General features: G+C 39.0%; 1 protein-coding gene and 2 non-coding genes across 14 annotated transcripts; 1 reads left to right on the top strand and 2 right to left on the bottom strand.

Moving 5' to 3' along the window:
- Positions 1–7,662: 7,662 nt before the first annotated feature.
- On the bottom strand, positions 7,663–114,139 carry LOC105484407 (proline rich coiled-coil 2C). Of its 12 annotated transcripts, XM_071075628.1 has the most exons (36): positions 113,929–114,104; positions 88,975–89,143; positions 88,021–88,198; positions 86,568–86,677; positions 85,354–85,479; positions 83,076–83,299; positions 78,528–78,610; positions 77,433–77,566; positions 77,265–77,352; positions 75,836–75,980; positions 73,022–73,075; positions 67,932–68,544; positions 65,224–65,393; positions 64,553–64,802; positions 63,361–63,571; positions 58,689–60,947; positions 55,488–55,696; positions 51,507–51,661; positions 43,580–44,477; positions 40,614–40,699; positions 35,151–35,339; positions 34,729–34,980; positions 33,241–33,333; positions 30,142–30,243; positions 26,345–26,546; positions 23,553–23,756; positions 21,747–21,859; positions 21,246–21,382; positions 16,979–17,210; positions 16,624–16,746; positions 14,045–14,263; positions 13,519–13,622; positions 12,764–12,890; positions 11,649–11,885; positions 10,060–10,112; positions 9,495–9,605 (listed from the first exon to the last, which is right to left on the bottom strand). In XM_071075628.1, exons 2-36 carry the CDS (start codon positions 89,084–89,086, stop codon positions 9,533–9,535), a joined length of 8,565 nt encoding a protein of 2,854 aa, XP_070931729.1. In that variant the 5' UTR covers positions 89,087–89,143; positions 113,929–114,104; the 3' UTR covers positions 9,495–9,532. The 12 variants fall into 12 exon arrangements, with proteins under 12 accessions (XP_011744252.1, XP_011744249.1, XP_011744248.1 ...); XM_011745950.3 differs by lacking the exon at positions 10,060–10,112 and having other exon boundaries at positions 7,663–9,605; positions 16,639–16,746; positions 113,929–114,139; XM_011745947.2 differs by lacking the exon at positions 10,060–10,112 and having other exon boundaries at positions 7,663–9,605; positions 40,614–40,696.
- On the top strand, positions 80,946–81,049 carry LOC112427268 (U6 spliceosomal RNA). Its single transcript, XR_003018774.1, has one exon. It is a non-coding gene; the product is annotated as a U6 spliceosomal RNA (small nuclear RNA).
- Positions 114,140–117,477: 3,338 nt separating the features above from the next.
- On the bottom strand, positions 117,478–117,580 carry LOC112427240 (small nucleolar RNA U13). Its single transcript, XR_003018750.1, has one exon. It is a non-coding gene; the product is annotated as a small nucleolar RNA U13 (small nucleolar RNA).
- Positions 117,581–121,896: the final 4,316 nt, after the last annotated feature.

Below are 121,896 nucleotides of genomic sequence, written 5' to 3'. Positions count from 1 at the left end.
GATGCTGGTTTAGACTTAGATATGTATATTTAACAAGGCAATTAAGTGATCATCTTACTGTAACCTAATAACCTACCAAACAAGCATTGTATATGTATATTTCTAAAAACCCCTTTATGTCATTTAATCAAAACTCTGTAAGGAAGATAGAATCATCTCCATTTTAGAGGTAGAAAAACAGACATATGAAAGTTGAGTGATTTTTTTTTTTGTTTTTGAGATGGAGTCTCACGCTCTTGCCCAGGCTGGAGTACAGTGGTGTGATCTCTGCCACCTGGGTTCAAGAAATTCTCCTGCCTCAGCCTCCCAAGTAGCTGGGATTACAGGTCTGTAATGCCTGCCACCATGCCCAGCTTATTTTTTTGTATTTTTAGTAGAGATGGGGTTTCACCCTCTTGGTCAGGCTGCTCTTAAACTGCAGACCTCGTGATCCACCCACCTTGGCCTCCCAAAGTGCTGGGATTACAGGCCTGAGACACTGCACCCAGCTGAGTGATTTTTCTTAGGTTACTCAGCTAGCAAGGGATACCTTGAAGAAACTGTGGGTTTGGTTCTAGACTACCACCACAATAAAACAAGTCACATGGACTTTTTTGGTGTCCAGTGCATATAAAACTTATGTTTACATGGTTGTTATTAAGTGTTCAATAGCATTATGTCTAAAAAAATGCATACACTTTTATTTAAAATACTTTATTGCTAAAAAAAAAAATGCTAATGATCATCAGAGCCTCGAGTGAGTCATATCTTTTTTTCTGAGACAAAATTTTGCTCTTGTTGCCCAGGTTGGAGTGCAATGGCGCGATCTCAGCTCACTGAAACCTCTGCCTCCTGGGTTCAAGCGATTCTCCTGCCTCAGCCTCCCGAGTAGCTGGGATTACAGGCATGCACCACCACACCCGACTAATTTTGTATTTTTAGTAGAGACGGGGTTTCTCCAGGTTGGTCAGGCTGGTCTCGAACTCCCGACCTCAAGTGATCCACGTGCCTTGGCCTCCCAAAATGCTGGGATTACAGGCGTGAGCCACTGCGTCCAACCAAGTCATACCTTTTAGTTGGTGGAGAATCTTGCCTTGATGGTGGTGGCTGCTGCCTAATCAAGGTGGTGGTTGCTGAAGACCAGGGTGGCTGTGGCAATTTCCTCAAATAAGACAATGATGTTTGCCACATCAATTGACTCTTCCTTTCACGAATGAGTTATCTGTACCATGTGATGCTGTTTGATATCATTTTACACACAGTAGAACTTCTTCCAAAGTTGGAGTCAATCCTCTCAAACCATGTTAATGCTTTATTAACTGAGTTTGTGTAAAATTCTAAATTCTTGTCATTTCAACAACACATACAGCATCTTCACAAGGAGTAGGTACCATCCCAAGAAACCACGGTCTTTGCTCATCCGTAAGAAGCAACTCCTCATCTGTTCAAGTTTGATCATGAGATTGCAGCAATTCAGTCCCACCTTCAGGCTCCACTTCTAACTCTACCTCTCTTGCTATTTCCACCACATCTGCATTTACTTCCTCCGTTGAAGTCTCCTTGAATCCCCAGGGCTCTGTGAGGGTTGGAATAAAACTTCTTCCAAACTCCTGTTCGTGTCGATATTCTGACATCCTCTCATGAACCACAAATGTTATTAATGGCATCTAGAATGGTAAATCCTTTCACATGGTTTTCAATTTCTTTGCCCAGATTCATCAGAGGACTCACTATTTATGAAAGCTGTAGCCTTACAAAATGTATTAGTACTTTTTTCTATTTTTTTTTTCTGAGACAGTCTCACTCTGTCACCCAGGCTGGAGGGCAGTGGCGTGATCTCAGCTCACTGCAACCTCCGCCTCCCAGGTTCAAGCAATTCTCCCGCCTCAGCCTCCTGAGTAGCTAGGATTACAGGCATGTGCCACCATGCCTTTTTTTTTTTTTTTTTTTTTGTACTTTCTGAAGAGATGGGGTTTCACCATGTTCACCAGGCTGGTCTCGAGCTCCTGACCTTGTGATCCACCCGCCTCGGCCTTCCAAAGTGCTGGGATTACAGGTGTGAGCCACCACGTCTGGCCTAGTATTTCTTAAATAAGACTTGAAAGTCAAAATTATTCCTTGATCCATAGGTTGTAGAATGGATGTCATGTTAGCAGGCATGAAAACATCAATCTTCTTGTACATTTCCATCACAGCTCGAGTGACTAGGTGCATTGTCAACGATCTTATCATATTTTGAGTGTTTGGTTTTTTCCCCCCCCTGAGCAAGAGGTCTCAACAGTGGGCTTAAAATATTAGATATGCTACACTATAGAGATGTGCTGTTGTCCATGCTTTGCTGTTGTATTTCTAGAGCACAGGCAGAGTAGATTTAGCTTAACTTTTAAGGGCCCTAGGATTTTCGAAATGGTAAATGAGTATTGGCTTCAGCTTAAAGTCACCAGCTGCATAAACCCCTAACAAGTCAGTTTTTGAAGCTTTGAAGCCAGGCATTGACTTCTCTCCAGCTATGAAAGGCCTAGATGGCATCTGCTTCCAATAGAAGGCTATTTTGTCTACATTAAAAACTTGCTATTTAGCACAGCCCCTTCATCAATTATCTCAGCTAGACCTTCTAGACAACTTGCTGCAGTTCCTACATCAACTCTTGCTGCTTCACCTTGCACTTTAATGTTACGGAGATGGGTGCTTTCCTTAAACTCCATGAACCAACCTCTGCTAGTTTTAAACTTTACTTCCATAGCTTCTTCACCTCTCTGACTTCAAGGAATTGGAGTTAGGGGCTTGCTCTGGATAAGGTTTTGGCTTAAGAGAATGTTGGGCCTGTTTCGATCTTCTATCCAGACCACCAAAACTCTGTATCAGCAATAGGGCTCTTCTGTTTTCTTATCATTGTGTATTCACTGCACTAGAGTAGCACTTCTAATTTCCTTCAAGATTTGTCTTTCGCATTCACAACTTGTCTAATGAACCCAAGAGGCCTATCTTTCTGGCCCATCTCAGATTTTGCCATGCCTTCCTCACTAAGCTTAATCATTTTCAGCTTTTGATTTAAAATGAGATGTGCGACTCCTCTTTTACTTTAACACTTACAGGCCATTGTAGGGCTATTAATTGGCCTAATTTCAATATTGTGTCTCAGGGAATAGTGAGGCCTGAGAAGAGGGAGAGAGGGAACAGCCTGTTTGGGGAGCAATCAGAACACGTGCATTTATGTTCACCGTCTTATGGCTGTGGTTCATGAGGCTCCAAAACAATTACACTAGTAACGTTCAAGATCCTGGATCACCATAACTTGATAATTTAAGTCTGAAATAATTTTGAGAGTTATTAAATGTGACACAGACAGGAAATGAGCACACATTGTTAGAAAAATAGCACTAATGAACTTGCTCAACATGGGGTTGCCAAAAACCTTCAATTTTTTTTCAAGAAAAAACCCTGCAGTATCTGCAAAGTGCAGTAAAACGAGGTATGTTTGTAACTTCAAGTACAGTGCTTTCACAACAGTGTAGCTTAGTAAAGAGCTTATGCTTAAGAATTAGACTGTCTGGACCAAAAAACCCTGCCTCCTCTGCTTACTGTGTATCATTGGGCAGGCTATCATACCTCATTCTCTGCATGTGTAAATAATATTACCTACCTTATAAAGGTGGGGGGTGGAGGGAGCAAGTGGGTGATATTTATGTGTAATTTCCAGTTTTTCCCTGTAAAGTTCTAAGCTGGAGATACAATTCTGATAACCGAGTCATGTCACAGGAAACTTTATAGCACCCATTCATATTCCCAGGTTATAGAAAGCTAAGGCCCAATCAGTCTCCTCAATGGGTATCACTATAAGCTTCTGTGAAGAGTGTGGTTTTTACTCCAAGTACAACCTTCTTCGCAGCTTCTCATACTAGAGAGGGTGTCTCCTCCCCGGAACCAATAAACCTTATTCGCATTGGTAATTTTTAAAAAAATAGCCACTGAATCCTTTAGCCAAGCAAAATTTTAAAGTGGAATTGCTTCTGTTTAATAGTGTGTACTTCTAATCTGAAAACCACTGCCCTAAGTAAACCAGATTTTATCAGTTCCACAGAACTGTCTGAAATTAACTATTTCGCCTCTTGGCAAATCTAACCCTGGAGGGCCAGAATGCATCTCTGTCCCTCTATACCATCCTTGAACTTAAGACTTATTCACCTGGAACCACAGGCTCTGCTTATTGAAATTCTCTCTGTTCTCCACTGAACATTAGTGCATTTTTCAGCTCAGATAAGGAAATTATTGAATTGCTTTCTTTGCTCATATATCAGTAAGACCCAAATTTACCCGCAATTCTACTTACTAAATATTGGCTAGTATGTGAAGAAATGGTGAGAAGGCCAGATCGGGACTGACTAAAAACTTCTGAAAGATTTAGGTTAAGTAGTACAGGCAAATAGATTAGGGGGGAAAACTTAGACTGGAAGATGGGGTTTGAGGCATCCATGAAATAAGGGCTAGGTATCTATCAGTGACGAAAACCTGAAAGGCCTCAAAGCTACCACATGTATCTCCACTCACACCCCAGACTGTGTTAAGAAACTGTCCTCAATATTCCCAGCACCTGACACATACAGAGTTAATACTTGACTCCCTGCCTGATTATACCAGAGACTCACCTCTTGCTTAAACTCTCTGCCTCAGGTAAGTTTTCCTTTTCCTGTAGCACATTATTCCTTTCTGTTGAGGGAAGTTTTTAAAAAAATAATTACATTACATTATGAAGTAAATTTGTGGTTCCTAATCAAACTCTATTTAACACTTCCAAGGTAATACATGCTGACTGATGACTATTAGCTAGTAGGTAGTTTAGTTGTCAATATTACTTGATTTCTACAATTTTTACTGTTAAAAACTGTAGTCAAATTAAGGGTACGAGCAAAGCTGGAAAACTGAGGGAAGGTATCTGTGAGAGTTCAAGGGAATTCTCTATTCAGATTTCTTTAAGACAAAACTGAAAACTATAGATGATGCATATGTAATAGATCTAGGCAGCAGACATCTCAAAGAAATGGTGTAGACCTTCCTCTAAAACAAGCAATCAAAGTATCTAGACTCTGTGACTTTCCACTTTAACTAACCAATTCTAGTTCTGCTTCTAAAGCGCCTACAAAATAATTAGGTCTGTCAAACTATGATATAGTTTTATATTTATTCATAAGATGGAAAAAAAGTTGCAGGGGAATGTGAAGTCAGTACTGAAAACGGTAAGCATCTATGAAATATGCTGCAATGGCAACATGAAAAATCACTTTGTTAGAAAAGACACACTTAAATAGCTTCTGACTCATTCTACCTTCTGTATCTTGCCTCTGGCCAAGAGTTTGTTGGAACTTACAACGATCCCCTCCTCTCATTCCCCAACCCTCCTCCCCCAATCACTCTTCTATCATAAACACTATTTGTTATTAACTAGGGGCAAGGACCTGGACTCCCCTTACCTTCTACCAGGGCAGCTCAAGGGACAGAGAATGTTCAGAAGTTTATGTGACCAAATATCTACAGTCAACTATTAACTGCAACACCTTTTGGGTTATTCTGTCACGTCAGAGAAGCCAGGGACAAAATTGCATGGCCAAACTGCAGAGACATTAATATGCATTACCTTACTTTCATTCGATATGCTTTTGGTGCCATTTTCCCACCACAGGTTCTAGCAAAGGACCCAAGGTATTAGTGATATTTTAACAGTGAATACAACCAAATAGCACATGCCTGCTGGTTTGCAAGTGGGGGTAATGCAAGCTGTATAGCTGGTCACCTATTAAGTCTTAAAATTTAGGAGGATTAAACTTAAAAACTAGAATATGAAAAATACCGACAACTGCAGCGACTTGGTAAGGCAAGTATTTGATTCCCATTCTTACCCATCATACCTCTTCCCACAATTCCCTGCAATAAACCACAGCTTTTAATTTAGAGCGTATCTTGAGAAAAACCCTACACTGAAAACTTGGATCAAGGCAGAGCCTACTAATAAGTATCAGACCTGGTGCGGTGGCTCACGCCTGTAACCCCAGCACTTTGGGAGGCTGAGGCAGGTGGATTGCTTGAGATCAGGAGTTCAAGACCAGCCTGGGCAACATGGAGAAACCCTGTCTCTACCCAAGACAAAACCATCAAAACTTGGGTATCTTATGTTTAAGAATTGCAGTATCCATGAGTTAAGAAGGCACGTGTCGGCCGGGCGCGGTGGCTCACGCCTGTAATCCCAGCACTTTGGGAGGCCGAGGCGGGCGGATCACAAGGTCAGGAGATCGAGACCACGGTGAAACCCGTCTCTACTAAAAATACAAAAAAAAATTAGCCGGGCGCGGTTGTGGGCGCCTGTAGTCCCAGCTACTCGGGAGGCTGAGGCAGGAGAATGGCGTGAACCCGGGAGGCGGAGCTTGCAGTGAGCCGAGATCGCGCCACTGCACTCCAGCCTGGGCGACAGAGCGAGACTCCGTCTCAAAAAAAAAAAAAAAAAAAAAAAAAGAAGGCACGTGTCATTAGTGACTGAATAACTAGTTTTCTTAAAGCTGGGTCTGGAAGCAACATGTTCGGAACATGGGATTTTAGGATAAGTAACTACAATCCCTCAGTACTTCATTTCATAAATTGAGTAAACGATACAAATGCCCTATAGCCTTTTAGGGCAGGTGATGATGTTCGCGAACATGTAACAAAGCTATGAAAAATACAAACGTAAATAATACTGAGATCTATTTTTGGTCCTTCAGCTTCTGACCAAAAGATGGTGAAACTCTTTTCAACATCTGGCACTATGCATCAAGAAAACTTCTTTCTCCTTGACATCTCCTGCTTCGGCCTCCCAAGCAGCTGGGACTACAGGCATGCGCCACTACGCCCATCTAATTTTTGTACTTTTAGTAGAGACGGGGCTTCACCATATTGGCCAGGCTGGTCTTGAACTCCTGACCTCAGGTGATCCGCCCACGTCAGCCTCCGAAAGAGCTGGGATTACAGGCATGAGCCACCACACCCAGTGGATAGATTTGTTTTCAATATGAGTTTGGCTACCTCAGAACAGGAGCCATGACTGCCACTGACAATAGTTACTTTAGTTGAATAATTTTCAGAGTTCTTCAAAGCGAGAAGTCAAGGCTTTGGATGACAATCCTTTTCTAGAGTATAATGTACTTTTTTTGAGACAGAGTTTCACTCTTTCGCCCAGGCTGGAGTGAAGTGGCATGATCTCGGTTCACTGCAACCTCCGACTCCCGCCCTGGGTTCAAGCAATTCTCCTGTCTCGCTTCCCAAGTAGCTGGTATTATAGGCACCTGCCACCAGGCCCAGCTAAATTTGTATTTTTAGTAGAGATGGGGTTTTGCCATGTTGGCCAGGCTGGTCTCAAATTCCTGACCTCAGGTGATCCACATGCCTTGGCCTCCCAAAGTGTTACGATTACAGGCATGAGCCACTGCTCCCGGCCGTATAATGTACTTTTTGTTTTTTTGTATTTTTAGTAGAGATGGGGTTTCACCATGTTGCCCAGGCTGGTCTCGTACTCCTGAGATCAGGCAATTCACCCACCTCGGCCTCCCAAAGTGCTAGGATTACAGGCGTGAGTCACTGCGACCGGTCAGTACTCTTGACCACTAGTTTTAATACATGACAAACCCTCTTTTAGGAAATGATTAGAAGCTCCAAGAATCATTATTTAGAGAATACTTTATTAGTTTCTGTAATCAAACCCATGTAGATAAGACCTTACATATTTAATACAGTGCGTTACCCCTGTACAAATGGAAAAAATTAAGTTTAACGTTTCTAGACCAATATGGCTGTTAATTTCTGTACAATGCCAACTCAACACAGTAAACTGGGATACTTTTTCCAAAGTTGACAGCACAGCTAAAGTTTCCAAAAATTCAAATTATATATATATATGTATATATATATATTTATATAAAAAGACCAATAGCAGTATGTTATGCATCAATAGCAGCAACAGCTTTTCCAGGTTCTGCAGTCATCTGAATAAAATTATAGAGACATCCAGCACACTCCATTTAAAAAAAAGAGGGGGGGGGGAGGTAAAAAACAAAACCCCAGAAAATTGCAAAGTTCTGTTACTGTTGTGGTACCTGGCACCATTTTTTAAAATTAGCTTCTGAATCATCATCTGGAAATAAAACATTCTAGAATAACATCATTAAAAACAGCTCTGATAAAGCACGGTCACTACTACGTATCATAAAGCAGGTACAAGATATTTTACATTCACAGAGGTATGATACAGTACTGTCCTATATCTATAATACTAGAGGATACAATTAAAAAGGCATTATTTGAGACTTGATTCTACTTTTCCAGCAGAGGGCCCAAAGGATGGCATGACACAGCTCTGTAAAGAAATGCACCTTCTTAGGATTTCCTTTAATTAGTGGCACAGTTCTAGGTACTCACTGTTCTTCATAAACACCAGCTAAAAACTGGTTTAAAAAAAAAAAAAGAAAAAAGAAAAAAAGAAAAAAAACCCAGAACCATGGGATTCATACAAAGATGACTGAGTGGGGCAAGGAAGACTCAACCTAACTAGCATTTTATCAAATCTGTCATGTTTGAATGGTGAGAGCTCCATGGAAGAAAGGAGATGCTAAGTAGCGCTTCAAAGCTTCGGACCACAACCAAAACAGCATCATTTCAAACAGAAGCAGTAGCCAAACACTGCTCACTGTGATATGGTTCAAGGATGCTGATATCAGTATTTAATCATCTGCTCATTCATCCAGGAAGAAGGGGAGATCAGTTACTACTGTACTTTGATTGTGTTCAACTCAATCACCATGTTATAAAAATAGCAAGCTGCCATAATAAAAAATAAGGCTCCTCTATCCAGCACCAGTTATCTTCAGTTCTTCACCTCCAAGCCTACAAATGCCATAACCATATCCAAAGAACATAAGGGAGCAAAAAAACCGCATCTGATGTATTAGCTGGGACCATCACACTGTTCAGGCTGAGCTATTCCTCTGCTGTGTTATTTTCCTTATATTTTTGGTGTTTCATCTAATCATAAGGATTTTTAGGTCTAAATTATATGCACTCAAAAAAATGGGTGCATATATTTATATATAAATTCTGACTGAAGATGTGTGGCCATCAACCGAGCGAGCGCATGTTATATAGTAGGTACAAGCTTGCAAAGCCTCATTTTTACTGGTACAGCAGCTATGTGTCAGTGTAAATTGCTCCTATGTCCCTTGTATATCTCCAAGCTCTGAACAGGATAATGTCACAGACCATTTTTCCCCTTTGGCTGCTGGCATTATCTGACTTAATTCTCCATGTTTTCCCTACCCCCACCCCCAATCCCCTGCAATAAACCATAGCCTTTAAGATTTTGTTTCTTCGGTTTTGATCGCCTGAGGTTTGATTGGTCCAGTTCTAACAGGTTTGGTGGCTATGGAGGGTGCAGGGGGTGGCTTTTCTTCTACTTTTTCCTGACAGACACCAGGAGGGTCGGTCAGTGTTTCAGGAGGTTTACTTGAATCACTGTCCACTTTCTGGGCTTTGCCTCCTATCTGTTTGCTCTGTTGCTGTTCAGAGAAGAACCGTTGCGTGGACTGAAGAACCTCTGCTCTCTGCTTTGCCTTAAAAAATAAGAAAGAATAACTGAAAATACTGCAGCATTACCAAAGCCTGTCAAATCAATCTTGGTTCAAATTCTTTTACCAATCACAAATCAGTTTTCCCCACACTGGTTTGGCCAAAGCCAAAAGGTACCTCATTGATCTTTGAGCTTTTAATGCATAGATTTCTTCCTATTTTTGAAATATTCCATGTGATTAAAAAAAAAAAAAAAAAAAAAGGAAACCACAGGACCACCTCCCACCACCTTTTCAAGGTTTGCCCTCTCATAAAATAATAAAATATAAATTGCTGCTGATTTGTATCTTCTCTGGAACAATAAGCTTATTGATATTACATTTTATTTAGGGAACCTGCTTGCAAATCTGAAAACATACATGTAACACTTAAAACTTCTAGTTATCAATATGTGGTCTACAATAAAATGAAAAGGAAGCACTTATATTGTGGCATTACCAACACCTAGGACCAAATGTCTTGTGGCTGAGTCCTCTTCCCACAGCTCTCTTCTGCAGGGGAAGAGCATCAGAAATTAGTAACTACGACTTCACTTGATCACTAAGTTCTGATAGCTCCTACCACATTCTGAGCTGGTAAATAATTTCTTAGTTTTGACTATGTGCCCCCAAAAATATACTTACGTCAATCTGTAAATTTTACCACTGTAACATTCACAATTAAAACTTAACTTTCCATCCTTCTTGCATATAAAAAAAAAATGCTTCATGTTCTACAGGTAACCTGTACTATCCAAAGATCTGAAGCAATTTTCAAGAAGCTTGTACCCTTTCCCACCCCATTACGATTATAAAGCTCTAATGTTATTTCCAACATGGGAATATGTGAAAATCAAGAGCCAAGGAGCCAGAAGCAGAACTGGAATCCAAGGCCAAATAACTTCCGAAGATTTTTACTCACACTGGTATTTCTAATTATAACAAACAGATGGAAATCCTAGGCATACAGCCTTAATAAAAGTAGATAATTATTTAATAAAAGTTTTGCTGCTGGGTAGTCTTTAAGGATTACTCAGGATCAGAAACACTAGGGATGTCGCCCCCAGAAACTTGAATCAATCCATCCATCAATCAAATTTTCAAATAGGATTATCATAAACATGTTTCTAATTCAGAGTAAAGCATTACTATGCACATTTCCCTGTTTGAAAGCGGTAAGCTTTTCTTTCTTCTAGTCTGATCTCATGACATATATAGTGACAAAACAGGCAAAATTACTAAGATCCCTGAAAGTCAAGCCTAAAGTAAATATAGAAATAAATGGATTCAATTGGCTGTACTGGCAGACATGTAAGGTTCATGCTACAAAACTGTCCCCACACAGACTCCTAAAGGCACTCTTTCTGCATTAGCAAACCCCATGTGTATCAGTGCCTTTCATCATGAAGGATCCCAAAGTGCTTTTCTGAGTTCTCCATCTACAGCTGCACAATCCACTGTGGAATACGGCCACCTCATGTGGTAGGCCAAAAAGCGTATGAAAACAGTTTGAGAAGAAAACTGTACTTCAATGACTCATAATGGAAAAAATACCAAGATAGGTAACATATCTTACCCATTCCAGAGTTTTCATATAACCATGATTTATATTTTAAGCTGCTGGGAGGAGGAGAGTCAGGGGAAAGGGGGGAAGAAAATTAAAAAAAAAAAAAAAAAGAAAATGGGGAAGTCTGTAATAATTCATATTACTTCTTTGCTATTCCAAAAAAAATTTTGCATCTAAACTCAGATCTCCCTCAAATATTTATCTGATAACAATTCATTTGGCCACAGTTTAAGACATTAATTCGTTTCCTAACTACAGTTGCCAAAAAAAAGAAAAAGAAACAAAAAGAAAAAAAGATGAAAGGAATGGGAATGGGGCAAAAAAAAAAAGAAAAAAAAAGGGGGAAATGAATAAAAGTAGTTAGCTTGGTTAAGTCTACTAAGACAATGAATGCCTGGATATACAGTTATGGGTCCAGAGGCATTTTAAGACATGGTTCAGAGACAGATTCTTGATCTGTTGGCTGTTAACACTGTACTAACCTTCATGTCTTGTTCAGCCTTCAACGCAGCCTGGGCCTGATTACCTCTGACTCCAGATAGTGATCCACAAGGACCCCTGGCTACATGTGGCAAACGAGCATGGCTCATGAGGCCTGTGGTCAGCGGAGGAGGCATCTGACTGGCCAGTGCCATTGGTGGCCTCTGAACAGGCGCTGGGAAGGTGTTAGTATGTGGGGCTCTTACCAATGGAGGGACCAGGTTAGGCTGAGAGAGAATCTGAGTGAAAAAAACAAAACATACAACATTGAACTGTTAAAAAAAAAAAAAAAAAAAAAAGAAAAAAAAAAACTGCCAACTAGACCAGGTTGGCTTATCCCAGAGTAAATCTGTGCCCATCCTACCAGTGAAAGGAAGTGTATGGATTGTGCCACTTCATTAACAAGGACAAAGAATAAACAGGCCATGCTTGGAGAGTTTAACAGAAAAATTAGGCAAAGCATGCTATGGCACTTCAGTTGGTCCTAGCACCTCAGTTGTAAATTCTGAAGGGGGGGATAAAGACTTTTAATTAGGCTATCTTTTTAAAAGGTACAGTTACAGAAAAGGCACACACCTGTAACAAATGTAATCTGAAGATAAATAAAATCAATACTAATTCAACAAATGTTAATTTCTCAGGAACCAGTTCTAGTTTGTGAGAGTTCTTAGTTAGTCCTTTTATATGATCAGCAAGGGGAAGAGAAGCCAATATTTTTAAACATATATTAAAACACCTTCTTGGAAATTTTATCTCAATTGCACATAAATATCTTAAAAACAAAAACCAACTTTAAAACTAGAAAACTTCAAGCACTGGGACCCTTCGCTGAAAAGTCAACTCCTTAAAAAAAGTTAAAAGGAAAAGGACTCAAATTATCAGAGCTGTGTGGGGAATCTTAAAACTATTTCTCTTGTCTGCTTTAGAACTAAACAATTACTATGTCTGGCTATAAATCGCAGACTATCTTTATAAAATAAATTTATTGTTAAATTCAGAAACTATTTTTTATTAAAAACTGTACTTAACTGGCTAACATAAGGCAAGATCACAATTTATCCAGATTAGCAACTATTTTTAAGTCAATAATACTCATTTCTTAATTATATCTGCCCACCTGGGGTGCAAACTGTGTAGGAAATGGTTGTGTCATTCTCACAGTGGCAGGGGCTGACTGGAACTGCTTCTGGTAGACAATGCTGTTCATTTTGCTGGACTGGCTGTTCGGACTTGTAGAAGTAGCCCTTGGGAAGAAGCCGTTACTAGTCAGTATAGTAATACCAAGTAAATAATGCTGTTAGATTTTTGCAAACACTGTTCTTAGTATTTTCATCATACTTGGTAGTTGGTAAAAATTACTGTGATGAGTTACCAAAACATTCTGGTAGAAGAGAGACATTGGAGGACCAGAGGTAAGAAAGGATACCAGTTACCAGTTAAGATTGGCTGGTTCGAAACCAGCTTGGACAATATTTTTTAAAAAATTAGCCAGGTTTGGTGGCACGTGTATGTAGTCCCAGCTACTCAGGAGGCTGAGGCAGGAGGATTGCTTGAGCCCAGGTGTTTGACATTGCAGTGAGTTATAATCATGCCACTGTACTCTAGCCTGGGTAACAGAGTGAGGCTCTGTCTCAAAAAAAAAAAAAGAAAAAAAGATCTGCTCTGTAACGAAAGAATTTACTTAAAATATAGTACAATAAACACATTTCAAATAATTTAAAAGCTTAACATTTTAGACAAAACTATCAAAAACAATGTCTTAATAATTCCTTTCCTGCTTGGAAAAGGGATTATGTCACACAGGACTGATAAGTATTTAACAAATAGTGACCAAATTGGAATTTCATAAGCAAATTTAAATGCCCATTTTACCGGAAGGGACTAGATGTTGGTGTGGTGCTTCTACCAGCGATTGGAGGTGTGCCTGGTTTTATATCAATGCCACTTCCAAAGGCTTTTAGTTCCATTTCAGACATCTGAGGAAAAGCATAAAATAAACTTAACATTTCTTTAATTCCATAAGCTAAGTGCTGTGTTTACATGTCCTATATGTGAAGACGTAATCTAGGAAAGGGCAAAAAACCTTAGTACAAAACTCCTATAGTCAAGTATTATGGAATTATCAGACCAAAGAGACTTGTAATAAAATAAGCCCAAGAGACACTATAAATCCAATTCTTCCAACAAATTTGTGAATTCTTTGTTATTAGGTAAAAACTAGATGGGGCCAAACACATTAAAAGTAAACAGATAAGATGTAAATACACTGGGGTTTGAGATTTGTTTTGCAGGGTGGTAAAAACCGACACATTTTAGTTTTTTAGATAACACAAATGTATAGATTGGAACACACTACCTTAAATTCTCAAACAACCTGTGCAAATGTCTCTTTACTTACTTTTCCTGTGGTTGCAATCATGCTATGCTGTGTTCCAGCAGGAATTAATCCTCTGAAAGGCTGGCTTACTTGTGCAGGACGGCTCAGACTCTGAGCCTGTGCTTGGGGAGTGGTATGCTGTAATGGGGGCTGAAGAGTCTGAGGCAAAGCAATTAGAGGTTGCCCTGTAGATCCAAAATTAGGCAAGGAAAGCTGGGATGCTGGTAAAGGTACTGTAACCTAGAAAATAAGTAAAGAGAAACTGAAGCAATTTGTTTCTGTTTACTGCAGACATACTCATACAACTATACACAACTCTTCAAATACTTTTGAGTAAGATTTAAAATAGAACACATCGGCTGGGTATGGTGGCTCATGCCTGTAATCCCAGCACTTCGGAAGGCCAAGGGGGGCAGATCACGAGGTCAAGAGATCGAGACCATCCTGGCCAACATGGTAAAACCCCATCTCTACTAAAAAAAAAAAAACATACAAAAATTAGCTGGGCGTGGTGGCGTGTACCTGTAGTCCCAGCTACTTGGGAGGCTGAGGCATGAGAATTGCTTGAACCCAGGAGGCAGAGGTTGCAGTGAGCCGAGATCGCACCACTGCACTCCAGACTGGAGACAGAGCAAGACTCTGTCTCAAAATACAAAAAATAAAATAAAATAAATAAATATAACACATCCATCTACTAATGTATTTCACATATTTCTTTTTCTTAGTGACTACAAGTTGAGTATCTCTAATCTGAAAATCAAAATCCAAAATGCTCCAAAGCTTTCTGAGAGGCTGATATGACACCACAAGTAGAGAATCTGACATCAAGTCCGGGCACGGTGGCTCACGCCTGTAATCCCAGCACTTTGGGAGGCCAAGGTGGGTGGATCACTTGAGGTCAGGGGTTTGAGACCAGCCTGGTCAACATGGGGAAACCCTGTTTCTACAAAAATAACTAAATAAATACAAAAATTAGCCAGGCATGGTGGTGGGCGCCTGTAATCCCAGCTACTCGGGAGGCTGAGGCATGAGAATCGTTTGAACCCAGGAGATGGAGGTTGCAGTGAGCTGAGATCGTACCACTGCACTCCAGCCTGGGTAAGGGAGACTCAGTCTCAAAAAAAAAAAAAAAAAAAGAATTCAACACCCCACCTCATGTGACAGACCAGTCGAAGTGCGGTCAGAACTTTGTTTCATGCATAAAGTTATTTAAAATGTTGCTTAAAATTACCTTCAGGTTATATGTATAAGGTATATATGAAACAGGAATTTCAGGTTTAGACAGGCCCCACATCCCAAGACACCTCATTATATATACGCAAACATTAAAAAAAAAAAAAAAATCCGAGACACTTCTGGTCCCAAGCATTTAGGTAAGAGACACTCAACCCTCAACCACATCTCCATTCTTCTATTAAAGGTACAACGTAGTTTAGTTAATGCTACTTGTAGTGAAGAAAATAGAAAGTGAAAGAATTAGAACTATCTCTGAATTTATCCACAGGACATGTCAAATAATCACAAAGTACATGGGGACACAATATAAGTAGTATTCACAAGTTTCCAAACAGATATTTTACATAATGTTTTCAAGGCTGGTCAAAATGAGCTATGAGAAGAACAAGAATCTCTGTTTTCATATAAACACTGTATTTAATCTGAATGTCAATAAGATATTCCCGAATTATCACTCCCTAAAATAGCAAACAAAAACAGTTATAAGAAAATGACTAATGACTTGTTCCCCCACCAGCCCTCCACCACTTTTAAAGAATAAGCTAATGAAATTATTAGAGGAGATAGTTTTAAACGCACCATACACTTTTCACTGAAAATTATTATTGCATTCGTACACTTATGAAAAGTATTTGCCTTTATACTCGATCACACTCTGCCACACTGTTGTATGTATGCTAACCTGTCAGATGGGTCTTTGGGAGGCTTCTCCCTAGCACTAATGGGTAAGCCAACTAAATCACACTTACATGTAACTATATTCTGGACAATGGTTTTCAAAGTTTTATATTCATGGAATCCTTTGTTAAAATAGAATAATTACACGGAAACCTAGCAGCCAGGTGTGGTGGCTCAAGCCTGTAATCCCAACGCTTTGGAAGGCCGAGGCAGGTGGATTGCTTGAGCCCAGGAGTTCAAGATCAGCCTAGGGCAACATGGCAAAACCTTGTCTCTACAAAAAATACGAAGAAAAATTAGCCAGGCATGATGGCATGAGCCTGTAGTCCCAGCTGCACAGGAGGCCGAGGTGAGAGGATTGCTTGAGCCTGGGAGGTGGGCTGCAATGAGCCATGATCACATCCACTCTGGCGTGGGTGACAGAAAAAAAATAAAACCCCCCAAACCAACAAAAAACCTAGAAGATGTAAAAATACAGGAATGACTGAAGTAGGGGGTGATGGTGGTGAGAAGAGGGGTGTCATGAACCTGAAACCCCTTCTACGTGGACCCAATGGAATTCTTTATGACATCTCAGTGAACAGTTTAATGACCACTCCTCCATCTTTCCTTCATGGTTCAATTTAAATTCCCAAACAATCACAAAAGCAATAAAAATAATAATAAAGAAAATTGAGGAAATTTACCATGCCATAGTTTACCTGCTGGAGAGCACTTGGTGACTGGGCAGTGTTATAAAAATTTGTCTGACCAGGCTGTTGTACTTGTCCAGAATAAAGATTTGAAGCCTGGGTAAGATTTGCTCTAGCCTAGAAAAAATTTTGTAAGAAAACATGAGTAAAACTGAAAAAAATTTCAAATTCAGAGACGGAGATTATGACTTCAAAGCAATGTCTAGCAATTTTTAGTATTAGATAAAATGAAAGGACTTTGTTTTTTTCATTGCATCTTTTAACATGTTTTCTTTTAAAAATGTTTCCTTAAAATGATCTGTGGCATAGGAATACAATGAGTGTGCACTGTTCTAGTCCCCTGACTTACCTGGAGAAGATGTGTGTCAATCAGCTGGGAACCTCCTAGTCCTGATGCCTGCCCCAGTTGATGTTCATACAATATGGGAATAGGTTGGGTATTTGATGTTTGCTGAAAGGCAAGACCAGATTGTGCCTTGGCAAGTTCTTGGTGTTGGACAGTTGGAAAGTTGTGAATAGCAGTCCCAGAAAGGACCACAGATGGCTGGGATAAACTGCTTTGCATAAAAGCTGGCTGAGATCTACATAAGGATTAAAGAGAAAATATTGTTAGAATCTCATCTGGAATCTGAAAATCTTAACAATGCAAATCCCAAATGACCCAATACAGTCATGTGCTACATGACATTTCAATCAATAGAACACATATATATTGATGGTCCCATAAGATTATAAGGAAGCTGAAAAATTCCTATCACCTAGTGACATCATAGCTGTTCTAACATCACAGAACATATGACTCAAGTGTTTTTGCTGGTGCTAATATTAAATATAAACAAACCTACTACAGTCATATAACAGTGCAGTACATAGTTATATACAGTACATAATATCTGATACTGATAAAAAGAATTATGTTACTAGTTTATGTATTTACTATACATTTTGTTACTTTAGAGTGTACTCTTTCTACTTAAAACAAAAAACTATAAAACAGCCTCAGGTAGATCCTTTAGCAGGTATTCCAGAAGAAACCACTGTTAACATAGGACATGACAGCTCCGTGTGTGTTTCTGCCCCTGAAGACTTCCCAGTGGGACAGGATGTGCAGGTGAGGTAGATGAGAGTATACTGATGATCCTAGCCCTGTGTGGGCCTAGCCTAATGTGTGTTTGCATCTTAGTTTTTAATAAAAAAGTTTTAAAAAGTTTAAAAAAGTTAAAAAAAAAAATTCAAAAAACAGAAAAACGTTAACAAAAGAAAAGGCCAGACTTTGTGGTTCATGCTCACAATCTCAGCACTTTAGGAGGCTGAGGTGAAAGGATTGCTTGAGGCCAGGAGTTTAGACCAGCCTGGGCAAGAGAATAAGACCTCACCTCTACAAAAAAATAAAAAATTAGGTGGGCATGGTAGCAAGTGCCTGTAGTCCTAGCTACTTGGGAAACTGAGGTTGGACAATGGCGTGAGCTCAGGAGTTCGACGTAGTGAGCTGTATGTGTCACTGCACTCCAGCCTGGGTGACACAGACCTTGTCTCAAAAAACAAACAAAAAAACAACAACAACAAAAAAAAGTATTTTTGTGCTGATGTACAATGTGTTTGTGTTGTAAGCTAAATGTTATTACAAGAGTCAAAAAATTACACTAAGTTGAGGTTGATTTATTAAAGAAAAATTTGTTCTTACAAATATAGTGTACCCACAGTGTACAGTGTTTGTAGACTCCACAGTAGTGTACAGTAATATCACTCGCCACTCACTCACTGACTCACCTAGACCAACTTTCAGTCCTGCAAGCCCCATTCATGGTAAGTGTGCTATACATGGTAAGTACCATTTTTAATCTTGTATGCTATCTTTTTATTGTACTTTTTCTGTTTAGATTGTTTAGATTTCTATGTTTAGACACAAATATTTACCACTGTGTTACAACTGCCTACAAAATACTAAGTACAGTAAAATGCTGCATGCATTTATAGCCTAATTAGACACAATAGGCTGTACTCTATAATAGCCTAGGTGTGGAGCTGCAGGCTATACTACCTAGGTTCCTGTAAGTACACTCTATGATGTTTGAAAAAGGATGCATACTTCAGAATGTTTCCCCATCACTGACACTTGGCTGCACTCTAATTAGCTCAGAAATCAAGAAAAGAGGCAGAGAATACAGACTGTGTCTAAAGCAACTTATTTCAAGATTTAAAGCCCTGTATACAAGGAAGCTTCACATGTAAAAGTCCTGTGAAAAGGCCTGTTCTCCCTGAGAAGTGGATTGCTCTCTCCTTTTGAATAGTGAGAATAATTCTCTTTTTGTGTTCAACACAAAGTTGAGAACAAAATCTCTTTTTCTCTTTGGCAACTTTCTAATTTATAGCACCAATAGCCCCAACTTTTCTTATTTGTATTTCATTACTTCCCCACATATATTTTTAATATAAATGGCCTAGCCTCAAGATCTTTATGGAATAAAGCACAGTAATAGCTCACGTCAGAATTACCCACAAAGATCAAGCAAGCAAACAAACAAGAACACAAACCAAAATCAAACCAAGCCAAAACACACCCCTCAAAACAAAACCATAATGCCAGAATCTAACTCCAGACTTCCCTATCATCTCTGAGGTGGATGCCTCCAGTCTACACTTTTAAGATGCAGAGATAAAGAATAAGCAACTAAATCAAAAGTAGTGGGTTAAAGAACATTATGCTTTGTTGTTTTATTAAAACTGACCTATGTGGCAGGAACAAAATCCACTAAGAAAGAATGCTAGTCTAGGATCACAGCAATCTTTACAATATCTACTTATAATTTATGTTTCAAACACAAGGTAAGAAAATATGAATATACTGTTATAAACTGTCCTGTCTTTGTAGAAGCCAATTCAGAGACTCCCTAATAAATACTATGCTGATTAGGTTAAGTAACAAGCAAGGAATGTTTAGGGATAAAATAACTGCTTTCAAAATCTAAACCTGTACTTTCCAATGTGGTAGTCACTTGCCACAATTACATATGTGTCTTTTATTATATTTCTATTGACCAGGTCTGGTCTTAAAAAGTCTGTCTTCTAACACAATTAGTGAAATGGGGATTACAAATATAGTACATTGCTACTCCACCTCCCATGGCCTGTGGAAGACATTACTAATTAATCACTGTACTCTTTTTCACAGTACTGAAAAGTGGTTGTAAACTTTTCAACAGTGTTTCAAGCAGCCAATACAATTAAAAGGAGACTGGCTTGTGAGGTTAAATCTAGCTGCTACTCCTGTGTCAGAAATTTTCAAGTTTTATTTTTAATATAAATTCCAAGATAATCCCAAATACAAGACTTTCTTTAGCTTCTAGTTGGGGCAAATAGTTTTACTTCTAATGGGAGAAAATAACGAAACTACCTGAGAGTAAGATGAGGAGGGAAGACCTACAACAGCTATATAGGTAACGACACAGGTGTATTAAATTTTACTAAAGTATCTTTAATCAAAAGGTAAAAATAAAAGCCACATTTATGAGGTTTACTAATGACTCAGCTCTCTGTTAAGAAAGTTTCATTAGCTGAACCTGGCTTCTCTAGGAGTATCATTATGGTAATATAAAACATACTGTATTAACTGATGACAAGTTTAATCTGTAAAGTATGGAAATTCTATCTGAACTCACTTCTGAAAACAAATTCCTAAAAACAAATGCACAGACTTCCTAAACCAAGTGTACTGAATGTAACTTATTTTTCTTTCTGATGATTTAAGGCCACCATTAAGAGGATGGATGACAGCTATGCCATGAGGCACTGCTCCTACTATCTGACTCTTACTCTCACTCTTCTTCCCTCATTAAATTGGAAACCAGAGACACTGAGGGTTGAATCCAGGCTCTGCCACTTTATGTATAACCTTAGGTTAAAACAAAACAAAACAAAACAAAACAAAAAACCCTCACCCTCTTCAAGTCCTAACATCCACATGTTAAATGAGGAGGACTTACCTTCTTCACACAGGTGGCTGTGTGAAGACTAAATTTAGTTAATGTAGGTGAAAGGCTGAATAGCTATCATATATAAGGAAAGTTCAAAAAAATCAGTTTTCATTATTTCTCTAATTGCAAAGGTAACTTACAGTGCATCTGAGTGAATTTTTGGAAAAAATGCTTTCTTCACTACATAGCATATTTGTCACCATTACTTCCATGCTTTGATATTCTACCCCTCTCTGTTCTGTTATATTCCACCCTGTCCTATACCCCCTAACATAGTTAACTGCCATGCCTCAGCTCGTACATAGAGGAGATTCAGATATATATAGTTGTTGGTAGCCAGAAGGCACACAGACTTTTAGGTTCTTTAAGCAGCTATTTTCTATAATTTCTAACAGTTTTGGGGTTGCTGTTGTTCACTACTTCAAAAGGTTTTGAAGGCTGACTTTCTTTAATAAGGTATGGTTGAAATTACCAGAGGCTGAGGTTCATGACATATAATCAACATGCTCAACTAGCCAATGTGGTTTATAGCAGAGTCATCCTAGGTTTTTTGGGGAAGGAACAGTTATGGATTACGGCAAGGAGGATCAGTAGTTACAATGTTTTCAACATCACTACAAAAGTGACTTTTAAAGCATTTACCTATATGGTTGAAGTGAAGAGCTGAACAATTCCTGAGCCTGGGAAACAGCAGGTCCAGCCCCCAAACTCAGTTGGGCTTGATGCTGCCCTTGCAGTGGTGCATAAATAGGGATTGGAATCTGCTGAACTGAAGTTGGCTGCAATGCATTGAAAAAGTATGTCAACATATTATATATCAATATCATACAAATAAATCATTAACAATGGAATATAAAAATTTGAGACATGAAAAGAGTAAGATGAATACTATATATCAGCTCCATTTTAAAACAAAACTGAATGTAAACATCTAAATTTCCCTTTCAACCCACTACTTATTCTACATTGTTAATATTAGGCTCTGGTAAATTTGGGGAAATTTTAAAATTTTGCTTATAGAATATCAAGGTAATCATGCGTAGCTTGTAATTTCAGAGTCTATTATTTATGTTCCAAGGTAACTATTATAACCACAGAAATGCGAAGGAACAAACATAGGAAGTAAGAAGTCTTTGATATTACCTGAGAGAGACCTGGTTGGAAACCCTGTTGTTGAGCCAAGGATGGTGGAGCCAATCGCGCATGTTGGGTATTAAATAAATGACTTGTGTCCATATAGAAGGCTGGGATTTGAGCTGTAGACCGTCAGGAAAAACAAGCAGTAATAAGTGTCCTAATTTCAGAATTTTCCAAACAGTAAATAAAAACCAAGTTTTGTAGCAGATTCCAAATTAAGTGCACCCTCTGAAAATTAATACAGCCATGGAAAAACTAAAAACGTGACAAGAGGCAAACGTGAAAAGATGGAAAACTTCTAGTAGACAGGTAACTAGTACTTGTGAAGGCATGAGAAAAAATTTATATACTGCCAATGGGGTAGAGATACTCAGATTTTGTCAGTGGTAAAATTTCACATAATCTACTAAAATTGAAAACGAATCTACCCATTGAACTGGCAATTCTACTCCAATTTTAAACCTACCTACTAGAATCTAGCAAAATATTCAGAGGATTGACATTTAATTTTAAAAGTTTGGTATCAATTCTAAACACATTTCTATGTATGTACATACTACTTTGTGACTTGCTGTTTTTTTTTTTTTTTAAATAGTCTCGCTCTGTCACCCAGGCTGAAGTGCAGTGGCACGATTGATCCCAGCTCACTGCAACCTCCACCTCCTGGGTTCAAGTAATTCTTGTGCCTCAGCCACTTGAGCAGCTGGGTGTGTGCCACCACGCCCAACTGATTTCTGTATTTTTAGTAGAGATGTGGTTTCACCATGTTGGCCAAGTGGCTCTTGAACTGCTGGCCTCAAGTGATCTGCCCGCCTCAGCCTCCCAAAGTGCTGGGATTACAGGCATGAGCCATGGTGCCTGGTTGACTTGCTGTTTTTATACAGTAGTATGTTCTGCAGAACTCCACATATTATAATGACGAGACAGCGTCTCACTCTGCCAGGCTGGAATGCAGTGGCATGATTATCACCTGGCTCAAATGATTCTCTCACCTCAGCCTCCCAAATAGCGGGAACTACAGGCATGTGCCACCACATCCAGCTAATGTTTAAAATTTTTTTGTAGACGTGGGGTCTCACTATGTTGCTCAGGTTGGTCCTGAACTTCTAGGGTCAAGCAATCCTTCTGCCTTGGCCTCTTGAAGTGCTGGGATTATAGGTATGAGCCACCATGTCCAGCCTATATATTGTTTTTAACTTGTCATTATTAGAAATAATACTGCAATGAATACCCTCACTTAACCTCTGATAGGTTAAGTGTATCCATGAGATTCCTAGCTAAGAAACTGTTACTAGAGTACGTATGTACACTTATATCTTCCAAGACACTTTTAAAAAGAATTACGTCAATTTAGGCTGGGAGAGGTGGCTCACGCCTATAATTCCAGCACTTTGGGAGGCTGAGGAAGGAGGATCACTTGAGCTCAGGAGTTCGAGGCCAGCCTGGACAACATGGTAAAAAAATGCTGTCTAGACCAAAAATGCAAAACAAACAAACAAACAAAAAAATTAGCTGGGCATGGTGGTGTGCTCCTGTGGTCCCAGCTACTTGAGAGGCTGAGGTGAGAGGATCACTTGAGCCTGGGAGATGGAGGTGGCAGTGAGTCAAGACTGTGCCGCTGCAATCCAGCTTGGGCAACAGAGCCAGACATCATCTCAAAAAAAAAAAAAAAAAAAGAATTACACGAATTTAAATATTTACAGCAATGTACTTTAAAAGCCTTATGCTTAGCTGAAAGGTTAAGAAGAGACAAAAATAGGCATTTTAGTCTTCAATTTCTAAATTCCTTATATTCAAGCCTAAAAACATTACCTGCTGCAGACTGAGACACATAAACTTGTGGACTCTGTTGTTGCTGGGCAATAAGGGAAGGCATACAGCTTAACTGTGAAAAATGACTTGCAGAAGGCAGGCTGCTTGTCTGCAACTGCTGAGGTTTCACTTTACAAATATTTGGAGGGTCTGATGTGGTTGTAGATTTTGTGCTCAAAGAAGAGGTAGTGTATGTACCAGCTCCTATATTTGGGGAAGCAAATAAAAGGGAAAACAGAACAAATTTAAAAGTGTTACTATTGCTCACAGTACTAACCAGAAACTGCAAAATTAATGTTTCTACCCATCGCGTACTTATATACTGCTTCAGGCCAAAAGTAGATGAGGTAGCTTACAAAACAAAAGAGTAATTATCACCAAATGCAAATATGACTAGAAAATATGGAACAGTAAACAATAGAAAATTAAAACAAGAAACAAAACACAAAATTCATAAAATGAGGCCGAGAGCCTATATAACTGTTATAGTTTGGCCAGAAACGACTTGTTTTTTAATCATCACAAAGAAGAATAGGATACATAATCAAGAGCTTCATTCACTTATGACCATAGATACAAGGACACAAAAGGGAAAAGTGCTATCCCTTAGAAATAATTACGACTATACATGGGCCTTGAGAGATCTCAACTGGTCCTAAAATGCCACATATACTTAAGGCTGGATTTCTCTCTCCTGTAAAAACTGGCCCATGTTGAGGGCAGGAGTATAAGACCAGCCTGGGGAACACTGTAAGATCCTGTCTCACACAAAATTAAAAAATTAGCTGGGCATGGTGGTGCCTGTGGTCCCAGCTACTCGGGAGGCTGAGATGGAAGGACTGCTTGAGCCCAGGAGTTTGAGGCTGCAGTGAACAGTGATGACGTCACCACACTCCAGCCTGAGTGACAGAGCAAGACATCATCTCTTAAAACAAAAAACACAACTCCAAAAACAACCAAAAAAACAAACAAAAACAAAACAAAACCACCTGGTAGATAGTAATATCTTTAAAACAAATGAAATAAACTACTTAATAAGTAAATAGAATTATAAAACTTAGGTGTTAGGGTCCATTAGTTTTATTGATTAATGAGCTATTATGACTGTATTACTGGCCCAAAATGTCAATACTGGTATTTGATTAAAAAGTAATGTATAGTTATCATTATCTTCAGATGATGTTCCACCTGAGAGTGGACCAAAATTCAAGTGCTTCTATCCTTCTAGTAATTATCTACCAGTAGGATGACTAGGCAACAAGGGCCTTGTTTAAAAAATTATCCTAGTCAAGCATAGTGTAGGAAATCTAGACCTGGGGAAACAAGTTAGTTGGGTTCCAAAGAAAGAACTAGGAACCATTATTTCCAGACCTTCCTACCACACTCTCCTGTTTCCTTCACACCACCTTCACTAACCCCTCCATCTCCAAGTAGACTGGGGCTCAAGCTAGTCTAGTAAGCATAAGAGAAGATGCCTTGGCAAATGAGTGGTGGAGGAATGCTAGGAAGGGTTTTAAAGTGAAAAGAGATATAGTTGGAACACAGTTTGATTTAAAATTTTAATGCAGCGTAGAATCACGGGAGTTTGTGTTAATACATACTTCTGATTACAGACAATATCAAAATAACTTGTATAACCCTAAGACCAGCTTTTTGGTAACTAAAAATAGCACGGTGGGTTGGAATACTGAAAAGCAATATTGAACGAGAACGAGTCAAATTAATTTATATCACTGGAAAGGAGCTTCCTACTGCTTTGGAAGCAGATAATACTGAGAAATTAATACTTGAAATTAAATTTTATTTTTTCAACAGAAGAATCTTGGTTCTACATATGGTAAAAGGAAAAGGGTGTACTTTCTAGAGTCAAGCATTTTGGAAACACCCGTGTTTCTTGAACTGTAAGGCCTCCAAATAATGAAGTTCAGTGAAAAGATTATGCAATAGTGAAAATTTAAGAAAACCTAAGGAAAAAGAACAAGAAAAGCACCTTCTAACTTTGGGCACCAACGGACTCTCCTAAAAAACCAAATAAAACAAAAACCAAACCAAACTAAAGCCAAATCCAATGGATTACATCACTCAAATAGCAGAGGCTGAAAATTCTCCATCCCTAACTCTTTACCAGAAAATATGTTATCCCAACAGGTTTAGGCCAATAGCATCTTCAAATTAGACACAGATTGTGAAACATTTAAAAAAGGTGTGATTCTCTGTTATTTTTGAGCTGATCTAGTTAGTTGTATATACATAAAAAATGACAATCAAAAGGTGAACTTCCTAGAAAAATTTAGAGGAAAATGACACTTTAAAAAGCAATTACTGGCCAGGCGTTGTGGCTCACGCCTGTAATCCCACCACTTTGGGAAGCCGAGACGGGCGGATCACGAGGTCAGGAGATCGAGACCATCCTGGCTAACACGGTGAAACCCCGTCTCTACTAAAAATACAAAAAATTAGCCGGGTGCGGTGGTGGGCGCCTGTAGTCCCAGCTACACGGGAGGCTGAGGCAGGAGAATGGCATGAACCCGGGAAGCGGAGCTTGCAGTGAGCCAAGATTGCGCCACTGCACTCCAGCCTGGGCGACAGAGCAAGACTCCGTCTCAAAAAAAAAAAAAAAAAGCAATTACTGGCCAGGCGTTGTGGCTCATGCCTGTAATCCCAGCACTTTGGGAGGCTGAGGTGGGAATACTGAATACTACTTTTTTGGGAGGGCTGGGTAAACAAGAAAAGACCATAAAAATTGTTAAATAATGTAAGATATTTAAAGAAAGAGTACAAAAAAGTTTTACCTGATAGTGATGTTGTAGGAGTGACTGAGGCAACAGGAATCTGGGGCATGGATGCACTTGAGAACGAATTATAATTGGCAGTGCTTGGTCCACTGGCACTACTGCTGACTCCAGTTGCAATTGGAGGTGCTGTGGAAGTTACTGGAGACCCCTTTTCCCTTACATTTGGAGAGTTCTCCCATGCCTTGCGTGCAGACTCCATCTGCAATAAAATGGACATTTCTTATAGTAAAAAAATGATGTTAATACACAAAATACGTACTTATATACATGTATCAGTATTTAAGTGCCAAATATAATCTTTCAAAAACCACACACACACAAAGATATTTAAAGAAAATCTAAGACCCTAAGACCCTAGGGATTTCAGACTTTCCATTTGCCTCTTTATCTTTGCTCCATTACTCAAATTGGGAGTGTGAGAGTGGGGCTTAGTTATATTTCTACAGAGAACTTGTTGATGGTTTTAGAAAACAAGTCAGTGTACTTTAAAGTCACAGCTCCTGTATCATTTAAACATGAGCCCCTATCCCTACCAGTGAATAATGAAAGGCCCTTCCCAGTAAATATCCATTCTCTCCATTGTTTCTTTTTACTCCAATGCTTCTTAAATGGCAAATGGCAGGCATCTTTTGGTTGGCTGCTTCATGCTCACAGTGTTTTAAAAGGCAAGGTAACAAGATAGGTTTTAGGCTTGGGTGCAGTAGAAATGCTTTTGTTTCACATCTAGATCTCAAGCATTTCATCTACCAGATGTAACCATTTGCATTTATGACCCCTGGTTTCAGGTGTCTTTTCTTCTCCTAGTTTCTTAAAGGGCAGAAAATGGCCTTATTTCAATCTAGAGCAGCACTATTCAGTGGTTTTCAACAGATACATATGTAAGTGCAGATCAAATATGTAATTTTAAATTTTCTAGTAGCCACATTTAAAAAAGTAAATACAGAGATTATATATTTATTTTGAAAACATTTAATTTAACCCAATATTTATAATATTATAACTAAAACACTAATGAACATAAAATTGAGATATTTTATAAATGTTTTTAATATTAAAATTTCAGATGCAGTATATATCCAACATAATCTGTAAGATCCAGCTGCAATGACTTACGTGAGAGGAACTTTTTCAAGTTACATATTTAATACCACTTTGTGGGTCCTTAAAGTATCAGTTTCTAAAATTTTATTTTGGTCATAAGAATTTTGAGAAATAGAGGCTGGGCATGGTGGCTCACACCTGTAATCCCAGCACTTAGAGAGGCCGAGGTGGGTGGATCATGAGGTCAGGAGTTTGAGACCAATCTGGCCAACATAATGAAACCCCGTCTCTACTAAAAATACAAAAAAAATTAGCTGGGCGTGGTGGTGTGCGCCTATAATCCCAGCTACTCAGGAGGCTGAGGCAGGGGAATTGTGTGAACCCAGGAGGCGGAGTTTGCAGTGAGCTGAGATCGTGCCACTGCACTCTAGCCTGGGCGACAGAATGAGGCTCCATCTCCAAAAAAAAAAAAAAAAAAAAAAAAAAGGTTTTTGAGAAATAGTACATAATTTACCCTGCCTTCCTTTAAAAACACACTATTCATAATTTAACCTTTTCTTAAGACTAATTGTTATCATTGGATATTTAAAATATAGAACACTTTTATATTTGAGAAAAATCTAAAATCTTTTCTTTTTCTCAAAATCACCTGGTTGATTTCAAATGTGTTTTATTTTAAAATAAAAGTCTTGGGGGAATTTAGGAAGTAAGCTATAACGTAATTTACCTGGACCATCTGAGATTTTGTGGTTTAGGGCAAGTTGACAGAGTACAATGTCTTTCATGCCAATTTTGTTTTACTAAGAACATATAAATTAAGTTATAGCTAATCAAACTTACATAACATATAGGCCACATGTATGTATACAGGCCACAGTTTGATTTGATTCCATTCCTTAAGCAGAAAGATAATTTAAAGTTTCTATTTTTGGAAATTCAGTGAAACTAAAAGTACAATTAGTTAACTATACTCATTTTTTCATATTCTGTCAATGATGTCCATAAAAAATTAACATTGTCAATAGGTTCTTGGAAACTGTGACTTTAAGCACAACAATGTATAATCAATATTTTTTCTCATAAACTTTAGAACAAGTGGCACTGAACCAAATGATGCTATTCTATGGATCCATTGTACACTGTTTTGCTTAAAGTTGCAGTTTCCATGAACCCACTGATAATAAGTAAGAATTTACTACGTAATATAACTTTTCTATGCTTTATATATTACTACAATAAAAAGGACATGGCAGAGGAAGTAAAAAATAAAGAAATCAGAGGTTTTAAGCTAATGCAATTTGATTTAAATTTAATTCTCAGTGTATATATTTCTTCTTGGAATGTTAAAAGCATGAGTGAAAGGCAAAGTTGAATAGGTATTCTAACGAAATAAATACTGGCTTAAAAATAATTAAAGATGACACTATATTTGCTTATGTGAAATTAGATTATTACCTTGCTAGTGTAATGACAAAAACCATATAAGTAAGACTAAATAAGGAACGCAGATTGAGACAATCATTCAAGCCAAAAGACAACAGAAAAGGCTGAACAGGAATTGGCAGTAAACAGTAAAGACTGGGCAAAGACAGGGATGGAACAAAGCAGAAGCTGTTGTCTTATAAAATTTTACGACCTCAAACTTACATTTGCTAAGCCTCTTACAAAGAAGTTGGGCAGAGAGGGGAGAAGATAAGGGGACAAAAGTAGTATGAGTCCAAAATGAATACTGGCCACACTGTAAAATAACAAAGTTCCTGTGATCCCAACTGAAGACCATCAAAGAGATTGTCAACCAGTGCAACATCAGGAAGCCCTACCATATTAGAGATTAAGGACTTGCCTGGATTATGAACAAAGGACACCAATGAGATAAATAGACTTAAAAAAATCTTCCCTTGGTCAGGTGTGGTGGTTCACACCTGTAATTCCAATACTTTGGGAGGCTGAGGCAGGTGGATTGCTGGAGCCCAGAGTTCAAGACCAACCTGGGCAATATGGCGAAACCCCATCTCTATTAAAAAAAATTTTTATTAAAAAAAACCTCCTTTAATTCCATGTTTGCACTTTTTTAAACGACTGACTACTCCAAAGATGAACTGATTTAAAACACTCTCAAACAACACAACTGTAAAAAAATCATTAACATAGCTCAAAATTACAATAGATTAAAAAAAGCCAAAACATTTTGACATCAAAAAGTGCTGAATCTCTTTTCCCTTCTTATTAATTATCCAAAAAACATCAACTGAAAATCTTCTGATGTCATTTATAAAGCATACGTGTTAATTATCTTCCCATAAAATAATCATACAATATTCATTCAATTCACACATAACTTACAGCGAAGACAAACAACATTCTTACTATTATCAGTACTTAATATTTTGGTCACAATCATAAAAACATGAAATTATAAGATTGCATTTTTTGTATACAAACCCATACATCCAAAAATTATTAAGATATCTGGGAGGAACTTAACACAAACATGGAAAAATACTCTCCTATATTTTTAAGAAAAAATTCACAAGCATAATAGGTCTCATTTTAAATATGAGGATATCACATCACCACTTAGTGGTATCAGAAGCTAATAAAACTTTAAGGTATAATTTGACAGCACTCTAATTCCGCAGCTTAGTATTGTTGCTTACCACATCAATCTAGTAAAAATACCACACGAATATTGTTAACTTATGTACCCTTGCATGCAACAATTAAGGACTCTTAGAGATGGATGTTGTACATACCTTGAAGGTGAGGCTGAAAGTAGTGGGAGGAACTGAAGTTAGGCTGGAGCTCTGTTGTATAGTCTCCCTCTTAGGGAGGGGAAGGGTGTTGGGCAGGGGCACCTGAAAAGGTAGGCAACACATATCACAATCTAACTATGTGTCTACTATGACAGCCCCATTAAAGACAATGCTAAGGTGTTCTAAGGGTAGTGTTTAATTTTCATCAGAGCTAACAGAAATATGTGATTATTTAAGAGTCACATTGTGTTTATAGTAGTTGGTAATTAAGGATATCTCAGATAAAACTTCTGAAGGGAAATTATTATCTGTCTTTTCATACGTAAATTGGCAGAGTCTGCACCAGATATAAGGTGTATACTCAGAAGGCAGTGCTTCTCATATTTTAATATGTACATAAATCACCTGAGGATGCTGATAAAATGCAGATTTTGATTCAATTGGTCTATGCTAAGGCCTGAAATGCTGGGTTTCAAACAAGTTGCCAGGTGATGCTGATGCTGCTGGTCTACAGGCTGCATAGCAAAGCTCTAAGGAATAAAACCTGCACCATATATAGGGCATCTACTGGCTCCAACCAAAAGTATTTAACATGACAGCAAAAATATAAAACATTAATCTCTTTCCTGCAATACGGTAAACTTTTTTATAACAAGATTCAAGAACAAAAGTAATCTTGGGAAGAAAGTATGGACTATTAGCACCACCTCATTATAATAAAACTGTTCTGCTATAGTAATAAAATTATGGCAAATATTGTTAGAAACTCTAAGATATTAGAAACTCACTGCCTTTATCTCTGGATCTTGGGACTTTATTATGTATTACGTTTTGGATGGTTCATTCAGTTGTTCAGTAAAAATAACTGGGATGCTTGAGAGTTTTAAGGTAATTACTTTGTGATACTATGGACTACCTAATGGAGATTCTTTCATACATGTTGAAAGCAGCTGTGCTATGATAATCCAAAATGCCACCTGCATTTAATCTTCAAGGCATTCAAGATACAAGATGACTATACTATTAATACTACTAACCAACATGTATCAGTTAAGACCATAAAAAAAGTGTATTAAGCCCCAATAAGAGAAATAAGCCATTTTCAAGTATAATTTAAAAAGACAAAAGTTCTATGTACAAAATGGAACCCCCAAACAGATAAGTGAAAGAAAAAAGGACATCTCAAGAGGTCCTAAATTTTTTCCCATGTAGGACATTTGTTTTTAACTCGACATTGAGTTCAGAATCACCAACACACTTGGCACAAGTAAGCAACACTGTGAAATCCTTTGAAACTGATGACCATTTATAATGCTCCCTGACCCAAACTGATCTTTCTATGTTTAAATATACACTGGCTACACTGCTAACAATTGCATGCAGACTATTCACCTATATATGAGACTAGGTCTCTTGCCTCCACTAGTTATCAGTATAGAAGTCGCTCAATTAATTAGCCTTATAGATCACACAGAAACCATCAAAATGCTCATCTGGATATTTTCAGTGAATTTTAAGGGTTCTGAGAATAATAATTTTTTCTTCCTTATTCATATTTTATAAATCATTTTCAGAGGGTAGTCTGGCAAAAAGCATCATATACTTTAAAAACCAATATCGTAGAAATATTCTATATATTTTTAAAAATGAGAAAAGACACAAAGTATAATTAAACTTTACTGAGATTTTACTGATTGAATATTTCATAATCTAGACAGTGACAGCACAGCACTTAAACTGCTTAAACTGAAAGGAAGTCTTTTCTTCCTTCCCAAGTCTTCCATTATTTTTCACAGGAGGTATAAGGAGTTAAAAAAAGAAAAAAAAATATATATATACATATATATTTAAACCACTCTCATTTTAAAAAGTGGGGGGTGGGTGGGGTGGGGAGGAAAGTTGAACAAATCACATTAATCAGCTCCTAGAGAGCTCTCAACACCAAGAAAAAAATGTGTGACTCACTCCTTTCTATTCCTTTTCTCAGCTACATATTTAGTACAGTCCTTCAGCTGAACTACAAAAATTGGATCAAGTGACCCCTAATGCAGCTCACCTTTCTAAAATTCCATATACTTGATGCTAGAGGGAAGAATAGAAAGCATAGAAAAAAAGAAAGAAGATAATAAAGATTTTTGTACTCAAAGTGATAGTTAAAGCTCTTTGTGACAGACCTTTAAATAGTTATCTGTAAAAGATTTTTTTTTAAAAAGGATGATCAACATTTTAGTCTGATACCCTTTGCTTATTATAGAAGGTTATATTTAAAACAGAGAGCACTAACCAAATTTCCATCACACCTGCTCTCCAAAATAAGGACCATGCAAATAACTTTTAAAATGTTCTTCTAAATAAATGACACTGTACAACTATGGCAAGCTACCTAATGTTTCTGGGCTAACAATTTTTCATCTGTCAGTAAGTGAACTAAGCAAAATGATGAACTGTACAGACTTTTAAACACAACTTTCAACTATATTAGTAACATGGTTGCTCTAGAAAACTAGGTCCTAAGTTACAACATGACTTAACATCACCTTGTATTAGAGCATCTCAGAGTGTTTGGTGTACTTATGTATACAACACATTATAGCTCAATCTACACAAAAGGAATGTTGTTAACACATTGGTATTTTTTCTTTTTTAAAGACATACTTGATTTTTTGGGAATTCTATAGTTGTCTTTTAATTCTAATTTTAGTCATCTCAAATAAGTTAAGTTTCACTTAATTATAAAAAGGTTTTATATAAGAAAACAAAATCACCAACCATTCATGTTGAATTTGTAAAATGTGAGAGCTAAAACAACTTCTTACCAATACCAGGTTAATAAGATTAGTATTTATATGAAACCAAGCCCGCACACCCCAAACCTTCATCTTAAATGGAAAGCAGATGGCTTTCAGAGGAAAAATAAAAAAACTCAGCTTTGATTACTTTTACTAATTATATTACAGCGCTCCTAAAAACAGATTTACTACCAACTCTTTCCCTGAGCTAAATATTGATCGCTACAGTAAATAAAACATGAAATAATGTACTAGATAGTAATAGCCAGGTTCCAATCCAAACTTGCCACATCTCAAACTGATTACTTACATTATTAACCAAAGTATCCTCCATCTTTGTGTTATTAGTAGCCACAGTGTTAGGCAGAGAAGAAGAGGGTGTAGTATAGTCTGTTACAGACTCCTGCGAAGTAGTAATAGAAAAAGAAAATACATTTTAAACTGAATTAATTGCTCACTTTTTTTTTTTTTTGAGTCTCGCTATCATGCGGGCTGGAGTGCAGTGGCATGATCTCAGCTCACTGCAACTTCTGCCTTCCAGGCTCAAGTGATTCTCGTGCCTCAGTCACTGAAGTAGCTGGGATTACAGGAATGAGCCACCATGCCTACTTAATTTTTGTATTTTTAGTAGAGATGGGGTTTTGCCATGTTGGCCAGGCTGGTCTCGAACTCCTGGTCTCAAGTGATCTGCCTGCCTCAGTCCACCAAAGTGCAGAGATTACTAGCATGAGCCACCACACCTGGCCAAATTGCTCACTTTCTAATGATAGCCTAATAGTTGTAAAGTTGTTCTGGAAGAAAGCAGGAGAAGACAGCAGACTTTAAGACTCAACTCATTCAATTAATTAACTAACAATGGAATAATATGACACAGACTCACCACCAAAATGACAGCATTTCAACTACTGCTGCATTCTTGTACATTTAGTACTAGGAGACTCTGTCAATAGTACCAAATATTTATTTCTGTGGGTTATTACCCATGTTCATTCTATAGCTCACTATCAATTACTAAGATCTTAGTTGTTGCAATTACTTAGGTTTTAGGGTATACGCCTTATTTCCTGTCACAAATCTCATTTTGAAATATGGCAGAGTAGGACCACATAAGCTATTATTTATATGATTTCAGTTGTATGGCAATTAAAAAGAGAATATTCAGATAATATAAAAAATTGCATGTAACTTTTTTCTCAGTGAGTTTATGTCCCAGAGTCAACATAAAATGGCAGATAGGTTTGCTATTCCCACAAGTGTCAGTTCCCATAGTTAATCAACATATCTTGTCTTAATGAGTATTTTTAGATACATGTTTCATTCAATGTGGCTCCTAAATGTGAGTTAACAGCCTCTAGTGCTCAACCAAAGAAACAGTTATCTGTTCCAACTATGAAAGAAAACTGACTATACTGGAGTTACTAAAAGTCTGCCTTACTTCCTGACTTTAGAATGTCACCAGTGGGCAAGATAAAGTTCCACAGTAATTCTATTTATATTAAAAGTGATATAGAGCCATCTTTCAAAGTATTCCGATTTTGTGTAGATGTTTTTCACTTTAAACTACTCAAATAGTCCAGAATTTAGAGTAAGTTTCCTCAAAAAGAAATATAATTTGCTATAAAGAATTTCTTTAGATTACATATGCATACTAAGAAATAAAATCTTCTTTGTAGAAATAACCTCTAGAGTTATATGCCTCAGCAGGAAAAAAAAAAAAAAGCAGACTGTTGCTGTTCTTCTCATTCATTTTAGACATGGTTTGCATCTACTGAACTGGAAATCCCTACATGTGGCTTACCTTTGCATTAGTACCATATTCTGCAGATGATACCGAGATCATTGTTCCTATTTCAGCAGACATTTCTGAGACTGCTTTAGTTTCCTTTGTCGTGACAGGATCTGTGCTTCTGACTGTAGCTGGGCTTGGTTTCTCTTGTCCTTCTGGCTCCACCTGTTGGGCATCTTTTACTTTTCTATTTTTTAATGAACGTTCCTTTCCAATGGGACCAGGTTTATGTTCTTTGTTTTCTACTGGACTCAAATCTGGAAGCTAAAGTCAAATGTTTATGATAAAACTATGTTTATGATAAATGAATATCTTTCATCATTGCATCATGATCAAAGATATTCATTAAAACTAAGTTCAATTTTAAAACTATTATTTGCTCTTCATGTTATTGGCCTTCATAAAATTTTATCTGGATTATAGAGTATATTTACCTTCTGGGCTTTGATAGGTCCTGCCCGTGGCTGCTTCTGCCGCTGTTCTTTAGGTTCAGGTATCTTGTCAGCAGATTTTTCCGAAAGCACAGGAACAACTTCATTTTCATTTCCATTTGAAGCTGGAGCACCAAACTGAATTGTATCAGCTCCAATTTCAAGTCCACTTTCTTGACCATTCTTCGTTCCCTAGTAAAAGAATATTTTAAAACTTGCTTGCAAAGCATAGTTCAGATGTGACTGATTTATGAAGTACTATATAGTTTAAGTACAATAGAAGGTTTAAGGCAATCTACATATTAACTGAGACTGACGTTAATTATATTTTAGGAGAATTTTCTCTTAACTGTTGTTTATCTGAACAACTGAAAAATGAAACTCGCATAAGACTGAAGTTTTTAAAGTCCTGGCTCTCCTGAGTGTGATCATGGGCAAAGCACAGCTTCAAGCTGTTTCCTCATTTAAAACAATCGTAAAAGTAACACACAAAGACACCACTACCAACAAACAGATGAATGAACTGGAAATAAAAGACAGTAGTTGAGTGTCACCTGCTTCTCAGAAGTCTGCTTTGAAAATGAAATTTAAGAAATATAATACAAACTTTGCGACTGGTAACGTAGAGCACACATCTAAGCAATCAATCCACCAATTAAACAGTTAATTTGGGCCGGGCATGGTGGCTCACACCTGCAATCCTAGCACTTTTCGAGGCCAAAAACAAACAAAACAAACAAACAAACCCACCCCAGCTAATTTGTTGAGCACCTTCTTTGTGCTAATCAGATGTGCTAATCAGTCTAACTGCACAATTTGCATTCTAGCAGGGAAAGCAAATAAAGAACTGAAAAGTCAGATAAGCAATATGCAAAAAGGGTTAAGAGACCAGCTACTAGACTGGTAGACACAGAAAGCCCCTGAGGAGGACACACTGACATTGAATGAGAAGACAAGATCAGTGGAAAGAGTTTAGGGAGACCACATACCTAGGGTAAACATCAAGAACAAAAAAAGGTCAGTGAGGCTGAAGCATAGCAGGTATGGGGAACAGTTGTAGAAGACAGACAAGCAGGAGGTTAGGTGACCTAGGGCTTTGCTACAATTAATCTTTTCATGAAAAGACAAAAAAAAAAAACCAAAAAAAACAAAACTAGTGTCAAAATTCAACTAAAGCTTCTTTTAATAATTGAATCACTACTCCATGTCAATTTTGGCATTCCCAAACCTAGCATGGTCAATTACTACATAAGGTTAATGTTATATCTACCAGGATATAATGTCAAGAGTATGAACAAGGCATGTAATTCAGATTTATTTTTAATATCTAAATAGTCACCTTCAAATACAGTCATGTGCCATATAATGATGATGTTTAGCTAACGATGGACCACATATACAAGGGTGGTTCCATAAGATTATAATATCATATTTTTACTGTACCTTTTTCTATGCTTAGAAATACAAATACTTACCATTGTGTTACAACTGCCTACAATATTCAGTATAGTAATAAGCTGTATAGGTTTGTAGCCTAGGAGCCATAGGCTATACCATCCAGGTTTGTGTAAGTAGACTCTGATGTTCACACAATGACCCATTTCTCAGGATATATCTCTGTTGTTAAGCAACGCATGAATGTGTTGGAAAATACTGACGTAAATTAGAATAAAAATTTCTTTGCTTTAGTCAATGTTGAAATTCTACAGTCAGTTAAGCTTAAGTGTACAGTTAGTATTAGAAAAGAAAATGATGAAGTAGATTGTGAAGGTTATTAACTGTATGTACAAAAATGTTAAGAACTTGTACATATTTAAATGAGTAGAAAAACAGAAAAATAACTGTCAAGTTAATGACTATTAAAGAATGTTATATCCTTTGAAATGAAAGTGTTTATGAAAAATACATAATACAAAGAATGATAAAAGTTTAGACAATATTATAATATCAAGTCTTTGTAAGGCTAGTTGGTGTAACTAACATTGATAACTTTAAGTAAAATAATCATTAAGAGCTCTATTTCACCAGAATAATCCAAGAAAAAGTCCATTAGGGAATTCTTTCCATCCTATGAAATATCAGCTTTGCTAATACAAAATTTTATCATGAGGAAAAACTCCAAAATAATGTATGACATTCACAAAAAATCAACTTCTATATAGAAAACATAAAGAACATAAAGACAATGAAGAAAAAAGTATGAGAGAAAAATGAGACACCACTAAAATATCTTGCTCCACCACTGACTGAAGGTAAGTGTAAACACCCATTTATCACTGTAAACTTGTAGAATGCCTGCAAGAAAAATCTTGCAGTTGGGAAACAATCTTCCACTCTGTCCTTCATACCAGCATGAAAAATCCTGAAATGCTCTCTATGACTAATCATAATGCTAATACCAACATGCAGAAGAAAAATTACTAAACTGAAACTCTTAAATATTGAATGCAGTGACTCTTGAGCTGTACAGAGTTCTCTGAAGAATCTGTAACATCAAAACAGATGATGAAGTCTATTCTAGACCTACTAAGTCAGAAAACTGGAGTGGAGACAGAAGTAGCAGGAAGACTTCTTTAACGAAAAAAAATTCTTTCAGCACCTATAGGCTATACAAAAATTAAAATAAAAAAATTAAAATCTCAACTATATTTTCTTCTACTGCCCTATTTTTTTTCTGTACTCCTTTATAGCAAAACGACATTCGTATACAGTTGGCTCTCCTTATTTGCAGGTTCCACATCTGTGGATTCAACCCAGTATGGATGGAAAATATTCAGAAAAAAATAATAAATGGTTGTGTCAGTACTATACAAGAACAGACTGTTCTTTCTTGTCATTATTCCCTAAATAATATAGAGTAACAACAATTTACATAGCATTTACATTGTATTAGGTATATAATTAATCTAGAGATGATTTAAAGTACACAGTGAGGTTGTGAATAGGTTATATGAAAATACTGCTTCATTTTATATGAGACTTGAGCATCCCTGGGTTTTGGTTTATTATGGTGGTGAAAATCAATCTCCACAGATATGGAGAGAAAATGGTACTCATCTTTCCTTTCATTTTCTCTTAAACTCACTCTTTCATCCAGGCTTTCATCCCTACTACTCTACCAATAATGTTCTTATCAAAGTCATCAGTGACCATCATATAACTCCAACTATCAATTGAACACTTATATTAATTGACCTGCCAGCAGCCATCTGACACACTTAATCTATTCCTTCTTTGAACTTATCTTTCACTTGCCTTTTAGGATACTTCTCTAATCACTTAGCTTCTCTAATTCCTACATTTCCTGGAGTCAGAACGCCCCAAGACTTAATTTTTTTTTTTTTTGAGACGGAGTCTCGCTCTGTCACCCAGGCTGGAGTGCAGTGGCCGGATTTCAGCTCACTGCAAGCTCCGCCTCCCGGGTTCACGCCATTCTCCTGCCTCAGCCTCCGGAGTAGCTGGGACTACAGGCGCCCGCCACCTCGCCCGGCTAGTTTTTTGTATTTTTCAGTAGAGACGGGGTTTCACTGGGTTAGCCAGGATGGTCTCGATCTCCTGACCTTGTGATCCGCCCGTCTCAGCCTCCCAAAGTGCTGGGATTACAGGCTTGAGCCACCGCGCCCGGCCAAGACTTAATTTTTGACTCTCTTTCCTAACTACTCTCATTCTCCCTTGGTAACCTTATACAATTCTATCACTTTAAACATCATCTATATGCTAACAATTTCAAATTCGTTATCTTCAAACTAGATGAACTCTTCTGAACTACAGACTCATATCCAACTACCTGACATTTCCACTAAGAGGTATAATAAGCATCTTAAATCTAACATGTCAAAAACTGAACTTCTTATCTTCACCCCGAACCGGATCCATTTAGAACGTTCCAATCTCAGTTACTGAAAATTCTAGTATTTCCTACTGTTCAACCCCAAAATTTTGGTGCTAACTTTGACTCCTCTGTCCCTTTTCATACCCCATTTAACATTTTAGTAAATCTTGTCAGCTTAATCTTCAAAATACTCAGAAACTAACTATTTCTCATGACCTTTCATGCCACTTCCCAGGTTTTAAGCTATCATCATTTGATTATTGTAATATCCTAACTTCTACTCTTGCCACCTATGGATTATTTTTCACAGACCACCCAGAATAATTTTAGAAGTCAGATCCTGTCACTCCTTGCTCAACATCCTCCAATGTCTTCCTACCTCTTCCATAGGCCCTGTAGGATCCACCTGCTACTCAGGTGTGACCTCCAACTTCATCTATTCTCTTTCCATCTCTTATTTCACTCCAGCCACATGGACTTCCCTGAACTTCCTCAAACAAACCAAGCGTGCTGCTGTCTCATGGCATTCGTATTTGCTACAATCTGAACCTGGTATCTCCTTTCCTCAGACATTCGAATAGCATGCTCTCTTATCTCCTTCAAGTCTTTAACTCAAGCATTATCTAAGTAGGCTTTTGTGGTCACCCTAAACTGTCTTTGTGAACCATAGAAAATTCCTTATGTACCTTCCCTGCTTTGTTTTTCTCCACAGTGCTGATCACCATTAAACACACAATATGTTTTTTTTATTAGTGCTTTCTCTTCACAGGACAATGGAAGTTCCATGAGGGTAGGGCTTTCTGACTGTTTTTAGTACCAGTTTTGTAAGCCCACAGGTTAGAACACTACCTAGAATAGTGTGAGTGCTTAATAAATTTTCGTTCAATGAATGAATGAAGAATCACTGACCCCTAACAGTCATTTACCAGTATCACATTTGAGAAATTATGTTAGAATAACAATCTGCTATAAACAGTTTCTAAATACTTATATTACTTAAGTCCTCAAGATAGAAATATGGGAGAAAAGTCCAGAAAACAATAACTGCACTTTTATTTTCTGTATCATTAAAATCTTTGAGACTAAATTGAAAACAAGTGTTTAATGTCTAAAAGTGACACATCTTATAAATGTAAAGATGTAGCAGCCAAAGTATTCAAACCTCAACCCAGACCTAGTAAGTCATGAACTATGGGCATGGGGCTCAGCAATCTTAAGTTTTAATTGCCCTCCAGGTTAATTCTGAGGCATGTTATAAGTTTTGTTTTGCTTTCCAGATGGGGTCTTGCTCTATCACCTAGGCTGGAGTACAGTGGCACAGTTATGACTTTACTGTAGCCTTGACCTCCCAGGCTCAAGTGATAGTCCAACCTCACCTCCAGAGTAGCTTAGACTACAAAAGCACATGCCACCACAACCGGCGATTTTTTGTTTTGTATGTAGAGACAGAGTTTTCCTACATTGCCCAGGCAGGTCTCACTATGTTGCCCAGGCTGGTCTCAAACTCCTGGACTCAAGCAATCCTCCCACCATGCTAGGATTACAGGTATAAGCCACCACACCCGGCCACACTGAAGTGCTAGGGAAAACCCAGCACGCTGACCCCACCAATGCTGTTAAAAGCCTATTCCTACCTCTGATGAAGCAGCTGATCCAAACGATGTTAAGGGCTTATTCCATGCACTGACTGAAGGTGGCTGTGGTGGACTAATGGGACCTACTGGAAAGAAGAAGCCATAGGAAACACGATTAAGATTTAGAGTCTAATAATCTCTAACTCATTTAACCCTTTCCTTAATCTCCTATTGTTTGGCTATTACTAGCCAGCCAATAAAACAATCACTTTTCAAATCACACTTACAAAGATTATGTATCAACATACAGGCATACCTCAGAAACATTGTGGGTTCAGTTCCACACCACTACAATAAAGCAAGTACTGCAATAAAGCAAGTCACACTAATTTTCTGGTTTCCTAGTGCATATCAAAAGTTCTGTTTCCATTATACTACAGTCTAATATGTAATAGCATCATGTCTTTAAAAAGGTACATACCTTAATTAAAAAAATAAAAACTACCACTAAAAAAGAAGCTAATCATCATGTTAGTCTTTGAATCATAATTTTTTTGCTGGTGGAGACCTGCCAGTGGAGATGTCGATGGCTGCTAACTAACCAGGATGGTGTTTGCTGAAAGCTAGCATGGCTGTGGCATTACTTAAAATAAGACAACAATGAAGTTTGTAACATTGACTATTCCTTTCATGAATGACTTCTCTGTAGTATGTGATACTGTTTACCCATACGGTAGAACTTCTTTCAGAACTGGAGTCAATAGTCTCAAATCCCATTGCTGTTTAATCAACTAAGTTTATGTAATATTCTAGATCCTTTGCTGTCATTTCGACAAAGTTCACAGCATCTTCACTAGGAGATTTCATCACAAGAAACAACTTTCTTTGCGTCAGAGTTATTTCCTCCACTGATGTCTTGAATTCCTCCGAGTCATCCGTGAGAGTTACAATCAATTTCTTCCAAACTCCTATTAATGTTGATATTGTGAAGTCCTTCCATGAATCACTAATGTTCTCAAAGGAGTCTAGAATGGTAAATCCTTTCCACATGGTTTTCAAATTTCTTTGCCCAGATCTATCAGAGGAATCACTGTCTATGGAAGCTGTAGCCTTAGAAAATGTATTTCTTAAATAACAAGACTTGAAAGTCTAAATGCTCCTTGATCCATGGGCTGCAGAAGGGATGCCATGTTGGAAGGCATGAAAACAACATAAATCTTCCTGTATTACCTTCATCACAATTCTAGGGTTTCCAGATGCCCTGTCAACAAGCTTATATTTTGAAGGAAAGCTTTTGAGCATTTTTCCCCCTGAGCAGTAGGTCTCAACAATGGGCTTAAAAATAATAGGTATGGGCTGGGCATGGTGGCTCATACCTGTAATTCCAGCACTTTGGGAGGCTGAGGTGGGTGGATCACCTGAAGTCAGGGGTTCGAGACCAACCTGGCCAACATGGCAAAACCTTGTCTCTACAAAAAATACAAAATTAGCCAGGCAGGGTGACGTGTGCCTGTAGTCCCAGATACTCAGGAGGCTGAGGCAGGGGGAACTGCTTGAACCCAGGAGGTGGAGGTTGCAGTGAGCCAAGATCGCGCCACTGCACTGTACTCCAGCCTAGGTGACAAGAGTGAAACTCTGTCTCAAAAAAAAAAAAAAAAAAATTAGGTATGCCATTTTGTAAACAGATGTGATGTCATCTAGGCTTTGTTGTTACATTTCTAGAATACAGGCAGAGTAGATTTAGTATAATTTTTAAGGGCTCTAGGATTTCAAACATGGTAAATGAGCACCGGCTTCAGCTGCAAGTCACCAGATAAATTAGCCCTTAACAAGGGAGTCAGCCTGTCCTTTTAAGCCAGGCATTGACTTCTCCTCTCTAGTCATGAAAGGCCTAGATGGCATCTTCTTCCAATAGAATGCTGTTTCGTCTACATTAAAAATTTATTATTTAATGTAGCCCCCTTCATCAATTATCTCAGTTTTGGATCTTCTGGATAACTTGCTGCTTTACCTTGCACTTTAATGTGATAGAGGTGGCTGCTTTCCTTAAACTTCCTGAACCAACCTCTGCTAGGTTCAAACTTTTCTTTGGCAGCTTCCTCACCTCTCTCAGGCATCACAGAATTAAACAGAGATGGGGGTCTTGCTTCGGATTAGGCTTTGGGTTAAGGGAATGGTGTGGCTGGACTGACCTGCTACCCAGACCACTAAAACTCTGTATCAGCAATAAGACTGTTTTACTTTCTTATCATTAGTATTGATTACTGAAGTAGCACTTAACTTTTGACCTATCTTGGCTTTCACCATGCCTTCTTCACTGAGCTTAATCATTTCCAGCTTTTGATTTAAAGTCAGACGTACATGACTCTTCCATCCACTTGAACACTTAAAAGCCACTAGAGGGTTATTAATTGGCCTAATTTCAATACTGTTGTGTTCTTAAAGAATGGGGAGGTCCAGGAGAGGTAGAGACCAGGGTACAGCTGGTCAATGGAGTGGTCAGAACACACAAAACACTTATCAATTAAGTTCACCATCTTATTTGGGTGTTCACGGTACCCTAAAACAATTACAGTATCAAAGATAACCGACCACCATAACAGATAAATGATGAAAAATTTGACACATTCCAAGAATGACCAAAATGTGACACAGAACATGAAATGAGCACATGCTGTTGGAAAAATGACACCAGAAGACTTGCTTGACGCAGTTACCATGAACTTTTAATTTTTAAAAATGCAGTGTCCACAAAGTGTAATCAAATGAGGTATGCATGTACAAGTCTCCCCCAAACATTGCCTATTATTTTCTCATCAACACAAAATTATTTCCATAAAATATGCTTGTTAAACATGCTTAAAACAAAAATTTTAAGAAAGTTAAGAGAGGATTACTATTACTTTTTCCTACAATAAAAAAATGAGATGGCTAGAAAACACTTAATGAGTACATAAATAAAATTGAACAGAAACCTCAGTATTCCCATGCCATTCCCCACCCCTCACTTCTCTTTTGTAACTTACATTTCTTAGAGATATCATTCAGCACAGCTGGTGGGGCCACCTTGTTATCCCATAATTCAGCTGTCAGAGTGCCATGTGACTGTGGGGTCTGGATGGATTTTCCTGAGGCTACGTAATCTGTGCCATTAGGTGTTTGAGCTGAAGGCAGCCTAATTGACGGTGGCGGCTGTTTTGAAGACTGTGATGGAGTCTGTAGTGGATTCTGGACTGGTTTGTGGGTCTGTGTCTGAGTCTGGGCTGGAACAGGCGGGGCGGAAGTTGGGGCTGAGACTGGGGTGGTGGCTGGGGCTGGGGCTGAGGCAGGGGCAAGTGGGACTGAGGCAGTTGGGGCTGAGGCTGGGATAGTTGGTGCTGTGATGACTGGGGCAGCTGGGGAAGAGGCTGCTGGGGCTGGTGTTGGAGCTGAAGTTGGTGCTAGGGCCGAAGCAAGAATGGGAATTGAGGCTGAGGCAAGAATGGGGACAGAAGCTGGAGTTGAAACTGAGGCAAGGATGGGGGTTGGAGCTGGGGCTGAGGCTGGAGCTGAAGAAGAGGTTATAGCTACAGCTGAAGTAGAGGCTGGAACTGAAGCTGAGACTGAGGCTGAGGCTGAAACTGGAGCTAAGGGTGAGGCTGGAACTGGAGCTGAGGTTGAGGCCAGAACTGGAACTAAAGTTGAGGCCGGAACTGGAGCTGAGGTTGAGGCTAGAACTGGAGTTAAGGTTGCTGGAACTGCAGCTGAGGTTGAGGCTGGAACCGAGGCTGAGGTTGAAGGTGGAAGTGGAGCCGAAGCTAGAGGTGGAACTGAGGCTGAAGACTGTGCTTGCTGGATTCCTGTAGCCTGTTTTTTGGCAAATCTTGGAGGAAGCTTAGAAGTCTGGCTTCTTCCTTTTTCATTTGCATTCTTTTTGTTCCAGACCTTAAAAAATTAACAGGGATAATTTTTGTCAAAAATGCAGCTGAAAGCAACAGTTCATAAATGTAACTTTTAACAAAACTAACTCCCACTAACTTGGCTGCTTTACTTTGCAAAATAGGTACTCAAACTACAAAATGTCAGGGTTGCTAATAAGATTTTAAATGATGAGAAGCCAAGATGATATTGAGACAAAAGACAAATAGGTATTGCACATTCTTGACATACCAGTACACAATTCTGAAATTCAAGAACTAAGAAAGTTTGCAGTAAATTCATTTGGCAACAAACCTTAACTAAGCTAACAAAATGCGACTTACAGTCTTAACTCATATATTTGCCACAGACATTAATTTGGGCAGTGTGGCTGGTATGTTATGATACAGGGGAGATGCACTACTATTTTACCTTCCTAAATAAATGACTTCTGAAAATTTGGTTCCAAAGGTTATATGCAATTAAACGAATAATTTATCTTGATTCACACTGTGTATTTAAATGAACTAATATAGATTACAACAGATACTTTTGTAGGCCAGGAATCCAAAATCTACTGGTTCGTGACATTTGTGTTCATTAGCTTTCCAAGATAATTTAAAATCAACTCAACTTTGCCTTGGGGCAAATAAGGTATCCCTAGTATACAATATGTTGTTAAAGTAAAGATGGTCTTGAGGAAGTAGCAGTTGCCATTCCAAGATGGTCAAATAGGAAAGGCTCCGGTCTTCAGCTCGCAGTGTGATCAACGCAGAAGATGGGTGATTTTTGCATTTCCAACTGAGATACCTGGTTCATCTCACTGGGACTGGTTGGACAGTGGGTGCAGTTCAAGGAGGGTAAGCCAAAGCAGGGCGGGACATCACCTCACCTGGGAAGCACAAGGGGTCAGGGGATTTCCCCTTCCTAGTCAAGGGAAGCCATGACAGACTGTACTTGGAAAATCGGGACTCCCACCCTAATACTGCACTTTCCCAATGGTCTTAGAAAACAGCAAATCAGGAGATTATATCCCGACCCACAAAGCCTTGCTCACTGCTAGGGCAGCAGTCTAAGATCAAAGTGCGAGGTGGTAGCTTGGCTGGGGGAGGGGTGTCCGCCATTGCTGAGGTTTCGGTAGGTAAACAAAGCAGCTGAGAAGCTCGAACTGGGGGAAGCCCACCCGCATTTCAACCAAGTCTGCCTGCCTCTGTAGACTCCACCTCTGGGGGTAGGGCATAGCTGAATAAAAGGCAGCAGAAACTTCCGCAAACTTAAATGTCCCTGTCTGACTGCTCTGGAGAGAGCAGTGGTTCTCCCAGCATGGTGTTTCAGCTCTGAGAACAGACTGCCTCCTCAAGTGGACCCCTGACCCCCGTGTAGCCTAACTGGGAGACACCTCCCAGTAGGGGCTAACACCTCACATAGCCAGGTGCCCCTGAGACAAAGCTTCCAGAGGAAGGATCAGGCAGCAATATTTGCTGTCCTGCAATATTTGCTATTCTGCAGCCTCCGCTGGTGATACCCAGGCAAACAGGGTCTGGAGTGGACTTCCATCAAACTCCAACAGACCTGTAGCTGAGGGACCTGGCTGTTGCAAGGAAAAGTAACAAACAGAAAGGAACAGCATCAACATCAACAAAAAGGACATCCACACCAAAACCCCATCTGTAGGTCACCATCATCAAAGATGAAAGGTAGATAAAACCACAAAGATGGGGAGAAACCAGAGCAGAAAAGCTGAAAATTCTAAAAAGCAGAGCGCCTCTTCTGCAAAGGATTGCAGCTCCTTGCCAGCAATGGAACAAAGCTGGATGGAGAATGACTTTGACGAACTGACAGAAGTAGGCTTCAGAAGGTTGGTAATAACAAACTTCTTTGGGCTAACGTAGGATGTTCAAACCCATTGCAAGGAAGCTAAAACCCTTGAAAAAAGATTAGACGAAAGGCTAACTACAATAAACAGCGTAGAGAAGAACTTAAATGACCTGATGGAGCTGAAACCATAGCACGCGAACTACGTGACACGTGCCCAAGCTTCAGTAGCTGATTCGACTGAGTGGAAGAAAGGGTATCAGTGACTGAAGATCAAATTAAAGAAATGAAGTGAGAAGAAAAGTTTAGAGAAAAAAAGAGTGAAAAGAAACGAACAAAGTCTCCAAGAAATATGGGACTATGTGAAAAGACCAAATCTACATTTGACTGGTGTACCTGAAAGTGATGGGGAAAATGGAACCAAGTTGGAAAACATTTTAGGATATTACACAGGAGAACTTCCCCAACCTAGCAAGGCAGGCCAACATTCAAATTCAGGAAATACAGAGAACACCACAAAGATACTCCTCGAGAAGAGCAACCCCAAGACACATAGTAGTCAGATTCACCAAGGTTGAAATGAATGAGAAAAATGTTAAGGGCAGCCAGAGAGAAAGGACGGGTTACTCTCAAAGGGAAGCCCATCAGACTAACAGCAGATCTCTCCACAGAAACTCCACAAACCAGAAGAGCGGGAGCCAATATTCAACATTCTTAAAGAAAAGAATTTTCAACCCAGAATTTCATATCCAGCCAAACTAAGCTTCATAAGTGAAGAAGAAATAAAATCCTTTACAGACAAGCAAATGTTGAGAGACTTTGTCACAATCAGGCCTGCCTTACAAGAGCTCCTGAAGGAAGCACTAAATATGGAAAGGAACAAGTGGTACCAGCCACTGCAAAATCATGCTAAATTGTAAAGACCATCGATGCTAGGAAGAAACTCCATCAATTAATGGGCGAAACAACCAGCTAACATCATAATGACAGGATCAAATTCACATATAACAACATTAACCTTAAATGTAAATGGGCTAAATGCCCCAATTAAAAGACACGGACTGGCAAACTGGCTAAAGAGTCAAGACCCATCAGTGCGCTGTATTCAGGAGACCTATCTCACGTGCAGAGACACACATAGGCTAAAAATAAAGGGATGGAGGATGATCTACCAAGCAAATGGAAAACAAAAAACGCAGGGGTTGCAATCCTAGTCTCTAATGAAACAGAGTTTAAACCAACAAAGATCAAAAGAGACAATGAAGGCCATTACATAATGGTAAAGGGACCAATTTAACAAGAGCTAACTATCCTAAGTATATATGCACCCAATACAGGAGCACCCAGATTCATAAAGCAAGTCCTTAGAGACCTACAAAGGGACTTAGACTCCCACACAATAATAACAGGAGACTTTAACACCCCACTGTCAATATTAGATCAACAAGACAGAAGGTTAACAAGGATATCCAGGACTTGAACTCAGCTCTGCACCAAGTGGACCTAATAGACTTGTACAGAACTCTCCACCCCAAATCAACAGAATATACATTCTTCTCAGCACCACACTGCACTTATTCCAAAATTGACCACATGGTTGGAAGCACTCCTCAGCAAATGTAGAAGAACAGAAATCACAACAAACTGTCTCTCAGACCACAGTGCAATCAAACTAGAACTCAGGATTAAGAAACTCACTCAAAACCGCTCAACTACATGGAAACTGAACAACCTGCTCCTGAATGACTACTGGGTACATAACGAAATGAAGGCAGAAATAAAGATGTTCTTTGAAACCAATGAGAACAAAGACACAACATACTAGAATCTCTGGGACACAATGAAAGCAGCGTGTAGAGGGAAATTTATAGCACCAAATGCCCACAAGAGAAAGCAGGAAAGATCTAAAATCGACACCCCAACATCACAATTAAAAGAACTAGGAAAGTGACAGCAAACAAATTCAGAGCTAGCAGAAGGCAAGAAATAACTAAGATCAGAGCAGAACTGAAGGAGACAGAGACAAAAAAAACCCTTCAAAAAAAATCAATGAATCCAGGAGCTGGTTTTTTGAAATGATTAACAAAATTGATAGACTGCTAGCAAGACCAATAAAGAAGAAAAGAGAGAAGAATCAAACAGACACAATAAAAAATGATAAAGAGGATATCACCACCTATCCCACGGAAATACAAACTACCATCAGAGAATACTATAAACACCTCTATGCAAATAAACTAGAAACTCTAGAAGAAATGGATACATTCCTGGACACATACACCCTCCCAAGACTAAACCAGGAAGAATCTGAATCCCTGAATAGACCAGTAACAGGCTCTGAAACTGAGGCAATAATTAATAGCCTACCAACCAAAAAAACTCCAGGACCAGACGGATTCAGAGCTGAATTCTACCAGAGGTACAAAGAGGAGCTAGTACCATTCCTTCTGAAACTATTCCAATCAATGGAAAAAGAGGGAATCCTCCCTAACTCATTTTATGAGGCCAGCATCATCCTGATACCAAAGCCTGGTAGACACACACAAAAAATATAATTTTAGACCAGTATCCCTGATGAACATCGATGTGAAAATCCTCAACAAAATACTTGTCAACCAAATCCAGCAGCACATCAAAAAGCTTATCTAACAAGATCAAGTTGGCTTCATTCCTGGGATGTAAGGCTGGTTCAACACATGCAAATCAATAAACGTAATTTATCACATAAACAGAAGCAAAGACAAAAACTACATTATCTCAATAAATGCAGAAAAGGCCTTCGACAAAATTTAACAGCCCTTCATGCCAAAAACTTTCAATAAACTAGGTATTGACGGAATGTATCTCAACATAATAAGAGCTATTTATGACAAACCCACAGCCAGTATCATACTAAATGGGCAAAAAACTGGAAGCATTCCCTTTGAAAACTGGCACAAGACAGGGACGCCCTCTCTCACCACTCCTATTCAACACAGTGTTGGAAGTTCTGGCTAGGGCAATCAGGCAGGAGAAAGAAATAAAGGGTAGCAATTAGGAAAACAGGAAGTCAAACTGTCCATGTTTGCGGATGACATGATTGTATATTTAGGAAACCCCATCGTCTCAGCCCAAAATCTCCTTAAGCTGATAAGCAACTTCAGCGAAGTCTCAGGATACAAAATCAATGTGCAAAAATCACAAGCATTTTTATACACCAATAACAGACAGAGAGCCACATCATGAGTGAACTCCCATTCACAATTGCTTCAAAGAAAATAAAATACCTAGGAATCCAACTTAACAAGGGATGTGAAGGACGTCTTCAAGAACTAGAAACCACTGCTCAACGAAATAAAAGTGGACACAAACAAATGGAAGAACATTCCATGTTCACGGATAGGAAGAATCAATATCATGAAAATGGCCATATTGCCCAAGGTAATTTATAGATTCAAAGCCATCCCCATCAAGCTACCAATGTCTTTCTTCACAGAATTGGAAAAAACTACTTTAAAGTTCATACAGAAACAAAAAAGAGCCTGCATTGCCAAGACAATCCTAAGCAAAAAAAACAAAGCTGGAGGCATCACGCTACCCAACTTCAAACTATACCACAAGGCTATAGTAATCAAAACAGCATGGTACTGGTACCAAAACAGAGATACAGACCAACGGAACAGAACAGAGGCCTCAGAAATAATACCACACATCTACAACCATCTGATCTTTGACAAACCTGACAGAAACAAGAAATGGGAAAACGATTCTCTATTTAATAAATAGTGCTGGGAAAACTGGCTAGCCATATGTAGAAAGCTGAAACTGGATCCCTTCCTTACGACTTATGCAAAAATTAATTCAAGATGGATTAAAGACTTAAATGCTAGACCTAAAACCATAAAAACCCTAGAAGAAAACCTAGGCAATACTATTCAGGACAAATGCATAGTCAAGGAGTTCATGACTAAAACACCAAAAGCAATGTCAACAAAAGCCAAAACAGACAAATGGGATCTAATTAAACTAAAGAGCTTCTGCACAGCAAAAGAAACTACCATCAGCATGAACAGGCAACCTATAGAATGGGAGACAATTTTTGCAATCTACCCATCTGACAAAGGGCTAATATCCAGAATCTACAAAGAACTTAAAACAAATTTACTAGAAAAAAATCAAACAACCCCATCAGAAGTGGGCAAAGGATATGAACAGACACTTCTCAAAAGAAGACATTTATGCAGCCAACAGACACATGAAAAAATGCTCATCATCACTGGCCATCAGAGAAATGCAAATCAAAACCACAGTGAGATACCAACTCACACCAGTTAGAATGGCAATCGTTAAAAAGTCAGGAAATAACAGGTGTTGGAGAGGATGTGGAGAAACAGGAACACTTTTACACCGTTGGTGGGAGTATAAACTAGTTCAACCACTGTGGAAGACAGTGTGGTGATTCCTCAAGGATCTAGAACTAGAAATACCATGTGACCCAGCCATCCCATTACTGGGGATATACCCAAAGGATTATAAACCATGCTGCTATAAAGACACAGCACATGTATGTTTACTGCAGTACTATTCACAATAGCAAAAACTTGGAACCAACTCAAATGTCCATCAATGACAGACTGGATTAAGAGAATGTGGCACATATACACCATGGAATACCATCCAGCCATAAAAAAGGATGAGTTCATGTCCTTTGTAGGGACATGGATGAAGCTGGAAACCATCATTCTCAGCAAACTATCGCAAGGACAGAAAACCAAACACTGCACGTTTTCACTCATAGGTGGGGACTGAACAATGAGAACACTTGGACACAGAGGGGAACATCACACACCAGGGCCTGTTGTGGGATGGAGGAGGAGGGAGGGATAGCATTAGGAGAAATACCTAATGTAAATGATGAGTTAATGGGTGCAGCATACCAGCATGGCACATGAATACATATGTAACAAACCTGCACGTTGTGCACATGTACCCTAGAACTTAAAGTATAAAAAAAAAAAAAGAAAAAAAAGATGGTCTTTGCTATAAGTCAAAATATAAGGAGCTACAGTCCTTATATTTTATTTAAAATTTCCTTTGATTCCGGTCAAAATGATTTAAAGTTGGGAAGATGATGTCACTCTTAACACCTGAATAATGAATACAGTCTTGACATTACAAGTAGATAAAAACCTTGAACATTTGCTGATACACTTTGGGCAACAAATGTAAATAACCAGCAACAAGTTGAAACCAGATTTAAACCTGTATGACTTGTTCTTCCTTCTTTCGGCGTTCTTCATCCTGTAAACGTTTTTGTTGTTTTTTGGATACCACTTCAGTAAAACCATCATCATTCAAATTTGACTGGGGATCTTCAATTACTGTTACTTCAGGATGATCATCAATTATAACAACACCTGTGGGTGTGGAAAAGGATTTAAGATATTTTCTGTTTTTCAAATGTTTCCCACCCTATAGCATGGCCATTCATTGTAAAGATTTGAAAAGATTTCATACACTTAAAAGTTAAAAATAAAAATCCTAAAACTGGCCAGGTGCAGTGTCTCACGTCTGTAATCCCAACACTTTTGGAGGTCAAGATGGGCATACTGCTTGAGGCCAGAAGTTCGAGACCAGCATGGCCAACATGACAAAACCCTCTCTCTACTAAAAATACCAAAATTAGACGAGTGTGGTGGTATACACCTGTAGTCCCAGATACTTGGGAGGCTGAAGCACAAGAATCATTTGAACCTGGAAGGTGGAGGTTGCAATGAGCTGAGACCATGCCACTGCATCCCAGCCTGAGTGACAGAGTGCGACTCTGTCCAAAAAATCCTAAAAATATCGTTTTAAATGATATAGTTAAGTAATATAGTGGTAATGCCTTAAAAAAGAAACAAAATCAAAATTTTCCTATGAACTAACCTCTATCTCTTAGCCTCAGATCTGTATAGTGCTTTAAAAGATCCACAAAACATTCTACCTCATTTGCATCTAACCATTCTAAGAGGTGGCTGTTACTATTATTTTTCTTTTTCAAAAAATGAAATAAACTGGCTTAGTGCTTCAGCATATTGGGAGGCCGAAGTGGGAGGATCATTTGAGGCCAACAGTTTCACACCAGCCTGGGCAACATGGGGAGACCCTGTCTCTACTTTAAAACCAAACATATAAATAAATAAATAATGTTTTAAAAAACGAAATAAGCTGATTTAAGGTAAGATGACCGGCCTAGATGGTCTTATGACTCTTAATGTCTCTGTTTTATGTAGACCCTTGTCTACAGTGTGGAGTTTTAAAAAATAAATGTGTTATGGGCAACGTAGTGAAACCCTGTCTCTAGAAAAAATGTAAAAATTAGCTAGGTGCACGCCTGTGGTCCCAGCTACTCGGGAGTCTGAGGTAGGAGAATGACTTCAGTTGGAGGGGTTGAGACGGCAGTGAGCTGAGATCATGCCACCGCACTCCAGCCTGGGAGAGCGAGACCCTGTCTCAATCAATTAAAATAAATAAATGTGTAAGCTGTGCGTGAATGTAAGATGGCATAGGTGAACACATACCAAAATCATCTAGGTGATGAATAACTCAAGATCATTTTTCAACTTCTTTTCCCACTAACCATTACTTTGTCTATCTTAAAATTATCCTATATCCCAGTCAGTACGTGAACTATAAATCCATCAAATAATATTTCCAAGAAAAATTAAATTACTTCAGGTAATGTAATTTTTTATTATAGGTATAATATCTGAACAATAAGTGTAAGTATCGAGAAAGAGTGAAGCAATTTAAAGAAATTATTTAATTTTCAAACAATATACAATATTTTAATTGGAAATTACACATACAATAAAAATATTTTTCTTGGAAACAATAAGTATACAATTCAGGATGGTGATAACTTGTTGGGTACAGCAACAAGGGAAGGTGATACTTGTTAGGTATAGCAACATAGGTATGATCAGGGAAGTGGTGAGAGAAACTATCTACAAACAATTCTTCTAAAATAGTTAAAACTTAGCATTAACATACACTGAGAGATGAAATGAAAAATGACTACTGGCTTTCACTCCTTAGAAACTGGCTGGGCATGGTGGCTCACACCTGTAATCCCAGCACCTTGGGAGGCCAAGGAAGGCAGATCACATGAGGTCAGGAGTTCACGGCTAGCCTGGCCAACATGGTAAAACCCTGTCTCTACTAAAAATACAAAAAAAATTAGCTGGGCATAGTGGCACGCGCATGTAGTCCCAACTATTCAGAAGGCTGAGGTAGGAGAATCATTTGAACTGGGGAGGTGGAGGTTGCAGTGAGCTGAGATTATGCCACTGCATTCCAGCCTGGGCCACAGAGTAAGACTCCGTCTCAAAAAAAAAAAAAAAAAAAAAAAAAAAAAAGGAAATTTGATTTCAAAAGAAAAAAAACCCCAGTTGATTCTGATTTATAAGACAAGTCTACTTGTTTTTAAAATCCTTTTAAAAATCATGAACTCTGTAAAATGAAGCATATTCTCATTTCAATGAAAGGTCTGAGTCAAACACTTCAAAGGATGTCATGCACACATTACTTCAGACTGATGGAAAGACCTCATCATAATTCTAATATCATCTCAGTTTTTCACTTACACTAAAATGTGTGTGCGTAAAGCCTATCTTATTATTTCAACTTCCTTATTTCACTCAACTACATGTAGCATTTATGGAAAATTTGAACACTACATTTTAGTTTCCAGTGCCCTCTTTCTTTTTACCATTTTAGGTTAGGCATATTACTTAAAAATAATGTTACCAGGAAAAAGAACTAAAGGTGACTAACTCTTAAAGATAACTTTAATGAGTTGAAGTGAATAGCTTAATTTCTATCACCACTTCAGAAATATAGTTTTTATCTGTTTTTATGTCTTTTTTTTTTTTTTTTAACAGGCAAGTGCCACCATGCCTGGCTAATTTTGTATTTTTAGTAGAGACGAGGTTTCTCCATGTTGGTCAGGCTGGTCGCATACTCCTGACCTCAGGTGATCCACCCAACTCGGCCTCCCAAAGTGCTGGGATGACAGCCCTGAGCCACTGCGCCGGGCCTAGTGGCTCACGCCTGTCATCCCAGCACTTTGGGAGGCCAAGGCGGGCGGATGGCTTAAGCTCAGGAGTTCGAGACCACCCTGGACAACATGGCGAAAACCCATTTCTTCGACAACAAAAAATTAGCTGGACATGGTGGCTCATGCCTGTAGTTCCAGCTACTTGGGAAGCTGAGGCTGGGGAATTGCTTGAGTCTGGGATGCAGATGTTGCAGTGAGCCGAGATTGTGTCACTGCACACCAGCCTGGGCAACAGAGTAAGACTCTGTCTCATAACAAACAAACAATGAAGAATTTGCATTGCTCACAAATTTCCAGGTAATGCTGATGATGTGGGGACCACGCTTTGAGAACCACTGGTCAAAAAATAATGTCCATGAGCTGTGCTCAAATCAGGGCTTAATATGTACAAATAACCATTAGGCAGATGAAAGAAAAACCTCATCTACATCTCTCATACTAGAATAACCGCAACTAACCCAACTTTCCTATTACTACTATTATTACTACTATCTGAGCTATCTGGTCTTAACTTAGTAAATATCTCGATTTTATTCAGTATTTCCAGTTTCATCCAAATGAATGGCAAATAGTACATTTGACATGTATAAATGTCTATACACAGATACTCCTTGCCTGTTTCCTCATCTAGTATTTTCTTGTTGCTTGTATTATCCTTCACATTTGATCCTCTATTACTTCATGGCTTTCCCAGTTACCCACAGTGACACTGCCTCTTGTCCTATTATTTATTTTGTATTTGCTGTATCTTAGACACCAATTTTACCAAGGACATAATTCACCAAGTTTAACATTTAGTTCCTTTTGTTTTTAATAATACATCTATACCAATATAACTAAGAATCAAATTTCTGTGCTTTCTCAAATCTGGCAAACTAGAGTGTTATTTTCTTCCTCTTTTTTGGAAGAACAGTGCAATGCTACTGGATTATTTTTAACAAAAATTTTATTAAGCATTCAAGGCTACACTAAAAGCTGGAGTTATTTTAGTTTAAGTTCAATTAGTTAGTATTTCATAATCAGCCACTATGTATACCTTGAATGTCCAACTCTTTCCTTCTTGGAAAACTTCTTTAATTGTGGCATCTACATTTTAAAATGTAACAAATAAATAAATAAAATGAAAGAAACCTAAGACATACTTGCATAATTGTTGAGATCAAACTGAGACAGAGCATCCACTTTCTCTTTAGGTTTTTTAGGACCTGGTTTGGGGTCTTCTCTTTTTTTCCCAGTAGAATCTTTGGAGTTCTTTTGTCCTGTACCATTGGGTACTCCTTCCTGATGGTGTGCAGAGCTGCCATTGACGAGGTCAACCCCAGTTGTGCCTGCAGGCTGGTCATCAAATGGCCTACAAAAAGATGACTTGAGGTATTACTATTTCCACCTATCCGAACAAAAGAAAAATGCTCTTATTGGCAGTTTCTAAAGTTCATTCTAAGATGAAACACTGCTGGGATAGAAAACTAACTGTAACCAAACAAGCATTAGTGACTTTTGTTGAATACAACCTTACTAAAACTGGGTTTCCCAAGAAAGTAGACTAGCTCCCTAGAGTTCTTTCCAGCAATTAAATTCTAGAATTCTAATTATACCTGAAGTTCTTAAAGAATCTATTTGTCTATCATATTATAAATGAGCTAATTAACACTGTTTATAGAACATTTCTGTGATCCAAGCAAGTTCAAAGTATTCACAAATGGATGCTCTCCAAAAGTGGGCAGCATATGAAAATAAAAATTTTTAAAAAGCATTCTATATTCACAACTATGTAGATTTAAAAAAAGTAATCAGATTTACACATTGATATAATTATTTTAAAAACCTTAATATAGAAATAATTCACTTCACAAACCAAATGTATCCCCCACAGTTCTTATTTCCTAAAAGAATAATTTCAGGTTGATTTTTTAAAATTTCCAAGTGAAAAGGATCATGGGAAATGGGTTTACTAATACATTTTCATCCTAGCCTATAGTATTACTCAAGATAAAAGCTTACCATGTCCCTGGCCATAACCTCAAACATTTTAGGAATGACTTCATTTCTTCTACATGGTGCTCTTATAAAACATTTAATTATAATCGTCACTGCCATTTCCATAGGTTCAAAGTTGTTGCTACCTATCTAGGTGGCACAAAAATCTTGCTACTTAGTTGAGATTTACATGGCACAAAAATCATATCAAAACTTTGAGTATTGTTACTTAAAATTCTAATTGTTTGGTTACAGGAAATAAACTATTCTATTTATTTTGGTTATCCTGATTCTCTTGGAATTTTAAGGGAATCAAATTCCAAGTAAAAATTTCCTCTTTCTAAATTATCTGGAAGAGCAAGTATATCTTCTCTAATGCTGTGGTTTGAACGTATCCCTCAAAAGTTCATGTGTGGGGCCGGCACTCTGGGAGGCTGAAGTGAGCAGATCACCTGAGGCCAGAAGCTCGAGACCAGCCTAGCAAACATGGTGAAACCCTGTCTCTTCTAAAAATACAAAAATTAGCTGGGCATGGTAGTGCACGCCTGTAATCCCAGCCACTAGAGAGGCTGAGCCAGGAGAAATGCTTGAACCCAGGGGGGTGGAGGTTGCAGTGAGCCAAGATTGTGCCACTGTACTACAGCCTGGGTGACAGTGAGACTCCATCCCCCACCTGCCCCATCAGAAAAAAAAAAAAGAAAAGAAAACGTTCATGTGTTGGAAACTTGGTCCCTAATGCCAGTGCAGCAGTGGTGAGCGGTGAGAACTCTGGGAGGTGATTATGTCATGAGGGCTCTGCCCTTCTGAATGGATTGATCCTTAACAGGTTAATGAATGGGTTATCAAGGGAGTTGGTTAGTTATCATGAATGAGTCTGTTATAAAAGCCAGTCCTGCCATCTCTTGTGAGCCCCCTCACCATGTGATAAGCATGGTGCCTTGGGACTCTGCAGAGTCTCTACCAACAAGAAGGCCATCACAAGATGTGGCCCCCTCAACCTTGGACTTTGCAGCCAAGAGATATGCAAGAAATACATTTCTTTTCTTTATAAATTACCCAGTCTCAGGTATTTAGTTATATCAACAGAAAACAGACAAATATACCTTACGAGTATAGTAACCTGAAGTGCTAAGTATGTAAACCTAAGGAACTCAGATTAATACCATACAGTCCAAATAAATTCTTAAATTCTTATCAGCTCAGGCTGCAAACCTGGCAATTGCTCTAAAAGCAGGGCACACATAATAATGATTACTTACTATATACCAAGTATTAAGTGCATCACAAGTATCATCTTAGTATCTTCACACATTAAGTGCTATTATTTTCTCCCCATTTTACCGGTGAGGATGCAAAGGGTAAGCAACTAGAAAGTATCAGAGCCTAGATTTTGAACCTAGGCATTCTGAATCTTAACTGCTACTTTATAATGCTTTCTAATACTAAAGAAATCAATACTAGCTTACTATAACCAACGTCTTTTTTTTTTTTTTTTTTTTGAGACGGAGTCTTGCTCTGTGGCCCAGGCTGGAGTGCAGTGGCACGATCTCAGTTCACTGCAAGCTCCGCCTCCCGGTGGCGCCTGCCACCATGCCTGGCTAATTTTTTGTATTTTTAGTAGAGACGGGGTTTCACTGTGTTAGCCAGGATGGTCTCAATCTCCTGACCTTGTGTGAGGACCTCGTGCTTCGGCCTCCCAAAGTGCTGGGATTACAGGTGTGAGCCACTGCGCCCAGCCCAACATCTTAATACTTAAAAAAACAGGCCAAGTTTAGCTTACTTGAGAAAAATTCTTAAAAAAAATCCATTGCCATGGCAATTATGTTACTGGTGTCCTTGGCAGTAGAACAGGGATTTGTTTTCTGGGCCTCTCTATAGATGATTGTTGATTATAGATTCGCAACCCAAGATAAGAATACAATTTATCCTTAATGTTCAACACTAATTCTCAAGAAACCAGTATTGAGTGATAAAGTATACGGTTATAACATTAATTTAAACCTCGGAGGACACCTGTGTAGCACTAGAGGTTTATAAGGAGAAACTGAGAAAGAAGGGAGGGTTACTCATCAGATACTTACCAAATAAGGACACCGTACATGTCCCTCCCTAGATGCGTACATTTTCCCAAAGCTACAAGTTTCCAAGAGGACTCTTCTGGAAAATGTAACTTAGCAGGGAAAGACTCCTAAGACACCTTAGCCTCTCTTCCTTAAGCACCCTTACACTTTGAGAACAGAGAATAAAGCATTTGGGAAGAACAATGTTTTTTGGTCCTTTATCTAGACTGGCTCTTCAACCAAGAACTCTACTTTTAAGCTTCTTTAAAGGTGCGGAAGCAACTATATTTAAAACAAAGTACTCACCCTCTCTTCCCACTTTTTGATGGTGGACCACTTCTCCTTTCATTTCTAGGACCTGAGAAATTCCTTCCTGATTTGGGTGGACCATTGTTGCCACGTCGATTCTGACGATCTACTGGTCTCTGACTTGAAAAACTTCTCTTTGCAATTTCCCTCTTTGGCGGTAAAACATTCTCTCCAATCTTTACAACTGTTTGTGCATTCAAGTCAGCATTTTTTTTTTCATCCCTCTCTCGCCTCTCATTGAAATCACTGCTTTCAGAAGCTGTTTCCCATTCTTCATTTGCCTGATCTGAAGAGTTCTGATTAGATAAATCTGGTGTCTTATTCCCAGAAATATCCCCAATCGTATTAACTGGTTCTTGAGCCACATTATTAACTGTGCCATTTGTGGGCACTGCTACCACCTCATTTGATTTTGAAGCAGCCTCCCTCTCTCTTAGCCGTCTAAATCGAGGTGGTTTGTCTTGCCTTGGTGGTCGGGTAGGACGCTGCCTTCGAGGCCTTTCTCTAGCTGGGTCAAATTTTCGCTCAAATTTTGGAGGTCGTTTATCTGCTGCTATAGGAATAAACTGCTCGTGTCTTCTTGGTGGCTCTCCATCTTCTGGTTTAGGAACTTCTGACTGCCTTGGGTTCCACTGATTGTCCCGATAAGCTGGTCTTCGTAAAGTGGAAGGGCGTGATGGACGGCCTCCAGGATCCCTCCCACCACGCCTGAATGTTCCCCCTCTGCCTCTCCTTGTAGGCTCTCCTTTAGGAAGAAAGCCTGGTTTAGATTTATCGTCATCCCTTACATAAGGCTTTTCTAGCAGTCTATTATCTATTCGAACATGATTATCAGGCTTGAAAGAAGATTGAGGCTTCATAGGTTTTTTGTTTTCAGGCCGTTCCTCTCTTTTGGGAAGTTTGCCTTTACTTAAACTATCCTTGTCGCTTGCACTTTCATGAATTTCACTGTCTGTGTCAGTCTCTGAACCCCGCTGTCGTCGTCTTTTGGGGACAACTTCAAAATCGGAGCTCTCACTCCGTGTTTCACTTTCTTCTCGCTGTCTGAGAGGCCCTGAGGGTACATGCTCTGCTCTTGGCTTATTGTCTCTATACTGAGGATAATCTCGAGTGTGTCCCCTACCACCCCTGCCACGCCCTCCATAAGAACCTCTATAGCTTCGACCTCTGGAGTAATATTCACCTCGGCCTCGACCTCTGTATCCTTGATCTGGAAACCAATCTCTATCTCTAGCTTCTTTCCAGTAGGTCCTGGGAGGTAAAGTTGATTCTTTTTTAATTGCTGGTCTTGAATCTGGTCGAGGCCTCTCTATAACAAGGTCTTTGCTGATGACTTTCTCAGGTTGTTTTTCTTCTTTGACTATTGGTGCTGCCACAGGCTGTTGGTTTACAGTCTTAACTGCAGGCTCTACCTGAACAGTACTCACAGGTTCCAGAGACTTCTCAGTATCCTGAGATGGTTTTTGAGCCAAAGTTGCAGTTTCTGTTGAAGGAAATTTCTCTGCTTCTGGTTGAATTGGTGGTGGAACTGACTGTGGCTGAATCGGTGCTGGTGGCTGAGGTGGTGGTGGGGGAGGAGGAAGATCCTTCTTTTCCGTCTTTTCAGGCTTTATAACTACTTTTTCAGTCACCTTTTCGGTCTTTTCTCCTTCTTTCTCCTTCCTCTGTTCCCGTTCCTCTTTCATATCTCTAAGTACAGGTTTTTTAATGGGACCTGATCTTCTCACAGGTCTATCATTACCTTCTTCCCTTCTGTTGGAGCTTGGTCGTGGGCCCCAACGAGTTTCTGATTTAGATTTATATACTTTTTCAGGTTTTGGTCCTTCGGAAGATCGTATAAAGCCTTCCTTTTTTGGTTTCTCCTCTGGCCTTTCTGTTGGTTCTTTTGAATCAATGCATCTGCTGGTTACTTTAGGAATGCCTGCAGATGGTTCACTTCTCTGCTCATCTGGTTTTTGCATATGGTTAGATCCATGGGAAACACTCCTTTTCCGGGAAGGCTGACTTTCTACAGCTGAAATCCGCTCCTCTTGTGGAGTGGGTAAGGTCTTTTGATCAGGTGCTTCAAAACAAGCAGATTGATTATTTGCATCAGTATGGTGAGGTCTAACATCTTCCACAGATCTGCTTAAAAACTTTTGTACTTCTGCCTCACTTGATTCTCTGACAAAGTCTGCCTTTGGATGGGCCTCTAATTGATTATGTTCTACAGAATAAGCAGCAGTAATCTGTTCCTGGTCCAACGCAGCTTCAGACCTATGATGATAAGAATTCAAAGGTATAACCAACAAAGCAATCTTCCCCACGTGAAGTATATAGCAAAATAATACCTCTAAAACAGAAAGCAAAGACTCTTAACCATAATGAGAATCTTTCTCTCGCTATATAAAAAGTTTAGAGGAGAATTACTCACAGTAGCCAAGAGGTGGAAACAGCCTAAATATCCAATAGCTGAATGGATAAAGAAAATGTGGTATACACATACAACAGAATATTATTCAGGGATAAAAAAGAAGGAAATAGTGTCATATGCTACAACATGGATAAACCCTGAGGACATTATGCTTAAGTGAAGTCAGTCAGTCAGGACAAATACCTTACATGAGGAACGTGAAGTAATCAACCTCATCAAAGCAGAAACCATAATGGTGGCTGCCAGGGGCTAGGAGTAGGCAGAAATAGGAAATATAGGTATAGGTATAATATAGGAAATACAGGTGAAGGTAAAAATAGGAAATAGGTATAAAGTTTCAGTCATGCAAGATAAAAAAATGTTCTGCAGATCTGCTGTATAACATTGTGTTTACAGTTAACTACATGGTACTATACAATTAAATTTTTGTTAAGAGGATAGATCTAATGTTCTAAGTGGTTTCTACCACAAACACAAATGGGGCTGGGTGTGGTGGCTCATGCCTGTAATCCCAATCCTCACTTTGGAAGGCCGAGGTGGGCGCATCACCTGAGGTAGGGAGTTTGAGACCAGCCTGACCAACATGGAGAAACCACATCTCTACTAAAAATACAGAATCAGCTGGGCATGGTGGCACATGCCTGTAATCCCAGCTACTCAGGAGGCTGAGGCAGGAGAATCGCTTCATCCCGGGAGGCGGAGGCTGTGGTGAGCTGAGATGGTGCCATTGCACTCCAGCCTGGGCAACAAAAGTGAAACTCCGCTTCAAAAAAAAATAAAAAATAAAACATAAAACAATAAAGGGCCTGGAGTAGGGGCTCACGCCTGTAATCCTTGCACTCTGGGAGGCAGGAGGATCACTTGAGCCCAGGAGTTTGAGACCAGTCAGGGCCATATGACAAAACTCTGTCTCTATAAAAAATACAAGAATTAGCCTGGTATGGTACTACATGCCTTAGTCCCAGCTACTCAGGAGGCTGAGGTGGGAAGATCACTTGAGCCTGGGAGGTCAAGGCTGCAGTGAGCTGTGATTACATCACTGCACTCCAGCCTGGCTGACAGAGCGAGACCCTTCTCAAAAAATAAAAATAAAAAATAAAGTTAAGACCATGCTGATGTGAATTTCTAATCTATCAAGATTAGTAATTTCCACCTAGAATGAAAGAGTACACTAGAGTAAGCTTATCTGTCCCAATTAATTACAAATAATTATAAAACATTACAAAAAAAACACACCCCATTAAAGGGCAGGAAGTTCTAACTGGATGGCTATAAATTATTTCAGTCATCACCAATTGTGTGCCATTTCAAAGTCAACTTTGTATTATTATATTTCTCCTTATCTTGGCCTTAAAAATGTTCCCTAAAATACTGTTAAAATGGAAAAATTACATCTAGCTAGATTATATAAGCATTGTAGATACACTTAAATTTCTTTACACCTACTCTACAATAAAGACATCCCAAATGGCTGCACATGATGGTTCACGCCTGTAATCCCAGCACTTTGGAAGGTCAAGGCAGGCAGACTGCTTGAGCCTAGGAGTTCAAGACTAGCCTGGGCAACATGGCAAAACCCCATCTCTATAAAAAATACAAAGATTATCACAAGGTCAGGAGATCGAGACCATCCTGGTTAACATGGTGAAACCCTGTCTCTACTAAAAATACAAAAAATTAGCCGGGCGTGGTGGTGGGTGCCTGTAGTCCCAGCTACTCGGGAGGCTGAGGCAGGAGAATGGCGTGAACCTGGGAGGCGGAGCTTGCAGTGAGCTGAGATCGCACCACTGCACTCCAGCCTGGGAGACAGAGCAAGACTCTGTCTCAAAACAAAAAACAAACAAACAAAAACAAAGATTAGCACGGTGTGGTGGTGTACGCGTATAGTCCCAGCTACTCAGGAAGCTGAGGTGAGTCGATCACTTGAGCCTGGGAGGTGAAGGCTGCAGTGAGCCGAGATCACACCACCGCACTCCAGCCTGAGAAACAGAGCAAGTTCCTATCTCAAAAAAGAACCTACCAATTTCAACATCTAATACTAAATTACAGCATACAATTGAGTACAAAACCAGGTTACAAAATGCCCTAATGAATACAGAGAATATGTCCAAAGAGTAAGTGCAGTATGCTAAATTAAATAGAAGGAAACCAGATTTATGCTTCAGTCCTAAATTGGAATGATCTTCAGAAACACTATACAGTTTTCCTTTTACCAAAATATTCTGTATAGTCTATTAAATTGAAATAATTTATTACCTTACATCCTCAGGCTCTTCTGTTGCTTTGGGAGTAGTTGCTTGTTGAGGCTCAGCATGAGGATAGGGATCTGACCCCCACAGCATACGAGGCTCAGAAAGAGAAATTGCATGATCTCTTGCAGATCGAGCTATATGCTCAAATGACTCAGAACTGTTTGGTGACCCTTCCATCTGGTCTCTTCTCATTAACGGTTTAGGAGGAATCATTCCTGTAACGAAAGTTGAGAAAAAGGTGAAATGAGGCTTTTGAAAAATGAAAGAAACAAAATCATGATAGACATATAATACAGATTACTAATTGTTACATGGAATTCTCCATATTAAAAGCATTTTTTTCCTGAGTAAAAGATTGGTGGAAATTATGTAAGGGTTGTTCTGTGAATGAAATTTTATCACTGCTGTTAAATAAAAATTGCATTTAAGAACTGAGGAAGCAAAATCAGCAAAATCACAATAGCGGCCTGTTTCACTTCAAAAGAAATAAAATATTATGCATATAAAAATCAGACACCAAGTACTGTGACTCTGGATGTCAATACAAACATCATGAAAATTATACCATAACTTCCAGAGAAAATTCTTTCCTAAATTCCATTAACCTACCTTAGTTGGTCAATATTCTACAAAATATGCCACTTAAATTTCCAAATACCAGTATAAATTTAAAAATCATGATTTGTGATCAGCTTATCATCCCTAAATTTTCCTCTGTAACATTTTGGTAATAGATTATCTAGATTTATTCTGATGGATTCCATAAAAGACTACTAAATTCACTTTTTTTTTTCCCTCTAACCTATAAGGAAATGCAAGTGTTAGGTTGGTAAATGATGGAAGAGGAACTTGAAAAAGAACAGATATAATGTATGGACAAAATTCAAATGCCGAAAACACTTTAAAGAAGAAAAACAATGTAGCCAATAACAGATACTGTTAATAAGACATAATTATTTCCATCTGAAGTTTTAAATAATACTCACAAAACAGAAATGAAGTAGTATTTTGTTCTTGCCACATAAGCAATATGAGTGTCAGATATTTAATTACTTGATGCTGAAAGTTACATAATTTTGATTAAAAATCTAGAGGTTTAAGTTTTTCCTAGATTACAACTCTCAAAGGAACTGAAACTCAAAGCAGAGAAAAAAAAATTTTGATCCTGTAAAACTATAAATGCAAATTCAACTGACCAGGATGAATGGGTGGAATATCCATAGCAGGTCTGCCTGACATCATTCGAGGATCCATGTAGGACTGCATCATGAGCCACCTTGGATCAAAACCCATAGAAGCCAAATGCTGAGGATGAGGCTGCATAGGCTGATAAAGAGGTCTGTGTGGTGGAGGAGGGACAGAACTACTGGATGGTTGTGAAGGAACAGTCTGTGGAAGTACACCTTGCTGTTGCTGCTGCTGCCACTGCTGCTGTTTCATCTGTTCCTGAAAAAGATCCCATATCTTGAGATTTTAGTTCCACATGACAAATTAATATAATCAATCATATCACAAAATAATCACCTGTTTTGAATCCTTGAAGGAAAAGTAAGAGTTCAAAAGATATTTAACAGAGTTGGCAAGACAAAAGACTGAAAGATGAACTGTAACATTTTACCTTATACTCAAGCACTGTATAATCTATCTCCTAGAAATGGAAGATGGTGTCTATAAATGAGGCAGAAGATCAAAAGGAATGACACAGAAGGTCAAGGTAAAACCCACATTAACTTTTATTTACAAAGAAAAATAATTTCAAGGGAACTCTGTGTGCTTTATGCATTATAAGTTTTATGTCTAATTTCCCAGATTATTACATAATAACCATTTCAATCAGACATACATGATAAAATATTTTTATCATTACCTGCTGCCGCTGGAATCGTGGAGGTAAAGACTTCTGAAACTGTTTGAAATAGCCAGATAATACAGCCGGCCGAGGTTGAGACCCTGATTCTGGTTCTGTTTCATGCACCACTGGTGTGGCTTCCTTTTCACTGCGATTGCTGTCTTGTCTAGTGAAAACGGGTTCCTCCTCTGCTCAAAGAAAAGGTGAAAGGTATTCATCTATGACACTTATCAAACACATGGTTTTTACACAGACTGAGGTATAATAAAAGTTAATGAGGAAGAAAATATCCTCCACACCCTAAAACATTATTTTCTACTTTAACATTGGTAGTTATCAATGAGGTAACATTAGATTATCAAAACCTTAGATTTCCTAAAAGCTGCATTCTTAGAGATGGAGAGCAGGGATCCAAATGCTTCATCATATAAAATCTATGTTTGATTTTTTTTTAAATAATGAAACATTTCCAACTCTACCTATTTTTTGTTTCAATAAACATCAATGTAATTGTCAGTATTTACTGGTAGTTCATTAAAATCTACATGAAAACACAAATGGCCTACAAATACTTAAAAAGAGAGCATGTTGGTTTATTTAGTTATTTATTAGATAAAGGGACTATAATCTATAAGGAAGACTAATGAGTTTAGTTATTTATTGGATAAAGGGACTATTATCTATAAGGAAAACTAATGAGTTTAAGTCTGAAGACAACAGAGTGATCACCAGTTATCTTCAAACATAATTCATTCTAGAATGTCATTTGTCACAATTACAAAGCCATGCTTATTACAATTCTTTTCTCAAATGACTAGTAATGAATTTAAAATGGAAGATTATCTCCCAATGTAAAAGCATGCTGTTAAGAATCACAAATAACATTTTTATTGCTTGGATTACATTCAATATTAAGAATGTTGTAAAAGAGTGAGCAGGTCATGGTGGTGCACGACTGTAATAACAGTTACTCAGGAGGCTGAGATGAGAGGGTCACTTGAGCCTGGGAATTTGAGACCAGTCTGGGCAACACAGCAAAAAAAAAAAAAAAAAAAAAAAGAACGTTGAAAGGGAAAATAATACACTGGAAGAAGAAGAGCTACATAGGCACTGACTTTAAAATCACATGTGTCTTGAGAACATCTCAGAGAGCATTAAAACAAACAAAAAAATTGTATGTGTCTAGTATCAGAATTGAGGGGGGAAAAATCACATGGGTATATCTCACTGTTAAACCAAGCTAAAATTAGCTCGCCATGAGAATATATAAAATGTGAATGAAAATAAAAGCACAAATAAAACTTATTAAACTATGATAATGTTTTCCTTTCTCTTGTGAACACTTTATTTCACTATTTTGGTGTTACGAGCAATCTTCATAAGTACTTATGTAATATAAGCCCACTATCAATAGCACAGTTTCTCTAGATTGATTACTACGAAAAAAATCTGAAATCTTAGAGTCTTAACAAATGATCCATGAAGGTCTTTTTGGCCTTTATGGCCTTTATTTCATATGGCCTTTATTTCATAAAAAAAATTAAAGATAAAATACTCATACTCTTACGGTTACATTAAGAGCCAAGTTTGAAGGTAACCCTGCATATAAATAAAAACTTTATTTTTAAAAACACATTCTTATTATTTTAAGCAGCAGTGCCTTGTAGAAAAGAGCATGAGAGGTCAGGTTAGAAAACTTACAATATTTCCACATCAGAAAATACACTGAAATAAAACTGCATTTCTATTTTAATTCAAATCGTTCATTATAACTAAACTTTAGGCCAGGCGCAGTGGCTCACGTCTATAATCCCAGTAGTTTGAGAGGCCGAGGCAGGCGGATCACAAGGTCAAGAGATCGGGACTATTCTGGCCAACATGGTGAAACCCCGTCCCTACTAAAAATACAAAAATTAGCTGGTTGCAGTGAAACACGCCTGTAGTCCCAGCTACTCGGGAGGCTGGGGCAGGAGAATGGCTTGAACCCGGGAGGCAGAGTTTGCACTGAGCTGAGATTCCACCATTGCAGTCCAGCCTGGAGACAGAGTGAGACTCTGTCTCAAAAAACAACAACAACAAAACAACAACAACAAAAAACCCTGAACTTTAACTTTGCCAAGACTTTATACTATATTTGAATGCCATTAATCAGTCTACAAGCCAACTTGGAGAAGAACAAAAAAGTTGATTAGATCTAGAAAAAGAATTTTATTTTAAAGTATAATTACTCTAGGAAACTACAGTTTAATAGCGTATCAACTACACCATGGAAGCTTGCATGTTTAAACTGATTAAACAGCAAACCTGAAATTATGAGCTAGGTGCAGTCATTTAATGATGATAATCCAACATTCTCATTAAGCTCTATGCCAGTTCAGTTTTAGAGGTATTCATGCATGTGAACAAATGAGATTTTGTTTAGTTAAATGTCTTGGAGTCAGAAAAAAGCAGGGGGAGAATCAGTACATGTGACTAGGAAGTCAATACAATTCTGCAGATAAAACAGAAATGAAGCCCATCTAATAACTGAGAAACACTTCAGGGATGTCTGTTCATATACAGAATTAGAAAACATGGCTCTAGCCCATATTTTGTACTGGAAATGCTATCATAAAACAATCGTTTTTATTTTGATGACATATATTTAAAATATACAACCTCCAAACTGTAACCAACAAAAAGCTCTTTGTAAAGTTTATAAAAGAGAATGAAGAAGAGTATCAAACCTTTATTACAGTTGTTTTCACTTTCTTGTTTTTCTACCATGGGCTCCAAATTAGGTTCTCTGGGTTCAATTTTCTCCTCTAATTTCTCCCTTTCCTTCTCCAGCTCACATTCCTTTTCTTGTTCTTTCATCTTTTGTAGTTCTTTTTCCTTTTCTTTCTGCCGTTCTTTTTCTTTTTCTTGCTTTCTTTCTTTCTCCATTTCTCTTTGTTTTTCCTGCTCCTTCTCCAGCTCTTTCTCCTTTTCCTGCTGTCTCTCCCTCTCTTTTTCCCTCTCCTTCTCTCGTTCCTGTTCTTGTTCTTTTTCAAGTTCTTTCTCACGCTCCCGTTCTTTTTCTCGCTCCCTTTCCCTAATTTCCTCTGGAGATGGTTGTTTTTCCAGGATGCCAAGCTTCTCATCCAATCGTTTCAGTTTCTCTGCACAAGCCGCCTTCCTTTGTTCTTCCATTCTTCGCTCTTCCTCTTCACGCCGTTTACGAGCACGTTCTACTGCTGCAGAAATTTCTGACTGTTGTCTTCGTCTTTGCTTCCATATTTCATCTTCATCAGCTACTTGCTGCTTGGAGGGAAAGGGGCCCGGTCTTCCAGGTACTGCCTGTCGATCTGGAGGTGGATGCTGAAACATTAAGGTATCAGATGAGTATGACAACTCTATTTCTGACTAACATTGGGTATCAGGCATGGAGAAGGAAAAATCCCACAAAAGTATCAGAAATTTCTCTGATGAACATACACATTAAAATGAAAACACATAAGATGGGAAATATATTACATCTAGATAATTCACCAAACTAAGACCAGATTAATCCAGCTCTCCAATGTTTACTGAGTATGTACCTATTTATTGTGCCAGACATTGTTGCTCATTTAGTATTTGTTGAATAAAATTAGAAGCACAACAGTGAATCTCAAAATCTAGTTAGAGACAAAGGAAATTTAGCATGAATGCTTTAGAAGCAGCTGCCACAGCTGGAATGCCTGAGAGAGAGAAATGAAGGTATTAAATATCCAAAATGATGGCATGTTAGCTCTGAGAAAATTAAGGTACAGCTACGGGTAAAAAGCACAGAGCCAAAGAAGCAAGGTGAAAAAGACAGAGACAGTGCTGTAATGATACGCCAAAGAAGAAATTCCTACAAATTAGTCTGGGTGAAGAAAAGTTCTATCTTTAGACTGAAAGATCCAGAAAAACTATCTAGAACCCGGAGTGGAGAATGGGAGGATCATCTGAAAGATCCAAGTTTCAATGACTGAATTTTCATTAATGTGTTATAAAACAATGACAGCTTTTAAAATCACTGCTTGCAACAATGCAAAAACAATAAAAGTAACAAAAAAATTTCTTTAACATACTGATTTTTAAAGCTACTAGGGTGAAGAAATCTTAAAAGCCGTATGTAACCCAGCTGGAATGCTTACAAAAAGATTAAACAATGATACAACGAAAACACTTGACTGAACGTCTTTTTAAATGAATGCAGACTACCATGTACTAATAGTGCTATCATGTGCAAACTACTTCAGTTCTCTGGTGCTGAGTTTCTTCATTCACAGCTCAGAGATATGCTGAAAAACCAAATATATAAGTACCTAATTTACACAATTCACTTCAGAGAAGTAAAATTTACTTAAAACGTGCTGCACATATTTTAAGTGTATAGTTTGATGAGTTTGGACAAATGATACACCTGTGTAACCACTGCTCCAATGCAGACACAGCATTTCCATCACTCCTCTTCCTCCCCCTGTGGCCCCAAGCACCCCGACCCTAACCTTGTATAGTTTTGTTTGTCCTTTCTTTCATCTTTTATACAAACTTCTTTTGCTAAGTATAATGGCAGTGAGGTTATTTTATGTATGAGTAGTTTGCTCCATTTTACTGCTGGATAGTATTCCATTGTGGGCATGCTGTTTCATGTATGACAGACATGTGGGTTGCTTCCAGTTTTTAAACTATGAATAAAACAGCTATGAACATTCATGCATAAGTCTTTGCATAAATGAACGTTTTCATGGCTGTTGGATAAACAGCTAGAAGTGGAAATCCTGTGTCATAGGGTAAATATATATTTCATTTACAAGAAACTGCCAAACTGTTTTCCAAAGTGGTTATAAGGTTTTCCAATGGATAAGGTTGCCAGCTGCTCTGTACATCCTTGCCATAACATGGTGTCATCAGTCTTTAATTTTGGCAGTGTAGTAAAATCTCAGTGATTTTAACTTGCATTTCCCTAATAACTAAAGATACTGAGTAATTTTCCATGTGCATACTGGGCATTCTTACATTTTCTTTTCTGAAACAAATGTTCAAGTCTTTTTGTTTAACTACTTATTATTGAGTTGTAAGATATTAAAAAAAACAGGCCGGGCGCGGTGGCTCAAGCCTGTAATCCCAGCACTTTGGGAGGCCGAGACGGGCGGATCACTAGGTCAGGAGATCAAGACCATCCTGGCTAACCCAGTGAAACCCCGTCTCTACAAAAAAATACAAAAAACCAGCCGGGCGAGGCGGCGGGCGCCTGTAGTCCCAGCTACTCGGGAGGCTGAGGCAGGAGAATGGCGTGAACCCGGGAGGCGGAGCTTGCAGTGAGCTGAGATCCGGCCACTGCACTCTAGCCTGGGCGACAGACCGAGACTCTGTCTCCAAAAAAAAAAAAAAAAAAAAAAAAAAGATATTAAAAAAAACAAAAACAAAAACAAAAACGGCCCAGGCTGGACATGGTGGCTCACATCTGTAATCCCAGCACTTCGGGAGGCCAAAGCAGGAGGACTGCTTGAGCTCAGGAGTTCAAGACTAGCCTGGGCAACACGGCGAAACCCAATCTCTACAAAAAGATAAAAAATTAGCCGGGCATAGAGGCGCATGCCTGTGGTCCCAGCTACTTGGTAGGCTGAGGCAGGAGGATCGCTTGAGCCCAGGAGGTTTAGGCTACAATGAGCTGAGATTGTGTTCCAGCCTGGGGAACAGAACACGACCCTGCTGCAAAAAAAAAAAAAGAAAAGCTTAGATACAAGTCCTTCGTCAGATGTATTAGGAAGACTTTTTTCTGCAACGTATCTTTGCATTCTTTGGGAAATGTTCTTCAAAGTCCAACTGACCAACTGTTTTTCCTTTCTAATTCGTGGCCAAGGTCTTATTTATCAAAGAAAACTTTGTCAGCTCCAAGTTCATGAACACTTGATCTTCTATACTTTTTTCTACATCTTTTAGTTTTAGCTTCTGTGTATGCAGAAATGCTATAAAGAGCTTTCAGTGGTTATGAGGAGAGGGACTGCTGGAAATGATGGTGATGGTTGTGATACGTGCAGATATCCCAGTAGGGTGATTAGAGAAGGTCTGGAGATCCTGATCATAACAAGGATTTCAGGAAAAGAAAATCTGCTTGTAAGAAAGAACAAGTAAAGAAGTCAGGAAGATCAATGTGTATGTGGTGAGAACAGCAGATGAAATTAGAAAAGTAGACAGAGATCTGAAAGATCATGAGAAGGACCTGAACAATGAGTAATGGACCTAATACATAGTTTTAAAAAGACAACAACTACTACAGGAGAATATGGGATGAAGGCGGCAAGTGAGCAGGCAGCATAAGAGGCAAGCAGTATCTGTCAAGAACCCACTCCAATAGTTCAAAGGGAAGTAAGAGGTGGTAGCGAGCAGTCAGTGTATATTTTGAAGGTAGAGGTGACATTTTGCTGATAAAGCTAGATGTAGGGTAAAAAAAGAGTTAAGAGTAACTTCTAAGTTTCAGCCTTAGCAAATATGTGAATAATAATGCCATTACCTGCAATAGGAAAGACAGGAGAAGCAGCACTGTGGATATATAGGGTAAGTGGGGGTGTGTGTTATGGTTTGGACATATTTGAGCTGTTTACTAGAGATCCAAGTGGAGATGTTGAGTTGATTGTTGAATATATGACTCTTAAAAGTCAGGGCAAAGCTTTTTGGCCTAAATGTACATTTGAATGCCATCAGCTCATAGAAGACATTCCCAAGGAAAAGGATACAGATTTTTAAAACAGACTGAGAACAAGACTTAGTTCTCCAACACTCGAAGTGTAGGAGGCCCAGAAGGAATACAAAGCAAAGAAAAACAAAATAGTGAGGTGTCTCAGATGCAAGTAGGAAAAAAAGTGTTTTAAGGATAGGCCAGGGATGGTGGCTCAAGCCTGTAATTCCAGCACTTTGGGAGGTCAAGGTGGATGGCTTGAGTCTAGGAGTTCAAGACCAGCCTGGACATGAAGGCGAGACCGTCTCTGCAAAAAATTAGCCCAGTGTGGTGGTGTGCACCTGTAGCCCCAGCTGCTGGGGAGGTGAAAGGACCCCCTTGAGCCCAGGAGTCCAGGTGGCAGTGAGCTATGATTACACCACTGCACTCCAGCCTGGGCCAGAAAGCAAGACCCTGTCTCTAAAAATATATGCATATACACAAGAGGGATGGAGTAATCAACTATGTCAATGACTCAGCTGAGATTTAAATGAGATGAAGACAAGAAAACTGAATTTGTCAAGATGGAAGTCATCATTGACTCTGATAATAATAGTTTCAAAGGTAGAGTGGGAAAAGAAAGCATGCCTGGAGAGTGCTAATGAAAGAATGAGCAGCAAAAGTCGGTAAGTATAAATAGCTCACTAAAACAATTTCACTGATGGAGAACAGAGAAACAGGGTAGACACTGCAATGGGATGGAAGGTAGTGGGATGGAGTAATGTTAACAGAGAGGTCTTTGTGAAGTTGTTTTTCTGAAAAGATGAGAGATAACATTATCAAAAGTGGAAAAGGATACAAGGAACAAAGTAAAAAAGTGTCCTTAGCAGCAAAAACAATAGGAAGAAAAAGTATACAGTGAAATGGAAAAAAAAAAAGTTATCTCCTAGCTACTTCTTATTTTCTTAGTGAAACTTGGAGCATGCTTATCAACTGAGAATGAAAATGAAAAGGATGAAGAGTAAGACATGTAAGAGTCACAAGGTAAAAAGTTAGTAACTGTTTCATAAAAGTTTTAAATAAAAAATTTGGTGTCTTTCCACCAAAACAAAACAAAAGGTCAAATAAAACATATAATCCATAAACAAGCATTTAGTTAAAATTTACCTGCTGTGCAAGCAACTTTGGAGGTGGTGGCAGATGTGAAGACGTTCCACGTTCCTATTATAAAGAAGAAAGAATTACTGTTATTATTTTGGAGACAGTCTTGCTCTGTCGCCCATGCTGGAATGCAGTGGCATGATCTTGGCTCACTGCAACCTCTGTCTCCCAGCGCCAAGCAATTCTCATGCCTCAGCCTGCTAAATACCTGGGATTACAGGTGTGTGCCAACACGACCGGGTAATTTTGCATTTTTAGTAGAGACAGGGTTTTGCTGTGTTAGCCAGGCTGGTCTCGAACTCCTGACCTCAAATGATCTGCCTGCCTTAGCCTCCCAAAGTGCTGGGATTACAGGTGTGAGCCACTGCACCAGCCTGAAAGAATTACTTAAAAAATAAACATATAAAAAAAAATATATCGGCCAGGTGCGGTGATTCACGCCTGTAATCCCAGCACTTTGGGAAGTCAAGGTAGGCGGATCGCCTGAGGTCAGGAGTTCAAGACCAGCCTGGCCAACATGGCAAAACCCTATCTCTACTAAAAATACAAACATTAGCCAGGTGTGGTGGCGGGCGCCTGTAATCCCAGCTACTCTGGAGGCTGAGACAGGAGAATTGCTTGAACCTGAGAGGTGGAGGTTGTAGTGAGCGAAGATCGTGCCACTGCACTCCAGCCTGGGTGACAGAGCAAGACTCCGTCTCAAAAAAGCAAAGAAAAAGGAAAAATATATCTATTAGAAATATTTCAGCAGGGCATGGTAGCTCACGCCTGTAAGCCTAGCACTCTGGGAGGCCAAGGCGGGTGGATCACAAGGTCAGGAGTTAGACACCAGCCTGGCCAACATGGTGAAACCCATCTCTACTAAAAACACAAAAATTAGCCGGGCATGGTGGTGGGCGCCTGTAATCTCAGCTACTTGGAAGGCTGAGGCAGAAGAATTGCTTGAACCTGAGAGGCAGAGGTTGCAGTGAGCCAAGATCATGTCACTGCATTACAACCTGGGAGTCAGATCAAGACTCCATCTCAAAAAAAAAAAAAAAGAAATATTTCTCAATGTACTGATTTTCTCAATATCACAAGATTCCTAAACATCTTTCTCCTTCTCTATTTTTAAATAAAAGCATATCACTCATTACAAGATTACTTTTTATGGAATCACTCTGCTATTTCAACAAGGTTAGAATCTCAAATGCACTTTAAAACAAAAATTTTAGCCAGGCATGGTGGCTCATACCTGTAATCCCAGCACTTTGGAAGGCTGAGGCCGGTGGGTCATTTGAGGCCAGGAGTTCAAAATCAGCCTGGCCAACGTGGTGAAACCTCTTCCCTACTAAAAATACAAAAATTAGCCGGGTGTGGTGGCACACCATTGTAGTCCCAGCTAGTCGGGAGGCTGAGGCACAAGAATCTCTTGAGCCCATGAGGTGGAGGTTGCAGTGAGCCAAGATCACACAACTCCACTCCAGCCTGGGTGAAACAGCAAGGCTCTGTTTCAAGAGGGAAAAAAAGAATTTTAGTCTAACTGTTCTGGAATTCTGATCCAGAAAATCTGACTGGGGAGAGGTATACCTCTAATTACTAAATTTTATTTATGTAAGCTCAATTCGTTTCTAGTGGCAAACTAAAAATATGAGATCTTAAAATCTAAAACATAATGGAACAAAATATATGAAACATTCACTTGCTAATATACATACCACTGTCACAAAAAAAGTCAAAGACATATTCCATCTATTCCTCTATTCTTTCACGAAAAATTCTCATTCCCCATTATGCCAATAAGTAAAAAGTCATACAAAAAATTTTATTAAAATGTTATTTTAAAAATTATTCTTTTTCAGGGTTCATAAATTTATTCTTCAATGGATCATCAATGCCTTAAGATTAAAACCATTGTAGAGCATACATTTTTAAGAAGTGGTTCTTATATAGTCTACCTCTCTCCCATATCAAACTACTTAGAATTTCTTGAATGTGCCATGTTTTCTCATACTTCTCTACATGTGTTTCCACTGCTTATAATAGCTATATTCCCTTTGTATACTGGCTAAATCATGCTTAAGAATTAGCTCAAGTACTTAGTCTTCTGCAGCTTTCTACCTTAAATGAGTTCTCGAAGAATTTATTTTGTACCCTCTATGATTATGCTACTTAGTCACACTTCTTACTGACTTTTTTTCCTGTCTAAGAAACTGTTAGCTACCTCCTTTTAGCCCTCAGAAGGGACAAGTTCCTCCATCTATTTTGTATGAATCCAACAAATACATGCTAATTATACTGATTCCTTAATAAAGAGATAAGCGGACTCCCTTGAAAGTAGCCCTTTTTATTCCCAGTTTATAATGCATCTTTTGCAACCGTTTACCATCTCAGAAGTAGGTTCAAATATCTGTTGCACACACATTTCCCTTCATTCACAATGTTCTTCAAAATGATTCAGACTTTAGATGTCCCTACTCACTATGTGATTTGCCTACAGATAGTGTACCATTCACACAAAAAGAATGACTAGTATTTAAGTATTCAATAAACCGTAAAGCACTTCAGCAATGCTTATTTTATTTTAGAAAAATGTCATCCCTACACTTTGCTATGACTGAGCTGTATCATAAGGTGAAAAGGGTGAAGCTTTAGTTTTCACTTGATAATTTTAGCTACTCTACTGATAATTCCGGTTAAATGCAACAAAAATTATGATAGATTCAAGACTATTCAAGAAAAAATACACAGTTCCCTTTTCCTAAGTCCCATTCCACTCAGTGATAAGACTAATTCAAGATAATCCTTGAAATAACAAGGATCTCCATGAGTCCAACAAACCTGATTAAATGAAGGTCCTTTCCCAAAGGGAACTTTTGCTACTGATGGTTGGGCAGGTATTTGAGAAGATGATTTAGCGTTGGAAACTTCATCCGCTTCTTTTTTGTTTTCATTGTTTTCAGAGGCTTTTGAACCTTGATCCTCACTGAAAAATCAAAATGCAGAAGAAATAAAGTGGACCAACTTACCGTAAGTACATACATTTTTTTTGGCAATTAAAAAAAATTATTTCGGTATGGTTTCCCGGGGGGAATGTATTAAGGAATGAGATGCGTATGTGACCTACTAGTGCTAATTTCTTCTTTCAATAAATATATACTATGAAAGTGCAATACAGTATTTGTCAAATCTAAACACACACGTCAGGCATATATCCTGGCCAAAGAATATAATCACATAATTTCCTATCTCCTCTATCTAAGAAATATAATCCAAATATAACTGGGTAATATTGGAATTATTATTTAACTGCATTCTAATTTATTCTGATTTAATAAAAAGATAAACTACAGTATTTTTTCAAAGCCACAGCAAATCACAGGTATCTCTTACATGATCATAAAACGATTGTTTGTCACAATGCCATAACTGAAAAATTATGTCAAATGTGCTTACAAACTTTCATATATTTTAAAAGCCCAACATTTATGATATATAACCCATATATTCCTGACTGGTGCTCCAATATTCCAGAATGAAGGAAAAAGAAACAAAAAACTCCCCATTTTCTAAGGCCCTAATGCAGTTTACTAAGTTTTAAGAAATCGAGGACCTGAAGCAGCTGTAGTTACCCAGGGAATTATTCTCCAATTTTATAAATATGGATCAGGCCAAGCAAGTAACAGTTTAAAATTGTTCCTAATACCAATTCTCAAAAGATCTCCAAACTAGGTGCTAAATACCTAAATATCTTTTTTTGAGATACAGTCTTGCTCTGTCACCCAGACTGGAGTGCAGTGGCATGATCTCAGCTCAATGCAACCTCCGCCTCCCAGATTCAAGTGGTTCTCCTGCCTCAGCCTCCTGAGTAGCTGGGATTATAGGCATGTGCCACCACACCTGGATAATTTTTGTATTTTTAGTAGAGACAGGGTTTCACCATGTTGGCCAAGCTGGTCTTGAGCTCCTGACCTCAAGTGATCTGCCTGCCTCGGACTCCCAAAGTGCTGGGATTACAGACATGAGCCACTGCATCCGGCCCTAAAAGTTTTTAAAATTAACTTTCTTGAGACGCAACACATTTTAATTAATGGATTAGCTGTATACTGTATTAATCTAGCTCATTAATCACCTTCTATTTAGTAAAACTTCAGAGAATATATAAATTCTACAAATAACAATTGTCTGTTAATAAAGCCTCTCTGCATAAGTAGTTAATATTGTATCAACAAATTTCATACTGTTATTAGTAAAACATACCACAACTTACCTGTTATTCTCTTTAGGACTGTTACTTCCTTGTTCATCATCATCACTGAAATTCAGTTGCTCTGTATAATCTACTTCCATCTGAGCACCTATTAAATTAAGGAAAACTCAGACTGGCTGCTTGAAAGCATCTAACAATTTAAAGCACTTAATTAATTTTGCCTCTTACCTGCCCAACCCTCATCAGCTTCAGCATCTAGGTTATCAAATTTATCAAGCTCCTTCAGTTCTGATGCACTAAGAATGGATGGGCGTTCAGGCTCTGAGGCCCATGAAGGAGGTGGGCCTCTTCCTCGGAGGCCTCTAATGAAAGGCAGGTCATGGAAAAGACACAAAAGTTTATGATACTAAATTGGGAGAATACTAAAAGATTGGAATTTAGTTCATTTCGACATTAGTGTTTTCTACACCAAGATATATAATATGTTCTGCATTGACGTGTATGAAAAAATTAATATTAATACGTAATTATAGGATAATACGTAACTCTTAAGTAACAGCTGACACAGTTTTTAAGAATTCTCAAACATTTAAGATAAAACAAATATATGCTAAAGGATAACAATATGAATAAAACTAACTTCAAAACACATAATTTTGAGGAAAATAATTCAAGAGGATGATCAAGTCTCACATAATAAGCCAAAAAAAAAAAAAGGGGGGGGAGTCCATAACATGAAAGGAAGAGGAGAAAAACAAGTGTCATCAATTTTAGGACCATGGTTTTCAGTTTTCTTTTTTTTCGAGACGGAGTCTCGCTCTGTCGCCCAGGCTAGAGTGCAGTGGCACAATCTCGGCTCACTGCAACCTCCGCCTGCCAGGTTCAAGCAATTCTCCTGCCTCAGCCTCCCGAGTAGCTGGGATTACAGGTGCACACCACCATGTCCGGCCAATTTTTTGTATTTTTTTTTTAGTAGAAACAGCATTTCACCATGCTGGCCAGGCTGGCCTTGAACTCCTGACCTCCTGTGATCCACCCACCTTGGCCTCCCAAAGTGCTGGGATTACAAGGTTGAGCCACTGTGCCCGGCCTGGTTTTCAGTTTTCAAAATCCTATGTAAATTAATTTAAATGTTTAAAAGAATGAATTATATCTGGTCTGTCTTATAAGAGTTAGCCAATTATTTATTAATGACAACTGTACTGTGAGGACAGGAAAACGATCAATTACACAACTCAAAATCACACAATCCACTCCACCTTTAGGAAATCTTAACAAGCATATACATATTACTTACAGACTTTAATCATTTAATAGCCTTACTTGTTTCCTTCAGATAAAGAAGGTGGGAATCTCATGGGACCATGGAGAGGAGGATATGTCATCCTTGGATACTGCTGAAACATCTGAATGAAGGAAACAAAAAATTTTGATAAATTTAGCAACCCAGTTATTTTAAAAAATTATATATATCTATATATACACACACACATAAATACATAAAAATCTGAGCCTAGGCCTGAAGTTATAATTTATAGAAACAATGATTAAAATGAATAAAACTATTAATGACTGTTACCTGCTAGCATAGATCATCATTCATCCTCAATAGCAACCCATTTCCAAGGCCATTGCCTCTACCAACTCTTTACAAATAGAATAACTAGAGCACATCATATGAAAGACTTCTGCATTATATTGATAAAATTACATTAAAGTAATTGTATTAACAAGGTATGTACACATTAAAGTAACTGTATCGAGATATGTAATGTAAAATTGCATTAAAGTAACTGTATCAATAAGATATAAATTACATTAAAGTAACTGCATCAACAGGATATATACACACATGTACCCCAGCAAACAGCAAAGTGAAAATATTCGAAAAGCAGATGCTATAGGCCTTTCTCCATAAGCAGGAGTAGAATAATTAGAGGCAGATTTGTGGATAAGGAGGATAACATCAGTCCCCAGCCCCAGCACCTCAAATAGAAAAAAGTAGGGGTAGCAGGGGTAGGGAAGAAGAACTCAGTTCAGATAAAATTAAGGGACAGTCCACAATCCAAGGAACTGAGTTGGAAAAGGGGGACAGAGAGCTACCCAAAAATTTTCTACGGATATGGCATAGGTGAATTCTCAATCAAATTACTGCACAAATGATCATTATAAACAGTCCCAAACAGGTCCAGATATTATTCTCTGTAGGAACTTGGCTCTGGGAAACTAAACTTAAGAGGAGACATAAGATAGATTCTGAGAACAAATAACACCAAGGGATTCATCCTATGATTTTGAAGGGAGGAAGTGTCAAAGAATAGCTTGGTCATTTACTATTTGCTTATATCCAAGTAAAATTATGTAAATAATATGAAATTATATTACTGTAAAAACACAATTTATATCCTAAAATAGAAGACTAGTTTTTCTAAAAAGAAAGTAGTAACTATGTGTTAGATAAGAAAATTACCTTACATTTGAAGCAAGGATGTTTATATGATTATGCTGTCTAAAGATGAAAATTCTGGGCCAGGTGCAGTGGCTCACACCTGCAATCCCAGCACTTTGGGAGGCCGAGGTGGGTGGATCACTAGGTCAGGAGATGGAGACCATCCTGGCTAACATGGTGAAACCCTGTCTCTACTAAAAATACAAAAAAACTAGCTGGGTGTGGTGGGTGCGCCTGTAGTCCCAGTTACTCAGGACGCTGAGACACGAGAATCACTTGACCCCAGGAGGCAGAGGTTGCAGTGAGCTGAGATAGCACCACTGCACTCCAGCCTGGCACCAGAGTGAGACTTTGACTTTAAAAAAAAAAAAAAAAAGAAAGAAAGAAGAAGAAAGAAAAAGAAGAAATTTCTCTTAAGTCAGTTGAAGCAATGTTAATTAAGCCCAGCAACAGCTGAAACTCAGCTGGGGAAACTTTGAGGGATACTCTGGAGAATTTTCAGTAGCATCACACTTCTATACTGAAGTTAATAAAGACACTACTGGAGGCATATGTTCATAGCTAAAGCTGCATTAAATACTTCATCTGGTCATTCCAGGCATAATTTCATGTGGTCTTAAATGCTTAACGTCTAGGAATTTGCCAGAAAATTCATTATAGAAACAAATTTTAAATTCTCAGTATATAGTAGTGATATTTAAATGTTTTTGTTAATTAGCAGAACACATTATTCAAATATAATCGCTGATGAAAGTGGGAATGATGCCCACTTGGTCTCCCCTCTTTCCTAGCCTACCCTCTCACCTGAAAGTTCAGGGATCTTTGGTAGCGCAAATTGAAAATGATTAGGAAAAAAGGAATTTTTTTTCCTACCCATTTCTAATGGGTATAAATCATTTTTCAAGGCCAGGTCAGCATACTCCTAAACTTCTTTTAGGAAAACATTTAACGGTCAGGCACAGTGGTTGACACGTGTAATCCCAGCACTTTGGGAAGCCAAGGAGGATAGATCACCTGAAGTCAGGAGATCAAGACTAGCCCAGCTAACATGGTGACACCCTGTCTCTACTAAAAATACAAAAATTAGCTGGGTGTGGTGGCGTGCCCCTGTAATCCCAGCTACTTGGAAGGTTGAGGCAGGAGAATCACTTGAACCTGGGAGGTGGAGGCTGCAGTGAGCCGAGATGGTGCCACTGCACTCCAGCCTGGGCATCAGAGCAAAAAACATTTAACAAGTAATTGTACTTAATCATTCATTTCCCTCTGTTAGTCTAGAATGATTAAAAATAGTAATGTATATGCTCACTTTGGCAGCAAAATTGGAAGAATATAGAGAAGATCAGCACAGTCCCTGCATAAAAATAGCATGCAAATTTATGAAGCATTCCATATTTTAAAATAACACCACCAATATGAAGGAATGGAAAGTATGATGGATATTTAGGATTCAAATATTAGAAGTTAAACAAACTAAATAAATATGACCTAGATTTTTGTTTCCTATGAGAGTAATGAGTCTCCTGGAAAAGTAAATGTATGTATCCAGGCACATGTGACTTGCTTTACAACTTTACATTGGGCTGACAGTAAACAAAGAATGAGGACACCAAATCTAACTAATAATTTAGAAAATGTGGCAGGAGGGCAGGGGTGGGTGTAAGAGTATGTATTAAATGTAACTAAAGATAGAATCAACAAAATCCAAAATCTGAGGAACTTTACAGGTTAACAAATTAAAACAGATAAGCACCAAAGGAAACAGGAGATGGAGATATCTGTAGGTAACAAGATTCTTAAAAGAAGTATGAACCAATCTCAAGGAATGGATGTTGCCTGTATCCTAATTATGAGACAATTACTGGGACACTAACATAATATTCAAGAATATCAAGGAATTAGTTTTCTTTTAAGGTATGATAACAGCATTGCAAACTTTCTCCCCAAGTCTTTATCCTTTAAAATAGAAATATTTACTGATGAAATATTTAATATTTACTAAATATTTAATATTTACTAAAATAGAAATATCTTGGATTTGCTTTCGTAATCCAAAGTGGTAGGAAAAGAGCAGCCATGGTGACTCACACCTGTAATCCCAGCACTTCGGGAGGCTGAGGTGGGTGGATCACTTGAGGTTAGGAGTTCAAGACCAGCCTTGCCAACATGGCAAAATTGTCTCTACTAAAAATACAAAAATTAGCCAGGTATGGTAGTGGGCGGCTATAATCCCAGTTACTTAAGGAGGCTAAGGCAGGAGAATTGCTTGAACCTAGGAGGCAGAGGTTGCAGTGAGCCGAGATCATGCCACTGCACTATAGCCTGGGTGACAGAGCGAGACTCTGTTTCCAAAAAGAAAAGTGGTGGGAAAAGAGGCAGATTCACTGCACTGTTATCTTTATTTTTGCAGATGTTTAAAACTTTCCATTAAAAAAAAGTTTAAAGGCCAGGCGAGATGGCTCATGTCTGTAATCCCAACACTCTGAAGGGCCAAAGTGGGCAGACTACTTGAGGCCAGGAGTTCAAAACCAGCCTTGCCAACATGGCAAAACCCCAACTCTACTTAAAAACAAACAAACAAACAAACAAACAAAAAAACAGGCGTGGTGGCACATGCCTGTAATTCCAGCTACTCAGGAGGCCGAGGCACAAGAACTGCTTGAACCCAGGGGGCAGAGGTTGCAGTGAGCTGAGATCACACCACTGCACTCCAGCCTGGGCAAAAGAGCAAGACTCTGTCTCCAAAAAAACAAAACAAAAAAAAGTTTGACAAAAATATTAAAAGCACACAAATAAAAACCTTGAAACTACAGCAAGTGTTCTTTATCTTTTTTTCCATGAACCACCCCTTTGGCAGTCTGATGAATCCTATGGACTTCCTCTCAGGAAAACATTTTAAATGCATAATGTAAAATACAAAAATATTGCAAAGAAAAACAATTATATTAAACAGAATTTTAGTGTAATTGTTCTCTGTATTTACAAAATAAATCTGTGGTATGGTAATGTATGTGTTTATTAGATCATTATCTATGGGTCTAATAATTATTTTGAAGTAATGTTGAATGTAATGTGATATGAAAATATCTACAATCTCTGTTAATAATAAAGACACTGCTGATAGTTCTGTGATTTGTTTCCTATATGGTACAACTACACTTACCCAAATAAAACAGCTAGGTGGTTTTGCTAAGAAACACTGCTTGGTAACCAGTTTCCCGGATAGCCCAAATGATCTCTATCTTCTGGTATTTACACCACGTGTAGTCCCTTCTCACAATACACCATACAATAAAAGAAAATGCTAATTTTTAGTTAGATGTTAACGAAAATAAAGACCTAAACTTTTCCCTGTAACAATTCGCTCCTCGGACCCCAGATCAAAAGCCTCTTGTTTGACTGCTTGTTCATTTAACAATACTCACATAAGGAGGCATCATAGCTCTATACTGGGAAGCGAGAGCAGCCTGCTGTCCATTCAGTTTAGCCTGTGGAGGACCACAAGCTATCCTCTTTTCCACCACTTTGAGGATATCATTTTGCTCTGATGTTCCAGCTATGCTTTCATCCTGGCCAGGGAGCTTTTCATCTTGATCAGATGACGAAGGTGAGCCAGCAGCCTTACCACCATCTCTCCAACAAGCAACATCTAGTATGGAAGCAGAGAAAAAAGGAAAAAGATAAAAATCTGAAAATGGAACAAAGTGAAACCAAACCAGGCACATTTCAGGAACATGAAAGCAAGTAAGCAGAGTGAAAGAGCAGGAAAAGTCTAATCCAGGTCCCACTAATGCTTTCAAGGTGTTTGGGTAGTAGTGACTTCCAAAGTGGAGAGGATGTACCTCAGAGGGTGTCACCACAAGCAAATACTGGGGTGGGAGAAGAAAATATTAGAACTTCTCTATGAGGCTTTAACAATATTTGGTATAGAGATGAAAATCTGCTCTCCCTATATCAGATGGCCATGTTTCAGAGTGACACACCTGAGGTTTCCTGAGGGAAGGAAGATGGGACTTCTACAATCTGGAAGGGTTGACAGTGATATTCTCATTTGTCTGTTTCCAGTATATCATTGCTAGTTACAGATGCCCCCAAGTGAACGGACTGTGTGAAATTATCTGGTGTAACTACACTTAACCAAATAAAACAGCTAGGTGGTTTTGCTAAGAAACACTGCATGGTAACCAGTCTCCTGGATAGCCCAAATTATCTTTATCTTCTGGTATTTACACTATGTGTAGTCTCTTCTCACAATATAGCAGGGTTGGTCTGTGTAACCTGTAGAATATGGCAGAAGTGATAGCATGTCCCTTTCCAGATTAAGTTATTAAAGACTGTGGGCTTCTGTCTTGGGTGGAGGATATCTGTCTCTCATCATTTATTCTGCAAAAGCCATGTCATAAGCAGCCCCACTAAGAGACCATGAAAGTAAAGAGCCAATAGCTACACCAGTTTGGAAGTATAGCCCCAGTCAAGTCATCTTTAGACAGCTTAACTGCAGCTTTGAGAGAGGAGTCCCTTGGCCAGAACCTCAAGCTAAGCTGATCCTGGATTCCTGACCTTCAGATACAGTGGGATATCATAAGTATAGTTCAGTTTGTTGTTTTACATTGCTAAATTTGTTATGCAGCAATAGATAACTGAAAATTCAACTGAACAAGAAAAGAGGAGTTGGCACATCTATTTCTAATACAAATGCACCAACCACATTATGACGCTTGAAAAATAAAAATAAAATTTAGATTTATTTAGATCTGATAAGAGCCAAAAAATATAAAATATATCAGGTTATTAGAAATACGGAATTTGTGCCGGGCACGGTGGCTCACGCCTGTAATCCCAGCACTTTGGGAGGCCGAGGCGGGCAGATCACGCGGTCAGGAGATCGAGACCATCCTGGCTAACATGGCAAAACCCCATCTCTACTAAAAATATAAAAAATTAGCCGGGCGTGGTCACGGGCGCCTGTAGTCCCAGCTACTCGAGAGGCTGAGGCTGACGCAGGAGAATGGCGTGAACCCGGGAGGCGGGGCTCGCAGTCAGCCGAGATCGCGCCACTGCACTCCAACCTGGGTGACAAGAGCGAGACTGTCTCAAAAAAAAAAAAAAAGAAATACGGAATTTGTAAACACTTCTGTCATAGATGAACCTCCCCATGTAAACAAGGTACTTTAAGATACTTGGTAATGACAATATGAAGCTATCACAATTAAGAAGACATTTAAAAATCCCTCAAAAATTTTATACTTCTATTTTTAGTTTTTGCTTTGTAATGTACATAAACTATCCCTCACTCTCCAAAATTACTTGTTTCCTCAGTTTGAGCTCAGAAAGTGAGGAATCACCAAATATTAATACAGTATTAAGTATTGCTCAAAACTTGCTCAAAGCTTGCTCAAAAACTTACTAATATAGAAAAGTCCAAACATTGATATACATGAAAGTCACCTGGACATCTTGTTAACATGTAGATTTTGATTTAGTAAGTTGGATGCAAGGCCCAAGATTACACATTTCTAACATGTTCTCAAGTTATGTTGATACTGTCGCTGCAAAAATCACACCTGAGTAGCAAGTGACTATAGTACTAAGTCTGCCTTTTCAAACTAGGCAAATCATACATACAACAGCAAGCAGGAGGTTGTATTGCAAGATAATATACAAATATGATCTCACTTTGTATTAAAGAGAAAGTACTCTTACTTGGTGGGCGTAAACTGGGTCCAGGTCCATAGTTGTCATCATTTGTTTCCTTTTCTTTTTTTTCCTGATCCCCAGCTGCCTGCAGGCTGGGAAATTCTTGCTGAAACTGACTATTCACTTGGATTCCTATAGATTAAAAAAAAAAAAAAAAAAATTAAAGGTAACTTTTATACTGAAGATAATACAAGCCACCCTTCCAGGATAGAGCTCTCTGCCTCTTTCTCGTAAATTATTCCACATTTCAGTGATGACTGTTCATAGCCATAAATCTTTAAAATTCATCTAGACTCCTTTGAAAAGCTAATGATCAGCCATGAGGAGATGAAAGTCTAAGACAGTAATCTTCCAGCACCATTCCAGAGGACTCATTTAAGATGACCATGCAAGTGAAGAGCTTCTCTTGTTTCTCTTTCATTACAACTCCTTACATTTTCAATACCCATCAAATTCCTTTGCTAAGAATTCTCAGAATTCGTTCAAATCATATTACTGAAATAGTGTTTGATGAATAAAGACTCCAAGCTCAAGATGAGGCTAAAATGCCTTTATTTAATTTACTGCTTCATTTACTTTACTTTGATTTAATTTACAGCTGAGATGACTGCACCTCACTATTCACCCAACTTCCTATCTACCTATTTTTTTAAATTAAAAGAGCTAGTTTTATTAGCTTGAGGGCCCAGATCGGTTCTTCCATAGAATGTTTTATAGACAGTCCCTGTTTTGAAAGTAGGAAAACTAAATTCTGCTGGGGATTCCATCATTCCTTGGGGAAAAGGGTAATATTACAGCAGTGGTGCTTTATGGCTACTTTCTAGCTCTTCTCTCAGGAAATCCTGGCAGCATGTCGGAAACAGGAGAAGTTGGGGACACAGTTGAAAAATGAGTATGGTTTCTCACAATCTATGCAATGGCTGGATACTTTGAAGGTACAAGCTTTGCTTGGATATGTAGACGTAAAGATAAAATAATGTGAGGCAGAGGGTATCTTAAAGACTCCTTTTCTTAACCAGTATCATTGACTCGTGCATGGCTCTTGACACTGGAATTTAGCTAGCCCAAGAGATTTTTTAAAAAACCTTTTAAGAGCCTCGAAAGTATATCCTTTAACAATGCTTTATGGCTCTACCAAAACACAGTTCACCCTTTATCTCCTGCGTGGCTGTTCAGTAACTATCAAGCCTAGGCAGTTTCCCCAACTAATGTCCACTTACCATCTCCTTGCCCACCTTGCTTGTTACTGGCCCATGATTTGGGAGCAGGTGCTACTTCTGGGGGAGCTGCAACCCCAGGTTTTGGCTGTGCTGGTGGCACTTCTGGTGTTCTTAAAAAAAAATATGAATCCATTATTTCAGATACTGTACGTGTAAATAAAATCAGTATTGTATTTAAGGTAAATCTGTGTACAAATTATTTTGGCTATATGTTTATTCATTGGTAAATCTCCTATAAATGTTTTCTCTCTGCAACATTCCTTTAAATGATTTATGGCTATTTTTATCCCCTTTCATCTCTGCCTTTGAATAACCCAATGAGATGAGTTTTGCTTGTTTTCCATTTTGTTTAAAAAAAAAAAAAAACCACACACACTTTCAATGGAACATAGTTAACAAATATCTGCTTTGAAGAAGTGAACACTTATAATTAAAAATAGCAGTATAAACATACATACAGTCTGGAATGGTGAAATTAGCTGAGGGCTAAAGCTAAGCAAACTCTCCACCTGGAAGTCAACGGGATCACCACTGTACTTATTACTGTTATTCAAAGAGGTAACAGCAATCTGCCTAATACATTCACGTGAGTAAAAGGTATTTTGAAAGGCTGTACAGTTTTATTCAATTCTTGTAATGAGGTAATGCTTAAAAATAAGAAAGTAGTTAAGACGCTCACAAAATGCAATATACTTCTGGTACACTCATACCTATAACTGACTCAATACTATAAAATAATTTTACTACAGCTAACAAGCATAAGTATGTGATAAATTTCTACAGAAGTAGTCACATTTACTATACAAATCTCCCCAGGCAGGAGTATAGAATTTTGATAAGAGATAGGCAAGAAAACATCAAGTATCCAATGGCTTATCTTATTTTTTAAAATTACCACTATTTAGGCTTGGTCATTCACAATTAGCTAAAAGCCTGGCAAAATCCTTGACACACAGAAGTCTAAATAGTTGTTGAAAGAACGATGACTAAGATGGACACTATTAATTCTATCCTAGCTTTCTTGCTAGAGTATATACAAATTATTACTTGAGCACCTATGAAATATCAGGCAATTTCAATGCTAGAGATACACAGTAAATTGGCAGACAGACACCCTTAGTATCATGAAATTTAGGTATCAGAGTCAACTCTTAATCATATTGGAAAGGGAATACTGGAGTTGGTGGTAGTTAAGAGAAGGGGGAGCCTAATAAAGGCTATGATATAAGCAAGGTTGTGATTTGCAATTGTCATCTGTTCTACCCTGACAAATAGAAATACTTTTAATAGGGAAAATTAACCAAAAGTTACTATAGTAAAAAGACTTTAAAGAGTATAAAATATGTAATATGTAATACAGACAGCATGACACTTAGTAAATAGCAGGTACTCAAACATAAGTTCCCTACAATGAAAGGGGAAGGGCTTCATTCTTTAACAGACTTTGACTCACTTTTCTTCTTCATGTTGCTCTTGTTTTGATGCCCACCCTGTGCCATCTTTAGGTACAATATTTACATTAGGATCATTGCCTTTGTTTTCTGCTTTAAGACTCGGGAGGTTAGCAGGTGGAGGCATACGCCGTGAAATACCGACTTTTCCAAGACTCTGTAATCCATGTCGAGCTGCAACTAAAGATCAATAACATCAACTTTCTTAGAACATCTATTTTATTACCCATATTATTCCTCAAACAATATAGAAAAATAGGAATTAATGCAATCCCTGAATGATTTTCATTCATATATTTTAAGATAATAAGTTGAAAACTAAGCTACAGTTGCAACACAATTCAGTGTCGAAATCAAGCCATTTAACAGCATTTAACAGATTCCTTAAAAATTCTAACAATGCAATTCAATACACTACAGAAAACACTGATAATGCTGATATTTTTTCAGAGAATCTATTTCAAACTCAAAACTTAGAATGTTAGAGAATAAATGTATTGATTTTATGTTCATAAAGAATACTGTTAATATGCCATACATGATTTTCAGTTTTCACTATACTCACTAGGTCACAGTATCTCACACACACACACACACACGAAACATAGGACTTTCTCTAGTCTATAACTAAAAAGATACTAAATTCCCACTAATATATAGGTCTGTGCCTATCAATCTCATTGACTGAGTTTCCCCTTTAGAGCCATACAGTTCTTTTTTCCTGCTGACAACAGAGAAAAACAAAAATATTTTTAAAGGGCTCTATGAAAGTATAAATTTTCCATTACAAGATGTTTATCACACATTCTCTGAAAAACGCGTGCATGCATAAAAGGGCAAATGTAAATAGGGTGGTATTAACTTGGGTACATCCTAGTTTCTCATAGCAGCACGTGTATCACTTATGGTAACAAAACAAACCACGAAAAACATAAGTGTCACTTGATTTTACTCACCTGTGGTTTTCTGTGTTTCTAATGATTTCCCCTTGTAAGTATTAAATAAACTGAGTGTTGCATACTTTTTCCCATCCTTTGCTTTTGTGCTCTGGCCTGACTTCTCCGACATTTCGGTGGAAACTCATCGAGTCCAAAACCTCCTGCCACACCCCTTAAAACCCCAGTCCTTAAGATGTACATGAGAAAGAAAAATAAAGACGAAAAACTCAGTAAATTCAAATGTTCACAGAAATTCAGAAAAAACTTCCCATATCAATAATTTCACAGAACTTTTTAATACTGTCAAATTCCAATAACCAATACACAACAAAATTGATCATAACAAGCTATCATGCACTTGTGAAATATATCAGTTATATATGGTTTATAACTGCTTAACTCTATCATAGAGAATAAGGGTTACAATTCCATGCTGACATGAATAGTTCAAACACAGTGAGCCTATTGAGACTATTTTAAAAAGACATATTATCCAATTTAATATGCTTGAAATGACTGACATCAACCTTTGCACATGGAATCCAAATGACAGGAGGACATCTTCATTCCCCTACATACTACATTCCTAAATCATCAGGCAATATGTACCCAACAAAGCTCTATTAATTTAACAGATTAGAACAGAAACAACATTCTTTGTTCTCTTCATTTTGTAAAAGGTAAAACATCTCACAAACACAAGGTACATAAAAATAACCTATTTCATCGCTGTGGACTAAATATTCAAAAATCAGTATGCATTTTTTTCAAAGCATATATAAAGTTCCCTTACATATGAGAAGTTGTAGAAATAATATTTTCATAAGCATTCAAATATAAAGAGAATCCTCATCTTTAGAGCTAATGTACCCTCATCTTGGTGATGCACCCTAACTTAGATTATTAATAAATAGGAGAAAAAGACAAATTATGTCTCCTACTATTTCCCTTCAATTTAATGAAGTTGTAGACACATATCAAACTAAGGGTTGTTTTTGTTTTTGAGGGGTTAGTGTAGCAGTAGGGTAGAAGATGGCTAATTCTACCACAGAAACAATCAATCGCTAAAAACACTGAGAACTGAAACACGGGAGCCAAAGATAGTATAGAATAGGTATACCACGCAGAAAGCATCAAAGTAAAGCCTATATCCACTTTACTTTTATAAATTTCGTTTCATCTGTTAGTTTTATATTTGTCAATTACAGAATCAGCAGAGACGTCATTTTATATGCATGTAAAATGCCACCCAACGTTTGTATAGTTCCATAAAATTTATCAGGCATTCTCACATCTATTATCTCATTTCAGTCTAACAACTTTATGGTGTAGCTACTATCTTGATTTTTACACATAAAGACTAAATTAGATTGAATTTGAAACCAGGGTGTCGGGTTCAATCCATTACACTGTGCTGCCTCCTCCCACATAACAATGTAGATAACCATTTCGCTTTCCATGTATACATTTACAATAAACCACCCTTCCTTGAGACAACCGGCAACCTGAAAAAAGACTGACCTGCAACCAAAAGGACTACACTAATACAATTTGCCACTACATGTAGAAGAACGTATACAATTAATTATACCCCAAGAGCGCTAATGATGATGATGATGATGTTGTGAAAAGAGAATGTACTACCAAAATCTATGCTATTGGCAAATTTACCAGTAACATGCACAAAGATATAGAAAGAATATTCATCTACAGTGACAAAAGAGAACAGTAAATATTCACTACCTGACAAAATTAAAATTCAAAGAGCTGTTTCATCAGGTGAAAAAAAAAAGGAACTGATGTATCAAGAAAAACAGTCAACTTGCTCAAGTTATTTAACTAAGGATCCTCAAATCTTGGACTTTTCTGAATACCATTACTACTCATGCAACACTCTTGGTGGAGACCCTTTCTGTATGTTAGAAAGCAACATCATGAGAAAAGAACTCCTTAAACTTTCTAGGAGCAAATCTCCAAACCAACCTGTATCTAACATCCAATCTTTCCTTCCTACACCTACTGCTACTGCGGTTCACAGAACCATGTTTCCGGCTGGGCACGATGGCTCACGCCTGTAATCCCAGCACTTTGGGAGGCTGAGGCAGGCGAATCACCTGAGGTCAGGAGTTCAAGACCAGCCTGGCTAACATGGGGAAACCCTGTCTCTACTAAAAATACAAAAATTAGCCAGTCATGGCGGCAGGCGCCTGTAATCCTAGCTACTCGGGAGGCTGAGGCAGGAGAATCACTTGAACCTAGGAGGTGGAGGTTGCAGTGAGCCGAGATCATGAGTACAGCCTGGGTGACAAACTGAGACTCCGTCTCAAAAAAAAAAAAAAAAAAAAAAAAAAAGAACAACGTTTCTGAGACGTGATTCTACAGAAACCATGTTTCTCTAGAAATAGGATAAAAATGAAAATTCTCAGGTCCCAACCCAGACCTACTGACTCAAAACTCTTGAGGAAGGGGCCCAGCATTCTTTACAGCAAGTCTTCCAGACTGATTCTAAGACTTACAAAAATGTTAAGACCTACTGACTTATTATAAGCAGATATATTCTAAGCAGTGATTCTCAACTCTTGCTGTATACAAATCTGGAGGCAGGGGGGCAATTGGGCATCAACTTTTAAAAAAAATTCTTCAGGTGATTCTAACTGAAAGTAGTTTGAGAACCACTGCAATACATAAAGTTTATCTTTCTTCTCATTCCATTTAAGGTCAATCTTTCCTCTGGTGCTCTTCATCCTATCCCCACTTCCCTTCTTATCTAAACTCTTGTCTAGGAAATCTCATTAGCTCCTTTGGCTTTAATTACTAACTCATTACCTTCTGCTCAGTACTCCTGAGGAATATATCCCCACACTGCCTGTTTACATTTCTTTGTTTTGAATGAAGCTTCACCTTTAACTAGAACACAGGCATCTATTTCATAGCAAAACTTTAAGAAGCAAGCCTACTAAACATTCTGTCCAGCATAAGAGAAAAATAATGGTTAAAAAATCAAATTGGGCTCGGAGCGGTGGCTCATGCCTGTAATCCCAGCACTTTGAGAGGCCAAGACGGGCAGATCGTGAGGTCAGGAGATCAAGACCATCCTGGCTAACACGGTGAAACCCCGTCTCTACTAAAAATACAAAAAATTAGCCAAGCATGGTGGCGGGTGCCTGTAGTCCCAGCTACTCGGGAGGCTGAGGCAGGAGAATGGTTTGAACCTGGGAGGCGGAGCTTGCAGTGAACAGAGATCGCGCCACTGCACTCCAGCCTGGGCAACAGAGCAAGACTCTGTCTCCCCCCTCAAAACAAAAGAAAAAAAGAAAAAGGCCGGGCGCGGTGGCTCAAGCCTGTAATCCCAGCACTTTGGGAGGCCGAGATGGGCGGATCACGAGGTCAGGAGATCGAGACCATCCTGGCTAACACAGTGAAACCCCGTCTCTACTAAAAAAAATACAAAAAACTAGCCGGGCGAGGTGGTGGGCGCCTGTAGTCCCAGCTACTCGGGAGGCTGAGGCAGGAGAATGGCGTAGACCCGGGAGGCGGAGCTTGCAGTGAGCTGAGATCCGGCCACAGCACTCCAGCCTGGGTGACAGAGCGAGACTCCGTCTCCAAAAAAAAAAAAAAAAAAAAAGAAAAAAAAGAAAAAAAAATTAAATTGATGGTCAGTGTAGAAAATAATCAACACTTGACAAAATGTAAATATGCTATAAGAACTCAACAAATCAAAGAAGCCCAAAGAGTAAAGCTATGAACAGACAATTCACTAGAGAAATATTAGTGAGCAAGCGTATTAAAATGTCCAATGTTACAACTAAACAAAAATCAAAATAAAATGCCAAGTTCAGCTTTTCCATATTCTTACAAAGGAAAACAAAGTAGTAATACACAATTTAACCACAGGGTTATAGAATATCCGATTTAACTCTAGCCATCACAGAACACTCAAGCTTAAAAGAATCATAAAATGAACCTTAACTTCCCTACTTAAAGACAATACCAATCCTTCTCAATAACATGTTAAACCAATTAAATACCAGGACCAAGTTTGATTTATCCCTAGAATGCAAGACTGGTTTAACATATGCAAATCGATGTGATATACCACAGTTTAACAGAATGAAAAGTAAAAACCAAATGATCATCTCAATAAATGCAGAAAACCGTGTGACAAAGTTTAACATCCTTTCACAATAAAAACTCTCAACAAAATAGGTACAGAAGAAAATTCCTCAACATAATAAAGGTCATTTATAAAAATCCCACAGCTAACATCATAACCAATGGGAGAAACCTGAAGGCTTTTTCCTGCGATCTAGTACACAGTTAGAATGTCCACTTTTACCATTTCCATTCAACACAGCGTTGGAAGGACTAGCAACAACAATCAGACCAAAAAAAGGAATAAAAGGCATCACAAATCAGAAAGAAAGTAAAACTGTCCCTGTTTGCAGATGACATGATCTTTTAAGTAGAAAACTCTAAAATTTCACAAAAACTGTTGAAACTAATAAATGAACTCAGTAAAGCAACAGGATACAAAATCAACATACAAAAATCAGTTGCATTTCTTTTCACCAATAACAACCTAGCTGAAAAGGAAATCAAGAAAACGATTCCATTTCCTAGAGCATCAAAAAGAAGAAAGTACTTAGGAGTAAATCTAACCAAGGGAGCAAAATACCTGTACACTGAAAACTACAATTGATACAAGAAATCGAAGACCCAAATAAATGTAAAGATCGCCCACATTCACAGACTGGAAGAATTAATATTGTTAACAAGCCAGTAAAGAAAGACCTGAGAGGATCAGAGGGGAACAGTGCCTAAAGTTCATAAAGGGCTGGGAATAGTACCTGTTTCACAAACAAGACTAAAAAGATGACATGACATGCTTCACCAGGCATTAGGTAGAGTTGTTCTTTTTTTGGAGACAGTCTCACTCTGTTGCCCCGGCTACTTAAGTACAGTAGTGCGATCTCAGCTCACTGCAACCTCTGCCTTCTGGGTTCAAGTGATCCTCCTGCTTCTGCCGCCCAAGTAGTTGGGACTACAGGCGTCTGCCACCACGCCCGGCTAATTTTTGTATTTTTAGTAGAGATGGGATTTCACCATGTTGGCCAGGGTGGTCTCGAACTCCTGACTTCAGGTGATCCACCGTCCTCAGCCTCCCAAAGTGCTGGGATTACAGACGTGAGCCACTGCACCCAGCCCAGGTAAAGTACTGAGCAAAGCCTTGCCTCCAGCAGTGGGTGAAAATTACCCTAATGTAAATACTGCTCTGATCTTGTCTAACAAATCTTTTCTTCTTTTTATGTTAAATAAATGAGATGGGATCTCACTACATTGCCCAAGCTGGTCTGAAGTGATCCTCCCAACTCGGTTCTTCCCAGTAGGTGGGATTACAGGCATGTGCCACCCCATCTGGCTTGTCTAACAAACCTTAAAGCCACACTTGAAAAGATCAAACAGTTTCCCAGTAACTTAACTGAATCCCAGAATCAAGTGGGGTTGGGGTGGGGGGAATCAAGCAAGTGAAACCAACCCAGTCTTGACTATTGATGTTAGAATTAGTGGACAAGAATGTTAAGTTATTTTTCTTATGTCACCTTGTCTAAGAAAAAGCTACTTTATAACTGTATTCTATATGTTCGACAAGCTAAAGATTGAATACAAATAGACATAAAAGACATCAAAACGTAGAGAAAAAAATTCACCAATTGGTATTACTAGCATTATTAGACACTGCCAAAGGTAAGAATACTACAGGTTGCAATCCTTTATGAAAAAGAAAACTCCCCTTTCCAAATTAAACATTAAACACACACACACACAAAGGAAAAAAACAGTGAATCTGAAGCCATCAATAGAAGCTATCCAATGGGAAAGATAAAGTGAAAAAAGCTTAAAAAAAAAAAAAGGACCTTAAGTGAACCTTAAGACAACTTCCAACAGCCTAATCTATGTGTAACTGGTGTTACACATAGAGGGGCTTGACAAGCTGAAAAAATAATGGCTAAAATGGTACAAATTTGATGAAAACTGCAAACCCAGACCCAAGAGACTCAACAAAGCCCAATTCTAAGAAGTATGAAGAACCCACACCAAAGCCTATCATAATCAAAGTATTCAAAACCAATGATAAAGAGAAAATCTTAAAAGTAACAAGAGAAAATAGTTACTTTACATATAGAGAAACTGAGTAACAGCAGAATCCTCATGGGAAAAGGTGCAAGCAGTAGAGCTACATGCTTAAAGTACTGAATGAAAAAATAAAAACAGAATTCTACATGCAACAAAACATCTTTCAAAAATAAAGACAAAATTGGCTGGGCAAGGTGGCTCATGTCTGTAATCCCAGCACTCTGGGAGGCTGAGATGGATGGATCACTTAAAGTCGAGACCAGTCTAGCCAAAATGGTGAAACCCTGGCTCTACTTTTCACCAGTGTGATCATAGTGTGTACTTACAAATGTAGGTGGCATAGCCTACTAAACACCGAGGCTATATGGTATAGCCTATTGCTCCTAGACTTCAAACCAGAACAGCATGTTACTATACTGAATATTGTAGGCAACGGTAACAAAAGGTAAAATATTTGTATATCGAAACATGTCTAAACATAGAAAGTGTATAGTAAAATGTGGTACCATAATCTTATGAGGCCACTGTCATATATGCGGCCCACTGTTGACTGAAACATCATTATGTAGTGCATGATGTGGATGCAGAAAAAGCATCTGACAAAAACCAACCCAGTCCTTATTTGAAAAACAGAAACAAAACAAAAATCCTCAATAAACAGGAATAGAAGGGAACAGTCAAAAGTTTGAATATGCTTGCCCTTCTGTTCCTTTCAATGAAGAGAAATGAGGCAAGGATATCTACTCTCTTAACACTTCTGTTCAACACTATACTACAAGTTCCAGCCAGCAAAATAGGAAACAACAACAAAAAAATCAAATTGGAAGGGATAAAGTAAAATTGTCTTTAATAGTTAGCATTGTATGATCACATATATAGAAAACCTGATGGTATCTTTAAAAAACCTACTAGATGGGAGCTTACAAGAGCATATAAGATCAACACACAAAATTCAATTGTATTTGTATTCAGTACTAAACAATTAGAAACAGAAATTATATATAGTGCCATTTGTAATAGCAATAAAAAATGAAACACGGTCAGGTGCGGTGGCTTATGCCTGTAATTCCAGCACTTTGGGAGGCCGAGGCAGGTGGATCACCTGAGGTTGGGAGTTCGAAACCAGCCTGACCAACATGGAGAAACCCTGTCTCTACTAAAAATACAAAAATTAGCCAGGCGTGGTGCAGCGTGCCTGTAATCCCAGCTGCTCAGGAAGCTGAGGCAGGAGAATCGCTTGAACCTGGGAGGCAGAGGTTGCGGTGAACAGAGATCATGCCATTGCACTCCAGCCTGGGCGACAAGAGCGAAACTCTGCCTCAAAAAAAAAAAAAAAAAAAAAAAAAAAAAAAAAAAAAGAAAAAGAAAAAAGAAAAGAAAAAAAATACTTAGGGATACATCTGACAAAAGATATGTAAGACCTACACACTGAATACTACAAAACATTATTTAAAAAGCTACATAAACATGGCATAAGAACATATGCCATGTTCATGGATCACAAGACTCAATATTAAGATGTCAATTATTTTCAAATTTATCTACAAATTCAAAGCAATCCCAAACAAAACCTCAGAAGAAATTTATTGGAGGAAAAAAGTTGTCAGGCTGATTCTAAAATGTATAAAGAAATGGTCTGCCTCTAGAATAGCACCACCGCCCCCACCCCCACTCCCACCCCGCCAGCTTTGAAAAGAATGAAATTGAAAGGTGAATAGTACTTGCTTTCAAGACTTAAGGCACAGCAATGAAGACAGTGTGGTACTGGTGTAAAAATAAGACAAATAGATCAGTGGAGCAGAACAGAGTCTAGAAATATATATACATATAAGCATTTGATTTTTGACAAATGCAAAGAAATTCAGTGGATAAAGGACAGTCTTCCCAAAAATGATACTGGAGCAATTACATGCACATAATATTAAAAAACACTGATTCACAGCTCACACCATATATGAAACTCAACTCAAAAATGAACCATAGACAAAATGTAAAACTTGAAACTGTAAAACTTCCAGAGAAAATACAGGAGAAAATCTTTGTGACACTGGGTTAGATAAGGACTTCTTAGCTATTAACACCAAAAGCAAAATCTATAAAAAATGAAATTTATAAACTGGACTTTTGCTTTTTGAAAGATACTGTTGAGAAATAAAGGACAAGCTAGAGTCTGGAAAAAAAACTGTCAAATCATAAATCTGAGAAAGAACTTTTACCAAGAATATATACAAAACTCTTACAACAACCAACCCAGTTTTTAAAAAGAGGCAGGAGATTTGAAGAGACACTTCACCAGAAATATACAAATGGCAGGTAAGCATATGAATATACTCAGTGATATGGTTTGGCTGTGTCCCCAACCAAATCTCATCTTGAATTGTAGCTCCCACAATTCCCACGTCATGGGAGGGACCCGGTGGAAGGTAACTGAATCATGGGGGTGGGTTTTTCCCATGCTGTTCTTGTGATAGTGAATAATTCTAAAGAGATCTGATGGTTTCATAAAGGGAAGTTTCCATGTAAGGCCTGGCTTTGCTTCTCCTTCTGCCATGATTGTGAGGCCTCCCCAGCCATGTGGAACTGTGAGTCAATTAAACCTCTTAACTTTATAAATTACCCAGTCTTGGGTATGTCTTTGGCAATGTGAGAACAAACTAATACACTCAGCATCATTTGTATTTGGGAAATGCAAATTTAAACCAAAATAAAATACCTCCACACAATCAATACAATTGCTAAAATTATAGAATGATTATATGAGGTTTTGGCAAGAATATGGAAGAACTGGAAATGAAAATAGCACAATCACTTTGAAAAACAATTTGGCAGTTTCTTTTCTTTTTTCTTTTTTTTTTGAGATGGAATCTCTGTTGCTCAGGCTGGAGTGCAGTGGCGTGATACTGGCTCACAGCAACCTCCGCCTCCTGGGTTCAAGCGATTCTCCTGCCTCTCAAGTAGCTGGGACTACAGGCATGTGCCACGATGCCTGGCTAATTTTTGTATTTTTAGTAGAGATGGGGTTTTGTCATGTCGGCTAGGCTGGTCTTGAACTCCTGACCTCAGGTGATTCACGTGCCTCAGCCTCCCAAAGTGCTGGGATTACAGGGGTGAACCACCATGCCCAGCCTACAAACACATTTACATGAACATTCACTGATCATGCCTCAGGGAGACAGGCAGGAGACGAAATCAGAGTAGGCAAAAGTCACATTTTGCAGAGCCTTGGATTAGAAGTGTTATCCTTGAGTTTATTCCAAATGCCACAAAAAAAGCTGGGTGTGGTGGTACATGCCTGGAGTCCCAACTACTGAGAAGGCGGGGTGGGATGATTACTTGAGTCCAAGAGTCAAGTCCAGCCTGGGCAATACCAGCAAGACCCCATCTCTCATTTGCAACAAAAAACAAAAAAGGTTTTAAGGCCAAGAAAACCCACTGAAGGAAAAAGCTAGTAAAAAAAAATCTCAATTGCTGAGTAGGCACAGATGCACTCAGCATAACCACATTTAAGTAACAAAATGGTACAATTTACATAATTAGTAATCCCAAAACCCTTGAAACAGCAAGCTCAGTAGCATTCGTCTTCAGCTTGCCAGCTCTGATTTCAAAACCCATCCACACAGTTACAGAGGATATCAAAAGAAGTATATCCTCTACCTACATCAATTTTAATTTTGAAAAGCTTTTTTATTACTTTTATAATGTTAATACTTTTTATATTACTGTCCTACTTGCCATGTATCAAAAACTCTCAATCATTAAGGGCAGAGGATCAGCCTGTAAAAACAAAACCTTCTGAATAACACACCTTTCTTTCTCTGTTTAGGGAAGAGAAAATCATCTTTTAAATTCAAGGGTCTATGACCAACTGAGCAATGCTGGTAAGAAACTAGCATTTTTCATTGTAATTAGATGTATCAAAACAAGTACACCTCAGCTGGGAGTGGTGGCTCACATCTGTAATGCCAGCACTTTGGGAGGCCAAGGCATGCAGATCACTTGAGCTCAGGAGTTTGAGACCAGCCTGGGCAATATGACAAAACTCTGTTTCTACAAAAAATACAAAAATTAACAGGGCGTTGTGGTGGGCACCTGTAGTCCCAGCTATTCAGGAGGCCGAGGCAGGGAGGACTGCTTTGAGTCCAGGAGGTCAAAGCTGTAGTGAGCCCTGTTCACACAGTAGCTCATGACTGTAATCCCAGCACTTTGGGAGGCCAAGTCAGGAGGATCACTTGAGCCTAGGAGTTCAAGACCAGACTGAACTGGTAGTGAGATCCTGTCTCTACAAAAATAAATAAATTAGCTGGGTATGGTGGTGCACACCTGTAGTCACAGCTACTCAGGAGGCTGAGGTGGGAGGACTGCTGAAGCACAGGAAGGCTTCAGTGAGCCATGATGGCGCCACTGCACCCTACCTTGGGCCAAGAGAGTGAGACCCTGTCTCAAAAAAACAAAACAAAACAAGACATGTGCATCTGCATTTTCCATATTTTGAACAGCAAATATTACCTTGTAACAGTTTTGTTTTTGTGGGGAAGAACAAAAAGTACTGAAATGAAAGAAGAAGTTTAGGAGGAAAAAAAAGGAAGCCAGGGCTTTTAAAGCAGACTGTTTCCAAAAGGTCTAAAAGAAATTTGGAAGGCAACGGTTTATTATAATATTTACATTAACCTTTTAAAATCAAAGAATGACACTTAACAGTGATAACAAAAGGATGTTTTTCATGAAAGGATAGTTATCATAGATTGAAACTCTGTGGAGATAACCTGGGCAACATAGTGAGATTGTCTCTAACAAAACAACTAAAAAGTAGCCAGGCATGGTGGCGCACACCCATAGTCCAAGTTACTTAAGAGGCTGAGGTGGGAGGATAGCCTGAGCAGAAGTTCAAGGCTGCAGTGAGCTGTGATTGCACCAGTCCACTCATGCCTGGGTGACACGGCAAGATTTCGTCTCTAAAAATAAAAAAATTTAAATTAAAAAAAAGAGAGAGAGAAAATCTGGAGGAAAAAATCTAAGTGGTTTCCACATTTGTTAAAGAGATTAGCTATGGTCTCTCAAATTCCTTTGGTACTCAAAACTATAAGATTCTAGTTTTAATAAAGAAAACTTTAATTTTAAGTAATACTGAAAATTTAGTATATTTGGAAAAATAACCCCCATACTTCAGCAAATTGCTATGTGCTAAATTCAATTAAATGACATAACTTTCTTTCTGGACACAATGGGTTTCTAAATATCCAAGCTCTGTTTACTATTCTTTCCTCATTATTCTCATGATGAGTTCAGTTCCCCTGGAAAATACAATGCCCCCCAGACTTAAGTAGTTAACATTAAAAATGAATTACAACAATTTCCAGAGAAGTATACTCTAAAAGTGTTTTACAGAACATTTGTAAATCAAGAAATAATGTGTATTAACCAATTGATAATAGTCAAGTATCACATATAAATATAAAAGGTAAATAGCTTCTGTGTAAACCATTTTCTCTGGTTTCCATGACTATGACAGCTTTCAACTTCATTAACTTTTTTTCTGTCTCTTCTTGCCATCGCTCCCTTTTCTTTTTTGTCTGTTTTTGAGTCTCACTTTGTCGCCCAGGCTGGACTGCAGTGGCATGATCTTGGCTTACTGAAACCTCTGCCTCCTGGGTTCAAGCGATTCTCCTGCCTCAGCTGCCAGAGTAGCTGGGATTACAGGTGTCTGCCACCAGGCCCGGCTAATTTTTGTATTTTCAGTAGAGACAGGGTTTCACCATGTTGGCCAGGCTGGTCTAGAACTCCAAACCTCAAGTGATCCACCTGCCTCGGCCTCCTGAGTAGTAATCCTAAAGTGCTGAGATTACAGGCATAAGCCACCGTGCCCAGCCCATCTCTCCCTTTTCTATTAATAAGTGCTTTCTCCTTTGGCCATTTCATCTGCTCTTCACTGCTTCAAATATTTTCAGTAAACACAATTCCCAAAACTTTCCTTCAAGCTACAATCTTTGGATACACAGTTTTAATGGTCTACAAAACATCACTTACATTTCTTGTCGGAACTTCAAACTCAAAATGATTAGTTCCACTATTCAATCATACAAATATTTACCCAGGGTCTACCATATATCACACACTGCTAGGAACAGATGAACAAGAGACACGCTTTCCCCATCCACTGAGTGGAGGTAGAGTTTAGAAATTTGAGGAGGCTGGAAAAAGTTTGAAAAGCAAATGGGAGAATGTGAAAGCCAAGACATTGGCAAGAAGCACTGAAAGCCTAGTAGGGCTGAGTGTCATGGCTCACGCCTATAATCCCAGCATTTTGGGAGGCCAAGGAGGGAGGAATGCTTGAGCCCAGGAGTTCCAGATCAGCCTGTGCAACTTAGTGAGAGATCTTGGTCTCTACGCAAAATGAACAATTGGCCGGGTATGGTAGAGTACGTCTATAGTCCCAGTCCCAGCTACTCAGGAGGCTGAGGCGGAAGGGCCATTTGAACCCAGGAGTTCAAGGCTGCAGTGAGCGATGATCGCAACTGTTGGGCAACAAAGCAAGACCCAGTCTCCCCTTCAAAAACAGAAAAAAAGAAAGCCTAGTAGAAGCTGGGGAGCAGGGGTATACAGTATTCCCAAGTTTGTACAGTTATGATTCTCTTCAATGTCCAGTAGGACATCTAGGGAGTCGGGAGTGGTAGAAAGCACAAAAGCAGCTGGACTGAATCAGAGATTACAGTAATTAGTAAACTAGTAAAGAAAAGCAAGGTGGATGAAGATACTGCCAGAATTTCTGGAGTAATGTTTTACTGAAGTCTAATCCAGACAGTGAAAGAAAATGGTTTCAATGCCTATGTTTCTTCCAAATTTCATGTTGAAACTTAACCCCCAATGCAACACTATTAAGATGTGGGGTCTTTAGGAGGTGATTAGGCCATGTGGGCTCTGCCCTCATGGATGTGATGTATGCCTTATGAAAGGGCTGGAGGGGAACCAGCTATGCACTTCTGTAACCTGAGGACATGAACAAGGTGCCATCTTGGAGGCCGAGATCCTGCCTGTCGGTACCTTGATCTTGGACTTTCCAGCCTCCAGTACCAACAGAAATTAATTTCTGTTATTTATAAGTTAACTAGTCCCAGGCATTTTGTTACAGCAGCATGAATGGACTAAGAGAGGAAGTCAGAAGATAATGAGGAGAGCAGAAAGGACTGGTGATTTCAGTAAGGTTGACTAAAAGCTCTAGCAATAAAATAGTAATTATTGGCAGGGCATAGTGGCTCACGCCTGTAATTCCAGAACTTTTGGAAGCAGAGGCAGAAAGATGGCTTGAGCTCAGGAGTTCAAGACCAGCTTGGGCAACACAGCAAGACTAAAAAGATAAAGAAAAAAGAAAAATTAGCCGGGTATGGTGGCTCCTGCCTGTAGTCCCAGGTACTCAGCAGGCCAAAATGGGAGGATCACTGGAGCCTAGGAGGTTGAGGTTACATTGAGCCATGATTATGCCACTGCACTCCAGCCTGGGTGACAGAGGGAGACCTTGTATCCCCCCACAGCCCCACCAAAATCTGAGCTCTAAAGACATAGTATAACATAAAAATACCAGATTAGGGCCAGGTGCAGTGGCTTACATCTGTAACCCCAGCACTTTGAAAGGCGAAGGTGGGAGGATCACTTGAGTCCAGGAGTTCAACTCCAACCTGGGCAACAGGTGGCCTCATCTCTACAAAAAATAAAAGTTAGCCAGGCCTGGTGGCACATGCCTGTAGTCCCAGATGCTCAGGAGACTGAGGCAGAAGGCTTGAGACTAGGAGGTTGAGGCCACAGTGAACCATGACTGTGCCAGTGTATTACTGCCTCGGCAACAGGGTAAGACCCTGTCTCAAAATAAATAAATAAAAATAAAAATAAATACCAGATTAGGACTAAGAAGGGCTTAAAGCCTAAATCACTGAATATTACCAATGAAGAAGCAATCTTAGCGAAGTAAAGTAATTTGCTCAAAACATACAGAGCTGGAAAGTGGTAGAGTCAAGATTAAATCCAGGCTGACTTCAAAGCCAGTGCCCAACACAATCTCATTATTTAAAAAATCAGGATTGAACTTTCATTTTAAGAAATTAACAAGCCGGATGTGGTGGCTCATGCCTGTAATCCCAGCACTTTGAGAGGCTGAGGTGGGCGGATCACGAGGTCAGAAGATCAAGACCATCCTGGCTAACATGATGAAACCCTGTCTCTATTAAAAATACAAAAAAAATTAGCCGGGCGTGGTGGCGGGTGCCTGTAGTCCCAGCTACTCGGGAGGCTGAGGCAGGAGAATGACATGAATCTCGGAGGCAAAGGTTGCAGTGAGCCGATATTGAGCCACTGCACTCCAGCCTGGGTGAGTAAGACTCCGTCTCAAAAAAAAAAAAAAAGAAATTAACAAACTGAAATATAAAACAATAAAAGTCACTTAAGAGACCCTAAATGATTCATGTTTTCATTATCAAACGTACTGCATTACAATACAGAATAAGATACCAAAGATAAAACACAATAGCAACAAAACACAGCAACATCTCTATTAACAAATGTATTGGTGGGGCATGGTGGCTCATGCTTGTAATCCCAGCACTCTGGGAGGCAGAGTTGGGAGGATGGCTTGAGCACTGGAGTTTGAGACCAGCCTGAGCAACATGGAGATACCTTGTTTCTATCAGAAAAACAGCCGGATGTGGAGGCACATGCCTGTGGTCCCAGCTACTCAGGAGATTGAAGCAGGAGGATCGCTTGAGCCTGGGAGGTTGAGGCTACAGTGAGCCAATGATTGCACCACTGCACTCTAGCTTGGGTAACAGAGTGAGACCTTGTCAAAACAAAACAACACACACACACACACACACACACACACACACACGCTCCAAATGTATCGATTTGTTGCTAGAAATGTCATCTTGTAGTACAAGTAATAATAAGAGCTTGTGAAATAAATTTAATTAAGGTTTCTGGTGATGACAGGGTTTAGACAGCAGACATTAAAAACCAAGCACACAGGGTGTGTGTGTGTGCCTATGTGCATACTATATAGAAAATAAGGTAAATATGGTAAAATATTAACAAGTGGGGAATCTGAATGAAGGAATATGGGAATTCTTTGTATTATTTTTGTAACTTGTAAAAAACAAAACAATCAGGCCAGCTGTGGTGGCTCATGTCTGTAATCCTAGCACTCTGGGAGGCCAAGGCAGGTGGATCACTTGAGGTCAGGACTTCAGGACCAGCCTGGCCAACATGGCAAAATTCCATCTCTACTAAAAATACAAAAATTAGCTGGGGGTGGTGGCATGCACCTGCAGTCTCAGCTACTAGGGAGGCTGAGGCAGGAGAATCCCTTGCACCTGGGAGGCAGGGAGGGACCCTGCAAAAAAAAAAACAAAACAAAAAAAACCAAAAGGCATAAGAACCAATGCTCTATAAATCGTAAACCAGGCAGGGGTGCTGATGGACTGATGGGTGCCCCCTGACATTCGTATGTTGAAGCCCTAAATCCCCTGGGCTGATATTTGGAGATGGGGCCTTGGGGAGGTAATTAGATTTAGATGAGGTTGTGTGGGCCATGAGGTATCTCTAATAAAAAGAGATAGCAGAGCTTGCTCTCTTCTCCATTAGAGAATACAGTCAGAAGGTGGCTGTGTACAACCTAGGAAGAGCCCTCACCAGAACTACCTGTCAGAAATATTATAAAGATAATTCTTGCTTTGAGTAAGAAGTTGAATTGGCCACTTATAAGGTCTCTTCCATTTCTAGTAGTTAAAATGAACTAGCAATTCTAAGGTCAAATATTTTAAGAGTACATTCGCCACTATAATAGTAAAGCTAAGAATACCACCATATGTTGAATTCTTTTACTACAAATAGCAGTTCAGCAAAAACATCCAAAATGGTCATTTTTAAAAAAACAAAGTGTAATATAAATAAATCTGTTGGAGTTCTAATTAGGATAGTGGAAGGGCTCAGACTGTTCCTGGAACCTGAAACATGTGAATTAAGTTTCCGGAGCAGGATAAAGCCTTAACAATCAGAACAGAAATGTAGGTATCAAATTTTCTGTACTAAAAACTGCTGTCCTTAAAAATTACAGCTGTCTGTCTACCGATTACTTAATGAGGTGATTGCCAGGGCATTCTTTTTAACAACTTACGTATTTTAAAATTGTTAAAATTACACAACTATTGCTCTTAAAACTGTTTTTGTTTAAATTCTAGCTCTAATATTTAGTAGCTAGGTGACCACCGGCAAATTAATCTCAACAAATTTTTACTTCCTTACCTGGGTGGGCTATAATATCTACTCCAACACTACTACAAGACTTAATTAACAAAGTGTGTATAAAGCTCTTAGAATACTGTAAAGCCCATAACAAAAGCTTATTTAGTGGTAATCAATATTTGCAAAACTAATATATTAAAAAGAAAAACCCAAGCACAGATAATTTCTTCTCTTTTTTTTTGAGACAGAGTCTTGCTCTGTTGCCCAGGCTAGAGTGCAGTGGCAGGATCTCTGCCTCCCAGGTTCAAGCAATTCTCCCGCCTCAGCCTCCTGAGTAGCTGGGGTTACAGACGCCTGCCACCATAACTGGCTAATTTTTGTATTTTTAGTAGAGATGGGGTTTCACCACGTTGGCCAGGCTGGTCCCAAATTCCTGACCTCAAGTAATCCACACACCTTGGCCTCCCAAAGTGCTGGGATTACAGGGTGAGCCATCGCTTCAGGCCCAAAGCACAGATAGTTTCTTAGTCAACCTTTATGTATTATTTTTCTTTTCAAGAGTTTTACTCTATCACCCATGCTGGAGTGCAGCAGTGCCAATCACTGCAACCCTGAACTTGAGCTCAAGTGATCCTCCTACCTCACCCTCCTGAGGAGCTAGGACTACAGGCACATGCCACCCCACCCAGTTAACTGAACTTTATTTTTTGCAAGGCCAAAGTATGTTGAATGTTATGGGATTGAAAGAGAAGTATTTGCTCCAAGATGCTCATCTAGCATCATGAATTACAGTTAATCTTTCGGATGACCAAAGGGTTGCCTTTAAAAGTCAGAATATTAATTTTAAATTTATTAACTGTAGAGAATTGGTTAACATCCCTCCATATCATTGGCTCTCTTCTTCTACCACGGAAATATCCAATCTTAAAACATGTAAACCTATTTCCTTCCTTCTTTCTCTCCTTCCTTCCCTTATTATTTTATTTTATTTTATTTTTTAAAATTCCCCAGCCCGGCCAGGCACGGGGGCTCATGCCTGTAATCCCAGCACTTTGGGATAGCGAAGCAGGTGGATCATTTGAGGTCAGGAGTTCGGGACCAGCCTGGCCAACACGGTGAAACCCCATCTCTACTAAAAATACAAAAAGTAGCCAGGCATGCTCGTACACACCTGTAATCCCAGCTACTCAGGAGGCTGAGGCAGGAGAATTGCTAAAACCCGGGAGGCAGAGCTTGCAGTGAGCCGAGATTGTGCCACTGCACTCCAGCCTGGGCGACAGAGAGAGACTCTGTCTTACAATAAATAAATAAATAAATAAATAAATAAATAAATAAATAAAAATGTCCCTACCGCCTTGCTTTTAATAAGAAACAGGGTCACCTTAAATGTTGTCCAGGCTGGAGTGCAGTGGCTATCCCACTATTGCTCAGCATGGGAGTTTTAATCTGCTCTGTTGCCAACCTGGACCAGTTCACCCCTCCTCAGGCAACCTGTTAGTCCCCTACTCCCAGGACACCCTATTGATGCTGAATTTAGTGCAGACACTCAATCCATATGTAGCACACAGTGTGCTACCCTCCAAAACTCCCGGGCTCAAGAGATCCTTTCACCTCAGCCTTCCAAGTAGCTGAGCCTACAGGCACATGCCACCACATCCAACTCCTTTTTCTTTCTCCTACTTTCATTCTTTCTATGTTCAAGTTTGTCATAAATATAACAGTATAATCAAAATATTTTTTCTGTCTGATCAGAAAACCAATCAGCATGCGTAGGCCATTCTTGGCTTTTTCCATCCCCCTTTAATAGCTATTGCTTCAAGAGAATTTCCCTGTCTCCCAAATGCCAGAAGACTCTAGTTCTACAGTTGGGAGACGTTTTATCTTTCCACATTCTGTATCCTAGTTGTGGTGGGGACTACAAAAATCCGTATGTACTAAAACTTACAGAACTGTACACCACAAATCAAATTTCTAAATATAAACTTAAAATTCACCTGTCTAAAGCCTCCTTTGTTTTCAATGTCCTCTTTCTGGTTTCAAAATAAAATTCCTCTGTTCCATTTTCCTAACCTTCAGAAGTAACTGTGTACCTTCCCTATTGTGCTTCTTCAATTAAGAGCCATAAAATTTATATAGCTTTAATTGTAAAACCTAACATTAAAAAGTTACTTATATATCAAACTACTTGCCACATGACCAAAAATCTAAATTTTAATTTAAACCCCCAAATTACAAAGTTTTTGGGTAAGATTAAATTGTGTTAAGTATTGTTTTACTCTTATCGCTCCTCTTTGAAATTCGATAAACTATGATATTTAATATAGTTTCCTGGTTAATAAAAATATTTAATAAACTACAATACACTTTTTTTTTTTTTTTGAGACGGAGTCTAGCTCTGTTGCCCAGGCTGGAGTGCAGTGGCCAGATCTCAGCTCACTGCAAGCTCCGCCTCCCGGGTTTACGCCATTCTCCTGGCTCAGCCTCCCGAGTAGCTGGGACTACAGGCGCCTGCCACCTCGCCCGGCTAGTTTTTTGTATTTTTTTTTTTAGTAGAGACGGGGTTTCACCGTGTTAACCAGGATAGTCTCGATCTCCTGACCTTGTGATCCGCCCGTCTCGGCCTCCCAAAGTGCTGGGATTACAGGCTTGAGCCACCGCGCCCGGCCTACAATACACATTTTTAAAGCACACTGGGTAAATTAGAATTCTGTGCTTGCCCAACCACCTAACCCATCTTAGCAAAAAGTTCAAAGTTTTTTGCTCCTTAGTGACCATTTCTCCAATTTCCCAATTGTTTTTGATGTTGTTCTAAATGTATCCTTAAAATGTCTCCTTAAGGAGTCTTTCAGAGTATCCATTGGTCTCCATAGGGCCTTTATGTAACTAGGAAAAATACATCCTTCTGGGGAAATACAGAAACTTTTGGCAAGGAGCCGACGCCTCGGAGAGAGGAGAAGTGGAGGCGCAGTTTCCTCTGGGAGGCCTAAGCTAGGGCACAGGACTCTGTAAGCAGAACACAGGCTGACTTGTTGCTTCCTTCAGTCCAGCGTCGTTGGGCAGTACACAAGCTGCACAACCATATATAGCAGCCCTGTACCTTCAGATTGTTCACTGGCAAACAGGGAAGAAAAAAATGAATTATTAACTTGGATACCCATTCTCCAACCACATACGTGCATCCATCTCTTATCCTTCACACTCAAGATTTATTCAGAAGGGATCTTCCAACCTCATAGGGAACCTATCCTCCCTTTATCTTTAATTTTCCCTTTTCATGGTTCTCTTTTCTGCTTTAAATATGGTCCAGACTCATGTCTTGATATTGTGTAATATTAAAGAATATTAAATTCAGAAGATATATAGAAATATAGTACAGTCTTCTGAGATAGGGGAAATGGATATTATCCTTATATCATAAATCAACATATTTAAAACTTAAGCCAGGTTAACTTGCCCCAAAATTAACAGCTGGCACAAAGTGACAAAAAGGACTAAACCTAGGTTTAAAACAATTGTTTAAAACAATTAGTCCAGAGTCCACTTTGAGTATTCAATATATCTAAAAATCAAGAAATTTTTCCTCCTACTCCTTTAACCTTTCACCTTTGTAACTTGACCTAGATTATTTTAAGGTCACCAAGGATCTCACAGCCAAATCCAAAGACTACGTGTCACATATTTTTCTGAACTCTGCTACATTTAGCTCTAATAATCCTGTTTTTAGATTATTCTCTTCTGCCCCGATTTCTATAGTGGCTTCCTTATTTTGTCTTGTTTTTCCCTTGCCACAGACTGTCCTAGACATCCTATTACATTTCTCTATCTAAATAAACCTACTCCTTTGCAGTTTATCGTGAAAGTGGTTGTCTCAAGTATGTAGTTAAGACTCTAATTCATATCTCTATTCCTGTAATGCTGCCATTTCCTATTTTATCAATCTATTCCATTCTAGGCTTTTGACCTTCATTAACTGTAACTGTGGCCTGATCCTATCCAGTATTCATTTCTTATAGCAGTAATGTCCCAAAGGGTGGAATACAAAGACTGGTAGTATATTGGATGATTTTAAGTGATCCATAGAAAATTATGTAAAATCATGTTTATTTTAAAATACATTGGGGGGATGCTAACGCCAAATAATCATAAAAATTTTCTTTTAAACGGCCAGATGCGGGGGCTCATGCCTGTAATCCCAGCACTTTGGGAGGCCGAGGTGGGCGGATCACGAGGTCAGGAGTTCGAGATGAGCCCGACAACATGGTGAAACCCCATCTCTACTAAAAATACAAAAATTAGCCAGCCGTGGTGGCGGGCGCCTGTAATCCCAGCTATTCAGGAAGCTGAGGTAGGAGAATCACTTGAAACCGGAAGGGAGAGGTTGCGGTGAGCCAAGACAGCGTCACTGCACTCCAGCCTAGGCAACAGAGTGAGACTCCATCTAAAAAAGCAAAAAAAATTTCTTTTAAATTCATTCAATTAAAAGACAGCAAATTGAGTTGAAGAAAAATATTAAGTAACAGGCAGGTGGTTTGAGACGAAGCAGAAACTGTGAATGATTTAAGTTTGGAAAATACCGGCCACTAGGAAACCCATGTAGTTGAGTTAGGCACTCAGGCTCTGGATCAATAATTCAAATGCCATTTCTACCACTTAGAAGCTAAGTAACTTTGAGCAAATTACTTAAATCTCTTCCTTTTTGGCTTTCTGCAGTATGGATTTAAATAGATCATTCACAAAATAGTTTAGTACATGGCATAGTAAGTGCTCAAGAAATAATAATCACAATTATTCTTGATTTTTCTTAGCCATCACTGTTTCACTTATAATCAACTAGGCACTCAATCTGTACTATCAGTAATTTTCTGCACCAAATTTCCCTTACCTTCTTAATACACTTTTTTAATCTTCTAGCATGAATCCAAAGATTACAAGATAACTTTTAACATTAATCCTCAAGGCTGTGAACACCTTGGGAGTGGACCAAATGCCATATTGCTCTGATTCACTGGGCCTTACAAAATTAAAAGAATATTTAATCTTTGTTGAATAAGCTAAAAATTTTAAAAATCAGATGTAAATAAATCTCACAATGCATGCTATTTAACACAAACTCTTTGAAGGTTACTTGTGATACTATTCTTAGAGGTAAAAGAAAAAACCTGACAGCATTTCCTTTCACTCCAATAAGATATTTATCAGTTAATCTTGTGGGTCTATTCTTTTGTGTTTCTGACCCTCATTCATTCAATAACATATAAACTCTAGGTATACGCCAACCACCATACAAGGTGATGAGGACATGGAAACAGTCTAGTAGAGGAAAACAAACTAATATCAGAACACAGAAAATAGAAAAATTACTAGGTACTATGTATTGCTATGTAGTATGCTACATACATAATATCCAGTAGTTTTTTTAATACCAGACGTGCTCCACAAATGATATCCCATCTTCCCTTAATGTTGAGGACATAGCAGCACCACACAGGGGTGAGTATATCACACTGACTATATTTCACGTAATAATTTCATTGCAATCTTTTGTTCAGACTCTTAGATATCAGCCAATCATGTCTGCCAATCAGACAAAAATTTCCTGTTGAAACTAAGTAACAGCCCTTGTTTGACTGGATTTGCTGGCATGTAGTCACAGGCCCCAAAACATGCTTTCTGATAACTTGGAGGAAAATAAGGACTAGAAGTGTAACTGGCAATGCTGGGAGCAATGGTAGGCACTTCTAGTCCCAGCTACTTGAGAGGCTGAGGCAGGAGAATCTCTTGAGCCCAGGAGTTAGAGGTCAGCCAGGGCAACAGAGTTAGGTCTGTCTCTTAAATAGAAAATTTACTAAAGTTACCCTCTCTCTATAGAACACATTTATCCACAAAGGTGTTCTGGCTGATGCATCAATGAGATTAGCCAGGAATTTAAAATGTTGTGACTGAGAAAACTAACATAGTAACTCTTAGACTTGTAAGCAACAATTAACATAGACTGAGATAAGCTTTCATTGTGTTGTCCTATTCATAAGGTGACAAAATCACGCTTTACCGAAGTAAAAGTATGTCATAACTCAGATACAACTTTTTTATCTCCTTCACTGTAAGAATACAATTCTGTACTAACTTATGTAACATTTCACCAATCATCAATCCTTGTCATTTATAAATATGACATAAATAGCATCCAAAACACAAGTTACCTGATTCAACAAACTGAAGCAGTGTTTAGGGGTGACACTTGGAGGGAGACAGGGATATAATATAATCTTCAAAGACATTTTATCAGTAAAGAGTGTGGAGTGGGGGTAAGAAGAAGACAGGGGACTGGAATGAGCCAGAACTTCTGCATTTTCAGCTATGAACAAGATACTCATCCCAAGGATATTTACTGTAGAGCATAAAGAAATGGCTAAGAAGCAAAATCCTGCATATAAATAGATATATGAGGGATAAGGGGAGGTGAAATTTTCTTATATACCTAAAGAAATATACACATCACCCTGAGAATATACAGATTATTTATTGCTTGGAAGAGAGTATTTTCTTCTACTAATATCCTACCATTCTCCCCCCGTTATTAGTTGACCTTTTACGATGTACTAAGCATAGTAAGAAGTCCTTTACATATATTATCCATTATCTTTTTTTACTCCTATAATAAGCCTTTGAGGAAAGTTCTATTATCATCACCATTTTACAGATGAGGGAGTATTCTACCAATAATATGTCAGATGCTCAAATTTAGAAATTGTATCTATGACATGGTAGAGTTAGTTTTAAGTTATCTCTAAGCACTCAAATAGAAAGGGACGCAAAAAAATTAGCCTCTACCCCACCTCCAAAGTGGATATAATCCATTTTTACAACTTGCAACACTTTAACCTTAGCATGCAACCATGTTCATAAACTAGTCAAGCTAAAGAAAAACTACCAGTTAATAATGCTTTATCTTATTTAGTTACTACAGTTTATAATTTACAAGGCAGGTTGAAGGTATAGAGCATCCCCTTTGGGTTCAGACAGTATGGAATTGAACCTACATAATACTACCAATAACCGCTAAGTGACCTTGGTCAGACTACTCTCTCAGATTTCATTTCCTCATCTGTAAAATGGGGATGATCAAAATTACCATTTCCCTCAAAGGTCTGTTGCGGGGATTTAAAAAAAATATGTATGAAAAGGGCTTATTACTGTGCTCAGTGTATAGCAAAGGGTCACCTAATGGAGAACAGCCACACATAAGCTAAGCAGAGCAAACAAAATCACTTAAAAAGGCTATATTCTGAAAATCCATTCACAGAAAAGGAGAGAAATACTATTTGACTACATGCTAAAGACAAAATTCAAATTCAATCTATTCCTAATTTTTTAGAGGATCAATGCATTTGGGGTGAGCCAGAAAAGATGCTGCAGTGCATCTGTGACACACACCTAAAAATGGCTCCAGTCAAAGCAGCATCTTAATTACCAATATGGGAGGTGAAACCTAGTTTTGAAAAATGCTGGGGTTAGGCTTGGTAGGTGCTTAATATCACCGTATTATTTTTATTTGCAGGGTAAGCTATTAAGTACTCAACAATCAAAAATCCTCCGATTCTTCTGGTGCATTCCAAATGAAAATCTTACAGCAGAGCCGCCTACTGTACAATTCTAAGTACTCTAACGAGGTATGAATATGAACCCAGGCTGAAGACCAGCCAATGCGGAAATCCGGGTAGCTTTATAAGCCAGCAAAGATCAGGCATGTCAGACCCTCAAAAGATGCCAAATAATGTCAAAACACACATACATCCCTTTAAATTAAAGGTATTCATCTCATGCAAAGGAAGGAAGCCTCTATCAACGTCTCCACTGGCCCCATGCCCTTTTCTTCAGTCCTAAAACGGGGCCTTTGCCCTAACACCACCAATACCAACGCTATCTCAAAGACAGGGAGCTACCGAGATTTACCACGCAAGTTAGAGGATGGAGCGGCCTAGAGTGTGAAAAGACTACCCAAATCCTCCTCTGGAGTTGGGCAGCACTTCCCTAGCGGAAGTAGGGTTGGTCTTGATTCCCCGAAGAGCCTCTCATCTCATCAGGTCTTTAATCCAGACCCTCCTATACACTGCTCATTGCAAGTCCCACCCTCACTACACAGGAAGAGATAGAGAGTGAAGGCCCCGGCTGAGTCCTTCAGTTGTTTGGGGGAACACATACCCCACACTTAAAAAAAAAAAAAAAAAAAAAAAAAAAAAGACTTGCACGTCCGCCAGTCCAGGAAGACGGAAAACCCCTTCGCTTACCCGGCAACATGCGTAATCCCTTCGCAGGGCCAGGACTGGGGTCTGGGCGGTAGCAAGACAGACCGGTCCAGAACTCCCGCTGCAGACCACATGGGGCGGGTCTGACTCCGGTTTCCCGCTCCCCAAGCTGGAGGCCGACTTCCCCAGACACAGAGATGATGGTAACCAAAGAGAAGGGAGATGCCCGGACCCAAGGCCCTCTCCACGCTGCCCCCTAGCCTGCGGGCGCCAAGGTCTGGGTGCGCTCCCACGCCCCAGGCCGCACGCTGGCCGTTCCCGACGGGGCCCTCTTTAATCGCGGCCCCCACACCCTCGCTTTCCTTACCGGTCAGGGTGAGTGTCAAGTTTGCGCACTTCTAGGGTCTCCGCCGATCTCTGATCGAAAGAAGGGGGAGGGAAAGCTGGGGTTAAAGGGGTGGCCGGAAGGGCCACCGGACTGGAAAAGCCGAAGCTGCGGATGGACAAACCGCCAAAGCACTTTCGCAGCTTCCCGAGAGGGAGCGAGCGAGCGAGAGAGAAAAAGAAGCAAGATGGCGGCTAGCCAGCCCCTACGTACTACGTCATGACGCTAAGTACGTAGGGCAAATCTCCGCAAGACCACACTCCTGCGCAGAGACGGCCGGATCACGTGAGGCCTCCGTGGCGACCTGACCCCGGCAGAGGGTGCTGGCGCTTCCTGCTGGACGGAGGGAGTTTCTGCAATCAGAATTATCTTTTCAGGACGAAGCTTGGACCTGAGACCTTTCCAAGAAGTCTTAAATTGAGCACATTTACAAGATGATAATAAGCCTCAGTTAAATGAGCCCTCTTATGTCTGGTGGGTGGATGTGTAAATGGTTGAATCAGCAGTTTGCCAGTATGTTCTCAGTGAATTTGGGGGCAAGCTGAGAAGTCTTGGTGTATTGGAAAGTTATCACAGAAAGTGAAAGTAAAACTAGTGTGAGGAACAGAGTAACATGGGCTACTGAGAGCACTTTTTAAGTTCCTGATTATGGATGTGAAATAAGCCATTCAGTTTATTTATATGATCTCTGCAGCACAATGTTCAGCTCCGTTGAATAGTAAAGTTCACCCATGCTGGCTTTTACCACAAGTGTAACATAGGCAGATGAGTGTATCTGGAAGTGGGAGACTATAATGATGATAATATTATGTCAGAACAGGTGGTGAATGTTTAGTAAATGGTATCTTTTGTCCTCTTTGTGAACTACCTATGACTTATTTAAAAATTCAAGGATTTCTTACCACTTCTGGTCTGAACGATCTTCCCCGCCAGTAGCTGGTGTATGTCCATGGAATTATCACTGTAGCATTTATTTCATTCATTATTAAAATAAATGAAATAATAAACAGAGGTAAATTATGAACACCTCCCTCCCCACTGATTTAATTTGAAGTAGAAAAGTCTGGGCTTGCTTGGTGGTTCATGCCTGTAATACTAATACTTTGGTAGGTCAAGGCAAAAGGATTGCTTGAGACCAGGAGTTCAAGACCAATCTGGGCAACATGGTGAGACCCTACCTCTGCAAAAAAAATTAAAAAGTAAAAAAGCTAGCTAGGCATAGTAGCACATGCTTGTAGTCCTAGCTACTTGGACTTGGGAGGCTGAGGCAAAAGGATCACTTGAGCACAGGAGGTTGAAGCTGCAGCGAGACTCTCAAAAAAATTAAAAAGAAGAAAAGAAAAAGTTTTTCTTATTGATATAGGGTCATTGCCAGGGGAAAGCCCACTGATCATCCACAAGAGGACAAGGAAGCATTACTTTAGTGAATTTCTACAATCTTCTAGGATCTGGTCTACAGTGTCCTGGTCACAAAAAACATCTTTCTTTGTTTTTTGAGGCAGGGTCTCACTTTGCTACGAAGGCTGGAGTGTAATGGCACGATCACAGCTCACTGAAGCCTCAACCTCCCAGGCTCAAGCAATCCTTCTGTCTCAGCCTCCCAAGTAGTTGGGACTACAGGTGCTTGCCACCACACCTGGCGTTGTTTTTTTTTTTTTTCCCCCCCCAGTAGAGCCAAGGTCTTGCTATGTTGATTGGGCTGGTTTCGAACTCCTGAGCTCAAGCAAGCCTTCTGCATTGGCCTCCCAAAGTGCTGGAATTACAGGCATGAGCCACCACGCCCAGCCAAAACATCTGTCTTGAGCAATGGAGAACAACTTCAGCAATCAGATGAACTTAAATTAACCAAGGTCATAAGACTGACATGTATTAAGTTATTAATTTCCAAGAGCTTTAATTTATATGCTTGAACACTCACAACTGCAAAGCCAATACTTTTTTTTCTTTCTTTTTTTTTTAACTTTTTGCCAGAAAGAGAATGTCTCCAGTGTTCCAGCATGGACCCAAGGTGTTGTCTTTTCTTGAGTACATTTTCTCATTCCCTCCCCTCCCCTCCCCTCCCCTCCCCTCCCCTCCCCTCCCCTCCCCTCCCCTCCCCTCCCCTCCCCTCCCCTCCCTTCCCTTCCCTCCCCCTCCCCCCTTCCTTCTTTCCTTGCCTGCCTGCCTGCCTGCCTTCTTTCCTTCTCTTTCTCTTTCTTTCTTTCTCTCTGTCTCTCTTTCTTTCTTTTCTTTCTTTCTTTCTGTCTTTCTGTCTTTCTCTCTTTCTCTCTTTTTCTTTCTTTTTTTTTTGAGATGGAGTCTCACTCTGTTGCCCAGGTGGCGTGATCTTGGCTCACTGCAACCTTCACCTCCGAGGTTCAAGTGATTCTCTTGCCTCAGCCTCCCGAGTAGTTGGGATTACACAAAGGCGCCCCCATGCCAGGCTAATTTTTGTATTTTTAGTAGAGACGGGTTTTCGCCGTGTTGGCCAGGCTGGTCTCAAACTCCTGACCGCATGTGATTCGCCTGCCTCAGCCTCCCAAAGTGCTGGGATTACAGGTGTGAGCCACTGTATCTGGCCCTTCTGAGTGCATTTTCTGTGTAGCCAAACCTATTCAGGAAACCAAGGTATTATCAGAAGGTTGCTTGATGAACACCTATTCTGAACAAGTGGAGTTATATGTATAGACTTTTCTTGATTAATCTATCTTCACAACAGGACAATTTTGTTCTGAAAATAGTAGTTCTCAATTTCCAATGGCTGCACTGATCTCCAATATGGTGGGGACATCCTGCTGAGCTGTTGATTTGTACTCTTTCTCTCCTTAGCAGCACTTGGATGGCCACTGGCCCTAAAGTGCCCCTGTATGTGACTTTCTCTGTTTCCATGGCTACCCAAACCGCTTAGCAATATTATTTCAAGAAAAATCAAGTTACAGTTAAATCAAACCAGTGTGTGTTTTAAAGGTGGCTTTGCTTATTTCTGCTCCTAGCTATGTATGTGATCTTAAAGTTTAACTTTTAGAGAGCAGTCTTACTGCCTTTGTTTCCAATTTATTGGGGAAAATGTGACTGAAGTCTCCTTGTACTGGTACAATATCTAAAGCCAACTAATACTCTTTTATAGTTTACTTTGACTTGGATTATTTGCACTTCTCCTGACACTCCACCATTGTAGACAAATTTGTTAAAAATGTCTTCATGACAGATGGAATGAAAACTTCTCATTTAATTTACAACGCTTCTATTTAAACCATTTTAGGGTAACATTATCAAATTTCCAATTGGTGGTGTGGAATCAGGCAAACTAGTTTCTTACTGAAAACGAATTCACTCTCCAAACAGTATGACCTATTTGCTTTGTGATTGCCCAGCCTTATTTGCTAATTATTTTATTGAGTTTCTACCCTTCTCATTGTGATTGATTCCACAATCCTGTAGGCACTGAAATTTTATGGTAGTTAAAAACAAAATGATCATAAAAGTATCATACTTTATTAGTAGTAATTTTCCTTTTTTCTCTCTTCTTTGTTTAAAATTTTTAAATTTTCACATCGGATGGGGAATGGACCACGTCATAACAAGGTTTGAGGGCGGCACATCTCATACATGCATGTGAACACCGAATCATCACACTTATGAACTACAAAAGGATCAGCAGTTGTGTTTCTTAAGTGTTTAGGTGCATTTGACAATTTTGTTTTCTTTTTATCAATGATCCGGCAAACCATATTTAGTTAAAAACTGTGAAACATGATAAGCCTGGTGTAAGGAAAACCAAAATACCCAAATACTGCATGAAAATGTAATCTCAGTTTATAAACATCAACAGATGTTGTACATTTGCTAATAAAGATAAGAAAAATATTGCTAGTGCTTCAACAAATCACCTTTGGGGGGGTCTGGAAAAACAAAAACTAAGAAAAAAATGGGCCAGGCGTGGTGACTCTCACCTGTAATCCCTGCACTTTGGGAGGCCGAGGCAGGCAGATCACCTGAGGTCAGGAGATTGAGACCATCCTGGCTAACACAGTGAGACCCCATCTCTACTAAAAATAAAAAAAATTAGCCGGGCGTGGTGGCACACGCCTGTAGTCCCAGCTACTCAGGAGGCTGAGGCAGGATAATTGCTTAAACCTGGGAGGCGGGGGCTGCAGTGAGCTGAGATCCTGCAACTGCACTCCAGCCTGGGCGACAGAGCGAAACTCCATTCCCCCTGTTCCCCCCCCCAAAAAAAAGGCCTTTGGCCAACTTGTGAGGGGCTAGATATTAAATACATGATAATATTTATATTATACATTATATGTAAAATTTTACATTATATATAAAAGGATAATTTTTTTTTTTTTTTTTTTTTTTGGAGATGGGGTCTCACTCTGTCACTCAGGCTGGAGTACAGTGGTGTGATCTTGGCTCACTGCAACCCCCGCCTCCCGGGTTCAAGCCATTCTCCTGCCCCAGCCTCCCGAGTAGCTGGGACTACAGGTGCATGCTGCCACACCCAGGTGATTTATTTATTGATTGATTTATTTATTTTATTTTAGAGACGGTGTTTTACCGTGTTCCCCAGGCTGGTTTCGAACTCCTGAGCTCAGGCAATCTACCCGCCTCAGCCTCCCAAAGTGCTAGGATTACAGGCATGAGCCATTGTGGCAGGCCAAATAGCATAAATATTTTATTTTATTTTATTTTATTTTATTTTATTTTATTTTATTTTATTTTATTTTATTTTATTTTATTTTATTTTATTTTATTTTATTTTTCTGAGATGGAGTCTTGCTCTTGTCCCCCAGGCTGGAGTGCAGTGGTGTGATCTCAGCTCACTGCAACCTCTGTCTCCTGGGTTCAAGCAATTCTCCTACCTCAGCCTCCCGAGTAGCTGGGATTACAGGTGCCCACCACCACACCCAACTAATTTTTGCATTTTTAGTAGAGACAGGGTTTCACCACATTGGCCAGGCTGGTCTCGAACTCCTAAACTCGGGTGATCCACCCATCTCAGCCTCCCAAAGTGCTGGAATTACAAGCGTGAGCCAGTGCACCCAGCTGATAAATATTTTAATTACCAGTCTGTTTATTGTCTTAGCAAACTCTTTTTATGATTGAATAAAGGGGACAGTTTGGCTAAAAGTTGTATTTATTTCTTATGTCATAAATTAATGAAGTCTGGATTACCTGGCATTTACTGTCCACCAAAAATTTTCCAAGAGTTTTCTTAGCTGACAGGAGAAACTAAGTTCTTACAGCTATGGATTCCAAGTCAAGAGGGTGCTGTGTTGTTAATAAGCACAGAATATCTGGAAGATTTAGTCCCTCACAGAGCTGCAGGCAGAAGGGAGGGAAAGAGGGGAGAGGCGGAGAAAACAAACTTTGCTGTCTCCCATTTTTACCTTAGGCTGTAAGTTCACCTGAGTCAGGAAATGAGTAGCGATAAAAGGCACTGATTCTAAGGGGAAGATCACAAAGGGAAAGGGGTCACAACAAAGGCAGAACAGGAAAAATTTACAAAAGGAAAATAGCCAGGTGGTAATTGAAGGTACAGAATATTGTAATTTCTTGATTTTTTTAGGCCAAAAAGCAAATCCTTGAGATATTACTAATCAATATGAATACAGTGCTCAATAATTATTTCTAAAATTAAAACTCTGTCTGGGGCTTGTAGCATTTCTTAAAGTATAGGAAACTTTTTATGTATCTGCTGCCCAACCAATTAGGTATATGTATAAATAAAACTATCCGATTTCAAATCTTTTATTGCTTCATAGTAATTAAGAGAGGATTGATAGTACATGTTTTGGTTACCATTGGGATTAGGTATTTTGAATAATTTTTAGGCTTGTGGTAGAAGAGAGAATTTTATATGTTACAATGTCACCAGTAGCTTGTACCTAGTTTGGTTATTTGGTTTGTTTGTTTCTCTTTCTCTTCTCTATTCTTATGTCTGCTGGGGTTAATTAAATGATTATTTCAGAAATATTTCTATGAGTTGCTGAGAGTCTCAGTGAGATAATTGCTTCAAATGGGAATTAGTGCAATACTCTGGAGATTGGACCATTGTTAACTTCATAGGGCACAGTCTTGATAGAAGAGAGAAAGGAGAATAGTGATTGAAAGAGAATTGAGAAAAGATATCTCAAAGTATTTAACAGCCTTGGTGAATTGCAGTGAAATGAAACTCTTCATTTCAATATTCCATAAAAAACATAAAACAATATTCCCTATTACCTATGTATTAGCCAGGTGTGTGCCCATAATCTCAGCTACTTGAGAGGCTGAGGCTGGAGGATCTCTTGAGCCCAGGCATTTGAGTCTGCAATGAACTATGATCTTGCTACTGCTTTCCAGCCTGGACAACAGAGTGAAACTCTGTCTAAAAACAGAACAGAACAAAACAAAAGGCATGATATATCAGGCTACAGAAGACATAAAAATGAATAAAACAGTTTAAATTTCTGTTCTCAGGAGATTCTATTCAAGTGGGATGAGCGTGGGGTGAAATTATAAGTAATTATGATTAAAAGTGACAAGTCCTCCAGAGAAACAGAACCAATAGGATGTATAGGTCAACAGACTGGAGACAGGAAAGAGACCAAGTTGTAGTTTAACTCAAAAGGCTGCCATACTTAAGAATTCCTTTGCGGGAGGTCAGTCTTTGTTCTATTAGGCCTTCACCTGATTGTATGAGGCCCACCCACATTATGGAGGTCAAAATACATCCATTTACAGTTAATATAATCACCCCCCCACCCCCTCCCACAAAACAAAAACACTTTTATAGGCTGGATGAAGTGGCTCATGCCTGTAATCCCAGCACTTTGGGAGGCCAAGGCAGGTGGATCAGTCGAGGTTAGGAGTTTGAGACCACACTGGCCAACATGGTGAAACCTCAGCTCTACTAAAAATACAAAATTTGGCCAGGTGTGGTGGCACGTGCCTGTAATCCCACCTACTTGGGAGGCTGACACAGGAGAATTGCTTGAACCTGGGAGGTGGTGGTTGCAGTGAGCCAAGATCGGGCCACCGCACTCTACCCTGGGTGACAAAGAGAGACTCTGTCTCCAAAACAAAACAAAACAAAACACCACTTTTATGGAAACATTCAGGATAATGTTTGACCAAATATTGACATAGTAGCCCAGCCAAGTTGACAAAGAAAAACAACCATCACAGGTGATAAATTCTCTGATGAGAGAATTAAAAGTGCCATGTGAGTCCAAAGGAAGGCACCTAACCCAAATTTCCAGGGACGGTGGGGGTCAGGGAATGTAGCCATAATAGATCGGTTGCAAGTCAATATGCAGGGTTGCAGCAGAGAAAGATTTAATCATATGGCTGTGAGGAGTTTAGGGCTTGGGTTTTTAAGGGTTTCAGAGTGGGCTGAAGTGTAGAGATAGTTGATGGGTTGAAGAGTGCAGAGTGAAGTCATGGGGCAGGAGATGAAGAAACCGTATTCTCGTGCTAACTAGGCTGCTCTGTGGAGATCTTTAAACTAGTTGGTGTCAGCTGTTCTGTTTGAAATTCAGTATCTGTTTAAGCAGTTCTTATTTTTTTTGAGATAGAGTCTCGCTCTTACTCGCTCTTATTGCCCAGGCTGGAGTGCAATGGTGAGATCCCAGCTCACTGCAACCTCTGCCTCCTGGGTTCAAGTGATTCTCATGCCTCAGCCTCCCAAGTAGCTGGGATTACAGCCGCCCACCACCACACCTGGCTAATTTTTGTATTTTTAGTAGAGCCGAGGTTTTACCATGTTGGCCAGGCTAGTCTCGAACTCCTGACCTCAGGTGATCCGCCCACCTTAGCCTCCCAAAGTGCTGAGACTACATGCGTGTGCAGCTGCATCCAGCCTTAAGCGGTTCTTAAAAGCCTAATTATTCTAATGTTAGAAATCCTATCAGTAGGAAATATCGAGGTGCAAATGGTCAGTATCTAGTGTTACGAGACTTTCTCTTATGAGGAAGTGGGTCATAGTGC

The sequence above is a fragment of the Macaca nemestrina genome, chromosome 1 (genome assembly GCF_043159975.1).
Source record: "Macaca nemestrina isolate mMacNem1 chromosome 1, mMacNem.hap1, whole genome shotgun sequence".
Classification (NCBI taxonomy): domain Eukaryota; kingdom Metazoa; phylum Chordata; class Mammalia; order Primates; family Cercopithecidae; genus Macaca; species Macaca nemestrina.
The sequence above is the reverse complement of the archived record's forward strand: the minus strand, read 5'-3'. Positions and strand labels throughout refer to the sequence as shown.

Coding starts and splice junctions, on each gene's coding strand:
- LOC105484407 (XM_011745946.2), bottom strand. CDS start 89,086: ATGTCGGAGAAGTCAGGCCAGAGCACAAAAGCAAAGGATGGGAAAAAG. Junction 85,480..86,567: donor GCAAGGTGGGCAAGGAGATG/GTAAGTGGACAT, acceptor TTTAATCTATAG/GAATCCAAGTGAATAGTCAG. Junction 40,700..43,579: donor GAATGATATCTCTAAGAAAT/GTAAGTTACAAA, acceptor TCTTCTTTCCAG/TAGGTCCCATTAGTCCACCA.